The following is a 126528-nucleotide window of genomic DNA, read 5'->3' as shown; positions in this document are numbered from 1 at the left end:
TTTTGGCAGAGACAGCGGAGACCTGCGTCGGTGGCACCAACAAACAGCAGAGAGGAGAGGGAGGCGGAACGCCCTTTTTCCACCTGCAGGGACCTCCGGTGCTTCTTTGCATGCAAAGCTCCATCGTCCCAAACAGCTTGCCCCTAGATCCTGACCATCTTGGGCCCTCTGCTGATTTGGACTGAAATCTGAGCTAGGAGGAGGATGAAGAACAAAGGTGCCGCTTTCTCTTTCAGAGGCTGGGGCGGCTGCTCATGCTGCTCCCAGCCGCAACTTCACCCGAAGCGCCCAGCTGCACATCCTCTTGCCACACTTGATGTCTGGCTTGCGGGGGGGTTAGCCCTCCTTGTGGGGGCCTGGTTTGGCCAGAGGGTCACCAGATACCGTACCCCGTGTTAGGGGCTGACTACTGCCCTGCTCAAGAATCGGGCAGCTCAATTGCCCAATACTGGCCAGACTCGGGGCCTGGTTTACTTTGTTTACTTCTTGCTCCTCCGCCCCTCCCCAACACCTCTCATAGGGTTGCCAGGTCCCTCTTCACCACCGGCTGGAGATTTTTGGGGTGGAGCCTAGGAGGGCGGGGTTTGGGGAGGGGAGGGACTTCAATGCCATACCGTCCAATTGCCAAAGCTGCCATTTTCTCCAGGTGAGCTGATTTCTATCTGCTGGAGATTAGTTGCAATAGCAGGAAATCTCCAGCTAATACCTGGAGGTTTAGAAGGAATGAAGAGAAACACCAATGCTGCAAAGTGTGTGTCACAACCCAAGAAGCAGCATAAGACCCCAATATTCAAACTGCAACACAAAATGGAATACTTAAACCAATTTCAAATGTATTGTTAAATAACAATATAAGCATGAATACATACACTACAACAAATTCAATATGACAATAAATATTCCTATGTCTAATACAATGAATGTTACTATATTAAGCCACTCATTCAAACAACTTATTATGGACGAATGAGATGGTGTTATCTACAACCCACACTAACAACTAAAGTCTCTCATCCAGATATAAGGTGGCTGCCAAGAGTAATGTTGTACATGCAATGGGCAAAGCTTTATGTCCCTTAACATAAACAAGGCACAGCCTCTTCCCTAAAGCGCGTGCATATACGAACTAGTTACAAAGCAACAGACTCCTTCTCACAGTTAAGTGTGCACCGTGCGTGCCATTTCTCTTAAATAAAGGCAAAAGCCTAATGGGGCACGAGAGCTGAAAAATGAGGCACAGCCTCTTACTCAATGTGATGTGCACTTGAATCTGCTGTTGGCTCCGTGGAGTTGGGAAAATGCGCTCCGTGCCAGTCTGCTGTAAACCGATGAATGGGAAGTAAAGGATGTCAGCCCAGCGACACAGAGAACTCCCTCGGGATTGTCAACCACTGCGAAGGCAGTGCGCGGGCTGCGGGGGGAGAAGCCTCACGTGGAGGGATGAATGCAATCATAAGGGAAAGCCGAAGCTCTTCTGTGGGCAGTTTGCAGATGAATAGGATGAGAGTCCTGGTGGTGCCGGGAGCCCCAGAAGGGCTCCCGGAAAAAGCATTTCCCCGAAAAATTCTATTCTGGAAAAAGCGTTTCCTCCGCTCCCCCCACCCCCCCGGGGTTTCCAGGACCTCTTATGATATGCGCTACTGAATTCACATAGATGCATTTTTTCTAGCTGACGGTCTACGGACAAAGTGTTCATTTTCCAAACAGATAAAAAAAGTTTTACAGTTGTCTTGAACTGTGTTGGAGCTGAAGAAAGCCTTTGAAACGTGCACCAACGACTAGCCACACGTCCTCCCCTTTTTTTGCACTTTTGGACCTCATCTATAAGCGTATTACTTTGGGACTATTATAATATGCCTTTGGGGACGGGAGGATCCCGCCCCATTTAGGATATGTGTTGTTCAGTTATTTGAGGTGTTTGAAGATTACTATTGATTTATGATGTTTGGTTTTTATGTTTATGGCATAGATTAATGCCTTGATATTATTACATACTTATTTGTGATTCTCCAGTGTGGTGTTGTATTTTTGAGCCTCCGTGCCGCCACTATCTGGAGGCTGGCAACCCTATGCATGAACCACCACTCTTAACCACTGCACCACGCTGGCTCTCCCCTTTAGATTCACATCAATGGCATTGTATTAATAGCCGTAGCACTCCCTTTCACCATATGAATCTGCCTCGCTGCCCCTTGAGAGTTGCTGCACAAGACCTCTACCATGTCCTTTTTTTTTACATCTGGCAAGTGTGGAACAAAGAGTGGGCTCCTTCTGAGCTGGTGCCCTGATTGTGGAATATCCTTCCAAATATCCTTCCAAAGCCCATTTCTGAGGTCACCAACTCTATCCTTTTTTGCTTCCAAACCAAGGCTGATTACGCCGCAAAAGCTCCAATTAATCATTTCCTACATGCACTAAATTAATTCCTGCTGTCTTGTTAATCGATTAAATCTGGTTTCGGTTGACTCTCGCCCACGGGTGACGCTGCCGCCATACCCCAGGAGACTGCAAGCCCCACCAATGGCGCGCTGGGCCAGCAAGCCCCACAGCTGGGGAAAGTGCCTGTCAGGTTGCAGCAGGGCTTGGCCTTGGCGGCGTCTATTCAGGAGTTGAGGGTTGCCAGCTCCGGGTTGGGAAATACCTGGAGATTTCTGGGGCGGAGCCTGAGGAGGGGAGGGTTTGGGGAGGAGAGGGACTTCAATGCCATCGAGTCCAATGGCCAAAGCGGCCATTTCCTCCAGGTGAACGGATCTCTATCAGCTGGAGATCAGTTGTAATAGCAGGAGCTGTCCAGCTAACTACCTGGAGGTTGGCAACCCTAGTCCTTGGGCACTTGCCCAACTAAACACCACCCGGGTGAGACAGCTCTGGCCTCAGCCCCAACAGCAGCAGAACCTAACAACTCTGCTATTTCTTCTTTTTAATCTGCTGTTTCTGCTTGGATTTATTTACATGACAGTTTGGAATCCTTTAAAGCAGCCCGCAGATCACTTGAACAGGCGGTGAATCCGTGCCCAGCTGTTCCCAGGGCCGTGTCCTTCCTGACCCTCAGTCATCCTCCTTTGTACAGATTTGGTAACGCACAAGTGAGGTCTGCCGATCTCACAGATGGTCCAGCCCCCAGCCTTAGGACAGCCACCCCCCACCCCAAAAACAGCAGCAACCAAATGGAGGTGGGAAATTAGGGCTGGGCTCCAACGTCTCCAGGTTCGCTGCAGTGATTTTTGGCCCGTCAATGGACCCTCTGCCACACGCTCACTAATAGGGGCTTCAGTCCACCAGCAAGGCCCCTGTATAAGCCCTATTTGAAATGTCTGGGAGCTACGCAAGAGCACGGTGGATTGGGCCTTCCTGGATCATTGAGTCTGTCCACCTCCCCATCTTTTGGGGCTTCCAAAATCGGCCTCCTGAGATGGCCGCCACGTAGGGTTGCCAAGTAGGGTTGCCAGCCTCCAGGTGGTGGAAAAGATCCACAACAGCACTTACAACTATAATAATAAAGTAAGGATTTTTATAAAGTGCAAAAGGTGCAAGAAAGTGAATATATATACATGAATACAATAGGGTACAATAAGATACAAATTATCAAAAGAATCCAGCACAGATGGAAATTCAATTGAAGGATATAAGCATCCTGTAAGGCAGGTAAGTCAATATATATTGTCCACAATATGTTGTTATTTCTTCTCTGTATATGACAAGCTGGACGGTGCACAGCGATGGCGAAGCCACAACGAGGAAGTATCAGGACGTGTCGTCTAGATCAAAAGCACGTTTCGCACTTGGCTTCATCAGCTACATGTATCTAAGAGAATTCATAATAGTCATAATAAATAAAGTCTCAAACAGGACCAAAGTCTTCCTTGTGTAGGTCTCTCAAGGGCTAGTCCTTGAGCCCTATATATTGTGCCCTATATATTGTGGACAATATATATTGACTTACCTGCCTTACAGGATGCTTATATCCTTCAATTGAATTTCCATCTGTGCTAGATTCTTTTGATAATTTGTAGCTTATTGTACCCTATTGTATTCATGTATATATATATTCACTTTCTTGCACCTTTTCACTTTATAAAAATCCTTACTTTATTATTATAGTTGTAAGTGCTGTTGTGGATCTTTTCCATTACCATTGCAGCACTGAGCCTTGTTTGTCTCCAGCCTCCAGGTGGTGGCTGGAGATCGGCTATTACAACTGCTCTCCAGCCGATAGAGATCAGTTCACCTGGAGAAAATGGCCGCTTGGGCAATTGGACTCTATGGCATTGAAGTCCCTCCCCTTCCCAAACCCCACCCTCCTCAGGCTCCACCCCAAAAACCTCCCACCGGTGGCGAAGAGGGTCCTGGCAACCCTATTGCCAAGTCCAGCTTGGGAAATTCCTGGAGATTTGGGGGTGGAGCCTAAGCAGGGTGGGGTTTGGGGAAGGGAGGGACCTTAGCGCTCACCCTCCAAAGCAGCCAAAGAACTGATTCTTAGCATCTGGAGAGCATGTGTAATCCTGGGAGATCTCCAGGCCCCACCTGAAGATTGGCAACCCTACGTGTCTGGATAGAGTTATCCCCTCTGCATTGGAGTGGGGTTACTGTTTATACAAAGGGCATATTTTCTTCTCTATCTCACTAATGCTTTTGGCCTGCAGTACCAATCATTCCTATGCTTGGGGGCTGAATGTTTCTCCTTCGGGAGAAAGTTTTCATGCTACATGATTCCTAAATAATATTTTGTTATTGTCGTTCAAGTTGTTGGCTTGGCTTTTCTACCTTGTCTCTGTGGTCAGCAGATACAGCGCGCACAGCCTGAGAAGGGAAATGGAAAAAAAATTAAAATTATTTGTGGCTAAATCTTGTTCCTTTCAGGCAACCCAGGAAACTGGGGGCGGGGGGGCGGGTTGACTGGTTCTCTTGAGAAATCTTGCACCTGAACATGGATAAGCAGCACCCCACTGTCTGGGGCTGAGAGGGCGTGCCCCTGCATTGATGCCTTTTTCTCCCTAAGAAAAGCATTTGGGAAACAACATATTTAACAACCATGTCAAGTGTTTCCAAGGTAAGAAAGAGGAACAGGGTAGAAGAGGGAAAACGTCAGGGTTGTTAGAGTTACTTATGGCTCTAAAAAAGGGACATCACAAGTTTGTGAGGCAGAGGTGGTCCAGGAATGGATACCTGCCAGCATGGCCAAATAGAACCTCCACAGTCAGTGGAAGTATACAGTATAAGCAGTTAGTGGGAGGCAATAACAGAGGCAGGCCATCGCCTACTTGTGGCCACTTGAGGGTTTGTTTGGCCCCTGTGCCAAAGTCTTGGGCAGAGAGACGGCTTTCACAATGTCTGCTACCTGGGAGATGCCAGGGACTCAGCTTGGGTTGCAACTGAGGTTGCTCAACCACTGAGCCGCAGCCCCGACATGGGCCTTATTATGGCGTCGCCCCTCTAGCAAGGAACTTGGACTCTCACACTCCCAAAAGAAAACAGAGGGGAGGGAGAGCAGGGAAGCTATTTTGAACTGAGGGACAGGCGCAAGTTCAACCAATGTAGTTCTCTCCCACATGGAGGGGGAGCTTTGCCAGTGGTATTTCTGCCTGTCCTAAGAACACAGGAGCCCCGAAAGGGGCAGGGAGATAAATGGATGCAGCTGTTTAGGGAAATCTGGCCTGCAAAAGATTGGTTTCTTCATCACTGCCTAGGGTGTACACCTTCTTGCTAGCTGGGAAGGGGTGGAAGGGCATTTAGCCATAGGGTTGCCAACTGACCAGAAAAGGCCAGCCTAGCCTGCTCTTGTGTCTTTGGCAGCAGCTCATCTGCAGAAGCTTATCTGTGGTTTCTGCCATTATTTTTTTCTGTTCCTGGCAGCTGTTTAATGTCTTTAATGTCTGATGGTGTTGATGTTTTGTGTTCTACATTCTGTCATTTTGTTTGTTTTTCAGTTATTATCCTTCTTCTAATTAGACAAATTAGGCAAAAGTATTTGAAAGGGGCAACAGAGGAAAGTTTCCAACAATAAATAAATAAATGTTTCCCCAGTTTTTCTTTTCTTTTTCTTTTAAATGGTGGGGATTAAGTGCATTTTTCTACTACTTGTAAATTGCACGGCCAAGAATTTTGAACTGGGCTGTTGCTACAGTTTGGCCTCGGTCAACCACATGCTAATATGGTTTCCCCTTCATTCGGCCATCACAACAACCCTGGGAGATAGGCTAAACTGAGATTAACAGACCCAAGGTCACCCAGTGAACCTCCTGGCACAACGGGGATTTGAACCTGGATCTCCCAGGCCTGATTCCAACATTGTAAAGTTCCATGCTGGCTGGGGCTTTTGACCCCAAGAACAGTGGGGGGGGGGTTTTCATGGCTGTGGAGCTCACTTAAAAAAGGTAAAGGTCCCCTGTGCAAGCACCGGGTCATTCCTGACCCATGGGGTGACGTCACATCCTGACGTTTCCAAGGCAGACTTTGTTTGTGGGGAGGTTTGCCAGTGCCTTCCCCAGTCATCTTCCCTTTACCCCCAGCAAGCTGGGTCCTCATTTGACCGACCTCGGAAGGATGGAAGGCTGAGTCAACCTTGAGCCGGCTACCTGAAACCGACTTCCATCGGGATCGAACTCAGGTCGTGAGCAGAGCTTTGGACTGCAGTACTGCAGCTTAACACTCTGCACCATGGGGCTCTCACTTAGGTCTCTGTATAAAGAAACAGCTGTTTGCAGATTGGGAGAGAGAGAGAGAGCTTTGAGCTAATTGAATGGGATTTGGGAAGAAGTTTGGCAGTCCAAGGTTTCTTTCTTTCTCTGGGGCTCTCTGTGGGGAAGAATCTCTGCTTGGCATGCCGAAGGCCCCAGGCTCAGTCCTCGGCATCTCCAGTGAAAGGATCACGGAGCCCCGGGAGAGCTGCTGAGCCCCAGGAGAGCTGCTGCCAGTCTGAGTAGACAATACTGAATCTGATGGACCAGTGGTCTGATTCGGTGTGAAGCAGCTTCAAGTGTGTTCATGTTTGGGCTGCGGCTCAGTGGAAGAGCCTCGGCTTTGCATGCAGAAGGTCCCAGGTTCAATCCCCGGTGTTAAGTCCGTGTGGGGAGGACACACGAGGTCGAGACGGAGTTCCAACAACGCTTTATTGTAGTGAAGAACAGAACTGGGCATACAGTGGAAATGGCCCCGCTTATATGCTACCCTGTCCGCCCGCGGCCACTCCCCCCTGATCCGTGATGGGGGGGTAACAACCCCGGGGTGCCAATGGCGCGTGCCGGCTTAGGACCAATGGCGCTTGCCGGCAGGGGGCCAATCGCGTGTGCAGGGTTTAGGATCCTTCGTCCAAGACTCAAGCTCCTCCGTTCCCCTGCCTGTGCCAACTACGTACATACACAACACCCGCCATCGCCAGTTAAAGGGACTAGGCAAGTAGGTGATGTGAAGGACCCCTGCCTGAGGCCCTGGAGAGCTGCTGCCAGTCTGAGTAGACAGTACTGACTTTGATGGACCAAGGGTCTGATTCAGTACAAGGCAGCTTCCTGTGTGTTCACGTGTGCTGCCTCCACGTCGTACGTCTATTGGTACATTAGTAAATAAAACAAATCTTACAAAGGAAAGCACCAGAAGTCTCCAATGTGTTCTCTAGAGGGTTGCCAACTCCAGGTTGGGAAATTCCTGGAGATTTGGGGGTGGATTCTCGGAGGGTGGAGTTTGGGGATGGGTATAGGTCTACAGAGTCCACCCACCAAAGCAGCCATTTTCTCCAAGAAAACTGATCTCTGTAAGTCTAGATAACAGGTTTAATTCTGGGAGATCTCCAGGTCCCACCTGGAGGCTGGCAATTCAAATTTTCTTCTCTCTTATCCAAAGGAAAACCCTCATTGCATTATTTGGGATTTCTTGCCATGCAAGGTGGGGGGGAGGATGCAGATAACCTTTGGGGTCTATCAGCAGGGGGTAAAGGAAATATATTGTGGGGGGGAGAGATTCACACTACCGAAAGCATCCATTTCTTTGAAGCTTTGGTTTCATAACCTCAAGCCAGTGAGGGCAGTTAGACAATTTGAGATTTTGGGGAATATTAAATAGGGTTCCCAACTCTGGGTTGGAAAATTCCTGAAGACTTGGGGGGTTGGAGCTTGGGAAAGGCAGGGTTTGGGGTGGGTAGGTACCTCGCAGGGTATAATGCCATAGGATTCACCTGCCAAAGATGCCATTTTCTCCAGGGAAACTGATCTCTGCAATCTGGAGATCAGTTGTCATTTTGAAAGATCTCCAGGCCCCACCTGGATGTTAAATGATACTGTATACTTCAAATGCAAAGCACAGATAATTCAGCATTCTTGTCCTGTTCCATCCCATCCTCTGATTCAGCTCATGTTTACTCAGAAGTAAGTCCCGCTGTGCTCAGTAGGGCTTGCTAGCTACAGCCTGCAATAGGGGCCTTCTGTCTGAACCTGAGAATCGGGTCCCCAGCCCCCTCCCCCTCCCCCCCCCCCGTGTGGCCCTGCTGGCACCGCAGCCCAAAGCCAAATGGGCGTGCAAGTTCTGGGGTGCTGGCCTGAACTTTCTAGGCGATTCATTTCCTGAGATTGCAAAGGGTAAGAATGGCTTTCTCTTCAAGGGACACTTCTGCATGCAATAGCCACACCCCGGATCAGCAGGCAGCTGCAAAGCATGTTTTAACTGGGGCTGGGAGGTCTTGCCATCAACCAGACTTTGCACGTGCAAAATGTTCCAAGACTGCCTAGAGTCTTCCTAAAACTGGGGACTTCTCTTTCCCCCCCAGCAGTGAATCACTCCTCTCCGGGGCAATGGTCTCGGAGGCTCGGCTTTTCCTGCCATATTCCGTAAAAAAAAAAAAACTTTCTTCTTTAATTGTTGTTTGCCGGGAAGCGTTGGAAATGTCCTGGCAGCCAAAGTTCAGCCGAAGGGAGAGCCAGAACGCATAGCTGGGAGTCCTCCCTTTCTCCTAATGCTCCACGGCCATCTCCAGAAACAAGAGAGGTGTGGCAAGGCTAGGAGCATCCAGGGTATGTAACTTTTGCTTTTTCCCGGGCTGGCCAGAAGACTGCTGCGTAAGACTAAGACAAGCTGGAGCTGCAGAGGAGCAACTCGGGCATGGTGAGTGATGGAGATGGGGAAGACGAGCCTGTCTTTCCTTGCTGTGGAGAGCCCCAGATGTGTTCCCCTCCCCAGAGTCGGAATCTGCATATTGAAACCCACTAGGGTTCCTTCAAGCTGGGAACAGGTGCACGCAGGGGGATTTCTTCCAGAAACAAGGGGCTTTTCTTCCAAGCAGGAGGCTGCATGCGCTCTCCTCCCCTGAGCCATGACGGTCTAGTTCTCCTCTGGCTGAGAGCCCAATGGGTGACACGCATGGCCCCTTTTTAATAGACAAATCTATTGGCAGAGCTTGAGAAGGTGCAAAAAAGAGCAACCAAAATGATCAGGGGGCTAGAGCAACTGTCCTATGAGGAGCGGTTAAATCGCTTAGGGCTGTTTAGCTTGGAAAGAAGGCGGTTAAGGGGTCTATGATAGAGGTCTGTGAAATTATGCATGTTATGGAGAGAGTGGACAGAGATAAGCTTTTCTCCCTCTCTCATAATACCAGAACGTGGGGTAATCTGCTGAAGCAGGAGGGTGAAAGATTCAAAACAGATTAAAGGAAGTATTTCTTCACACAACACATAGTTAAATAGTGGAACTCCCTTCCCCAGGACATGGTGATGGCTGCCGACTTGGAAGGCTTGAAAAGGGGAGTGAACATGCTCATGGAGGAGAGTCATGGATACTAGTCGTGATGCATACCCATTCTCGCCAGGATCAGAGGAGCATGCCTATTATATTAGTTGCTGCTGAACACAGGCAGGATAAATACTGCTGCAGTCGTCTTGTTTGTGGGCTTCCTAGAGGCACCTGGTTGGCCCCTGTGTGAACAGACAGCTGGACTTGATGGGCCTTGGTCTGTTCCAGCAGGGCCTTTCTTGTGTTCTTATGGGTGAATGTGGAGAACCAGACGGTGCTCCTGGATAGTGTGAGCCACGTATGACAACCCGGCAACCTCAGTCTCTCTCTCTCTCTCTCCCACCCCCCCTCCCGAAGCCAGAAGCACCCACCAGGAGACAGGTACCCCTGGCCGCCGTCTTCAAGCCTGCTGCCAAAATCAGATCCGTTTTTTCTGTTGATGGCTACGTTGCAGATGAATTGTCAGTGCTGCCTCTGTAGCCCTGGAGCATGTTTGGAGCATGAGAGCTCATTCAGGAAGCACCTTTCAGCCATCAGAGGCTTTAGAGTGACTGAGCGTCTTCTGCTAGACCAATCTCGGTCATTATTGGCCAGCATACAGAAAAAGATAACTTTAGAGCTGTAATGGGGACTTGGCTTAGGATGAAAGGACTATATAGGTTAAGACAAGATGTGGGTATAAAAACCATTGTGTCAGGAGCAGGCCATGGGGATGGTATGCGGTAGTGCGATTGTGCTGCTTCCAGATGCTGTTGTGCTATTCTGTCCAAGGCCAATCTATGCCCCGTGTTTAGTCTTCATAGATTCCCATACTGTGGGAATCGCCAAGTACTCCTTCCTGCCTCTGGGAGGGGGTTTGCCTGGGTTACCAGTTATCTCCTTTTGCTCTTCCATATATGCTACGTACCTTGCCTTTGCCCCTTACTAGTGTCCTTTTGAATATGGCTTCTGAAACCTGTCAATTCTACCCAATAAAACTGCTTTCGTGGATTTGCCGTCTGCTGAAATCTGTTTATGGGTTTGCCGCAGGGCTAGAGATTACATTAGGACACTAGTCCTATCCTTACTTGCTGACCTTGGCTGGAGCCCTGGAGGGTTCGCCTAGACACTCGTCTCCTCTGTTTGGGGCGCAGGACGAGCTCCCCGAGGACCCCGCCTTTCTGCATGCCGTCTTGGAGGAGGCACAGCGGACTTACGCGGAGTCCACCTGGCTGGTTAGGCTGGTGATTGATCAGTGGCGTCGCCTGGCAGCGGCGACCCCCTGGAGGACTCAGGACGTTGATCTACGTGCCCACAATGACCTTTTGGGGCTAGATACTTTGCTGGAGGAGGCCCGGTTGGGGCAAAAGGACTTTGCTCTCCTAACTCGGTTGTTGGCTGAGCTTGCACTCCGCGGGATGCAACAGGAGTCGGTGGCCCCAATTCAGGGGCCCGACTTCTGTTTCCCAATGGTGGGGGCTCTGGGGGGAGATGTTCCACAAACTGTTCCAGATCCCACCCTATGCTGCCAGGAAGCAGAGAACGCTGCCGCCAGGACAGTCCTGGTCTTGTGGATTACACGCCGACCACAGCGACAGCGACCGGCGTCGAAAAGATACTAACTCCTGAATTCGGTCCTGCCTCTGCAGACCTGGCTCAACAGGTCCAACCGCTGTTGGGCCAGCACAAGGAAATCCAAATGCTCTTGGAGCAAGCGGCTGAACCAATTGTGATGGCTGCCGCTGCCGCCAAACTCGAGGCGGACCGAGCGCTCGCTGACCGGAGGCGGGCAGAGGAGCAACCGTTGGCGGATGTGGCCACCGCTCGGGCGCAGGCAACGGCAGGCACTGGAGCGCGGTCGAAAGTTAGCGGGGGACTGGACTGGTCTTTCCCCTCGTTTTCTTTGGGCTCCCCGGAACCTGGCCTGCCCCGGGAAGTGGCGCACAGGCAACGGCTCACCTTTGCTCCTGATGTACAGGAATATTCGGATGAGGAGGACTTGTACACAGAGGAGGGCGACTGGAATATGAACTACCGAGTCAGCCAAGCCCGACGGACTGGGGGGGGGGCTGAGGAGGAGATCCATGCCTTGAGGTTTCAAAACTGAGAACTGTTGGATCGTATGGCCCGTATGCAGGACCAAATGGATGTGTTGATGTGTGAGTACGGTCGCCTACAGCGAGCTCAAGTGGCGCCTGCGGACGCACTGGTCCTGGGCCAACAACCCCCTGGCCAACAGCCTCCGATGTAGCTGGCTCCAGGGCAACCTCTGGCGCAACTGCCTCCAGGGCAACCGGCCCCAGCGCAACCGCCTCCGGGGCAGCCGGCCCCGGCGCAACCACCTCCGGGGCAGCCGGCCCCGGTACAACCGGCTCCCGGGCAGCCGGCCCCTGGGCAACCACCGGCACCACCCCCTGTGGCACCAGTCGTGCAGTGGAAGCAACCCTGTTTGCGAGTGACATTTGATGGCTCCGCAGACGCGTTGTGCTGTTTTCTACACCAAGTGGACAGTTACATGAGAGAACAGGGGCATACCTTGCCCAAGGAAGACAGCCAAGTAAGGTTCGTTTCCTCACTTTTGGCTGGAAAGGCTGCAGAATGGATGATCCTCCAGTTTGATACCTGGGCCTGCTCCATACGGTCGTTTAATGAATTCATGTGGGTGTTAAGGAGACGTTTCGAGGATGCGTTTCAAGGGGAGAAGGCCAAAGCGGCCCTCCTACAACTCCGTCAAGGATCCTCCTCAGTCCAAGAGTTTGCAGATGAGTTCCAAAGACTCGCTAACAAAATAGTGGATTGGACTGAAGCTACACGGGTGCATTACTTCACAGCAGCGTTGCATCCTGAGATTCTAAACTGGGCATACATGCAGCGAGACCCAGCCACCTTGGAGGAGTGGATTTTGCTGGCGGAGGAAGTGAAAAGCCGCCACCAGTTTATTTCCCTTGCCCAACGGCAAGCCAGGGAGGGGGGAAGCCAGAAAAACCCTCCCAAACCTGCCGCTCCTCAGGCCCCACGGAGGCCGGCTCTATCTCTGCAAGACCGAGCGTTGCGGTTTCAAAGGGGAGCCTGTCTCATTTGAGGTGCCATAGGTCACTTCGCTGCCACTTGTCCGTCACGTCCGGGACTGCCGAGTCCCACTCCCCAGTCAGAGGGGACTCCTCGCGGGAGAGGACTCGCTCGGGGGAGAGGCACCACAGTCCAGCAGAGCATCGCTCCAAGACGAAAAGCGCCCCCAGCTCTGCATGCTGGAGAAGTGACAACGGACCTTTCGCCAGCGGACCCATCGGGGTCCAGGATTACAATTACTACTCCTGGGGAGGGTAGCTCCGCTTCTTCAGAGGAGGGTGACCACTGGAACTCCCCAGCCCTTAACTTGGAGTCTCCCCTCCAACAGCCAAAAAACGGACTGGGTCTGCGGTAGAAGGAGCGATACCGCAGACCTCCGCAGGTGTTCCTGCGAAACCCGAGGCTCCTTTCATGGTGAGTGAAGTAGAAGAGACTGTGTATGTAGATGTGATATTATGACATTATAGAAAAGGTCCTCAATTACAAGTTAAAGCCTTAATAGACTCCGGATGTGCCCACTCGTTAATTAACAAAACCACCTTTAGGGCGCTCCAAGTGAAGTCAGTCCCTTTGCCGGCACCTGTTCAATTTGCTCAAATGGATGGCAGTGATTTCAGGGGGGGCAGTCGACCGTCGCACTGATGGAGTGGCAATGGGGATTGGCCACCATTGGGAACAAATTAACTTTACTGTTGTGCCCAATGTTCGATATGCTGTGGTGTTAGGTGCAAATTGGCTCACAGTCCCACCATAGACTGGGAAGCTGAGACTTTAACATTCAATACCCCGCTGTGTGAGTTACACCGATATGAAGTGGCTGTTAAAACCGTAAGCAAACCAACTCCTGCTCTGGCCTCAGACACCTCCAGTCCAACCCAAGTTCCGCCCGAATATCAGGACTTTGCAGACGTATTTAATGTGCAGGAGTGTGATGTGTTACCCCCCCCCCCCACCGCCGTACTATTGAAGTGGTGGGGGATGGAAAGCTGCTTTTGTGGATTGGTCGTCTGCTGAAGTCTGCTTAATGAGACCACAGGACTAGAGCTTACATCAGGACACTAGTCCTGTGTTCCATGTCAGTCTTTTAAAACCGCATGTTCCTCCCCAAAAATGGCATCCTGAGCCACAACCCGAAGTGCCTGAAATGGTGGGGGGGGGGAGGAGCATTTTGAAGTGGCTAAAATACTGGATTTTCGCATTCGCTACGGTACCCTTGTACCTGGTCTGCTGGAAACATTTTAGTCCCACCCAGGATGAAAGGGTGCACGCCTGTGATGTCTCCGCCCCCCTGCTTGGTACAAGAATTCCATGCCGCCTACCCTCACAAACCCACGCTGGGAGGGTGAAGGGGGGTCTTTAGGGGGGCAGAATGTCAGGAGCAGGCCATGGGAATGGTATGCAGTAGTGCGATTGTGCTGCTTCCAGGTGCTGTTGTGCTATTCTGTCCAAGGCCAGTCTATGCCCCGTGTTTAGTCTTCATAGATTCCCATACTGTGGGAATCGCCAAGTACTCCTTTCTGCCTCTGGGAGGGGGGGTTGCCTGGGTTACCAATTATCTCCTTTTGCTCTTCTATATATGCTATGTACCTTGCCTTTGCCCCTTACTAGTGTCCTTTTGAATATGGCTTCTGAAACCTGTCGATTCTACCCAATAAAACTGCTTTCATGGACTTGCCGTCTGCTGAAATCTGTTTATGGGTTTGCCGCAGGGCTAGAGCTTACACATTGGTAAAAATTAACCATAAAGTCGAGTGGCTGGCTTGGGGCTTCTGCTGGTGACTAGAAGTTCCTCGGAAGCCATTTAATTTGAAACAGCTATGAGTCACTATGAATGTGCAGAACATTTGTTTTGAAAATGCAAAAAAAAAAAGATTTTTTAAAAAAACGAAGTCTTTTTACTTAGTCCTCTCCATAAGATCTTACATTATCATGAGCTATCAGATCTTAACTGTGCTCTAATCGGTGCTTTCCCCACAAATTAAAACTGCCTAGATACTAATCTGGATTGGAATCTGAGTTTTTCACTACAATAACCAAAGGGGAGATGGAAGGGGAAAATCATAGGGCATGAACAGACAAGACCAAAGATCACAGATATGGCAAATAAAAGGCAAATGACACATGTGAGCGGTCCTGAGGGGAGGGGCTGTGGCTCAGTGGTAGAGCCTCTGCTTGGCATGCAGAAGGCCCCAGCTTCAATCCCCGGCACCTCCAGTTAAAGGAACCAGGCAAGGAGGTGATGGGAATGACCTTTCTCTGCCTGAGACCCTGGAGAGCTGCTGCCGGTCTGAGTAGACAATACTGACTTTGATGGACTGAGGGTCTGGTTCAGTATAAGGCAGTTTCATGTGTTCATGTGATTCATATTGGGGGCATGGAGGAAAGGGAGAGGTGATGTATCTCTTCACCTCCTGTTCACTTTTGCTAATCAAAACAGTGCTCCTCCCCGTTGGGGTTTTAGATGCATTTTTCCTTTGAAACACAAGCACTGCATTCTTGAGTGGACAGTTTTCACAAGGGAGCCCTGTTGGTCTGCAGTAGAACAGCTAGATCTGAGTCCAGCAGCAGAGACCAACAAGATTTTCAGGGTATCTGCAGAAGGGAGTTTTGATTCTCGAAAGCTCTGACCCCGAAAATCTTGTTGGTCTCTAAGGCGCTACCGGACTCAGATCGAGGGCATTCCTAAGCAGAATTGCACCCTTGTAAATCCCCTGTAATACTAGTGAGGCAAGCTTGGTTTCAATTAGCATTACTGAGTGGGGAGGGGCTGAAGGGTTATATCCTCCTTCCCCCTCTCGGCATGGCCTTGATCCAAACTGCTCTGTACACAGAAATGGTTTGCCTTTTTACAGATCTGTGATTTTGTGTGTGTGTGTGTCACATCTGTTTTTTTGTGCTTTAACAATGTGGTTCTAAGCAGAGTTACACCCTTCTAAGCCCACTGACTTCAATGGATTTAAAAGGGTGGCACTCTACTTAGCATGGCGCTGTTGATGTGTTTCCAAGCCAGGCACTTCCATCACTGCAAGGTCTTTTCCTTTGGGTTTCCTTCAACCACAACAAAAGCCTGTGGAGGAATTCTCACAAAAGACTCTTCCCTTCAAGGAACTGAAGGGTCGCCCAACTAGCTACCCACATTAGCTACTATGAGAATATGGTGTTCTGTTCTAGTAAAGGAGCCATGTTAGTTCACAATACTAAAAATAAATTGGAATCCGGCAGCACTTTAAAGACCGACTAGTGGTTGTTGGTGTTTTTTTCTAACATAGGTTTTTGTGGTTCACAAACACTGATAGAATAAAAAGCTGGTTAGTCTTTCAAGCACCTCAGGACTCCTGTTTTACTCCAGAGGAAGACCATTGCACCGAAAATAAACAGTAGTCTTGTGGTGTTTTTATTTGAATAGAAGCTCTTATGGGTTGACTGCTATTCGATATACTGCATGGTTCATCTGAAGTTCCCCAACATGGCTTTTGACAAAGTCCCCCACCAAAGACTGCTAAGCAAACTTCATAGTCATGGGATAAGAGGACAAGTCCTCTTATGGATTGAGAGCTGGCTGAAAAATAGGAAGCAGAGAATAGGAATCAATGGTCAGTTCTTACAATGGTCAGTTCTCACAATGGAGGGATGTGAGCAGTGGGGTCCCTCAGGGATCTGTGTTGGGACCGGTGCTCTTCAACCTGTTCATCAATGACCTGGAATTGGGGTTGAACATCAAAGTAGCCAGGTTTGCAGATGACACCAAATTATTTAGGGTGGTTAAAACAAAATTGGACTGAAGAGCTCCAAAAGGATCTCTACAAACTGGAAGAATGGGCACTAAAATGGCAAATGAGATTCAATGTAAGTAAGTGTAAAGTGACGCTTATTGGGGCAAAAAATCCCAACTTCACATATACACTGATGGGATCTGTGCTGGCAGCGATAGACCAAGAAAGGGATCTTGGGGTGGTAGTGGATCACTCAATGAAGATGTCAACCCAGTATGCAGCTGCTGTGAAAAAGGCAAATTCCATGCTGGCCGTAATTAGACAAGGAATAGAGAATAAAACTGCTGCTATCATACTGCCCTTGCTGGGTGCCTGAGGCTGGGTAAAAGGAATATATATCTGTACATAAATACTGTAAATATAATTTATTGGAAGCGCTATGTAGAGGTTAAAAATATTTTAAAAACATTAAAATAGCACAATGGCATTTCCTAAGGTTGACATCTGTAACAACAACCTTAGGAAATGCCTAAGCAGGTCCAGGTGGGATCTTTGCCAAGCAAGGCTTCTAACTGGCCATTGGAGATTTGATAGGGTTTGCAAAACTGTATTTTTAAAAACTTGCTTTGGCAGTAGCTGGCACCACAGCACAAGGATCGGTGACTGAAGGGAAGCTGCAGCAGCCATTTTGTGGCTGGCTCCACCTCCTGCAGCAGCAATTTTGTGGTAGCCAATTTGTGGTTGTGCTTACCACACTGTGTCATAATTCCAAAGGTGATCACAGGTTCCAAAAGGTTGGGGACCCCCGCGTCTACTGGACATTCCGTATCTTCCTTTCTTCCAATAGAACAGACTGAATTAATACCATAATTGCCCTGCACTGTTAAAGGAAGTCTTTGGTCCATTGAAGTCAGTATTGTCTACTCAGACCAGCAGCGGCTCTCCAGGGTCTCAGGCAGGGGTCTTTCACATCACCTACTTGCCTAGTCCCTTTAACCGGATATGCCAGGGATTGAACCTGGGACCCTTCTGCATCAGCAGATGTTCTACCTTTCTTCCATGTCCATCCTAACATGTTCCTATTTAAACTTTTAGTTTCCCCATCCCCAGTCATTAATTTTGTTTTGCCATTCCCTCGCTTTATCCAATAAAAGAATGTGTACATTAAAAGAAAAATTCAACCACGGAAGATAAATTAAGGATAGATCGCAGTGCCTCATCTGTGTTTTGTTTCATAGTAAAGCATTTAAATATTATTAAACCAATCCCTATTTTTCTTTGATACACGTACGACTGGAATCTTCTCAACTAAACTGAAGCCAAAAATGACAGCCTCGTCTTAAACCAGATTGTCTTATGCAGACAGCCAAAGCACTTCTGAGACTTCCCATGGGAACTGTCCATTTTAATATCTCATCCCTTACTTGTTCTTCCTGCTTCATTTGCAGCCTTCAGGAATCAATCCTAAATTATCAGGGCAGGCATAAACGCAGTTTTGTACTTTGTAGCCAACTGTCCTGGAGCAGGCAGATAACAAGGGCCAGAGGCAAGAAGCGTGGTCAGTAGGGTAGTCCAAGGTCAAACTCAGTTCTTTCAGAGTCCAGGGCATCAAGACAAGAGAGGACAGTCCAAGCCATGAGTCAGGTCTGGTCCAAAGTAATTAACTCCAAATGCAGCACCGATACAAAGGCCGATACAAAAGTGGTGGCGGTGAGTTGCTCCCACAACAGCTGAGTTTTGCTGGTTGCTTAAAGAGACACTTATCTCGCTGGGACAGATAAGCCAGCTGTTGCTAATTAGGCTGGTTTGGCATTCCAAGCCTGGTGGAGTGCATCAGCCCTGTTCAGGCTCATCACTGCTGTCAGGGAGTGATCTATGCTGGGCTCCCAACCATGCACTCCGGTGTCTACCCTGAATTTCTTTTCGGAGCTATTTCCTTCTTTGTTCCAAAAGTTTCAGCGACCCTAAAGGTTAAGCTGACTGCTGGGTTTCAGGCATGGCTGGGGTCCCTGAGCAGGAGGGCTGTGGGCACAGTGAAACAGCATCTGCCTGTGGCTGTTCCTCTGTTCTCAGCTGTTCCTCTGTTCTGAGGCTGACTCCCTCCACCTCCTCTTCAGCTGAGGTCACAGCTGGCTGACCCATGACACTGGCCCAGGCCACTGCTCACATTAAAAACATTTGTTAGTGATTGCTGTTTCATATTTGTGCTATTAAATTCATAAGCGCATAAAAATTATAGGTGACTTTGGCAGGCAGATCGTGTTAAAAGCAGCCTGATACAAAGTGTAGGACCTTGTAAATCTCTTCTGTTAATGGTGGTTTTCCCTGATGCTTTTTCCAGCATGGGAAGCTACATATACCAGGGGAGGTGTGGCTGTTTGCAGAACAGGTCCAAGGAGGGGTCCCACCCAAAACACATCTGCTTTATACAAAGTAGCTATGGATTCCCCATGCAAGGAAGAAAGGAAGCACATTGCCAGAAGATGAATTTGTGCAAAAAATGCATTCTAATCTACTGTTGTGCAATGTTCAGCATAAACATACAATTCTGAGGACAAAGATAGTGCCCTTCCAAGAGAAAGGGCAGAAGTAACTCTTTTCAGCCCACAAAAAAGAGAAAATTAGAACCTAGTAGAAGAAGAAGAATACAGAACCTTTATTGGCATTTACAGTAACAAAACAAACAGGTAAAACAGCTAGATATGGATCTAAAAAAGGAATGAATTCACAGTTCATCAGTAAATGTTATAAAAACAATTAAGTGAGGGTTCCCCTCCTTCTTTCTCCCTCCTTTAGGACCTTGGCCAGGAACTCGGCTACTTGAGTGGTAACTTCGAAGCTCTTGTCATCCAATAAATGGCCTATGTTTCCAGAAGTCATTGTAGTAGTAAATTGAGGAAGAGAACTAATTAAGCTGCATCGAGGCTGTGTGAAAAGTGGACAGTACAAGAGAATATGTTGTATTGTGTCAGGTTCTTTGCATTGACACCTACAACATCTTGCTTCACGTGGTATTCCCTTTTATCTACCACTAACAACAGCTGAAGGAAATATATTAAATCTGGCCAACAAAAATGCTCTACGGTGAGAGGGTATAGTTAAGTTAGAAAAATACTGGGCCATAGAGTTTATTTGATAAGAAAGGCCTAAAAAACGAGGGGGGCAGATACCTTCAGCACCGGCTTTTATTATTTGGGAATCACTGTCCCATATCCTTTTTTGGATTGTCCTAAAAATATATAATTCACTGGAACTGGACAAGGAATCAAGATCAATCCCTAGTGATCTGATCCTATTTAAGATAAGCCGAGACCATCTAGAAACAGTTGAGTCAGTATGTAAAGCTGCCAATAAACTACTTGGGGGGGATCGAAAATGAGAGCGTAACCAGTATTTGATAGTAGTGATCCAAGCACCAGATTCTATCGTGTGCAGTCCCAGCTCAGCGCACAGAGAAAAATAGCAAACAGAGTTTGTGATGCCAAGGATGCGTCTCAAAAAAACCTGCCCTGAGACGCTCCACTTCTTTGTTAAAACCCTGGATCCAAACTGGGATTCCGTACAAAAGTTACGGGATCACAGTGGCTTGGAAAATCTGTAAGGCAGCCGGAACAAAAGAAAATTAGAACCTAGTAACAGTCTCGAAAAGGATCTCAAAAGAATGACGATGACTGTCCAGCACCCAGGTTCTTGGAAATGTTATTGTCTGACTTTCGTTGGAGAGAACTGGAATTGAGAGGTTACCAAAAGAATTTCCTATCAGAGGATCCCATCCTAATATAGCAGGATTTTGATTAAATCACAAATTTTTTTTCCTGATCATGCAGGTTTTCATGTACTGGTGAGCTCGTATCAGGTTCATCCGTTGGTCAAACCTGATTGCATGAGGTTTTTCTTTTATCTTTGACAGTTAATTAAAACAATCGCAGAATTTGCTTTGTAATAGAGATTAAGAGTTAGATTTGGCCTTCTAATCTTGCTTGAAAAAAATTAATGAGCACATATCAGAGGTATTTTTAGATGCTCCCATTTGATTATCTCAATAGTTAAGAAACAATCATTAATCTAAATGATGATCATATGCTTAAGTTAGCAAGATTTAGCACAAGACAAGATTGCTATTTTTCTATATAAAATAATTGATGTGATAAGCAAATCAAATTCTCTGGACGGAACTCTTAGAAGATATTAGGTGAGATTTCTATTTGTGTGTGAAAGACTTGGGTTTATAGAAAAATTCCTAAAAGCAATTTAAAATAACAACCTGAAATCTGGTTTGCTTTAAATTTTACTTATTGAAATATAGTTGAGATATACTAGGAGATTTGATCTTATTGGCATTTGTTTTTGCAGTTACTATAGGGTTAATATTCACATGCTTGTATTTTCTAACGTCTTGTCTAATAAAGAGAATTGTTTCTTCTTTCAATAAGAGATAGGAGCTCTCTGAAGGTTTGCTGCTGAGAGTTCAAAGAACAGAATTCACCATTAATTCATTTGTATTATCAAAATTAAAGCTTGCAAACAACTTTTATCTGATAGATCCCAGCAATATCTAGGGCTAAATGGTTTAAAAGATTAGTTCTTAGAGAACTTATTAGTCCAGATTCTCTGTTGGGATGTGAGAGCATATTGTCTCGTTACAGTAAGAAGAGAACAGTATTGACTGCAAATGTTGTTGACCAGAATATGTGCCATGGTTGATGTTGCCGTGTGTGTGTGTGTGTGTGTGTGTGTGTGTGTGTGTGTGTCTGTAAGGCCCAGTAAAATTGCTCCCAACTGCCCCTTTCAAAAAGCTTCCACTCCTTCTCCTGTGGGTAGAGCACAGGTTTGAAATTCTAGGGCAGGGGTCCCCAACCTATTTGAACCCGTGGGCACCATTGTAATTCTGACATGGGTTGGTGGGCACAGCCACAAAATGGCTGCCACAGCTTCCGTCACCCAGTGAAGATCCTTGTGTTGTGGTGGCAGCTGCTGCCAAAGCATCATTTTAAAAAAAATGAGCACAGCCAATCAAATTCCTAATGGTCGATTAGAAGAAGAAGAAGAGTTGGTTTTTATATGCCGACTTAAGGGAGAATTAAACCGGCTTACAATTGAGGTAAGTGAGGTAGGTGAGGCTGAGAGAGCTGTGACTAACTCAAGGTCACCCAGCTGGCTTCGTGTGTAGGAGTGGGGAAACCAACCCAGTTCACCAGATAAGCCTCCGCCACTCATGTGGAGGAGTGGGGAATCGAACCCGGTTCTCCAGATCAGGCTCCACCCCTCCAAACCACCGTTCTTAACACCACGCTGGCTCTCTGCTAGGCAAAAGTCATACCTGGCTCCGCTCACTTGCTAAAAACACTTGGAGGGCACCAGGAAAGCTGTTGGAGAGGGCCATGGTGCTTACTTCCAGGTTTGTGCCCAGGTCTATAACCTCCCAAAAAAATTAGAAAGATGGTCAAAATTAAAGTTGTCATGGCTGGGTAGAATAGCTGCTATGTAAGGTCTGAGTTCACCTGTTGAATCCCAGTCACCAAACGTCCAGACAGGGTATTCTAAGAAGCTGGTTTATTCAGGAAGAATGAGGTGAGTAGCAGAAACTTACAGGGAAAGGTACGAGGACTCGAGGGGAAACTAGCAGGTTGGAACATATACAGAAAACCAAAAGCACATTTGGATACCAGGCCAAGCCTGGTTCCCATGGTAGATTACAGTTATCACGCAAACGGAGAATAAGCAGTTATAACAAACTTCTGAGCAACACAACCTTGGAGGCCAGCTGCGCTACCAGGCCTGGAGCTCACATTCTGCCCCCTAGGGGCCCCCTCCCCTCCTCATTCGATGGGGCGGGTTTATCCGGATACGAGGCATGGAACTGACATAGTAGGCGAGGGGTGGAGATATGACGATGCTTAACCCATTCGTCATGGGCGGTGCTGAAATGCTTCCAATGGACTAGGTACTCCAGTTCCCCTATGGATACGGGAGTCAAGAATCTTGGAAACCTCGCAGTGTTCCTCCCTCCCCCCAACATTTCGGGAACCTCTGGGGGATCTTCTGGATGCCACTGATGTGCTGGCACGTACTGTTTCAGTAAACTGACATGAAACACTGGATGGATTCTCTTTAACATTTTAGGGAGTTGCAACTCCACCGTTACCTCGTTAATGATTCGAGAAACAGGGAAAGGCCCAATGTACTTCTCACTCAGTTTTCTAGAGGGTCGTAGAGACTGCAGATTTTTGGTAGGAAGATACACCAGATCACCCACCCTGAAGGTCCAACCAGGAGCCCGATGCTTGTCCGCCTGGGCTTTGTATTGTCTTTTGGCCCGCTCTAAGTTTTTAGTCAACCAAGGCCATGTAGACTGTATGGTTTGAATCCAGTCCGATATTTCAGCGCCCCCCTCCCCCCCCCGACACATCCACCTGACCGACAGGTCCAAACTCCTTGCCATGGACAATGTGAAAGGGGCTGAAACCAGTAGGGTGATGAACAGAATTATTATACGCATACTCTGCAAAAGGTAAGAGGTCAACCCAATCATCTTGGTGAGAATTCACATAACAACGGAGGTAACATTCTAGGACAGCATTAACTCTCTCGGTTTGCCCATCCATTTGGGGATGGAACGCACTTGACAGTCCTTGTTCCACTCCAACCAATTTGAGGAATGCTTTCCAAAACTTGGCTATGTACACCGATCCATGATCGGAAATTATCTTGCGCGGGAACGAATGATATTTGAAAACATGTGTCACAAACAAATGAGCCAGTCTTTGAGCAGAGGGCATGCCAGCACAAGGGATTAGATGTACCTGTTTGGAAAAAAGATCAGTAACCACCCACAACACTGTTTTTCCCAGACTCAATGGCAAATCAGTCATGAAATCCATGGCAATGACCTCCCATGGTCCCTGAGGCACCTCCAAAGGTTTTCGTAAACCGGTCGTGCCAGTAGGGCATTTCACGGTGGCGCATACTGGACAGCTGCGGATGAAGGAGTCTAAGTCTGAACTCATACCCGCCGAAACTGACAACGGAGCAAATGTAATTTGCTATGTAGCTATGTAGCAAAATTTTGGAAAGCTTTCCTTAAACTGGTGGGGGTGGAGCAGGGTCTCTCTAGTGCTTTCCATCCTCAGACAGATGGGCAGACTGAACGTGTCAATGCGGTATTGGAATGTTACCTTCATTGCTATGTAAATTACCACCAAGATAACTGGGTAGAATTGTTGCCTTTTGCTGAGTATGCCTATAACAATGCTGTCCACCAATCCACAGGTTTCAGCCCTTTTCAAGCTGTATATGGCCAAGACTTTGGTCCTATCACCCAGCTTGAGGTTTCAAGGGGGGAGGGCGATGGGAGTGTGGCAACGTGGGTGGAGGCAATTCACACCACCTGGCCCTGGCTAGTGAAAAATCTTGAACGTGCTAAACGCAAATACAAGGCTCAAGCTGACAAACACCGATCCTAGCCAGGACTTTAAAGTGGGTGATTTGGTCTACCTGTCCACCAAAAACCTTAGATCCACCCGTCCCTGTAATAAACTCAGTGCCAAATACGTGGGTCCCTATCCCATTTCTCGAATCATTAACCCGGTGGCAGTAAAACTTTCCCTTCCAAAGGCACTGCGGCGTATCCATCCAGTTTTCCATGTGAGCCTTCTGAAACCTCATACTTCCTCCCCTGAGTGGCATCCCGACCCGCTTCCTGAGCAACTGGTGATGGTGGAGGGGGAGGAGCATTTCGAGGTTGCTAAGATCCTGGACTCTCGTATTCGTCATGGATATCTCCAATATCTCATTCGTTGGAAGCACTTCCCTCCTGCCTATGATGAATGGGTACGCTCCCACGACATTGCCGCCCCTCATCTGGTGCGCGCCTTTCACTCCGCCTACCCCCACAAGCCAGCCCCCTTGCAGGGTGGGAGGGAGCCCTGAGGGGAGCAGAATGTCAGGAGCAGGACTCTTCTCTGTTCTCAACGTTTCTGGGTTGTTTTGGGTTTCTCACAGATGCTCTACTCCTCTCCGCCAAGGACTGTTTATCTAACGGACATTCTTTTCTCGTGGGAGCCCGACTGAGGGGTTACCATGCCAACCTATACTATCTGATATGACCTGGTTCACCATATATTCTACTGTGTGTTTTCTGTCCGCCATTCCTGCCTTAGTAAAGTTTGCAAGCTCTGTTTTCCTGCATGATTTCCATTAAAGTCAACTTTCCTTAGGACTACCTGCCTGGGTTGTTGCTTTTGGGGAATGCTACGGGACAAGTGCTTACACCAGACTGTTAACGCGTGTTTAACCGTCGCTGCCTCCTTTTCCCTAATAGGCCAATTGAGCTGAGATTGGGAGAATTTCTTTGAAAAATAAGCACAGGGGTGCAACCGGCAGCCCTCCCCTTCTTGCAAGAGGGCCCCTCCCATGGCAACCTCGGAAGCGTCCACTTGGACAATAAACGGGTGGTCACAATCCGGATGCTTCAGCACCGGCTCGGTTGTGAATAAACGTTTCAAAGTCTCGAAGGCTCCCTGACATTCCGGGGTCCAGTCTACTTTAGCGGAAGGTTGGGTAGCAGCAACCCCCTTCCCCTTGGTTTTCAGGAGATCTGTAATGGGAAGCATCACTTGTGCAAAATTGCTGAGGAAGCCCCGGTAAAAGTTAGCGAAACCGAGAAATCTTTGCACCTGTTTCCGAGTGGTTGGTGGTTCCCAGTTTACCACCGCCTGTATCTTGTCAGGATCCATGGTTAATCCATGGTGCTAAATCCTGTAGCCCAGAAACATTAGCTCCTTTCTATGGAACTCACACTTGGAAACCTTAGCGTAGAGGTGGTTTTCTCTGAGGTGTTGCAGAACTCACACTTGGAAACCTTAGCATAGAGGTGGTTTTCTCTGAGGTGTTGCAGAACCTCTTTGACAAAAGCAACGTGCTCATCCATTGTTTTGGAGTAGATGAGAATGTCATCTAAGTAAACCACCACTCCCTTAAACAACAGGTTATGAAGGACTTCATTAATCATCACTCCCGGAGCTCCTTTTAATCCGAAGGGAATCACAAGGTATTCAAACATTCCGAAGCAACTAGAAAAGGCTGTCAATGGCTCATCCCCCTCCCATATACGAATGCGATAATACGCTTCCACCAGATCCAGTTTGGTGAAAATGCGCCCCTCCTTCAATAAGTCCGGGATGAGGGGGATGGGGTAGGCATTGGTTTGGGTAACTGCATGGAGTTTGTGAAAGTCTATACACAGTCATAAGTCGCCTGTCTTTTTGCGCACAAAAAAAGCAGGGGTGCAATGAGGGGCAGTGGAGGGCCGGATAAAGCCCTGTGCCAGATTTTTGTCAATAAAGTCTTTGAGTACAGTCTTTTACTTGGGATTCATTGGATAAATCTTACTTTTTGTTAGTTTTCTCCCACCACCACCTCAATAGCACAGTCCATTCATGGTGGGGGGGACATCTGCAAAATCTCGGTATTCGGGAGGTAATTGCGGATCAGTAGTTTCTGCCATCAAGGCAGGACTTCGAATGGCCACTTCTCTTAGGTGCCGTTCGAATTGCGGCTGGGTGAATTCGAGCGTTTGGGCTGCCCAATCTATAGTGGACTGTGTCCCCGAAGCCAATTCACTCCCAAGACCACCTGATAGTGGATGCCAGGCACAATGGTGAAGTGAATTTGCTCCCAGTGGTCCCCCACTCCCATGGCCAACCTGCCGGTCCGCCAGTCAACCGCCCCCCCTAAAGTCACTACCATCCATCTGGGCGAATTGAATGGGTTGGGGTAGGATGACGGCTTTAACTTTCAGGGCTTTGAAGGTGTCTTCACTGATTAGGGTACGAGCACACCCAGAGTCTACTAAAGCTTTAACCGACAATTGGGGGCCCCCTTATAGTGTTGTAACACTACATCAAGAAACACAGAGTCTTCAACTGCTCTCACCATTAGTGGAGCTGTGGGCTGCGCGGGCGCCTCGGTCTGCGGTGGCACTCCGTTCACTGCAGACCTTGCCCGTTTTTTGCCTGGTCTTGGGTTGGAACGAGGTTTAGTGCTGGCGACCCCCAGGTCTCGTCCTCCTCTGAAGAAAGGGTCTCAACGTCGGGGGGATCAGAGGTATTTGTAATCCGAGACCCCGATGGGTCGTTATTTGTAATCTGAAACCCCAATGGGTCGGGAAGTGATGCCGATGGCTCCTTGCAAGCAACTTCTTCGTCCATACGAAGGATGGGAGGCGGCTTGCGCCTGCTTGGTGCCGAACTTTTGCGACGGCTATCCCCACTAGTCCGGGGATGACCTTCCGACCGTGGGTCGGGATTAGGACGTGCAAGACGCAAAGGACAAGTTGCAGCGAAGTGGCCTATCTTACCATAACCGAGACATGCTGCTTTCTGAAAATGTTTGGCTCAGTCTGAAGTGGGGACAGTGGGCCTCCGTGGTAGTGGGGCGGCTCGTTCTTGCCGTGGGACTGCTTCTTTTGCTCTGCGTCTGGAGAGGGAGAGGGATTGCCGACGGCTTTCCATTTCCTCAGCAAGCAGAACCCACTCTTTGAGGTTAGGTGGATCCCTTTGCATATAAGCCCAATACAGTACTTCGGGATGCAATCCTTCACAAAAGTATTGCACTCGGGTGGGCTCACTCCAGTCTGTAACTCTGCTGGCCAGACGCTGAAACTCGCCAGCATATTCCCGGACGGACTTGGTGCCTTGGCGCAATTGAAGGATGGCGGCTTTAGCTTTTTCACTTCAAAAGGGATCATCGAACCGCCTTCGCAGGGCCCACATAAAGTCATTTAGGGTTCGTATGGATCTGGCCCATGAATCAAACTGTTGAATCATCCAATCCGCCGCCTCTCCCTGCAGAAGGGAGGACATGTATCGTACACAGCTGTCCTCAGTGGGAAACCACTGTCTTTGCTCTCTCATGAAGCTGTCTACCTGATGCAAAAAGTAGGGCTGTGGTATATTTGCGCTTATTTGAAAAAATAAAAAAGTGAAAAAATAATTGGAATAGCAATATTAAACTATATATTCAATGGATATATGATATAGTTTATATGGAATGGTAAATACAGATTATTAGCCAATTGAAGATTGAATAGGTAGAAATTATTAATATTAGTGGTATGTGTGTGTGTAAAGTGCCGTCAAGTCGCAGTCAACTTATGGCGACCCCCTTTTGGGGGGTTTTAATGGCAAGAGACTTAACAGAGGTGGTTTGCCAGTACCTTCCTCTGCACAGCAACCCTGGTATTCCTTGGTGGTCTCCTATCCAAATACTAACCAGGGCTTACCCTGCTTAGCTTCTGAGATCTGACGAGATCAGGCTAGCCTGGGCCATCCAGGTCAGGGCATTATTGGTATAGTCTAAGATTAAGCAGTGTATCGAAAGACCGCTGAATAGGCCTTGGCTTTTCTCTTCTTCTTTTTTCTTGTAAGCTTGAACTGATAAATTTAAAACGAATCCCCTGGAAGTTGGACTATATCGTATGTATGGGAATGATTGAGTTTGTTATGTGTGTGTGTGTTTTGAAATTTCAATAAAAATTACATTAAAAAAGCTTCTACTCCTTCTCCTGTGGGTAGAGCATAGGTTTGAAATTCTAGGGCAGTGGTCCCCCAACCTTTGGGGGTCCCCAAGCCCCATTGTAATTCTGATATGGGGTGGTGGGCGAAGGCCACAAAAGGACTGCCACAGCTTACCTTCAGTCACCCAGTGAAGATCCTTGTGCTGTGTGTGGTGACAGCTGCTGCCAAAGCAACATTTTAAAAATGAGCACAGCTAATCAAATCTCCAATGGTTGATTAGAAGCTCTGCTAGGCAAAAGTCACACCTGGCTCCGCTCACTTGCTAATAACACTTGGAAGGCACCAGGAAAGCTGTTGGAGAGGGCCATGGTGCCAGGTTTTGTGCCCAGGTCTATAACCTCAAAAAAAAAAAAAAAACTAAGAAGTGTTCTTAAATTAAAGAGTGGTACAGATTTTAAATCCTTGGCGGTGATTTTATTTTTTAGTATTTGTTAGAGTGTTAATATGTTAAATACACTATGTTTATCTGTATCCGTGGTTGATGTGTACCATGATTATTTTTAATTGTTCCCAATTTTTGGACCATAATAAATACCTTTGACATTGGGCACCCCTGTTCTAAAGGGTGGACTTAGTCTGAATGTGTGTGTGTATGTACTAGCTCCTAAGGGCATGCCAACGGGCAAATCTAGACACGCTTGAAATTGGTTTGGCTGTCTCACAAGCTGCAGGGTCTCTCTTGCAGCTGGGGATTATATTTTTGCCAGGGTACTGTGGTTTCTCTGATGAAGCACCTTCACTCTGCCCCCAACACTACTGTCCCTATAAATCTTTAGCTGAGAGTATGTAATGTTAAACCGGATTAAATGCGTAGTGAAGGCACGCTCTGTCAGCATGATTGTATAATCTCTTTTTTGGAGGCATTAAACTATATTTTGGGGATGGCTTTGGGAATGGGACATTCTATTGCTGGGAAGAATTGTCTCCATGCTGGGATATTGGGGGTGTGTGAGAAGGTTATTCTGGGAATTCCTCACCAAATTTAGGATCTGTGCCTCTCCAGAAGCACCTGGATGTGAATGCGGCACTGTGCCAGGCCAAGACGATGCCCCTGATGGGAGATGCCTCACATCCGTCCGACTTGAAAAGCCTCCTTGCAGTCCTCTTGGCTATTTTGCTCATGGCCTTCTCAACCAGTGGGAACAAAGCATGTCCGGAAGAGTCCTTCAGGATCCTGAGGCACATCACCCTGCTCTTGGTGAGTGATCAGCGATGATATTTCAGAGGGTCCTTGGAAAGAGGAGGATGTGGGAATCAGTCTGGCTTGATTGTGTTTCTTTATTTACTTCATTTATACCCCACCTTTCTCTCCAGTGGGCACCCAGAGTGGCTTACATCATTCTCCTGCCCTCCATTTTATCCTCACAACATCCCTGTGAGGTAGGTTAGGCCAAGATTACCCAGCAAGCTTCCATGGAGAGTGGGGATTCGAACCTGGGTCTTCCACATCCTAGTCTGACACTCTAACCACTACACCATACTGGGTCTCGCATTGAAAATGCCAGATTTTTTCAGCCAGAGCACCTTCTGTTTCCTCTCCATAAAGGAGCAACTGCTATTGCTCCCCCAACACCCAATTTGCCAATCGAAGTCTCGTGAAACTCCCACCACGAGCCATCTTTTGTACAATATCTATGTGTGCCACTGGCTGGCCCGGACAGTAAAGGTGACCCACAGAAATCCTCTCTTTCTCTTGCTGTGCTGCTGACTTTCTAATTGCAGGGAGTTTTCCAACATAGGAATTTCCAAAACGTGGTCCTCCACGTGCAGTCTGAAGAGGACTGCTTATTTGACTGCCTCTATTCTCTGCCCTCTCGTTCCCCTGGCACCACATGTGAATCCCAGCTTCAATGCCATAGAGTCCAATGGCCAAAGTGGCCATTTTCTCCAGGTGAACTGATCTCTGTCGGCTGGAGATGAGTTGTCAAAACAGGAGATCTCCAGCTGCTACCTGGAGGTTGGCAACCCCACCACTGAAGCTTGCTGGGTAACCTTGGACCCGTCACCAACTCTTAGCCTGGCCTACCTTGCAGGGTTGTTATTGCGACAAACTGGAGGAGGGAGACACTTTGAGTCCCAAAGTGATGATAGGAACATCTTGGGGACAGTCTGGAGAACCAGCTTCACTTACTCTCTTCTGTGTTGATATTCTTTCCTTAGGGCAACTCCAGCGACGCAGAGCTGTACACTCCCGAAGAATTCACCGTGCGTATCTTCTACAGATGTTATATTATGGTGAGGAGGGAGCGCTCAGCAAAGTGTCTCCCCAGCCAAGAGCCTCTTCATTTAGGGCAGGTCTGACTCACCAGGGGATCCTGCCAAGTAACCTTCCCTTCCTTTTGAGATGATCCCTCCAGCATTGGGCAATCCGTCTCAGCGTGCCGTCTACTGATAAGGGCAGGCAAGACGCTGAAGGACAGGTTCATAAGTAAAGCAAGACTTTGGTTTTTTAAGCAATTATTTCAGAGAATTCTTTAATGCTGACATTTTGTTCCTAAAATAACACCTAGTGCAATGAGACCAAACCCGCGCGAAACAAAACAACCAAGTTTTAAAAGGGGAGGGAACCCGTACGGCCTGCAAACGCTGGCTAGCTCTTCCATAAGCTTCAACCTGTACCAACTCCATCTCAAAGAAAGCAGCATCCTGCTATGTGGCTCTGGCCTGCGGCACGTGGCTCTCCTTCTCCAGCCAGCGGATTCAGGAGCTGCCATTTAGAAAACAATTCTTCAGCTGCTTCATAAAAAGAGTGGTGGTGAAATTGGCACAGGATTTAAAAACAAACAAACATCAAAATCACAGAATCGTAGAGCTGGAAGGGACCACCAGGGTCATCTAGTCCAACCCCCCTTGCACAATGCAATGCAGGAAATTCACAACGCCCCCCCCCCTTTGTGGATAGGGTTACCAATTCCAAGAAATTCCTGGATATTTTGCAGGAGGAGCCTAGGATGGGCAGGGTTTGGAGAGGGAAGGGAAGGAACTTCAGTGGGGCATAATGCCATATATTCGACCCTCCAAAGCAGCCACTTTCTCCAGGGGAACTGATCTTGGTCGTCTGGAGATCAGTTGAAATTCTGGGAGATGCCCAGTCCTTACCTGGAGATTGGCAACCCTACTGGAACAAGAAGGCTGTACTCCAGCAGTCCCTGAACAAGGGGCCAAGGTGAATTTTCCCAGGACAGGGAGTTCTGCTGGGGTGACGGAAAGGCCCATCGTTTTTGGGGTTGTATCCTGCGGATCTGATCTGCTAGTACACAAACACAGATGCTTCTGAGACTTGTTGTCAAGTAGCCCTGCTGATCTTCTAACAGTTGAGCTAGAACAATATGAACATGCCCCTCCAAAACATTTCCTAGTATCCAATACTCAACAGGTATACTGCCTCTGAGCATGGAGGTTCCATTCAGCTACCACAGCTGCTACCTGACAATCAACAACATGACATCTAAAAGCCACCTAAGCAGAGGCTTTATTCATCCCATACTTTGTTGTTGTTTTTTGGAGGGGGGGAGTCATTTTAACATCTGGATAGCCCCCTGTCTCCAGGCCAGTATTACTGGTGCCGTCTCCTTTTCAGCTTGGTGTTCCTTTCTTTTTGCTTTCAGGAGGCTTGCTATGCCAGCAACTTGGACTGCTTCCGTGAGGAGCTGAAGGTGGTCAAGAAGGAGGAAGAGGAGGACCGGCACAAGGCATTACTCTCCAAGCTCATCAGCCAGCTGTCTAAGCTGAAGCCCCGAAAGGAGAACTGCACCGATCCAGAGGCCCAGTGCCAACCCTGCGAGTGCCACCCAGAGCGTCCCGTGCCACGTTTCCTGCATACACTTCAGCAGATGCTCCAGTGGAGTTGCAGCACGCAGACCGTGCCCTGTGTGGCGAAGCAGAGGAAAACTTGTTGGCCACCACAGTGACCCACGCAGAGCCCCGCACGGCCTTTTGTGTGGAGGAAGGCTGCTGGTTCTCGTTCAGGTGAGCGATTCCCGTAGAAGTGTGCAGGAGGATTTAGGACAGTGATGGCGAACCTTTTAGAGACGGAGTGCCCAAACTGCAACCCAAAACCCACTTATTTATTGCAAAGTGCCAACACGGCAATTTAACCTGAATGCTGAGGTTTTAGTTTAGAAAAAACAACACATACATTAACATCTTTTGCCTTAAAAGAAAAACACAATAACAGAGCTTTCAATGATACAAACAACTTTTTATTGAAAGGTAAAAGTTTGCATTTGGCATGCTTTTGAACAATTAATGTTTGTTCAAAGCCCCTAAGCTGGGCGGCGGGGAGTCCAGGGAAGGCAGACGCGAGGGCTGCTCAACTTACCCGCGCGTGCCCACAGAGAGGGCTCGGCGTGCCAAGTACGACACTCGTGCCATAGGTTCGCCAACACGGATTTAGGAGGTCTTCCTTTGCAGGATCTGGCCTGGACAATCCCAGGTGGTAGAGCTGGGGTGCCCAGCCTTTTTTTTATCCTGTGGCACTGCTGGGATTCTGACACAAGATGGTGGGCAGAACCACAAAAGGGCCCCCATAAATGATGGTGCACAAAGGAAACCCAAGAGCAGGAGACAAGAGGAGTCGTCGTTGTTTTTTTAAAATGCACAGAGAAAGAGAGGGAGAATAAAGGTAACACTACTGGGGTGGCATGTGCCTTGGCCGGGAAATAGAGTGGTTACAAGACCAATAAACAAATAAACAAACATTATTTTAATTGGCACAGCCAATCAGATCTCTCTCCATTGGCCAATCAGAAGCCCTGCTGAACAGTAGCCCCACCCGGCCACACCCACTTTCTAAAAACACTCAGGGAGCGCCAGGAACAGGGTTGCCAACCTCCAGGAGGTGCAGTTAAGGATAAATTTAAAAAAACACACACAGCAACAGTGGCCAAACAATTCACATGAACATATTATAGCATAATACCTATGGTGTGTATGAACAAAGAATGAGAACACTGCATACAATATGCTGAAACCCATATATATTTTATAGACCAAAAATGTACAAAATTCATACAACCGTGCTTACGTAGAACAACCAGAATAAAAAATAACTGTACTTGCTCACCAAAGGAAAATAGAAAAGTGTACTTTGTAACAATTCATGCAATGAAGCAAGTAAGACACATTCTTGGTTACCACAATTATGGGACCTGAGTCTAGAAATTAACAAGCTCTAGAATGAATAGAAGACAATTCCCATTGGGTCCAAGAACCTCAATATCCTTAACTAGGTTTGAGGTAGGTGCAAACAGTATCCAAGATGGAGAACGTAGCATCAACTGCCCAGCTGACTGCAGAGATGGGGCTTTCAGCATGCCAGCAGAAAGCAATGCAAAGGCATTTCAAAAGGTGACAGTATTACCAGCACAGCAGAAATGCAGAGATTTCAGCATACCAGCAGGAAGCAATATAATGGCGTTTCAAAGGGGGACAATTTTCACAGCAACGTTAAAACTGGCTTACAATCACCTTCCCTTCCCCTCCCCACAACAGACACCCTGTGAGGTAGGTGGGGCTGAGAGAGCTCTAAGAGAGCTGGGACTAGCCCAAGGTCACCCAGCTGGCTTCATGTGTAGGAGTGGGGAAACCAACCTGGTTCACCAGATTAGCGTCTGCCGCTCTTAACCACTACACCACACTGGCTCTCAACCGAGGAACCGGGCCAGAGACACAATGGCTGCCATGGCTTACCTTTAGTCACCCTGTGAAGATCCTTGCGCTATCTCCAGTGGACAATCAGAAGCCCTGCTAGGCAAAAGCCGCAACTGGCTTTCTAAAAACACTTGGAGGTGCCACGATGCCCACAGGCACTGGGTTGCGGACCCCTGCCTTAGTGATGGATTATTCATTTGCTACGTTTGAAAAAGTGCTGGAAAAACCTGGTCATAGTTGCATGGGGAAGAGCAGCACAATGAAGTCCGGGCAATGCTGGTGACCTGGCTATTATGGCGCATGGATGCCAGCCGTGCTACCGGGGGCACAACGATGGGGGCTCGCTGATGCTGAACCAGGGATGGAGGCAGGCGCTGTCAATGTGCTCATGGCTGACTTTTCTGTCTCTCTCTGACCGAGGACCCTCAGTGGAGCTGCGCCTGGAAGGAGCTGCGACCAGGAGTTCATTTACATGAAAGGCAGAAGGGGAGCAGCCATTGTTTCCTCGCTCCACCGCCAGCCCGCCTCATCCTCTGGACGGTGTTCCGGCAACAACCAGCTTGGTAGGCATCACACGCCTCACTGAGTGAGACCCGGAGAGTCTCTGTCTTGCCCATTCATCATCCTTAATTATTGATTGATTGATTTGTGGGATTTATATCCCGCCCTCGTTCCCAGCAAGTCGGCCTCAGAGCGGGTCACAACATAATTATAAAACATCATTAAACACCAATTAAAATATACATTAAAACAAACTTTAAAATTCTATACTATAACAAACAAGATGGCATATAATTCTCAGTTGCCGCCACTGGACAGACCTGGTCGGCAGTGGGCCCCAAATCACGTCGGGGGGAGGATGGGGAGGCCAGCCAAATGAAGGTAATGGAGGAAAACATTGCAGCTGCCCTCAGGTGTAGACCTGGCAGAACAGTTCTGGTAGAACAGAACTCATCGAGGACAACCACACACTCCGCGGGCCGGGAACCACCGGTAAATTGTTGTTCATTGAGCGTAAAGCTCTCTGGGGGGTGTACCAGGAGAGGCGGACCCGAAGATACGATGGTCCCGGACCGTATAAGGCTTTAAAGGTTAAAACCAGCACCTTGAACCTGATCGGAGGCTCCAGCTTTTAGGCAATTCGGTGATAAATCGCTCGAAGGAGGGTGCAAGGGAGCGCCAAGTCTTTCCCTTGGCTACTCTTCATTTATATTTACTATAAGTATCGCTAAAATGCCAAACAAAAAAGGGGGGCAAGGAGCCCTGGGTCACTAGCCCCTGCCAGCCCCACAGCTGGATTCTTATATTTGATTTGATCCTAGTGGCCATTTTACAGCCAAAGCAGAGAAGCGGGGGAGGGGGAGCTTTCAGACACCCTGTGCTTGCTTACTTTGGAGTAAACCCACAGGATTTAGTGGGACTTGGTTAAACATGCTTGGTAGTAAGTGTTCCCTCCCCCTCTCTTGGTCAATTTCACAGCAGGAGTTTTCAGACATTGGGGCCACTCAGTTCATTACAAATTAAAAATCCGGCTGTGGGGCTGGGGGCAGTGGCAGGGGCTGGTGCTGTATTTTTTTAAAAATACGCTACCACCAATTACAAAGCAGCATTTTCAGGGGGAAGGGACTTAGAAGTTCTGTATTTCGCTGTGGATGCATAATTGATCGCTAGGTACTCCCGGAATATCTTCGAGGCAAAAAGCCCCTATGCATAGAGTTTTGAGAATTTGGATCAGACAACCGTGTGCCTGCAGAGCGGCAAACACAACGCAAAATACCAAAGCATAATTGGCCTGTGATATCAATGTATAAAAGGATAGCAATTTCAAGCCAAGTGCTTTGTGTGGAAGGAACCTGCATCTCTCTTCCCCTTTCATTTTTAACAGCCTCTCATCCACCTGGTTTTTGGGTCATGTCCATTCCTTAAAAAAAAAAAAAAGATAATCACTTGCAAACCTGAACAGAATTGGCCAGTTTAAATTTCTGGTTGTTTTTAAAATCTGGTTGTCCATTTAGGACTATTGAATTCTTGACTGCCTGGGATTGGCCTCTTCAGCCACCAGAAGAGATGCAATTCAAACACGTCCGCGTCAAAGGGTCGCTGCAAATCCGCCAGCCTACAGTTGCTGGACAATTGACATATGCAGTTCAAAGTGAGTTCAAACTTCTTCTTTTTTGTGGGGAGGGGGGGGTGAATATATGGCTTTGCAGGTTTGGGGATACAAAAAGGAATTCCTTCTTCACACTATGCATAATTAACTTGCGGCACCTGGGACCACAAGATGTGGGGAAACTTAACTGGACATTTCTGTGAACACTCTTACCCATGATGCTCTGAATACCTGATTTTGGAGGCTAACGGGGACAAGCCCTCACTGCTCTGTTCTGTTTGCAAACTTCCAGAGGCATTTGGCTTGGCCTAGAGCTGTGTTGGCGAACCTATGGCACGGGTGCCACTTCCGGCACGCGTAGCCCTCTCTGCTGGCACACGTGGTTCCTCCAAGCCGCTGGCCTTTCCGGCTCTGCCCTGCCCCGGATGGGGGAGGCTGTAGCCCAGGGGTGGGGAATCTCCGACATCATTGGCGGTGGCCCCCGGACTCTCCCACAGAAGCCGCCGTCATTGCAGCCGCTGGCAGGCCGGGCTGGGTGGGGGCAGCTGTCAGCGGGGCAGGATTTTTTTTCTTTTTTCTTTTCCCCTTCTTGTCCCCCTTCCCTTCTTCCGCCTTCGCAGCTGGTGCCTGATTGGGGAAGGCTTCTGGGCCCTTGTCCATTCCCCCCTCTCCCCCCTTCTCCCCTTGCATGCCTTCCTGCGCGCCGCCCAGCTGGCTGGTGGGCCTGAGCCACACCACCGCATTGTTGGCCTTCCTTGGGCTGCTCTGCCTCTCCTGCCCCTTCACCCTTCCTCTCCCAGCTCCTTCTCCCTCACCCAGGACCTGCCCCAGCCCTCCATGGGTGTGTAGGTGCGGGGTAGGACACCGAGCCTTCGCGGGAAGGGTCTCCCGGCGCCCCGTGCGCTGCGGACTGTTCTGCGTGCACGCCCCCCACTTCTCTGCTGAGGGAGGAGGTGGGGGCCATGTGTGTGTGTGTGTGTGTGTGTGAGAGAGAGAGAGAGAGAGAGAGAGAGAGAGAGAGAGAGAGAGAGAGAGAGAGAGAGAGAGAGAGAGAGAGAGAGAGAGAGAGAGAGAAAGCAGGAAGGCTTTTCTGTCTCTGGCCACTCAAGCATGGGAGGTTTTGCCTTGGATTTGCCGCTCTGTAGATGCACATTTCCCCCATCCAAATTCTCAAAACTCATCAGTAAGTCCCCATGCAGAGTTTTGAGAATCCAGATGGGGGAAATGTGCATCTGGAGAGTGACAAATCCAAGGCAAAACCTCCCATGCATAAATAGCCTCTTTCTTTCTCTGTCTCCCTCTGTCCTTTTCTTTCCCTACTTTTCTTTCTCTCCCTCGCTCCATTTCTTTCTCCCTTTCTCTCGATTTCTCTCTTTCTTTCTCTCTTTCTTTCTTTCTCTTTCTTTCTTTCTTTCTTTCTTTCTTCCTTTCTCTCTCTCCCTCCCTCCCTCCCCTTTCCCCCTCCCTTCCCTTTCTCCCTCCCTTTCCTTCCTTCCTTCCTTCCTTCTTTCTTTCCCTCCAGCGGCTTCTTCGGCGCCCTCTGGGTCTGTGCGGGCGGAGGGGCGTGCAGTCCTATTCCACCTTTGAAGTGCCCACAAGCTATCCTCCAAACACCTTTCCATTTGTCTTGATATGTAGAGAGAAAACACTAAGGAACTAGTTTCCAATCTCCAGGTACTAGCTGGAGATCTCCTATTACAAGTGATCTCCAACCAATAGAGATCAGTTCCCCTGGAAAAAATTGCCACTTTGGCAATTGGACTCTATGGCACTGAAGTCCTTCCCCAAACCCCACCCTCCTCAGGCACCACCCCAAAAACCTCCCACTCATGGCAAAGAGGAACTTGGCAACCCTAGCCTCTCCCTCTGGGCCCCCTCTGGGGGTGGTATTCAGGTTAAATTGCCGCATTGGCACTCGGCGATAAATAAGTGGGTTTGGGGTTGCAGTTTGGGCACTCGGTCTCTAAAAGGTTCGCCATCACTGGCCTAGAGGCTTGTTATCTCGAACCAGCCAGCCCGTTTCTTACTATTCCAGTGGGGCTGATCCTCAAAGCAAGACTCTGAGCCAAATTTCTTTGTGATTCACAACGCTCTAGCATAGAGCGCAAACTAGACATTCCTTCCTTCACAGAACCCCAGATGAGCTCGGAAGATGGCAACAGGAGCCAATTTGAATGTTGTTAAAAGACCCTTGTTCACCCCTGCCCCTGCTGGATTTGAACCACATGCTGACGCTTGTCTCCTCTTCCCTTCTGTGGGGATGCTCAGCTGCTTGTTTGTAGTCTGCAGTCTCCTAGCAAATAATGACAATGTTTTATCTTGGCTCCAGGCTTCTGGTGCTCTAACGTTAGCGATTTCTTGGCTGCCTCTTCTGTTTCTCTGTCCTGCCTTCCCTCCTTTTGCATGCAGATAATGATTTCCATTTGGGAGAGGAAAAGGGGGTAGCGGAACCCCTTCGCTGTGAGGACTGCATTGTGGGACATCTCTGGCTGGGGTCATCCTCACTCTCTGTGGGTGACTTATTAATGGGAATTATCACAGCAAGTTTTTCACAAGTGGGCTTTGGCTGTGCTCAGAAGCCAGAAGGACAGACATGCAGAACGGGGATGAGCCAAGGAGTCAAAAGCCAGAGGGCTGATCCCCGCCCCCAAAAAATACTTTTGCAGAGATAAAAGGCAAAGCATCAGGGACTTCCTCTGTCCGGGGGCCCAGATGCTCTGCAGTAAAAATATTAAAAGTCTACGCTGGGAAAAGATAAGTTCTCCAACTGCACATATGGAGCTATTTTGCTTCAGTTATTATACATGTTTATTTTACTGTTTTGCAAACTTTACCTTGGTAAAAAGCCAGGGGCTATGCAAGCACAGAATTCTCCCCTCCCAATCTTAGCTGGCTCACCCCTCTGGTTTTTGCAATTTCAGATGGGATTGCAATAGGGTTGCCAACCTCCAGGTGGCACCTGGTGATTTCCTGCTATTACAGTTGATCTTCAGATGACCAAGATCAGTTCCCCTGGAGAAAATGCCTGGTTTGGAGGATAGATTCAATGGCATTATATCCTGCTGAACTCCCTCCCCATCCCCAGGCTCCATTCCCAAAATCTCCAGATATTCCCCAACCCAGAACTGCCAACTCCAGCAAACCCATTCTAAATAATACCTTTGCAACCACGAAGACTTGGTTTAGTTGTTTAAGGAGGAGAAATGAAAAGGAATCATAATTCCGTAGCCAGAATGACTTTTTTGCACTTCTTGTTACCACTAAACCGGCCTGCATCCATCCTCTCTCTCTCTCTCTCTCTCACACACACACACACACACACAAGCAAGGGCACGGCTGGAAGAATGGAGAAATTGTGCACAAGCGTGAATGGGCATATACACACATGGTTCCTGGAGCTGAAGTTTACATCCCACAGTGACTTAAGTTGCTTGTTGGAATTTCCTGTTTGATGATCTTGCCGTATTATTATCGCTTATATCTGCAGAATCCATTAAAGAGAGGCATTACGCTCCTCCCCCTTGTGGAGTAAGCAGGACTCCAGCTGTCCCTTGTCAAAAGCAATGGCATTTGGCTCTGCCGTGTCAGGATTTCTCCTCCGATTCCCCCTGGAGCTTAAGTCTCCGAAGCAGAAAAAGCCCATCTGGCAAGACCTTCCTTCAGAGAAACTATGGCCAAAACAGTGAAATCCCCATAGATTCACTTCTAAGATTGATCACACAGATGTGGCCATTTGTATGTACCCTTGCCCACACCTCTTCCTGGGTGGCGCTAGTCAAACCAGCCACAGCCTTTGCGCCATTCAGGCTTTTATTCCTTGGAGAAATCCCAGCTCCCCAGAGACTCTGTTTTTCATAACAAATAATGTCTTCTCTTGCACCTGTCTGCAGTTTCCTTTTGCTTTGTTTCACCAGGTGAAGACCCAGCAGAGTGGAAGAAAAAGGAAAATTAACATGTTAACATTGCTGACTGCTCTCTCTCTCTCTCTCTCTCTCTCCATTTCCCAGTGGCCTGGATCTGGTACCTTTCTACCATTTGCACAGCATTATTTTCTGTACCAGAGCATGCTCTCTTGGCACTGAGCACCTTCCGAATCTGCAACCGAGGAAAGTGATGCACAAATGGAAGACTGGTATAGCAGCCAAGTTAGTATCCATCCGTCAGTGGAAAATCAAATATTGCCATGTTGGTATAGCACCATCCACGTGCAGGACACTTCAGAGAGAAGCAGAATAAAAATAATGAAACAGAATATGGCCACGGTTTAAATTCTGACAGGGTAGGGAACAGAAAGGAAATTAAAACACAAAGAAATTAAAACACAAAGAGATTAAACTTTGGTTCAACTATAAGGGGATAAGCAGAAAAAGTGGATTTGGGGGGGACAGATTTAAAGAGGGGCATGATTCCAATGTTTGGCCAGTCCTTACCTTGACTTTCTTTTTCATTGGCTTGCCTGAGATAATATGTCTGCAGATTACAGGGCGCAAGTCACAAAATGGACTGCTACTCAGACTGAGGTCACCTTTTAGCTTCCCTGAAGTGAGACAATACTGCAGACTTGGGCCACGTTTATAATATCAGCTATATTTACGAACGTGCGAGTTTCACATGAATATATTGAATCAAACCGTTAGTCCATTAAGGTCAGGATTGTCTACTCAGACTGACAGCAGCTCTCCAGGGTTTCAGGCACGGGGTGTGTGTGTGCTTGTCATCACCGATAACCTGATCTTTTTAACTGGAGATGCCAGAGATTGACGTGGCGCCTTCTGCAGGCCAAGCAGAGGCTCTGCCACTGAGCCGTGGCTCCTCAAAGTGATATGATCAGCAAAAACAGCACACCTGCAAATCCTGCATTAGGGTCTCTGAAAGGGCGGCCCTTGCAACCAACTCAAAAGCTGCACCCTGGTTTCAGCTAACTCCTGCTAAATTCAAACGGGCTCCAAATGCTTCCTCTGTTCCTCCCCTCAGCTGGCGAATGTCACCATCCCAAACCCCAATGGATCCTGCATTCCAAGGCTGGGGAGAGATCCCTAGCTGTCAAAACACATGTTTTAAAATCCCTGAGACAGCTGAACTAGCAATGCCAAGAGCTGTTGTTACATCTTATGTCATTAGGACTGCTTCTCCCATCTGAACCTACCTGTCCACTCAGGTCATTCTCGGAGACCCTGCTTTGGTTGCCCCCACCACCTTGAGGCTATACAGGCAGCAAGCCAAGGGTCTTTTCCGTCATAGCACCAAAACTTTGGAACTCCCTCCCCAGGGAGATTCATCTGTCTCCCTCTATCATTGTCTTCTGCCAGCAAGTGAAGACTTCTCTGTTTTTGGCAAATCCTCAATAACTGTTATTGGCCTTCCTTCCTTCCTTATTGTATTGTTATGTGAGTTGCTCTGTTTGTTTTATTTTAAAAAATTATTTTATACATACTTTATTTATGCTATTTTAATGTTGAAATGTTTTAACGTACCCTGCCTCGGTCACCCTACTTGGGCAGAAATACGGCATAGAAATATTTTAAATAAAGAAATAATTCTACTCGAACAGATCAGAATCATATTTTCCATTTTATTTCTTTTTATATATTTGTAAATCAGCCTCTCTCCCAAACCAGTTGTGACCAAAGCTGTTTTTTTTTGGGGGGGGGGTTGGGTTCCACTATTGAATAAGCTATATCATTTTTCCTCAAGCTCCCTCAATGGCCCAATAGCAGCTCGATCCTAAATGTCTACTCATAGACATTTATGTGCTTCAGTGTAAGAACTGTAAGAATTGTACAACTGGAAAAACAAAAGATATTATGCACCATTAAAGAGAAGCCCTTCTGGTTCCACAGCTCAGACTGCTATCATAAGAACACTTCTCTTGGAGTAAGCTCCACTGAATAAAATTATATTTTCTTCTCAGTAGACTTGCCTAGGATCACTCCTGCACTTTCCTAAACTCCTTTTGACGCTCAGATTTAATACAGCTAGATTGGAGTCCCGTATCACCTTAGAGACCAAGTAGATTTTTGGGGTATGAGCTTTTGAAAGTCAAAGCTCTCTTTGTCAGATGCCTGTAAGGTGCTCCAGGACTACAATCTAGCTGTTCTACTGCAGACCAACATGATTACCCACTGAAACTATCTTCATGGAAGGTTTAATACACTTTTTAAAGAAGTCTTTATTAGATACTTTCCACCTACAGTATTTGTAATCCCAGTTTTCCTTGGAGGGACATCTTCACAAGCATACATTTCACCCTCACAACACTGTGAGGTAAGTCACCTGCAAGGTCATCCAAGATTTATGGCAGAATGGAAGCTTGGACAGGTCTCCAATCCTCACAGGACATTTTCTACACTCTCTCTCCTCTACGGTGCATCCAAATAGGCAACCCGAGGCGGAACCTTCACATCACCAAGAATCACTCCTGGTGTAATGTTCTCTCTCCCCACCCCCCGTTTAATTGCTGGGGAGTCTTCAGCACATCCCTATGCAACAGAAGCAGCCGTGCAGGTTTTGTGTGGAAGAGTGGGGAATCAAACTAGGTTCACCAGATTAGAGCCCACCACTCTTAGCCACTACACCTCCCTGGCGACCAAGGTTCAAATCCCTACTTCTACCATGAAAGCTTGCTGGGTGACCTTGGGCCTGTGAGGAACTCTCCACCTGGCCGACCTCACGGGGTTGTTGCTGTGAGAAAATGGAGGAGGAGAGAACGATGTTTGCTTCTCTACTGTGGGAAGAAAAGCGGGATATACATAAATAAATGCATCAAGATGATGTTGCGTTGTATGGCTTCCGCCCAGGCCTACATAGTAAGCCTTTCCCCTCCTATATTTTCTACTGACAACAGCCCTGCGATGCAGGCCAGGCTGAGGGAGTGAAGGAGAGAACACAGCGGCGAGATGAATTAACTGCCCCCTTCCTTCCTTCCTTCCTTCCTTCTTTCTTCCTTCCTTCCTTCCTTCCTTCCTTCCTTCCTTCCTTCCTTCCTTCCTTCCTTCCTTCTTTTCCTCCCTCCCTCCCTGGCGACCTTCTCGACGGGTCTCCTCTGAAGAAACCTCCCCTTCATCCTTCCTCTGACCTTTGACCCCCTAACGGCTCCCTTCCCCACACCAGCCACCGACCAATCCCCGGCCGTCCTTCTGCCTCACGTGGCCTCCTTCGGCTCAGGCGGCTGGGGGGGAGGAGCTCCGCAGGGCCTCCGCGCGACGCGTCAACTGCGTCACTCACTTGGTCCCGCCCTTCTCTCCCCCCTCCCCGTTCCCCAACGCTTGCTGCCCTTGGCCCCGCCCCTTCCCCCGCTGGCGTCATTTCCGCGCCCAGGTCTCGCGAGGTTTGGTGGGAATCTGTGAGGGAAAGGGGGTTTGCCTTCCTTTCGCTGTTTTGTCGCCTTTTTTCCTGCCGGGAAACGGGCCCGGCCTGCGAGCGGTGAGTGGCGACGGCGCGGGGAAGGATCGGGGGGCCATTCTGGGCTCCGTGACCCCTGTGGCCCAGTGCTCGCGCCTCGCGGGGCCTGAAAAAGGCCTCGGAGCCTTGGGAGGGCGGGAGAAGTCGTGGAGGGGGGTGGGCTGCGTCTCCGCCTCAGAAAATAACCGGTGGAAGAGCATCCGCACCCACACGTTGTCTGACTGGAATAAAACTAAACAGTGACTCCTCACAACAGCCCCGCCAGGTAGGCCGGCGCGTGTGTACAGGCCTTTCGGGGAGGGCCTGAGGCGCCGAGGAAGAGGCTGGGCTGAGGGGGCCGTAGCTCAGTGGTGGAGGCTGAGGGTTGCCAACTCCGAGTTCAGAAATTCCTGGAGGTTTGGGGTGGAGCCTGGGGAGGGCGGGTTTTGAGGGAGGGGAGGGACCTCAGGAGGGCGTAATAATGCCATAGGGTCCACCCTGCAAAACAGCCATCTCCTCCAGGGGAACTGATCTCTGTCAGCAGGAGATTTTTTGTAATTCCAGGAGATCTCCAGGCCCCACCTGGAGGTTGGCAACCTTACTTGCCATTTGCAACTGATCTCTTACCCTGGAGGAAATGGCAACTGTGGAGGGCAGGCTCTATGGCATTATATCCTGCTGAGGGCCCCCCCAGGCTCTACCCCCCAAAAAAATCTCCAAGAATTTCCCCAAGCCAGAGTTGGCAACCCTAAGCGGAGCCCCTGATTTGCCCCAGGTTCAGCCCCACCATCTCCAGTTAAGGGCTCTCAGGTGGTAGGGAAGGTCTTTTTCACCCTAGCACCCTGAAGACCTACTGCCAGTCGAGGCAGCTCCACTGAGTTAATTGTCCCAGTGATCCGACTTTGTGATGTTGTTGTTGGTGGGGTGGGGAGAGCCTTCACTTTGCATACAGAAAGCCCCAGGTTCAGTCTCTGGGAGCATCTTCAATGAAAGGGTCTTTGGGAAGGGTGATCTTGGAGAGCCGCCGCCTGTTGAAATAGCGCGGCTCTGGCAGGGGAGGCTGGGGGTGTGGATCTAAGGCAAACTGTGGGTTGCGACCCCATATGGGGCCGTGTAACTGAATGAGGGGTTCGCAATTTTATAAAGGGGTCGTGCGTGGAAAAAAGTTTAAGAAGACCCGATCTAAGCGATCTGTTGGGATTTAATTGGACACCTTTAGCCACTGCTTCCTAGCATTCGATGCACCTCGTGGCTCCTTTGCATCCCTGGGGGAGCAGGGCACGTAAAGAGAAGAAGAGGGGGATTCAGAATTCTCAAACGGTCTACCTCTGATATCAGCCACAGGCTCCAGGCAGGAGTCCCCAACATTTATGAGCTTGTGGGCACCTTTGGAATTCTGACACAGGGTGGTGATCTTCCCCAAAATAGCTCCTGACCACAAAACATCAAGGAATGAGGTTATGCGTAACTCTTAATAGTAATTCTTCAGTGTCTTCAGGCAGTAGCTCTGGTCAACAGGATGCCTTTTGAAAGGAGGTTATTTGAAAGTCTTTTCTTGCTTATGCACGGCTTACCTTCAATCACATTTTTTTAAAATGCACACAACTGATCAAATCTCCAGTGGCCAATCAGAAGCCCTACTGGGCAAAAGCCCCATCTGACCTTGGCAGGCACCCGGAAAGGTGCCGGTGGGTACACGTGGGCACAATGTTGGGAATCCCTGCTCTACAGTTACCTTACAAAATAGCTGCTTCCCTCCAGACAATCAGTTAGAATTCGTTCACTGAAGTAGTGGTGTGTGCCCCCACCAACACCTTTTAGGCTACAAATGATAAAAAGGGGTGTATTCGGGAAGGTATGCCAGGAAAAAATATGTGTGATGAGCTCTTTTTGTGGAACATTTTGCTAACCTTTCACAGTGCATTTACAAAAACCCAAGAACTCTTATGTTGGCTTTATATGGGAGTGTTCCTATTTTACCAAGTTCCTTCTTCTGCTTTTCTGTTTGCAGCCTTTTCTTTGTGAAGATATCACTTCAGCATGCACACTTTTCATATTGTTTTGGTGGTGCTGCCTTTTGGGATGGGGGTTGTTTTTATACGACATACTTGTTTGTTTTTTCCTCTTTAGGATATAGAAGAGCATTGCCAAAATGTCTGATAGCGAGGAGAGCAATTTCTCCGAAGATGAGAGTGAGCGGAGCAGTGAAGCAGAAGAGGTTGAGGAGAACGAGGTGAGGCTTACAGGAGGGAAAAAAGCACACAGGCATGCATGCCCCTGCTGCTCAGGGAAACCCCGTTTCTCTGGACACCCCAGGAAACATGAAAGAGCCTGGCCCCAACTTTGTGCTAGGCTCTGAACAGATGAGTGTTCATAACATTTAAAACATTGAACTCTTCCATAATGTAGCTATCATCATACAAATCAGAGCATGTGAACTGTGGACAAGATTAGTCACATTTGAACAGTGAATCTTTGAATATATTTGGTATATGTCTACAGTACACACAAAGATTATCATTATCGAATGCTGTAGACCAGGGGTGTCAAACATAAGGCCGGCGGGCCAGATCCAGCCCCTTGAGCTCTCATCAGCCCTGCGAGCTAACCAAAGCAGAGATAAACATCTTCTTCCCAAAAGTACTACTCAGGAATCTATGCGTTTCTTAGCCCCTTTCCCTTTCATGGGCAGCTGCCGCTGCTTTGCTCCACCTGACCACTAGATGTCACTTGCTGGGTCTCTGGGGGTGGGGGCGGCTGTTGTGCTGCCTCCTGGCCAGCTCTCAAGCGCCCATCTTGCCTTGCTGGGGCGGGTTTGATTTCGCGCCACGCTAGGCATGGAAGGCAAGAGCACCACAGCCCTGTTGCTGGGCTTCGTCTTTGGAGCCCTGGCTTTCCACCACCTCGACGCCAACTCTGACGCTGTTTGTAGGCTGCCCCCTTTGTACTGTTGGGGTGGGGCCCAGTTGCACAACGAGTGAGTTTGCTTCGCCCAGAAAGTGGAGGTTTGGACTGTGCTGTGTTTGTTTCTCTCTCTTCTACTGGAGCTTCCTTTGAGCTTAGCCCCAGGAGCTGTTTTCAGGAGCATGGCCAAGCTTGCACAGCGAGAGTGCCTCTGCGCTTGTACAGAGTGTGTCCCCTTCAAGGCTAAGAAACCTTGAGCGGTCACTCCCAGGATTTTGAGAGAAGGATTGGCTGTTTGAGCCATTTCTCAATTTGTCCAAGGTACAAAGACTAAGATTGAACCCGGGTTCCCAGTTATTAAGATAGAAACCTTTAAAATGCATAATATTCAAACAATATAAAAACATTTAGTATTCCCCTAGATATGCGGAAAGTGGAGCACTTGTACTTACTATGCTGAGTCCTTCCTGTTTTAATTTTTTGGGGGGCTCAGTTACCAAACATCAACAAATATCACACACACACCCCCAAGCAAATGCAAAACAAAAATTTTGGGAAGGAAGTCCCCACCTGCTCTACAGGCAGAGCTAAGCTAATTAGACAAGTATTTAGGCAGGGGGGGGGAGCAGAAACCCAGTTCTCTGTAGGCAAAAGAATCCAGGAGAAGGACTAATTAAGATGGGAGGAAATCTGCTCTAGCAAAAGACCTCATGCTGTAAAGGGGTCAGAACCAGTATGAGTTAGTATTAAAAGTATCTGACTAGGACAGACTACAATTTCATTCCACTATGAAACTTACTGGGTGACCTTGAGCCTGCTCAGCCTCACCATCCTCACAGGGTTGTTGTGAGGATAAAAAGGAAAAAGGGAGATTCATATAGGCCAACCTGAGCAGCCTGGAGAAAGGAAAGGAGTAAACTGTGGAAGATAGATTGACACCGTAACAGCATCTGAAATTAGGGTGGTGACGCAGAAATACATGTTTAATGCGTATTTCCCTCATTACATTGCACTGCTCAAATTATGGAGCAAGATAAGCAGCTTCCTTCTCACCAAATGTAAAACCTCAGTTGGTGGAGCAACTGCTGAGGGTCAGGACTAAGTGAGCAAGACATTGATCTCTTATCCTCAAGCCTCAGCAATCTTGCACTGCTGCTCCATAGGCAGGAAGAACTTCCCAAATGTTGGTTTTATGAATTGTGTGGAGAATTAACAAGGGAGATGTACTAAAAGGAATGACAGGATTGCCTATTGGAAACAATGGGAGAGGCTTGAAGGCCCATTGGAGATAATAGGATCCAGGAATGCCAACTGACTTGCAGGAGCTCCATTGAAATATATTATAACACAAAAAGTTGCAAAGAAAATGCGGAATGGATTTTCTGTTAAGTCTCTGGGCCCAAATAGACTACTCTGAGACTAGAATGAGAGCCTCCAGAGTGGAATGACAATCCCTAGGAATAGAAAAAATGCTCTAGGACTGGCATGAAAGCCCCCAGAGTGGAATGATGGTCTCTAGCAATAGAATCTGTGCTCTTAGGTCACAGTGTGGAGTGACAGCACCTGGGAATAGGCTCTGGGACTGGTATGGCAGTATGCAGAGTGAGATGACAGCCCCTGGGAGTAGCAGAAGTGTTTGGGAATGGAATGACAGCCCCAGAATGCTTCTGCTACTCCCAGTGTTTGTCATTCCTCTCTGCGACATGTCATTCCAGTCCCAGAGTACAAATTCTGTTCCCTGGGGAAATTTTGTTCCCAGGCAAACACCCCCCCCCCCCAGACCTGGGCTGGCAAGCCCACTGCATGCTCCCCAACCAAGGCAGCCACCCCCCTCCCCAGTCTAGATCAAATGTAATGCAAGGGACCAGAGATACAAACTATATAGAAGACACCAGCAAAGCCAAGTAATGATATTATTTTTACTTTATTTTTTACTTAAAATACAAGCATGCTTAAAACAATAACAAAAATATCATTAATGGACTTTGCCTGTGTCTTCCATGAAGTTGTATCTCTGGTACCTGGCATTATATTTTATGATATTTATTTATTTATTTACTTTGTGCACATGGCCCGGCCCAACCAAGTGACATTTATGTCATATATAGCCCTCGTAACAAATGAGTTTGACACCCCTGCTCTAGACTGTCTGAGTTAAAAATCGTCACACTATACACTTGGAGTGAGTAATGGCTTGTCTGAAAAGCAATTCACTCATTCCAAAATATTAACTATATTTCTGTGGAGCTTCTCCACAATTTCAAGTTTTTCCATTGGAAAAATGGGAAAGTTTTTTTCCTCTTGGATGTTTCCTTTTTTCCACATCTTTTGCTTTGAGAGGAGTTGCCATAGTAATCTGTTGCAGCAAAACCAACCCAGAATCTTGTGTCACCTCAAAGGCAGATATGTTATGATATAATCCTGCCCTTCTTGGTTAGTGAACAGTTGTAAAGGGGTGAGAGGCTGCTAAATTGGATTTGGAAGATTCTCAGCATGCTGTGGGAAGGATGCTGTTATCCTAACGTAGTAAGACAGGTTGCTGCTGACTGTCAGGCCTACCAAGTGCATCCTAGACCCATGCCTTCCTAGCTGGTTAAGGCCAGTCGGGAGGCAGTGTGGCCACCTCTGGGAGAGATTATTAACTTGTCCCTAAGTTCTGGGACCTTATCGGAGGCTTTGAAGGATGCCATGATACGACCGCTCTGAAAGAAGCTATCTCTAGATCCTAGTGATCTAGCCAACCACCACCTGGTCTTGAACTTTTCGTACCCAGGCAAGGTAGTTGAGAGAGCAGTCGCTGAGCAGCTGCAGAGATTCCTGGACCACTCATCGGTATTGGACCCATTCCAGTCGGGTTTCCATGAAGGTCATGGGACGGAGATGGCTCTGGTTGCCCTCACAGATGATCTCCAGCGACAGCTGGATCGAGGCAGGTCGGGGCTGCTGGTATTATTGGATTTATCAGCCGCTTTTGACATGGTCAGCCACGATCTTCTAGACCACTGCCTTCTGGCATTGGGATCCTGTGCTCCTTTCTCCAGATTTGGGGACAGAGTGGCACTAGGGGAGGAAGTTTTGCAGTGGCACCCCTTGGTGTGTGGGGTGCTGCAGGGTGAGATTCTCTCCCCTATGTTGTTCAACATCTATATGCGTCCTCTTGCCCAGCTAATCAGGAGTTTCGGGCTGGGTTGTCATCAGTACACTGATGACACCCAGCTTTACCTGTTGATGGCGGCCATCCGGACTCTGCCCCGGACACACTGGTCAGGTGCTGGATGCCGTGATTGGATGGTTGAGGAAAAGCCAGCTGAAATGGAATCCATCAAAGACAGAGGTCCTTTGGCTTGGCTGGGGCAGCTCGGGGGTGGGGTGCCAGCCCCCGGCTCTTGACGGTATTTAGTTAACACCTTTGTCCACCGTCAGGAGCCTGGGTGTGATATTGGATGCCTCCTTATTAATGGAGGCCCAGGTCACAGCCATGGTCAAGGCAGCCTTTTTCCATCTCTGCCTGGCCCAGCAGCTGGTTCCTTACCTCTCCCACCCCGATCTAGCCACGGTGTTCCATGCGACGATCACCTCTTGGCTAGACTACTGTAACTGTAGATGGTCACCTCTAGGGTAGAGTACTGTAACTATAGGATTGCCCTTGGGATTGATCAGGAGGCTCCAGCTGGTGCAGAACACTGCAGCGAGGCTCCTTATGGGGGCCTCGCTGTGAGAACATATCACACCAGTGCTGAAACATCTTCACTGGCTCCAGCTGGAGTATCAGATCAGGTTCAAGGTGCTGGTTTTGACCTTTAAAGCCTTATACATACCTGTGGGACCACCTCTCCTGGTATGCCCCCCAGAGAGCCCTTTGCTCTATGAATAATAATCTGGTGATTCCCGGCCCAAGGAGTGTGCGACTGTCCTCGACGAGGGCCAGGGCTTTTTTGGCCCTGGCCCCGACCTGGTGAAACAGTCTTCCTAGTAACATCAGGGCCCTGCGGGACTTAGAGGAGTTCCGCAGGGCCTGTAAAACGGAACTGTTCCGCCAGGCTTACAACTGAGGGCAGCTTCAAGTTTATCCCCCCTTGTCATAGTCGGCCTCCCCATCCTTCCCCCAACTGGCTCATGGGGGCTCACTGCCTGGCCAGTTTTTTCTAGTGACTGGTATTTGTTAGTATTGGATGCCATCTTGTTATTAATTATATGGAGTACAGAATTTTTATGAGGTTTTAATGTATGTTTTAATTGATGTTTTATTATGCATTGTTGTAACCCTCTCTGAGCCCAGTTTGCTGGGAATGAGGGCAGGCTATAAATATGAGGAATAAATAAATAAAATAAGACCTATTTTGACAAACCTGTTTCGGTTAGCTGTTCTGGGGACTTGGTCTGTCTTGGAGTAAGGTAGCCTCGTGTGTAATCCATGGGGGGCCAGGAAGCTGGACTCTGTTCTCATTTTGCTTGGCACCAGCTGCTCGGGACAGACACACACTCAGCAAACTGCTGTTTGGAAATCGAAGGTAAAGATTCTTTCCGGCTAACATACAGGCAGAAGAACACGTCAGTGCCGTAGGCAGCGAGAAAGAAGCGGAGGAAGAGGAGGAGGAAGAGGAAGAAGACGACTACGATGAAGAGGAGGAAGAGGATGACGATAGGCCTGCCAAGAAACCCAGACACGGTGGCTTTATTTTGGACGAAGCCGGTAAATGGCCTTCCTTCCCACCGCTTGTGACGGCTTCACTGGGCTGATCCGTTTCAGAGTTTCTTTGAAGAAAGGGCCTCCTCGGCACCAAGTTTGGGTTGGCCCTGATCTAAGTGGGCCTTTCTTTTCCCATCAGATGTGGATGATGAGTATGAAGATGAAGACCAGTGGGAGGATGGTGCGGAGGACATTCTGGAAAAAGGTAAGACCAGCCCTTCTCATGTCGTCAACCTCTGGAATAAATCTGGATGCCCAGGCAGACTTGTGCCGGTTGTCGTGTTGATCCCAAAGGATGGGCAGTACAAAGCACAGGTATGCAGGCCTGTAAGATTCGCAGCACCCTTCTGTCCATTACTCCCGAGGATGAGAGGGATAGATTCTGGCTAGCCGTGAGTTCTCAAACTCAAGCACACGTCATTTCTGACCACACCAAGCTAAAGTGGTCCAATAGTTTAACATCTTTGTATTTCCTGAACGTACTTATTCTTCTCTCAAATCAGTCAGATCCCTAAGGTTGGAAGACTTTTTAAAACAAAACGGCCATCCCTTTTTTCAGCTTCTGTGAGAGTTAGAATTTTTTTAAATATCCAAGATGGAACAAAAAGCAGTTAAATACTGCCCTGGCACCTCATCAAAGCAAAAAAAAAAATTCATAAGATTTATGGATTTATGGCAAAGTGTGCTAGCTTAATATTGATGGAAATGTGCGAGGACCCTTCCCCCCCCCCTCCTGTAGCTATTGAGAAGAAAGAGGCAAATGGCTGGGTGCTTTTTCTGCCCAGTTGCAACCTCTGGGTCATCGTCCCCCTTCCCCGGAGGCTGCCCCCGCCTCTTGCTGGTGCTCCCCAGCCTGGTGGCTTCCCTTCGGAGTGACATGCATTTCATTCGCTTCTGCTTGGTTTGTGCCACATCTTAATTTTGTTCCTTCCGCTTTTCTGTTCCCCATTCACCCCCACCCTGTGGTTGGTTTTGATGGTATTATTTGGCTCATACTGTCCGCTCTCCCACCACCGCCACCTCTTCATGAGCAGAAGAAATTGAAGGTAAGAAAGGATTTTGGTTTCCTCCTCTCATTCCAGCTCCTTTCCTCTTCACCAGCTGCTGCCTTGCTTCTCTGCTTCCTTTCAGTCTGGTGGGTTCTCTTAAATGGTGTACACTTGGAGGGATGGGGTGAGCGTGCTCAACCACTCGGCTTTATCACTGCCAGTATGTAGAATTGGGGGGGTGGATTCTGGGAGCAGGGGCAAAGGGACCTGACCCACTGTCGCCTGCAGTAGGACTTCCCTGAGCTGTCTGTTACACATAAGAAGAAACCTGCTGGATCAGACTAAAGGTCCATCAAGTCTAGCATTCTGTCCACACAGTGGCTGAGCTGCTGCCTCTAGGAAGCCCACAAGCAGGATGACCGCAGCAGCATCCCCCTCCCCCCGTGCTCCCCAGCAATTGGGTTTAAAGATGTATACTGCCTCTGCTACTGGTGGGACTAGATAGCCATCATGACTAGAAGCCACTGATAGCCCCATCCTCCATGAATTTGTCCATTCCCCTTTTAAACCCTTCCAGGTTGATGGCTATCGCCACATCCTGTGGCAGTGAGTTCCACAATTTAACTAGGATGGTGTAGGCAGCTCCGCCCAAGAGTAGCATTTGGGTTTCAGCCCACTTTTAAGGGCTCTGAGTTGGGCGTTGTTTCTTTTTTCTATGTCTACAGTGCTGACACTGGAAAACGGACGAGTTGGTGTCCAAGGTGGAGACCTAGGTGTGCCCTTCTCCGCCACTCTCTGACTCTTAATGGCAGTTTAGACATCAGAAGCCCTGGTCCGCTGGCAGCCTTGGAGGCCAGCGCTCCCAACAAACCATTAAGCAGCTTGAAGGCCAGATGGAAAGAATCTGCTGGCTGGATGGGGACTGGCAGGTCTTAAATTGTCACCCTCTGCTTTAGGGAGTGCTGTGGTCTTCTGAAAACAGAAACTTAGCCAAGAGGGCGCTGTTTGCAGCAGGTGTGAATTCCTGACAGTTGGTAACCACAGTCTCAAGGGATGCAATCCACACGGGTTCATTGTCTGCTTAAGAACTGTGCTTCGGCTGCTTCCCCCTCAAAGTAAGCCTCTTCCTAGAGTGCTGTTGTCAAGAGACCACAGAAGCATCTGAGGGGCTGAAACTCAGTGATGGGGCATCTCCTTGGCATGCAGAAGGTCCCATGTTCAGTTACCAGCATCTCCAGTTAAATTAGGACCAGGCAGTAGGTGATGTGAAAGACCTTTTTCTGCCTGAGACCCTGGAGAGCTGCTGCCAGTCTGAATGGACAATATGGAATTAGATGGACTGATGGTCTAGTTATGTATAAGGCTGTTTCATGTAATGAGGTTTGCCTTCTGGAAACAGCACGGGACAAGCAGAGGTGCTTTTAGTTTACTCATATGCAGCAGGGACAGGTCCCATACTCTCTTAGGTGCATCTTTTCTTTCTGTCTTTCTTTCTTGTCTCAATTGGCAAATGCAATGGAATTATCACAGAGTAAAATGGATTTCAGCATTGCAAATGGTTCAGACCCAAACATTGTTTGTGGCTCTGACAGTTCTCGACCCTCCAACACTGGTTTGTCCACTTCACCACCTGGCTTTAGGCCTCCCCTTTCCCTTTTGTCCTCCACATCTCAAACTTCTGTCTCTTCTCCCAGCATCCAACATTGATAATGTGGTTCTGGATGAGGATCGCTCTGGGGCACGGAGGCTGCAAAATTTATGGAGGTAAGTGGTTAAAAAGGAATAACCCGCTAGATTCAGGGGACAGGGAGTGAAATGAGAATTGTAAGCCTGCAGAAGGGGTGTAGTCTCTCTGTTTCTCTCTCCCTTTTAAAAGTTTTTTTTAGTGTCTTTTTCCTGTAGGCGTGTTTGTTCCCAAGGGCCGGGGGGGGGGGCTCATTTGCCCACCTCTTGCCTAGGGACACTCGCTCAGTGAGTTCAGTACCAAGATGAGATTTGAACCAAGGGCTTCCCAGCTCTCAGCCACCAACGGTGAGGTGGAGGAGCTTGGATTGACTGATGTGCCCCTGTCACCACACCGTTCTAATTTGTCTCCCCACCCCGTCTGGATTTCTGCAGGGACCAGCGAGAGGAGGAGCTGGGGGAGTACTACATGAAGAAATACGCCAAATCCTCTGTGGGCGAGACGTGAGTATGCATCTGTCCTAGGGGCTGCATGCATCAGTGCCTTCTCGGCAGTGGCCCCATCTCCACATCAGACACCTCAGCACTCTCCTCTTTGCCCCTCCTAGGGTGTACGGTGGCTCCGATGAGCTCTCTGATGACATCACTCAGCAGCAGTTACTTCCTGGAGTCAAGTAAGGATCTTGTGCTGTGTGTGGTTTTGTGAGCATGGGAGGAGAGCGGTCCTTGAAGATGGTGTGTCGGGTGGGGCAAGGGGCTGCAGGGAGGTCGGTGGCAAAAGAGGTGTGGTCAAGAGGCTCTCCAGTCAGTCGCAAGGAATGCTCCGTGCTGATGGGGGGGCATGGCGTACTGACCTGTGCTTCTTCTCCCACCATCCAGGGATCCCAACCTTTGGACAGTAAAATGTAAGGTAAGTTCCCACAGGCTGAGGCTGCTGCTAACTCCTCCAGGCTCTGGTTTAGCAGGGTGGCCTCAGCCTCGTGTCAGGTAAAGCCGTTTGGCTGCTGAATGTGTTTTCCAGTCTTAACACATTTCCGGCTTTTTCCCCCCTCCCCAGATCGGAGAGGAGCGGGCCACGGCCGTCGCCTTGATGAGAAAGTTCATTGCCTACCAGTTCACAGACACAGTAAGTGGGAAAGGGAGGAAGTCCCAGAATACAGAAGTCCCGGTTCTTGCTGGGCAGTGCTTGTATTTCTCACAGAGCTGGTGAGGCTGATGTCCCACTGAAGAGGGCAAGTCAGGGCTGGAATGCTTCAGTGCTCCCACCCTCAAGAGGAAGGAATCCCTGCACAGAAAGCTAGCAGGGCCGCTCCCTGACTGAATGGTCATTCCTTTGTTCGGTTTGGTGTGGAAGGGCACTCTGTCTCAGGAGACCCCACCCCCAACGGCAGTCCTGAACAGCATAGCCTAGCGACTTGACCATCTCAAGGAGAACAAGGCCCTGGAGGAGGTTATAAATAGGGCCGCATCTGCATTTGCCTTGAATGGTTAAAATCAGCACTGAGAACCAGTGAATTAAGCGAGGAAACGTTTGTGCTTTCCTTACATTGCCAGGCTAGTTCTGTGGATTAGGTCTTGCGTCTTCTAGATATGGAGAGGGGGAAGAGCCGTGCAGGTGGGCACAAAATCTTATGCAGCAGTACTCTGGAACTGCACCTGAGGTTGCTGCGCGCTTCCAAGCCAATCTTCCCAGCTGTTAGGGTTAGAAACTTGCTGTGTTCCAGCCCCCCCCCCCCCCCGCAAGGACTGAACATTGCATCATATGGTTTTTCTGCACTTATGCAAAATCACATCACACAACCCTGGAAAGAAAGTCTGGAAGAGATCTGCTGCTTGAAAAGGCACACAGTCCTCACACCCCTGCCTCAGCAGGAGGCAGCATGCGTTGGGGAACAGAAGCAGCCCTGGCCTGCTTAGCAGAGTTGAAAGTTGGGTGCGGCTCAGCAGAAGAGCCTCTGCTTGGCATGCAGAAGGTCTCAAGTTCAATTCCTGTCCTTTCCACTTAAAAGGACCAGGCAGTAGGTGAAGGGAAAGATCTCTGCCTGAGACCGTGGAGAACTGCTGATAGTCTGAGTAGGCAGTACTGACCTTGATGGGCCAGTTCTGATTCAGTATAAGGCAGCTTCATGTGTGTTGGGAAGGGGTTGTGGCTCAGTGAGAGGGCCTCTGTTTGGCATGCAGAAGGTCCCCAGTTCAATCCCTAGAGTCCCCAGTTAAAAGGACTGGGCAGTAGGTGATGGGGAAGACTTCTACTTAAGACAATAGATAGCAGGTCCCAGCCTGAGTAGGCAATACTGACTTGGATGGGCCAGGGGTCTGAATCAGTATCAGGCCAGTGTCACGTGCTTTCCTTGCAGCGCTGAAGTTCCAGGCGGGCTTTTACGTTCTTGTGTCCGTTCCTTTGTTCCAGTTGCTGGCCATTCTGAGCAAGTTCTGGAGCACACACAATTTGAATTTCTGTAAACTGGAAACATGGCCATTCTGTCCTTCCAAACTCCTGAGACCTCTGCAGTGTTGTGGCTGGAACCCAAATGGTCCCAGCCTTCCTCTGGTGTAACGTTCCCCCCACCCCTTACTCTACAGCCGCTGCAGATCAAGTCGGTCGTCGCTCCTGAGCATGTGAAAGGCTACATCTACGTGGAGGCCTACAAGCAGACCCATGTGAAGCAGGCTATCGAGGGGGTGGGCAACCTGCGCATGGGCTACTGGAACCAGCAGATGGTGCCCATCAAGGAGATGACGGATGTGCTGAAGGTGGTGAAGGAGGTGACCAACCTGAAGCCCAAGTCGTGGGTCCGGCTCAAGAGGGGCATCTACAAAGATGATATTGCTCAGGTGAGCAGCTTTCTCTTGGCTGCCTTCCCAAAGTACTGGAGGTCAAAGCAAGCAGGGTTTTTTTTAAACTCTTTCAGAAGGAAAGTGGGATGGGGGTTGAGGGGTTGATAGAGTGAGAAGAAACAGGGCTGTTCGGTTCAGTCTTTGCCCAGGATCTTAGTTGCAGCCTGTTGTGCTACTGAATAGCTTTCTAAAAAAACAAAACCCTGCTGGTGGCCATACTATTGATGGCAGGATGTTAGCAGCACAAACCAGCTCCCACTTGAAATCTGTCTTGGGAAGAGCCAGTGAGTGAGCTTTGTTCGGTGTATAACTTTTATTCAAGAGCTAAAATTTGAAATTACTTTCCCCTCTGGGTCAATTTGTCTATGTTCTGAAGATCTGTATTCCAAGAACTAGCTAAAAACACAACTGTTGTGACAGCGACCACAAATTTAACGTGGGCAGTTGTAACAGGGCAGTTAAGAACAGATTTAAAATCAAAAACAAGAACAAACCAGCGGATGATCCATTGCAGCTTCATAAAAAAAGATTTCCGCCTTTTGTTTGCTTGATCAAAGGCCTTTCTGTGTTTTTCCAAAAGATCCCCAGTCGAGTTGAGCTCCCTCAGTAGGGAGTTGGACATTGAGGGTGCCGCCACAGGCAAGGCCCCTGCCAGTCTTCCTCCCCCCACACCACGAGCAGTGACACTTGGAGCACAAGCTCTTCTGAAGATTTCAAAGTGGGAATGGAGGGGGGGGGTTGGAAGGAAGGAGAGCCTCCTTCAGGGTGGCTAATGGCCAGTTTGAAAACCTTTGTTGGGACAGTGTGAATTTCTGGATCCACAGTGAGCATTTACTCAGCATTCCAGTGGTGTTCTCACAAGCATCTCTATGACCCGTGTGTACAGGTTAATCTGTGGGAGAGTGATGGGGGACGGATCCTGCCTTTCCACTGGGAGATGTGTACTAGCCATCCCTTCCCACTGTGTGACTGGGTGATACTTTCTATAGCACGATCTGCCAGGTTGCTTTGTGCAAAACACACTCAGCATGCTGGCTTTGATCCCACTACTGGCAAATGCTGCTTTCTCTTTGCTTGTCCTCTCCCCCCTCCCCAAACGCTGTCTTTAGGTGGATTACGTGGAGCCAAGTCAGAATCAGATCTCGTTGAAAATGATCCCGCGCATTGATTTTGACCGCATCAAAGAACGCATCAGTCTGGTATGTCAGCTGAGCTCCTTGTCAGACCCCCTCTTGACCAGAGATGATGACCTCCTGTTCTAGCAGGTGTTCTCAAGCCTTCAGTCTTCTGTCTGCCTTCCAGATCAGCACGAGGCTTTTTGTTTTAATGTGTCAATGTGTTAAACCAGAGTAGCTGCTCTGTACAGACCTGTGTTTGGATGACCCCATTGTAATAAGGTTCCAATGGTATTCCATGGGGGGGGGTCTTCTCATTGACTCCTTTCTAAAACAGCTCTTCCTGAGTTTTATTGATTTTACTTATTTACTAAATGTATATCCTACATTTCTGCCTTTACATGGACCACCAAGGCAGGTTAAAGCATACATGATAAAATTGCATTTTAAAACTGTTAAAATCTGCCACCCCCCCAAACACACATCATTAAACCAGTTAAATGACCCATTTAAGTTACATACAAGGACAAAAAAACAGCAATTAAAATGTTGGTCCAAGAAGAAGGGATCACTGAAGGAATGCCAAATGAAACAAATTCTTCACCCACTGGCAGAAGGCAACAGAAGGGGACAAATGAATCTCCTTGGGGAGAGTTCTGGAGCTTTGGTGCCATGACCAAGAAGGCCCTCTCCTGGCGGCAACCAAAGCAGCGCCTCTGAAGATGACCCTGGTGGTCGGACAGGTTTGTTCCTCAGCTGTATTGGTCCCAAACCGGGCTGTGTGCTTGGAGGCTGCGGCTGAGGCTTGTGAGGGCTCCCACTTCCAGTAACCAGCCCTGCCTCTTGTCTCCCATTGCAGAAAGACTCGTTTGCAAAACGGAAGAAGTTCAAGCGCCCCCCACAGCGTCTCTTTGATGCCGAGAAGATCCGGTGAGCAGCTGGCTGGGAGGGGCAGGCGGTGACCTGGGCTTTGGCAGTTGGGGATGGTGAAGGGGGAGGAAGAGTCATGGAGGGGTGTGGGGTAGGAGTGGTGCTTGGCAAAGCAAAGACCACTGCAGGGGCCACCCTGCGAGGCATGATGTGCCGGCTCTGCTTCAGGCCACCAGAGCGTCGCTCCTGGCGCTTACTGACTTAGCCCTCTGGTCCAAACGCTGCCGGGTCTCCCAACATCCCGCAGCCCACAATAGCTGCTTGTCTGCTGTTCTGACGGGCATCCAAATGCCCCTTTTTTATTCCAGGTCTCTGGGCGGAGATGTGGCCTCGGACGGGGATTTCCTCATCTTTGAAGGGAACCGCTACAGCCGGAAAGGCTTCCTCTTCAAGAGCTTTACTATGTCCGCTGTGGTGAGGAGTGGGCCCCGGGAGAGGAGGGGCTCTTGCAGAGCTGGGGGAAAGACTCGTGGGGCTTGGACACCAGGAAGAGAGAACAGGGGCTTGGAAGGGTGACTTGGTAGGTGTGCCGAGGCAAGGTCTTCTTCTCTGAGCAATGGAAATTTCTTCCTGAGCATTTCTGAGGCCTCCCCTGCTAAAACTACGAAGGCTTAAGACTTCTGCAGTTCTGTCTTTGCCGGCCTGAGGATCACTGGTGTTGTAGTTGAGCGTAACCATCTCCAACCCCGTGTAACCACTTAAATCACTGGGTTCCCAAGCAGCTTCTTTGTGGTTTTAAAAAGCCACAGACCTTGGGGATAACCCTGATCCCTGTCCTAACCTTGTCCTGCCGGGCAGAGAGGGAGCCTGAACATGGGAAAGCTGTTGAAACCCGCCTCAGTCTCGTGTTTGTGAGCGGTGTCGTCTCTGGTTCCAAACCCTTCAATCTTCTCTGTGTCACTTGCCTCCTTCTCTCCTGCCTTCTTTCTGGGCCCCAGATCACCGAAGGGGTGAAGCCTACTCTGTCCGAGCTGGAGACGTTCGAAGACCAACCGGAAGGTATCGACTTGGAGGTGGTCACGGAAAGCACAGGTAGGCGGACACCGATGCCCTTTGGCCCATTCTGGTGCCACCCTGGAGGCCAATGGGAACTTGGTTCCAGCGTATGGTGTTCTTGGTCAAGAGAAGGTGGCATGACTGTCCAATTTTGTCAGTCCACTGGAAGCCCTGCCTTGCCTTGCCAGGAAGTGCTGTGCCAGGTGGTGGGGGTGGGGATGTTTTCCTAGTTGCACGGCTTCCCTTCTTTTTCCGCTGCTGTAGGGAAGGAGCGGGAGCACAACTTCCAGCCCGGAGACAATGTAGAGGTGTGCGAGGGGGAGCTGATCAACCTGCAGGGCAAGATCCTGAGCGTGGACGGAAACAAGATCACCATCATGCCGAAGCATGAAGACCTCAAGGTGACCAACTGGCTCCTCTCTCCCTTTTTGGCCTGTGAGCCACGGTTGAAGTTCCTCTTTGCACCTTCACCCCGTGATCCCCTGATGTGCAAGGAGGGAAAGGGCCCTTGTTAATAGCTTTTGTGGGCTGTAGAAGAAGCCCGCCTTGTGCCTCTTGATGCTAATGGCGATCTTTTCCAGCCCTTCTCATGGGAATTTTTAGGAAATAACCCCAGCTATGCAAACAAGTCCACCCAAGTTGGCTGTATGTGCCAGTGTCAGGCCACATATTGCTCAGAGGGGGAAAAAGAACCAACATTCATTTGTTTGCTTGTTTATTTAAAACATTTATTAGCCACCTTTCTTCCTTACAGAGCTCAAGGCAGCTTACAATATAAATCCCCTTGGCCAGGGATTGAGGGCGGGATAAAAATCAAAATAAATAAATAAAATAAAGTGCATAAAAATAAAAATAGCAGTTTAGGATTGCTTTAATCAAATGCAGTACTAAGTAAAACAGCTGCCTCCTAAAGATCTAAAATGAAGGGGCTGGGTCTTCCATCCTGAACAGATTGTCCCATCATTGTGGGGCTGCCACCAAAAAGGCCCTCTCTTGTGTACCCACTAAATAAGCTTCTTTGATTGATGGGAAAGTCAGGAGGGCCTCTTCCTGTGATCTTTATTCCTGGGCAGGAACACATGGGAGAAGACGGTTCTTCAGATACCCCTACAGTCAGTTCTGGCTCACCGTAGGTGACCAGGCAAGGGTATTCTTACAAGCCTGAATAGTTCAATGGTGAAGTTTGGGACATTCTACCCTTGCATGTGATTGGTTGGGTTTCCGTGCCACATGTTGAACAGCTGCTGGCTTGTGAGTTTGTTTCTTGTCCCTCCTCCCACCATCCATCCATCCTTCCTTCTCCTTTCTCTCCCTAGGACATGTTGGAGTTCCCAGCTCAGGAGCTGCGTAAATACTTCAAGATGGGAGACCACGTGAAGGTGATAGCCGGCCGCTTCGAAGGTGACACGGGGCTGATTGTGCGCGTGGAGGAGAACTTCGTCATCCTGTTCTCGGACCTCACGATGCATGAGGTGAGTGGCGGCCAGGCAGAGAAGCAGCCTGGGTGGTGGCAGGCAAGGTGGGGCTCCGTTGGGGGGGAGAGCAGGAGAAGGCCTGGTAGCCTGTGGGCATTTGAGATGGCTGCCTACTGCTTTCAGCTCCAAGAACAGCTTAGCTCTGTGACCTGTAGGAACTAGCAATTTAACACTTTCTCCAATTGGGCAAACTATTTTGCATTATTCTGGTGGTGGTGGTGTGGGTGTGGGTTGGTTATCCCAGCTGTGCTTTCTGAGATCCCAGTAGGCTTGTTGAATGAAGCGTATCTTCACAACTGCGAGGGCTAGAAACTTGCTTTTTTTTGGGTAAGCAACTAAATTCTGTACCCCATACTGTAGCGTGCTCCTGCAGAATCACAGTCCTGATTATCCAAAAGCGTAGGCCATAGGATACCTTTTATAAGACTCCAAAATAACTCATCCTGGCATGCAGGCTTTTGACTTCTCCAGAGCTCTTCCCTCAGGATGGATGTTTAAAAAACAAGAATGGTGGGAGTTTTGGGGAACTGGAGAGCTTGCACCCTGAATTGTACTGTCTTGGTTGCTTTTCAAGAAAAAGATATCATATGGCTTTTGTTTTTGGATTTTGTTGATTTACTTTATTCTTCCTTCTGTTACGGTTTAGGTGTTCTTTTTTTTTTAAATCCCGTTATTTGTTACTCTGCACCTCCAGCAGCTGTGTTGCGTGCAGCCCAGAGAGGTTTCTTTGTGCCTCCTGGTTCTCCATTCTGCCTCTGCCTTACAAGGTCACTGTGCTCTCCCGTTGTCCCAGCCCTCTCTGTGCCTGCCAGTGGCCAAGTGCTGGGCTTCTCCAGGGAAGAAAGACACATTTGCAAACAGAGAGGCTTCCCAAGCTCTCTTTCAGTTTTATTTATGTAGACTCGTTTAAACAATCGTTGCAATAAAAGTAGCGGCGGCTGATGACGCACTCTGGGGTTTCATTGTTTTCAGTTGTGGGCTTCGCACGCCTTGGCCCGGCTGCTGCCTGGGTCCCAGCAAACGCTAATGGTTCCAAGCAAAAAGGGCCTTTCCCGAAGTTATCCTCTGCCCTCTGCTCCTCCTGCAGCTCAAAGTCCTCCCCCGGGACCTGCAACTCTGTTCAGAGACGGCCTCTGGCGTGGACGTGGGCGGCCAGCATGAGTGGGGGGAGCTGGTGCAGCTGGACCCCCAGACCTTTGGAGTCATCATCCGTCTGGAGCGAGAGACATTCCAGGTGGGTGTGCGTCACAAGCAAAAGCTCTAAAGGTCACCACAGTCATGCTTTTGAGGGGCAAACTGCATAGAGAAAGCAGCTTAGGCTTGTCCTTTTAGGACACGGTCACCTGCACACCAGAAGAAAAAGTCCCCAAAGTACAGCCATTTGTTCTTGTAGGTTATCTGGTTTGTGTGACCGTGGTCTTGGTATTTTCTTTCCTGACATTTCGCCAGCAGCTGTGGCAGGCATCTTCAGAGGAGTAACACTGAAGGACAGTGTTTCTCAGTGTCAAGTGTGTAGGAAGAGTAATATATAGTCAGAAAGGGGTTGGGTTTGAGATGAATTATTGTCCTGCAAATTCAGCTCAAACCCAACCCCTTTCTGACTATATATTACTCTTCCTACACACTTGACACTGAGAAACACAGTCCTTCAGTGTTACTCCTCTGAAGATGCCTGCCACAGCTGCTGACGAAACGTCAGGAAAGAAAATACCAAGACCACGGTCACACAGCCCGGATAATGTACAAGAACCAATGAACTCTGACCGTGAAAGCCTTCGACAGTACAGCCATTTATCGCTTAGTTTTCTTTTTGTAAACAGGAAAGTCCTCGGGAAATGAGACAGCCTTCCCCAATCTACTAATTTTTGTTGTTGGAGTGTTTTGGGGCCGAGGGAGGGGGGCATCTGATATAATGCATTGAGATAAAAACTGATGCATTTTTGCAAAGGTAAGGATGCTGGGACTCTGGGTTCTAGCCAAGACTGTCTTTTAGGGGTGAAGCAGTTGGATTGGTTGGTGTTGCTGAACCCAGGCCCTCTGGTCTCCCCATCAAGAAGGGTCTCTGCCACCTGTCATTCATGCTGAGCCACAGCCATTTCCATTTATCTACCTGAGGATGATTCTGGCAGGGTGCCCCCCTGTTGAAACCAGTGTGGATAAGTTAGGAGGGGTGGATCTGCTGCGACCCTTGCTGGGGTCCTCCCAGCGTTCCCCTCCTTCCTCTCCCCCCACCCCACGGACCCTTTTCCTCAGACAGGTTCTGTGCATAGGGCACTCAGTAATGTTAGTGTTCATGGAGAGGTGGGAGGCATAGAGGCTGCCAATGATTAACTTTCTGACCCCTGAAGTAGTAGGGGATTTTGGGTGCTTTCATGGAACTCTGCAAAAGCTGCTGATTTTGCTATTGGGGTGCTTGGGGGGGCATTTGAAATAATAATATATTGAGATAAAAAAAATTTTGCAAAGGAAAACTGATTGAGGGGGAAAGTGTGTTAGTCATCTGTAGGTTGCAAGCAGTTTCCCTAGAGAATGCTGACCTCACCACAGATATGCGCTTGGGCTAGAAGAATACCTCCCCCCTCCCTAATAATCCCCAGAAAGCACTGGTAATTCATAATGATAAAATATTTGAAACAGGCTGTGTGTGTTCAGAAATACTGTAAATAGACTTCTTGGGAGACATTTTACTACCTTAAGCTACATTGGAATTTGGCTTGGGATAGTAAATATACACCCTGACCTGGATACCCCAGACTAGCCCGATCTTGTCAGATCTCAGAAGATAAGCAGGATCAGACCTGGTTAATGCTTAGATGGGAGACCACCAAGGAAGTCCAGGGTTGCCAAGCAGAGGCAGGCAATGGTAAACCACATCTGAACATCTCTTGCCTTAAAAACCCTACAGGGCTGCCATAAGTCAGCTGCTACTTGACGGCACTTTCCAGCACCACCAGTGAATATACCCAATACACAATTTTTATAAGTTTTTCCACACTTCCATCCAAGGATTTTAATGAGTCTTCTGTGTTCTGCTGCTGTGTGCAGAATTGCAAGCCAAAGGATGTAGACTCTGGGTCTGTGAACTGTTAAGGCAAACGTTATCCATGTTCTGCACTCTCTGAAGAATGGACGTGCCGTGTTGAGCCGTGCCCGCATCCACCTAGGTCGACATTCTTTGCGAGGTTCCCAGCAGGTGCAAAATGATCCCTAAGAAATTTGGCTAGTGGACCATGAGGTGCCTTCTGCCTGCCCCGAGAGCTTCCGATAATTTCAACCAAAAGCAACTCTGCCCTCTGGTGTTCAGCGATGTGTGAAGGAAGTTTGTGACCATGGCATGGGCCACCTGGGAATGGGGAGCCATTCTTTGTCCGTGGCTTACCTTTCAGTAGGTGAAAAACAAATTTCTGAGAGGGATGCTGTTTCTAAAAGCTCAAAGTGGAAATAGCTGTCTGTGCATACACTTCTAGCCGTCTCTTTTTGAAAATATGACACTGCCTTATACTGGGTCAGAACATTGGTCCCTCCGGCTTAATGTTCTCTTCTGAGGCTAGGGCATCTTGAAGCTGTGGGTGTTTACCGATGCTCTCCGGGGAGGCAGGACCAAATCTTATTGGCTGTCTCCTCTAGGCGGGAAACAGCCCTGAGCTTCCCACTTTCCGTCCTGCCTTTGAGGGGAGAGCAGTGTCTCTGCACAGTTCGTTACTGACTGTTATCTAATCTATTCTATTCTACTCTAAAATCTATTTTTTCTTACTTGCTGTAATTTCCTAGTGACCTTCTGTCCTTTGCTTCCAGCCTTTGTCTTCAACTCTCTGTCTGTTCCCGATATTCCCCCCCCCTCCTTCCTTCGGGTGTGGTGGTAAAATGGCGGACGGGAATCAGGCGAGGGAGGACGATCTCCTTTCTGTGGGAGATTGCGAGAGTGGGCTGGTCCAATCCGCCCGGGTGACCGCGGAGGTGTCCAATGGCCGTCATCACGGTCCTTCGGACAGTAAAAGCCCGCAAGACCTCTATAAGTCGGGCGAGGAGGTGGCGACGGTGCACGGCAAGGCGGCAGCAGCCGGCAAGGTAAAAAAGGCGCGAAAGTCGGCGCCGTCGCTGGGAGGCGCCAAAAAGAAAAAGTTGACCTTTAAAACGGGCAGCAGTAAATCTAGCAGCAATAAGGGGAAGGTAAAGCGCGATCATTCCGCAGCCCCCTTATTCCTCCCGCAGCCTCCTTTGCCCATAATTTCGGCCCCTTCCCTAGGACTAGACTCGGCTTCTGGACCCAGCAGTAGCGCGATAAGGGAGGAGGCGGCCATTTTGAATCCCACTCTCCCGTGCCAGTCGGGAGTTGGTAACCCTGCTACCCTGGAACAGGTTTCTGCCATGTTTAATATTGCTTTAGAAAGACAATGGCAGATGATGCAGGCTATGATACCCTCCTTCCAATACCCTAACGCAGGGCAACAGGAGAGGTCTGTGGGCAGCCATTCCTCCACTCAGGCTTCCAGGAGGATTGAAGAGAGGGAACCTGAGTCTGTTCAGAGGGGTCCCAAGCCATGGCCCACAAAAGCAGCCATGAAAGCTCAACCCACTATGGTTCAGGAACCACGGCCGGGACCCTCTTCATATCCTCTTGATTCTGACTACTCGGGATCAGAGGAGGGAGAGGTTGATTCCGAAGAAGAATTTACTGTCACTGAGGAACAACAGCCTAGACTGTTTGCCTCAGAGGATTTTCAAGAGTTGCTAGCCAGAGCCTTGGTGGCTCTTGATCTTAATGAGGAGATTGACTCTGCGGAGGAGCCTCAGCCCAAATTAAAGAGGGGAGTTAAAGAGTGCTTCCCAAGGACTCAGACTCAAAATAACCTAGTCCCTTTTCCTGAGTTTTTCCAAAAGGCTGTAAAATCTGAGTGGGAGAATTCTACATCTAATAGGCAGTTTCCAGCTAATTTGCGTAAGCTCTATAAGCTTGCTCCTCATGCCATGGAACTTTTAAAAGTTCCAGTGGTAGAAGCCCCAGTAGTAGACGTTCAGAACCCTAGTCTAGTTTCTGAGGACGGGGCTGGTTCCATCAGAGATCATCTAGACAAGAAAGCTGAGTTCCTTACCCGTAAGGCACATGAGGCTGCAGCACTCTCCATACAGGCTAGTGCCACCACCTCTATTTTTGCCAGGGCATCCACCATATGGATGAGGAAACTTGTTCAATTAATTCCTCAGGAGAACCGCAGAGTGATCATTGGGTTGGATAGAGTCTTCAAGGCAATTTCCTTTATGGCTGACGCATCTTTGGATGCAATGTCTTTTTCCGCCAGATCCATAGCCTCCATCTCCGCTGTCAGGAGAGCTTTGTGGCTTAGACCATGGCAGTCGGACTTCCGTTCTAAGGCGATTCTAATGGCCTACCCTCTTCAAGGGGGTCGGCTGTTCGGGGAAAAATTGGATAACATATTAATAGAAACCAGGGATAAGAAGAAGGCTCTTCCCAGACAAGTTAGGAAGGACAACAGAGGCCCATCTTATCCTTCCTTTCGTCCCTATAGGCCAGCCCCCAGATATCGATCCGAATACAGAAGGGGCTCATGGTCTAACAGGGGCTCCTTTCGCAGAGGGCGAAAGTTCCAAAAGCAGAGTCAGTTTAGGTCTGACAAGGGAGATAAGTTCTCCAAAACCAACCCCCAGTGACGCCATACCACTACAGGTGGGGGGGAGGCTACAGCATTTTCTACCCAGATGGTTAGCCTCAAACCCGGACAGATGGGTACTAAAGATCATTTCAACCGGGTACCTTATAGAATTCTTCAGGAACCCCTCAGATCGGTTTATCCAATCACCATTGGCTCTAAAAAGGGGAAAATATGTAAGGACCATGAGAGCCATACAACACCTCTACACCATAAAGGCCATAGAACAGGTACCACCGGAGGAGGTCGGTCGGGGAGTATATTCAATTTTTTTCACAGTCCCGAAACGCAACGGGTACTGGAGGGCTATTTTAAATCTAAAATACATCAACAGACGAGTAGCCCCAAAACATTTCCGCATGGAAACTCTCCGATCTACAGTGAAGTCCCTTACACCGGACACATACATGACCTCTCTCGACCTCACAGAGGCATATTTACATATTCCAATAGACCCAACTCACAGGAAATTTCTTCGTTTCGCACATGCAGGCCGTCACTATCAATTCAGAGCCCTCCCCTTTGGGTTGACCTCTGCTCCACGAATTTTTACCAAAGTCTTAGTCACAGTCATAGCCACGCTGAGACAAGAGGGAGTCCAGGTACACCCGTACCTGGACGACATCCTCATTTGTGCCCACTCTTACAACCAGTCTCTTCAACACACACACAGAGTCATTCAGGTTTTGGAGGAACACGGTTATTTGGTGAACAGACTCAAAAGCTCTTTGACTCCATCCAAGACGATGTTACACTTGGGGGTAATCATAAATTCGTCCACAAACACCATATCCTTGTCACAGGAAAGAAGGGAGAAAATTTCCAAGTTAGCCAGGATCACCGCACGCACCAAATCGGCCCGCCTCATGCTCCTGGCGAAGTTGATGGGGTTAATGGTATCCTGTATAGGAATAGTACCGTGGGCACGTTTCCACTCCAGACCCCTGCAGTGGCTATTACGACCATATCAAGGCGACATAACTCACAAGATAGACAGGCCGATCCTGTTATCGCAAAAGGTGAAACTCAGCTTAGCCTGGTGGCACAGCCCTGCCAACCTCGGACACTCCACTCAATATTTGCACGAGGAACCAACCCAGATTTTCACAGACGCAAGTCTGGAGGGGTGGGGTGCCACATTGGAGAACCAGACAGCTCAAGGGCGTTGGTCCTGCCAGGACAAAAGATCTCATATCAACTTACTGGAGATCAGAGCAGTCAAGCTGGCGTTGTATCACTTCCAGTCAAAACTAGTCGACCGTCATATTCTTATAAAAATGGACAATGTGGCCACGAAGGCCCATTTAAACAAACAAGGGGGATCAAAGTCTTCGACCCTCCACAAGGAAACGGAACAGATTTTCCTTTGGGCTCAGAACAACGTCAAGTCCATCAGAGCAGAACATATAAAGGGAACATTAAATGTACAAGCAGACTGGTTGAGCCGCCAGACCTTGGACGAGGGCGAATGGTCTCTCTCGCAGGAGACCTTCCAGATCATCTGCCTCAAATTCGGAACTCCAGTGTTGGACTTGTTCGCGTCAGCAACAAATGCCAAGCTCCCGAGATTCGGGTCCAGGTTCTTCCATCCAAAAGCGGAAGTGATAGACTCCCTCCTGAGCCCTTGGCCCAAGGGATTGCTGTATGCATTCCCACCGCTTCCTATTCTCCCAAAAGTTCTACGGAAGATAGTACACGAGAGGGCCAGGGTTCTTCTAGTGGCTCCCTATTGGCCTCAAAGACCGTGGTTCGTCACACTGAAACAGCTATCCATACAGGAACCGTGGAGAATTCCTCAGGAACGGGCTTCATTACAACAAGGACCTGTCTTTCACCAAGACCCCCTATGGTTTTGTTTAACCGTGTGGAACTTGAACGGGAACGCCTTTTGAAGTGCGGTTACTCATCTAGAGTTGTAGATACCATCATTGAAGCTAGAAGACCGGTGACTAGGCGCATATACAACACCTCTTGGAAGGCCTTTGTGCGGTGGTGCCAGAGAAAAAAGGTGGATCCACTCCCTCCCGAAGTTGGACAGCTCCTGGATTTTCTGCAGGATGGGGTACAGATGCGGCTCTCTGCAGCCACCCTAAGACGACAAATCGCTGCTATTTCAACCGTCATCCCAACGATTGGAGGTCTACCCACATCTAGACATCGAGACGTGGTGGCGTTTCTAAAAGGTGTTAACCAGTTGAGTCCTCCCGTCGTGCATCGTTTCCCGACATGGAACCTTAACTTAGTTCTGAAGGCACTTACAAGGGCACCATTTGAACCACTGGGGACGGTCCCGTTAAAATACCTAAGATTAAAGGTCTTGTTTTTAACGGCCATCACTTCGGCCCGTAGGGTGTCCGAGTTTAGAGCTCTTTCCATCAGAGAAGGCCTATGCATCTTTCATAAGGATAGGGTTGTTCTTCGACCGGATCCTACATTCTTACCGAAAGTGAATTCGTCTTTTCACAGAACACAAGAGATCAATTTGCCATCGTTCTGTCCTAAACCTTCACGTCAGAAAGAACATCAGTGGCATACCCTAGACTTACGCAGAGCCCTGCGGATTTTCATAAGAACCGCGGAGTTTAGGAAGTCGGACTCTATGTTTATAGCAATTTCTAATCCCAACAAGGGCCAAAAGATGTCGGCTGCTTCTATAAGTTACACCCTGAAGCTATGCATCACAGAGGCATACAAAGCACGTGGTAAGACTGTTCCAAGCGGTATCACCACTCACTCTTTGCGTAGTGCCGCCACCACGGCGGCCTTTGATAAACAAGCACCAGTAGACGAGATATGTAGGGCCGCAACGTGGTCTAACGTCTCTACATTTATAAAACACTACAGGATTAACACATGATCGTCAGCCCATGCGGCTTTCGGGTGTAGAGTGTTACAGCATGTAGTGGAATAATCAGTTTTCCTTACCCACCCGGGTCGAAGCTATTGCAAGTCCCACAGCTTCAAGATGCCCTAGCCTCAGAAGAGAACGGAGCCTTGATTCCTTACCGTGAAGGCTCCTTCTGTTCTGAGGCGACTGGCATCTTGCCCACCCGGTAAAACATGGGACATACAATTCACTACATTCATGGCCACTACATACTCGTGCACACATGGAAATTCCTTAGATAAATGTATCATTTAACTGATAGTTTAGTAGATTTACTGGGTTGACAAACATAGTTATGGGAAGTTTTTTACAGTTCTCCAGGTTCTGTCTTCCTTGTTTTAACCAATTTCTATTTATATTTGTTTAACTTGTTGGAAGTTTTTCCTCTATTCTTTTCTTGGAGTTTTTTCCTGCTTCGGGCTTGGCAAGTCTGAAAGTGGGAAGCTCAGGGCTGTTTCCCGCCTAGAGGAGACAGCCAATAAGATTTGGTCCTGCCTCCCCGGAGAGCATCGGTAAACACCCACAGCTTCAAGATGCCCGTCGCCTCAGAACAGAAGGAGCCTTCACGGTAAGGAATCAAGGCTCCGTTTTCTGTGCTGGCAGCTGGCTGTTCTGGGTCTCAGGCTGCAAATGGCCCGCTGGGCCGCAGCCCTCCCCAGTATCCGACTGCTGGTCCATCAAGCTCCATACTGCCTGTTCTAACTAGCAGCAGCTTTTCAGTGTCTGTGGCAGATAAAGGCCTTTCCCGCTGCCTGCAGTGCATCAGGTTGAGATTCCAGGAAAGCAGTCTGGGGCCTTTGCACATGCAAAGCTTTTCCTCGGCCTCTGAGATATGGTCCCTCTCCAAAGCTGTGTCCGAATACTGGTGTAGATTTTCCTGCTCTGACTGGCGGTTGCTCTCAGTCAGAGGGAGGCCTTTTCCCTGCACCTGTTGATTTCTAGTCCTTGAACTGGAGATGCCCAGGATTCCGCATACAAAGCAGGCTCTCTGCTGTTGAGTGAAACGTCATTGTGTTCACTGATGCTCTTGAATATGTTAAGCTTCTTTATGAGTTGCAGACCCTTGATCCATCTAGGGTAATGTTATTTGCTCCGACTGGCAGCAGCTCCACCAGGGTCTCAGGCTCAGCAAGGTCTTTCCCATCACTCAGTTCCTAGAGGCAGAAGAAGCACTTCAGGAGCCAGCGTGGTGTAGTGGATAAGAGTGGCGGATTCTAATCTGGTGAACCAGGCTGGTTTCCCCATTCCTACACAGGAAGCCTGCTGAGTGACCTTGGGCCAGTCACAGTTCTCTTAGAGCTCTCTCAGCCTCACCTACCTCACAACGGGTCCATTGTGGGGAAGAAAAAGAAGAGTTGATTTTTATATGCCGACTTTCTCTACCACTTAAGGAAGAATCAAACTGGCTTACAATCACCTTCTTTCCCCCTCCCCACAACAGACACCCTGTGAGGAAGGTGGGGCTGAGAGTGCTCTAAGGGAGCTGTAACTAGCCCAAGGTCACCCAGCTGGCTTCATGTGGAAGAGTGGGAAAACAAATCCAGTTCACCAGATTAGCGTCTGCTGCTCATGTGGAAGAGCAGGGAATCAAACCCGGTTCTCCAGATCAGAGTCCTCTGCTCCAAACCACTGCTCTTAACTACTACACCACGCTGGGGAGAGGAAGGGAAGGAGATTGTAAGCCAGTTTGATACTCCTTAACAGGTAGAGAAAAGTGGCATATAAAAACCAACTCCTCCTCTCCTTCTTCCTGGTACCTTCAGCATGCAAAGCAAATGCTGAGCCAGTCTTGTGTTCTACCCTCCCCCCTCCAAGCAAGAGACTGATGGGGCTAGTTCAGGCCCAGGCTGAGGTTCTGGTCTCTTTCTCTCCCTCCCCCTGCCCTCCACTCTGAGCCTCTCCTCTTCCTGCAGGTCCTCAACATGCACGGCAAAGTGGTGACAGTCAGGCACCAGGCAGTTAACCGGAAGAAGGACAACCGGTTTGCCTTCGACCTGGACTCCGAGCAGAACAACATCCACCTGAAGGACATTGTGAAAGTCATTGACGGGCCACATTCGGTAAGGATGGGCTGGGCGAGCCAGCCTCGGAGGGCTCTGAGCCTCGCTTGTTCTGTGCTGTGGAGGTAGCCTACCCTGCTGGAGTGTTGCTATAGCAGTGGGCCCACCACTTCTGGAGGCAGGCCGCTGACAGCACGGGCTGTGGCCATTGCTGTGCTTGATGCCACCCCACATCAGGGCTGTTATTTTGGCCCTGTGGAAGGCAGGACGGGAGGGAAGGCGACACAGAATCGCCCGATCTTGTCAGATCCCAGAAGCTAAGCAGGGTTGGTACTCAGATGGGGGACCACCAAGGAAGACTTGGCAGGGGAAGGCTCTGGCAAAACCACCTCTGCTTCTCACTTGCCTTGAAAAGCCCCTTGCTGAGGTCACCATACGTCGGCTGCGACTTGACAGTGCTTTACACAAGCACAAGATTCCTGCTTGTGTCTGCAGCTTAACAGGGCTGAGACACCCTCCTGCTTGTGCCGCAGCAAGGCGGAGAGATTGAATTGACCTCCTGCTCCAGCCTTGGGGTGCACCATCTCCCAAGCCTTGGGCTGCGTTCAGACCTGCTCCTTGCTGTCTGCTCTTGGGGCAAAATCCTGCCGCCATACTGTGCAGCTTATTTGAGCGGCTCTTGTGTGCAGGAGGGTTAGGCCAGTGGGCTGTGTGTTCTGTGGAGTCCCACTCGTTGGTCCTGGACCAACGAGGGCTCTTAATGACAACTACAGTAATTGATTTGGGGGATTTTTAGATTCCACCCCAAATATTTTCAAGGCTGGTTTTAATGAGAGATTCCTTCCCGCTCCTAGTAGAGGATCTGAAGTGAACAATTTTAAATCCAGGATTTATCAGTTAAAGGTGATTTACAGCCTTTAATTCTGATAATACAAAAAAAGTAAAGGTAGAATTCGATTCTCTGAACTATCAACCAGCAAACCAGACAGAACGCCTGTAGAAACTTTTATCTTTAAAGTCCCTAGCATTGCTTAATCACATTATAGCAAGTAATAATTTTAAAAGCAAATCAGGTTTCAGCTTTTGTTCTCACTGCTTTTAGAGATTATCAAAAAGCCCAAATTATCTCATCTAGTATCCTTGTGAGACTTCCATCCAGAGAAATCTGATTTGCTTGTCACCGGACTGCATATTTATAGAAAAATATCAGCTTCCTCTAAATCTGATCTATTATAACCATGTGATTATTATCTAGATAACTCATTGTCTCATAACTGACTATGAGATAATCAACGTGCAGATAAGCTAATCAGCGTGTGCATATGAGAATCTGATATAACAAGATAAGGCCTATTTCAACAGTTAACGTTTATCAAAAAGCCATTAATCTAACTTTTCTGTAACTGTTTCAATTAACTATCCAAGATGAAAATAACTGTAAGCAAACAAAGTTCATTGAAAAGTGCTTGAACTCTCGGTTAGCTTGCAGGCTCAGTAAGAAAAGAGGTGTGATACCTTTGCTTACGGTTGCATGGTAGGAAAGCCCGGAGTGTTCTGGTGACTTGGCTCCTTCTCTCCTCGCAGGGTCGTGAGGGGGAGATCCGTCACCTCTTACGGGGCTACGCTTTTCTGCATTGCAAGCAGCTGGTGGAAAACGGAGGCATGTTTGTGTGCAGGACGCGCCATTTGGTTCTGGCCGGAGGCTCAAAGGTGGGGCACTTTTTAGGGTGAGGTGAGGAGATCCGTGCGGGGAGGGGGGGCACAAGTGCTTGCTGTCGAGTTCCTGTTTGAAATAATTGCTTCCCCCCCCCCTTCTGCAGCCCCGGGACGTCACAAACTTCACCATTGGTGGGTTTGCACCCATGAGTCCTCGGATCAACAGCCCCATGCACCCCAGCGCAGGAGGTGAGTGAGGAGGTAGCTGCGCATGTTGGGGGGGCCGGGTTGCGTGTGGTCTCAGCCTCAGCTGAGAACTCCGAGTGGGGAACCTCAGGTGCGTGGCGCACAAAACTGTGCCCCTGAGCTCTGGTCCCTCGGGGAAGATTCAGCCTGATTGGTGCCTTTGAGATTAAAGGCAGCCCAATCAAATTGCACCCGATTCCCCCCACTGAAAGACTTTCCACTGCTGCTGGCCAAGCAGGAATCTTTCATGGTTTCAGATTTCCTGGGACCAGCAGGCTGCTGTTCTGTAAGGATGACGACTTGGGTCTTTAGCTTGTGCTCAGCGCTCCTTTGAGAGGCATCGGGTGGTTGGGTACAGGCTGGTTCTTATTTTCTGTACCCTCCCTCTCCCCCAGGTCCACGTGGTGGCTTTGGAGGGGGCGGGATGAGCCGGGGTCGTGGGCGCAGGGACAACGAACTCATTGGGCAGACGGTGCGGATTTCACAAGGGCCCTACAAAGGTAAGACAGCCTTCTTTTGGGGGGAGTTAGCATCAGGCAGGTGTCCTTGAAAACCAGGGCAGGACAGTGGCTAGAGGGCTGGAGCGAAGATCAGAGAGATCTGGGAACAAATTCCTACTCAGCTAAGAAGTACACTGGGTGCCCTTGGGCCAGTCCTTTTCTCTCAGACTGACCTATGTTGCAGTGGTGCTGTGCAAATAAAATGGGCTGAGGGGAGAATCCCATGCGCTGCCCTGAACTCTTTGGAGGAAAAGTGGGATTTTTTAAAAAGGGAAAGGTCCCCTGTGCAAGCACCAGGTCATTCCTGACCCACGGGGTGATGTCACATCCCGACGTTTCCAAGGCAGACTTTGTTTACGGGGTGGTTTGCCAGTGCCTTCCCCAGTCGTCTTTCCTTTACCCCCAGCAAGCTGGGTACTCATTTTACCGACCTCGGAAGGATGGAGGGCTGAGTCAACCTTGAGCCAGCTACCTGAAACAACTTTGGTTGGGATTGAACTCAGGTTGTAAGCAGAGCTTGGACTGCAATACTGCAGCTTACCACTCTGTGCCACGGGGCCCATTAAAGTGGGATTAACTGTGTATAAATTGTACCACTTATCCCTCACCCTTCTCAGAGGCTCTGGGTTTGGAGCATTGCTCTGGGTGTTAATTGCATGCTTGCATTGTGGTGCATACAAAGGGATCCCACACACCATAACTCATGAATCAACCTAATCCTGAGTCAAGCCTTTGGCCTATGACTGCTCTCTTCTGAATAGCAGTGGGTCTCCGGGGTCTCAGGTTATGGGCTTCCATACCTAATCCTTCTAGGTGGCGGGGCTGAGGATTGAAGCTGGGAGCGTCTGTAGGTGGAACAGATGCTTTATCACTGAGCCACAACCACATTCTTAGGAGTCATAAGAACATAACAAAGGTCCTGCTGGGTCAGACCAAGGTCCATTAAGTCCAGCAGTCTGTTCACACAGTGGCCAACCAGGTGCCTCTAGGAAGCCCACAAATCAAACTACTGCAGCTGCATCCTGCCTGTGTTTCACAGCACCAAATATAATAGGCATGCTCCTCATATACTGGAGAGAATAGGTATGCATCATGACTTGTATTCATTTTGACTAGTAGCCATGGATAGCCCTCGCCTCCATGAACATGTCCACTCTCATCTTAAAGCCTTCCAAGTTGGCAGCCATCACCACATCCTGGGGCAGGGAGTCCCTCCCCACATTGGCAAGAGTGGACAGAGCTGAGCGGAGTCTCCATCTAAGGGTTAAAATTCTGGTAGTGTTCAGTGATGGAAAAGTAACCTGTAAGGGCCATCTGGTGGTGGAAAGCGCCATCAAGTCGCAGCCGACTTCAGGCAACCCTAGAGAGCTTTCAGGGCAAGAGATGGACGGGTGGTTTGCCATTACCTACTTCTGCATAGTAATCCTTGATGGTCTCCCATCCAAGTACTAAACAAGGCCGACCCTGCTGAGCTTCCTAGACTTGATAGGGTCGGGCTCGCCTGGGCTTTCTGGGGCAGGCCCATCTACCTGAGTGGAACAACTATTGCGTGCAGTCAAGTCAGCTGTCATTAGCTTCCCTGAAAAGAAGCCCTGGCGACTGAGTTTCTGTGAGAGACCTAAATATTACCCCTTGGAGTTCTCTAACACCCCCCCCCCGGCAGGGAACCCTAGGGAGTAGATGCATATCAAAGTGTAACAGTTCACCTGGTTTTCATTTCTCAATAGAAGAAGTGCTCTGAGGTGTCATTCTCAGTTCTTGAGCGATTCCGTGTGGTTTAGGGATTGTGAGATTCTCCAGCTCCCCTCGGTAATCCCAAAAAGTCACACGTTCAGACTGACAGTCCAAAGCAGGTTAACATTTATTCAGGATCCGCAGGTACAGCATAAGCAATCCACAGGTTCAAAGCTGCTAATGGCAGTTCAGTCTACAGGCCTAAACTATAAGCATAAAGCAATCCCAGGTGCAGTACTAGGCAGGCCTGGGAACAGGGAGATAACATCACCAGCTAGGAGGAAGGGAGTGAGCAAGCCATAACACCGGAGTTGCTAGCATGAGAGTCAAGGACAGATCAGGGGGCCGCAGCGAGGGAAACACTTGCAGTGTGCGCAACAGGCCTGACTGATGTCAAGAGCCAGGCATAAGGACGGTTCCTGACAGGGTTTTGGTTTCCCAGCAGTCAGGTGGGAAGGCTGCTGCTGCTTCCCCTCTTCTCTGCCCCTTTGGTATCTTGCTGCTCACTGACATGCGTTCTCATCTCTTCCAGGCTACATTGGTGTGGTCAAGGATGCCACAGAGTTCACCGCCCGCGTGGAACTGCACTCCACCTGCCAGACAATCTCAGTGGACCGGCAGCGTCTCACCACAGTGTAAGGGCTGTCAGGAAGGCTCATTGCTGGGGGGGGGGGGGGGTGTTAGAGATCAACCTCGAAATCTAGAGATCTGAGGCTCTGCCTGCACATTGTTTTTATCCTCATTCCCCAAAAACCTCTGCATTGGGAGTGGACCTTTCTGCAGGGTAACGTGGAGTTCGCATGGTTTCAGGCTGGGGACATCAGCTTTAACTTCGCACTTCTTTCTTTTTGACAGGGGCTCGAGGAAGCCAGGTGGCATGACCTCGACTTACGGGCGCACCCCTATGTATGGCTCTCAGACTCCCATGTACGGCTCAGGGTCCCGCACACCAATGTATGGCTCGCAGACTCCGTTGCATGACGGTGAGTGGGGGGAGGGCCATGCTTTCCGTGAGGGGAAAGGAGACGCTTGGTCCCTCCCTGTGGGAAAGCTACTGTGGAAGGTGCCTTTCAACAAGACAGGGTGGAGGAAGAGGCAGGTACTGAGAAGATCCTTGATTATCTCCTGTACCCTGGGGCTGCTGAGAGAGCCAGGATGGTGTAGTGGTTAAGAGCGGTGGAGTCTGATCTGGAGAACCGGGTTTGATTCCCCATTCCTCCACATGAGCGGCGGAGGCTAATCTGGTGAACTGGATTTGTTTCCCCACTCCTACACATGAAGCCAGGTGGGTGACCTTGGGCTAGTCACAGTTCTCTCAGCCCCACCTACCTCACAGAGTGTTTGTTGTGGGGAGGGGAAGGGAAGGTGATTGTAAGCCGGTTTGATTCTTCCTTAAGTGGTAGAGAAAGTCGGCATATAAAAACCAACCCTTCTTCTTCGGAGACCCTGTTGAGCCCTCAGAACAAGGAGAGAAGAGTTTTCCTCCTCCAGGCAATGAGAGGCTGAACTCAGCAACTTAAACAAATTAAATCAATTAAATGTATCTGTCTGGGTTAATAACAGAAGATTTGCACAGTTCTAGGTACAGGAGGGAGGAACACGGAGGTTCCCCCACCCCAAAACCTGTTTGCTCTTTTCTAAGACCCCCTTATATGTAGCAGCTGTAAAGGCATTTCTCTATAGTGTTTTCATGTGACGTGTTACATGAAACCAGCGTGGTGTAGTGGTTAAGAATGGCGAACTCTAATCTGAAGAACCGGTTTGATTCCCAACTCCTCCACATGAGTGGCGGACTCTAATCTGGTGAACCGGGTTGGTTCGCCCACTCCTACACATGAAGCCAGCTGGGTGATATTGGGCTAATCACAGTTCTCTTAGAGCACCTGCTTCACAAGGTGTCTGCTGTGGGGAGAGGAAGGGAAGGAGATTGTAAGCCAGTTTGATTCTCCTTAAAAGGTAGAGAAAATCAGCTTATAAAAACTAACTCTTCTTCCTCTTCTTTTTCCTTGTTGCCTTCCCTTGTGTTTCCTACTTAATTTTGCTGCCACCAAAGGCTCTTGGACTAGAATTCTTAGTTGGACCCAAAGAACAGGATGGCTTAGTTATATTTGGTAGAATGACCAAATTGTCAGTGTGTGGGGCCAACTCTGATGTAAAAGGAAAAAGAAGGCTGGCTTTACTTAAACATAAATAGAGTTTATTTATAACAGTGTAATGGTTTCAGTATAGTATTTATTTTTTTTAAACCTATGGGACTGCCTCTCCTGTTACAACCCCCCCCCCGCCCCCGCGCACTCTAGGGGCCTTTTGCAGGTGCCTGGCCCCAGGATGGCTCAGTTAGCTGTCACCAGGAGAAAGGCCTTCTCAGTTGTGGCCCCTGTGGAATGCACTCTCAGATGACACCGATGCCCTGACGGACTTGTTTAGTTTCTGCAGGGCGTACAAGGCCAAGCCTTTGGAGTGTAATCCACAAGTTTGGGGTGCTTTATTAGTGGGATGTTGCAAGCTACATATTTTAATAGTTTAATATTTTAATGTTAATATTTTATATTTGTTAGCTGTTTTTGTGTTTTAACTCAGTAGTAGTTAAGGTGTTGGACTAGGATCGGGGAAACCCAGGTTCGAATCCCCACTGTGCCATGGATACTTGCTGGGTGACCTTGGGCCAGTCACACTCTCAGCTTCGACGCTGGCAAGTATTTGGATGGGGGACATCCAAGGAAGTCCAGGGGGCGTGGTGCGAAGGCAGGCAATGGCAAGCCACCTCCAGATGTCTCTTGCCTTGAAAACCCTATGGGGTCGCCATAGGTCAGCTGAGACTTGATGCGGGGGAAGTATTTTAAAGTTGTGAATCACTGCGATACCCTTTGGGCGAGCGGTGACTAAAAAAATTAATAAATTCAGTATAGTATCATAAGCGTGATGGTTTCAGATAGGCACAATTCTTCTTTGTTTAGGTCTTCTGAAATAGACCTAGCCGCAAAGGCTTATTTTCTCACTTGCCATGTAGGCTAATAACTTCCACAAGGAACACAGAATCCTCCCAGTCTCCCCGGCATCTCATTCAACTCTCTTCCCACGCACACTCTGAACTCTCTCTCTCTACAAACCAGTCTGCTCCGCCCCCGAGGGTACAGAGGTTTCTTCTGGCACCATCATTTGTAGACAAGAAGGACATGTTTTTAAGCCTCTGATCATGGGGTTCTCCGTTCAGTGGCTCAGTCCCTTTCTACCCAAAACTGTATGCCTGCTTCGGATCTGTAGGTATCTGGGATGTCTTCATTAAAAAACAAAAAACAGACTGCCTTTTTATACAACTCTTCAATAAAAGTTAGCAAAGCGTTTAAGCATCTGCTAGTGCAAGCCTGTGTGTTGAGGGTTTGCCAGGTTTTAACAGTGTGTCTGTCCTCCAGGCAACCGGACTCCTCACTACGGCTCTCAGACGCCCTTGCATGATGGCAGCCGGACTCCCGCACAGAGTGGGGCTTGGGACCCCAACAACCCCAACACCCCCTCCCGGTTGGTTGGTGCCGCTCAGTGGAGGGAGGGGTGGGCAAAGGAGCTCGAGAGCTCAGGGCCAGCAAAGTTGTTGGCGGGAGGAAGGGTCCCCGTGGATTGCCTCTCATCCCATCTCTTCCACAGAGCCGACGAAGAGTTTGACTACGGCTTTGATGATGAGCCCACCCCTTCTCCGCAAGGCTATGGGGGAACACCCAACCCACAGACTCCAGGCTATCCCGATCCATCTTCCCCGCAGGTCAATCCGCCGTACAACCCTCAGACACCTGGCACCCCAGCCATGTGAGTGTGCCGTAGTGGGAGGGGGGCATAGTTCTTGCGTTTCTTCTGGCTTTCTTGTGATTCTTCAAAAGTAACAGAGCTGGTGTGGTGTAATGGTTAAGGGTGTTGGACTACTATCTGGGAGACCCAGGTTCAAATCCCAACTTGTGCCATGAAAGCTCACTGGGTGACCTTGGAGGCCAGTCATACACTATCAGCCTAGCCTACCCCGCAGGGTTGTTGTGAGAATAAAACGGAGCAGAGGAGAATGATGTAATCCACTTTGGATCCCCATTGGGGAGAAAGGCGGGGTATAAATGAATAAAATAGAACAAATTAATAGAAAGAGCAAAACAAGAGCCCGTTAAGTTGCTGAGTTGGAGTTGAATTAGGATCCGTGTCCTGGCCAGTGTACCCTTCAGATATTCACTCAAGCCAAGAATGGCCCCTGTGTAGGTTGCAGCTTCCCATTAAAGAAAAACAACCGGTTTCTAGGAAGAGAAGGATCTAGAGCTGCTTGCCCCCACAAGACCTGGTAGGCGGAGGCTGCTTTCTGGGCTTGGCCATAGAATTTCATTCCAGTTCTTTTAGACGTTGCTGTTGCTTGGAAAATAGTTACAGGGATTTGATTTTTTGTAATTAGAAGTATGAGAGCCGTTAATGATTAAAGTACCTTAAGTACCTTTTGTTGTTGTGATAACAACATTGTTATAAAAATATTTGACTGGTGAACTGACAAATCTATCATTATTATTAGTCGTAGTAATATTGGTATTCGTATTATTGTTATTTAAATCTCCCAAGAACCCAACCTTGGGATGAAATGGGAAAGCTGTCTGAGTACAGAACCAGCTCAGTTTTAAATTGGTACTGCCATCTAGTGGGCAAAAGGCTCTGCTTTCTCAGTTAAACTGGGATTTTTTTTTTAGGGGAAACTGACTTTTCCATTTGTACTCCAAAATCAGTGCTGCCCCACTGTTGTCTGTCTGCTTTGCTGAAGGGCCCTGGTTCTCTCTCTTCCCCACTTCAGGTACAACACAGACCAGTTTTCTCCATATGCAGTTCCGTCCCCTCAAGGCTCCTACCAGCCGAGTCCCAGCCCTCAGAGTTTCCATCAAGTGGCACCCAGTCCTGTAGGCTACCAGAACACCCACTCGCCGGCCAGTTACCATCCAACGCCATCGCCTATGGCCTACCAGGTACCGCTGAAAACCTGTAAGGCAGGGGTCATGTTGCAACCTGCAAGCAACAAACCTTGCATTAACCTGCTAAAGAATCCCAGGTCCACTCCCCTCTTAAAGCCTTCCAAATTGGCAGCCCTCACCACATCCTGGGGCAGGGAGTTCCACAATTTAATTATGCGTTGGGTTAATCGGATATCAGCCATTTTGCCCTTTTCCCCTCCAGGCAGCAAAATGTCCTGAGCCAGCCCTGCTTGCCTGCTGCTGCCTCTTCCACCCTCTCATTCTCTCAACCTTTGTTCCCTTCCTCCAGGCTAGTCCCAGCCCTAGCCCAGTGGGCTACAGCCCCATGACCCCTGGGGCTCCTTCTCCAGGCGGCTACAATCCTCACACCCCCGGTTCTGGAATTGAGCAGAGCTCCAGCGACTGGGTCACCACGGACATCCAGGTCATCATCCGCGACACTTATTTGGACAGTCAGGTCGTGGGGCAGACAGGAGTCATCCGCAGCGTAACTGTGAGTAGGCACAGGGATATGCCCGTCAAAGCAGGGTGGCTGGAAAGTAGAGGCAGCTGTGCAGTTTGAGGTATGGGCTGGAAAAGAGGCGGGGGAAGATGGATTGGCAGTAGTGAGAGCCTGTCAGAGTGAGGCCTGCCTGTCCTGGAGGAGATCCCACCCAGAGTAGTGGCATCAGTTGGGCATCCTTGATCAAATCTGGGTGTTTTTCCCCTGAGTGACTTGGGCATCTAACCAAGCATCCAGATCCGGTTTGTGGTGTGGTTGCGATGGATCAAAAGGCCTTCTTCCCTGGATTACTTTCCTTAAAAGGCCAGCATGGTGTAGTGGTTAAGAGTGGTGGTTTGGAGCGGTGGAGTCTGATCTGGAAAACTGGGTTTGATTCCCCACTCCTCCACATGAGCGGCGGAGGACTGGGTTGGTTTCCCCACTCCTCCACATGAAGCCAGCTGGGTGACCTTGAGCGAGTCACACTCTCCCAGCCCTCCTATCTCACATGGTGTCTATTGTGGGGAGGGGAAGGGAAGATGATTGTAAGATGGTTTGATTCTGCCTTAAGTGGTAGAAAAATTCGGCATATAAAAACCAACTCTTCTTCTTCAAAAGAAAGAGCTCACCCGCTATTCTCCCCTTCTTCCTCCCCCCCCTCAAAAAAGCAGATATATCAGTTGAGGCCACTAGTGCTGCTTGTCTCAGTAAACTGGGAAGTCAGGTTTTCTCTGGAACCCAACCCACTTAACTTTGACTTTCTTCATGTATCCAAAGCTCAATGCAGAGGCTTCAGCAATTTTTTTTTCGGGGGGGGGAGAGAGAGAGTCAATCTGGAAAGCTCCAGTGCCAGCCAATCTTTTTACAACATGCCGCATTGGAGTTTTCCAGCCTTCAGGTTGGATCCCACAGGGCCGTTCCACAAACAGCAGCACTCTTTTCCCCGATGCAAGAAGCTTTCCCCTGATGTGTACTGGGAATCCAGCCCAATCTGTTTGTACTGCCTTCGTAGCCTTTTCAGCATCTTGAGTCTCCTGTGCCCTCATGGCTGTAGTATTTGTGCGGATGAACAAAGGGCAATGACTCTGGCCCAGGATCTCCCAGGGAGGAGTTCTTCAGAACCAGCCTTGTGGGCTGGAGCTCTGGCATCTGCAGCTGACTGATTCCTCTTCTCCTCTCCACTCCCCAGGGTGGGATGTGCTCTGTCTACCTGAAGGACAGTGAAAAGGTGGTCAGCATCTCGAGTGAGCACCTGGAGCCCGTCACACCCACCAAGAACGATAAGGTACCTGAAGGGAACCATCAAGAGGCGTTTTCTGTCTTGGCCAAGCTCAGCTGAAGTGCAGGGGGAAACAGAGCAGCAGCACTGCTGTTGTATCCTGGTGACAAATTGTCTAATTGCACCCAATTTAAGAATCTCTAGTGATCAGCCCTATGAGTTTTCTTCATTAGCGTCCCCACTGGATCTGTCCAAGACCATCATCTCTTATAGCGCAATGAAAACATTAGGGGGCTTGAAGGCACCTGATATTTTGCCAGAAGAACAGAGAACTTGTTTAACAACCTTACTGGCAACAAAGCATGACTCTTTATTAGGTAGGAAGTTGATAAGGAGATATAGGTGCTAGTTAATCCTATGATTTTTGTGGGGAGGGGAAGCACCTGCAACAAAAATCGTGTCCAACATTTCTTAAACCGAGATAAATACATAAATTTAAGGCAAAGCAGGTTTTAGCTGGCTGGCAGAATACTATGTAAAGTTTTGAAGCCCCGCGCACACAGAGAGATATCTCACCTAATATTCTCTCTGACTGGAAGCCGCCAGCAGAAAGCCAGATAAGACCCTTACGTGACAGTTTTTACAGAGAAAGTGATTGTCCTCCCCCCTCCACTTGTTCGGTCCCAACCTTTATTCTAGGACGGGTGGGGAACCTCCGGCCCGCGAGATCATTTTACCCGGCCCGTGGCCCACCTGCTGAGGCCCGGAGCTCCAGGGAGATAGCTGTTGTTAGCCAGGCCCTCCTCTGGGCACTTCGGTTTTGCTGGCAGGTGGGAGCGCAGGCGCACAAAACTCAAGACAGGGGCATTTCTCTCAAGTCTCCCCGCTTCCTGTTCCGAGAGAGAGAGAGAGAAAACATGTGCCTGGCCAGGCTGGCTCTCGGCAGCCCAACTGCCTGAAGGTGCTGGGGTGCCCGAACCTCGTGCTGCCATCTCCCCCCTTGCCGGCCTGCCACTGGCTGCACTGCGCCCCTCCGCTGGCTCGGTGGGCTCCTATGCGGCTCTCCCCTCACTCTCCCCCGAGGCCAACAGGTAAAGTGGACTCTCTGGCCATGCCATCCCCGATCCTTCCTCCCCCTCCAAGCTCGCCTGTGACCGTGAGGCGGGGCGATCCCCCGGCCACAACCCCACGCTGCGGCCTGAATTTGCTGGGGCGCCCGAAGCATATGCCACTGTCTCCCCCCTCACAGAGTCTCTGTTGTGGTGAGGGGAAGGAGATTGTAAGCCGGGTTGATTCCCCCTTAAGTGGTAGAGAAAGTCGGCATATAAAAATTCTTTTTCTTCTTCTGATTTGAGCATTTAAATCAGGGGTGGGGATCCTCCGGCATGTGCCGCCGTCTCCCTCCTCGCCGGCTTGCGCGCTGGGCGCACCGCTGGGCACACCGTGGCCTGAATTTGCTGGGGTGCCTGAAGCGTGTGCTGCCGCCTCCCCCCTCTCCGGCTTGTGCGCTGGCTGCGCCCAGCCTGAATTTGCTGGGGTGCTTGAAGAGTGTGCTGCCGCCTCCCCCCTTGCTGGCTTGTGCGCTGGCTGCGCCACGGCCTGAATTTGCTGGGGTGCCCGAAGCGTGTGCCGCCGCCTCCCCCCTCTCCGGCTTGCGCGCTGGCTGCGCCACTGTCTGATTTTGCTGGGGCGCCCGAAGTGTGTTCTGCCACCTCCCCCCTCTCCGGCTTGCGCGCTGGCTGCACCACGGTCTGATTTTGCTGGGGCGCCCGAAGTGTGTGCCGCCGCCTCCCTCCTCTCTGGCTTGTGTGCTGGCCGCGCCCCGGCCTGAATTTGCTGGGGGCTTGAAGAGTGTGCCACCGCCTCTCCTGCTTGTGCGCTGGCTGTGCCACAGTTTGAATTTGCTGGGGCACCCGAAGCGTGTGCCGCCGCCTCCCCCCTCTCCAGCTTGTGCGCTGACTGCGCTACGGCCTGAATTTGCTGGGGCGCCCGAAGCACCTGCCGCCGTCTCCCCCATTGCTGGCCTGCACGCTGGCCGCACCGCGGCTTGAACCCCTCGCTCTCCCCAGAGGCCAACAGGTAAAGCGGGCTCTCCGGCCATGCCATCCCCGAACCTTCCTTCCCCTCCCAGCTTTCCTGTGACCCGTGTGGCGGGGCGATCCCCTGGACGCAACCCTTCTGGGGCACCCGAAACTCATGCTGCCATCTCTCCCCCCCCCTGCTTTACCCGATGGAAAAACCTTTGGACTGGACACTGTGTGCATATTGAAATGGTCTCAATCTTAGGCTGCAGCCACATTGGGACTTCATATGGATTGTTTCATTGCAGTACAAACCTTGTATAGGACATTTAGATTTGCACATATAGGATGTTAGTGTATGGTTATTGGATTTGTATGCATGTATATCTTTTGATATGAGGTTTGCATTGTGGCCATTCTATGTTTAATTAAATTCATGTTTAATTAATTAAATATAGCGCACTAATTTTTAAGTTGATAATTTTGTGCGGCCCCCGAATGATGGTATAAATATTGAAATGGCCCTTGGCAGAAAAAAGGTTCCCCACCCCTGTTCTAGGAGGTGGCGGTCATGTGACGCAGCTGTGGCAGAGAGGCCTGACTCACATGCTAATCTGGCGAGGCAAAGAGCTTCCCCGAGGGAGATTTAGCATGGACTCCATGCCTCATTTAAACCGTGCTACAACCCACGCAGAGCAGTGGTTCACGCTTTGCTTGTTTGCCAGAGGGTCCCCTTCCTTTTTGGCTGTTGTGACGGGGGGTGCTGACCAGAAGCCCTCAGCGGCTCTGCTTCGATTGCAGCACAGTGTAAGCAGGTCCCTGAGCCGAGGCGACTGTGCTGGAGGGAAGCCCTTTGCTTTACCAGCATCACACTTAACTCAAGCGCATGCGTGTGTTTGGCCATTTGTTTCATGGCTGCTGGAGGGCCATTGGATGGTCGTGAGTTTGGTGGCCTTCACTTCTTTCACTGTTCAGTTCTGTTTTTAAGACCTGAGAAGCGAGGACTTGACATTCCAGACTTCCCTTGCTGCCTCAGTGGTCTTGGTGAGCCATTAGCTGGTGCCTCCTTTTAGAACTCTTCCGTACATCTAGTCCTGTGACCCTGGGGCTGTGTCTCATTCTCCAGGGCTGTCTATCTGATAGTGATTGCTCTCAGGTGCCTTTCGTCCCAATTCTGTCTCCAGCATCACTGTGGGGGGGCTGTGGCTCAGCTGTCCCTGATTTGGACTGTGCCTGCTCCTCATTGTCCACCTTTGTGATTTGATTGCCCCTCCTTTTTGGATCTGCAACTCAGTTCTTCCCCTCTTCCTGCAGGTCAAAGTCATCCTGGGAGAGGACAGAGAGGCCATGGGCGTCCTGCTGAGCATCGATGGAGAGGACGGCATTGTCCGCATGGACCTAGAAGAACAGCTTAAGATCCTCAACCTCCGTTTCCTTGGCAAGCTGCTGGAGGCATAGAGGGGACAGAGAATAACTTAATATGTATGCGTGTTGCGGGTTTTATTTTGTTTAGTACATTGCCTCTAGACTGGTGCGACGTGTCCTTGTACAGATGGGCTCCTGTCAACATGTCCCCTCCGATCCCCCTTTATTTTTCCTCTAGCACAGCAAATTTGTGGGTTTCAGGAAGTGGGGGAAGCCTTTTCTCTCTTGCCTTGCGAGTAAAGAGGAATCAGCAGGAGAGGCAAAGTGGGTAGAGGGTTTGGAGGGCTTTGCTTCTTTCTTCCAGCGCTTTATCTCCACCCGTGAGACAGAACCAACCAGTGCGAAGCTTGCTGCAATAAAATCTTTCCATGCACTCACTGTCTTTGCCTTGGTAAAGAAACTCCCCACCACTGGGTCTTCCGCCTTTGGACAAAAACTCCAGTTAAGTGTTTCACGCTGCACAGAATGAGATGAAATAACTGGCTCAATTCAAAGGATATTTATTTTATTTACTTTTGCTTTATTTCTACCCTGCCTCCCTCCTCCCAAAGTAGCTTAATCGCTGTCATCTCAATTTTATCCTCAAAACAACCCAGTGAGGTAAGTTAGACCAAGTGTGTGTGTGAGACTGACCCAAGGTCACCCAGCAAGCTTCCACGGCAGAGTGGGGATTCGAACCTGGGTCTTCCAGATCTTAGATCATCACCCTAACCACTACACACCATGTGACGGTTTCATGCCTGCAGTTGATCCACAAGGGCTATTTTCCCTCTGGATTCCTTGAGTGTAAATAACTGCTGGTTTTTGAGTTCAGTTCTGTTTAAAACAATATCCTTAAGCTTCACATCAGTCTCACTGTCCATATATCACACCACTGTATTGTCTGAGCTGGATTTGGGATGCACAGCAACTTTTGTATCTGGACTGATGGAAGGCCTTTAAAGCCTGTCTAGTGCTGTAACTGAAGTAGAGAGAGGGTGGCCAGTGTATTTGCTCTTTGAAAACGGCCTCCGCATACACTGGTTTGTTGGAGGGGAATGAAGTGGGGGTAGTTGTGTTAGTAAAGACACTCACACTGCAACCTGAAGCAACTACTTGCAAGTAATGCTGACCCAGCAGTGACTGTTTACATTGGATAGACTACATGAGACAGAAAACAAACAGCCATTAAAGAGTCACTGAGAAGGCGAAAATTGGAAAATTTTCAAAGTAAGACATGATCACAATGGGACGGGGTGGTCATTTAACTACTGAAAGTTTCAGGTGTGTTGCCTTGTTGACCACTAGAACAGCCAGGCCCAAATCCAGTGGCACCTTAAAGACTGACTGGATTTCCAGGATAATAATAAGCCTTTGAGAGTCAAAGCTCTTGGATGCTCTCTGATGAAAGGGGGAGCTTTGACTCTCGAAGGGTTACAGCTTGGAAATCCAGTTGGTCTTTAATAAGGTGCTACTGGACTCTGGTGTTGCTCTTCACTACCCAAAGCATTAGTATGTATGTTAAGTGCTGTCAAGTAGCTACTGACTCATGGCGGCCCTATGAATCAATGTCCTCCAAAACGTTCTATCATTAACAGCTTTAGATCTTGCAAACTGAGGGCTGTGGCTTCCTTTATAGCAGTGGTTCCCAACCTTTTTTTGACCAGGGACCACTAGGACTTTTTTGTTCGGTGCAGGGACCCCAAGGTTCAAAATAAAAATTCTGAGAATTTGAAAATAAACTTTAATCATAACTGTTAGTTAAACATTAAACTTAGAATAATATTTGAATATATATTTTTATAATAGAGAACTTTTAATTGAAAATATTAATTTATTATGGGTTTATAACTTTGTTTTGCGGACCTTAATTTAGTTCTCGCGGACCCCTGGGGGTCCACGGACCCCTGGTTGGGAACCAGTGCTTTATAGAGTCAATCCATCTCATATGGGGTCTTCCTCTTTTCCTGTTGCCTTCAACTTTTCCTAGCAATATTGTCTTTTCCAGTGACTCTTGTCTTTTAAAGTGACCTCCGTTTATTTACCTTTTTGTAGTCCACCTTTCTCACAGGAATTCATGGTGGATTGTGCATAGTGAGTACAAGCAACAAAATGGAATATTCAATAAACAGTGCATTAGGAACCAACCAGAAGGAACTGAAGCATAGCATAAGCATTACTACAACACATTAAGTTGTGAAATATAATAGCATCCTTACAGTAGGCAGTGTGAGAGAGGTACTGTCAAGTTGTTTCTGACTTACGGTGACCCTATTAATGGGGAGGGAAGGCAGCATGGTACAGTCAGATCTCGGAAGCTAAGCAGGGTCAGCCCTGGTTGGTATTTGGATGGGAGACCACCAAGGAATACCAGGGTTGCTGTGCAGAAGAAGGCACTGGCAAACCTCCTCTGTTAGTCTTGCCATGAAAACCTCATAAGGGGTCGCCATAAGTCGGCTGCGACTTGAGGGCACTTTACACACATTAATTAATGACCTCCCAAATGCCCCATTTTTAACAGCCTTGCTCAGATCTTGCAAACTGAGGGCCATGGCTTCCTTTATTGAAGGGGCCACAGAGCCTGTGGGCACCTTTGGAACTCTGACACAGCGTGGTGGGCACTGCCACAAAATGGCTACTGCAGCTTACCGTCAGTCAGTGAAGGTCCTTGTGCTATGGTGGCAGCTGCTGCCAAAACAATGTTTAAAAACCCATCCAAGCCCCACATGACCACGCCCACTTTCTAAAAATATTTCATGGGCACCAGGAAAGATGCCAGTGAGTGCCATGGTGCCCATAGGCACCATGTTGGGGACCCTTTATTAAGTCAATCCATCTTGTCACGGGTCTTCCTCTTTTTCTCCTGCCTTCAACTTTTCCTAGCGTTTGTAAACCATTTTGTACTGTGCAGAAGGCCCTCTTGAATACTTCGTGGAAAGCCAGGAGAGTGGGAGCCTTCCTGACCACCTCGAGCAGGCCTTTCCACAAAGCAGGAGCCACAATGGAGAAAGCATGTGTATGGGCAGTTATTCATTTTAACCATTTGCGGGTTGGCACCCACTTGCTGCCATGAGCGAAGCTGTCGTGTGTGTGTTAAGTGCCGTCAAGTCGCTTCCGACTCATGGCGACCCTATGAATGAAAGTGTCCTATCCAAAATGTCCTATCTTTGACAACCTTGCTCAGATCTTGCAAATTGAGGGCTGTGGCTTCCTTTATTGAGTCAATCCATCTCTTGTTGGGTCTTCCTCTTTTCCTGCTGCCCTCAACTTTTCCTATCATGAAGGTCTTTTCCAGTGACTCTTGTCGTCTCATGAGAAGCTGTCATGGAGGAGCACAATTGTCCCGGAGATAACGACAGTGGTGCATATGTATGGCTGCCAACCTCCAGGTGAGGCCTGGAGATTTCACGGAATTACAACTGGCCTCCAGGCAACAGAAATCAGTTCCCCTGGAGAAAATGACTGCTTTGGGAAGCGGACTCCAAGGCGTTGTACCCCACTGGGGTCCCTTCCCAAACCTCGCCCTCTCTAGGATCCACCCCCAAATACTCCAGGAATTTCCCAACCCTGAGTTGGTAACTCGGCTCCGAATTGGCATTGGGCCGTTTACTTTGCTGGATAGCTCGCGTTTTCCTCCGTGCATGGCCGTGCAAAGTTCCCACGGCCTCTCTCGGATTGCAGGGGTCTCCGGCCTTCCTACCCTCCTGCAGTTCGCGCGTATGGAGGCGGCAATAAAATACACCACGTGGGCAGCGATAGAAGGCGAAACAGAACGTTTCGATGAGCGCCAATCGGGGTTCTAGCGTCGGCCACGCTTGCCTGGTCTTCGCCTCCAAGCACTCCTTCCCCGCCATTGGACAGTGCAACCACGTGCGTCAGTGCAGCCGCCTCTTGCCGTGAATGGGCAACCAATCAACTATCACCTTTCCTCCTCCCCCAGCCTCGTGCGGCTGATGGGTCGGGGATACCTTCGAGGCTCGAATGGCAGCCCTGGGGAGGCTTGTCATTGGACACGGCCCGAGAGTAGGCGTGGCCACGTATGGAAAATCGCCCGGGGCGTGGTCCTTCTGTTCTCGCGTTCTTCTGCCGCCTCCTAATTGGCTAGGCCGCTCGTCCTCGTTCTCTGGCGCATGCGCCTTAGCTAGTCTCGCGAGCAAAGATGGCGGCGGTGGCTGTGGCGGGCGTTCGCGCCTTGTCCCTGGCGGCGCTGAGGGGAGGCGGCGCCGTCGCTAATTGCTGCTGCCGGCGGTGGCGACGGCGGGGTGCCTGGCCGGCAACGGGGCGGGCCCTGAGCTCGGGCGTTCCCCCTCAGGTGGTGGGGGCAGGGCTGACGGAGTCCGTCCTGAGGGACGCCGTCAAGCAGACGCAGGTGAGGGGGGGGGAGGGGCAAGGGCCACGCCCCCAAACAGAAGGGAAGGTCTCTCCTTATTGGGGCAGGGGGGCTGTCAGTCACACTCTGATCCTGCCTTTCCTTTAAGGCCCTGAAGCGTTGGTGAAATCCTTTTTCCCTTACAACAGCCCTGCGAGGCCAGGCTGACAGTGACTGGTCCAATGTGAGGGTTGGAACGCAGCTCTATTAGGAAGAATGTGGCCTCCCCCCCCCCCACATTGTGATGTTTTGTTTATGTGTTTATGTGTTTGTGTTACTTATACACCAGCTTTCTCACTGAAACTCGAGGTGGACTGTGTGCGTGTTAAGTGCCATCGAGTCGCTGCCAACTCATGGCGACCCTATGAATCAATGTCCTCCAAAATGTCCTATCTTTAACCGCCTTGCTCCGGTCTTGCAAACTGAGGGCTGTGGCTTCCTTTATTGAGTCAGTCCATCTCTCATTGGGTTTTCCTGCTGCCTTCAACTTCTCCTAGCATTATTGTCTTTTCCAGTGACTCTTCTCATCATGTGACCAAAGTACGATAGCCTCATTGGTTCTTGTAGGTTATCCGGGCTGTGCAACCGTGGTCTTGGAATTTTCTTTCCTGACGTTTCGCCAGCAACTGTGGCAGGCATCTTCAGAGTAGTAACAAGTGTTACTACTCTGAAGATGCCTGCCACAGTTGCTGGCGAAACGTCAGGAAAGAAAATTCCAAGACCACGGTTGCACAGCCCGGATAACCTACAAGAACCAATGAACTCTGACCGTGAAAGCCTTCGACAATATTACGATAGCTTCAGTTTAGTCATTTTAGCTTCTAAGGACAGTTCAGGGTTGATTTGATCTAGAACCCACTGATTTGTCTTTTTGGCAGTCCACGGTATCCGTAACACTCTCCTCCAACGCTACTTTTCAAAGCAATCTGCTTCCTGTCAGCTTTCTTCATTGTCCAACTTTCACACCCATACATAGTAATAGGGAATACTATGGCATGAATTAACTTGATCTTGGTTGCCAGTGATGCATCCTTATACTTAGGAATCTTTTCTAGCTCTTTCATAGCTGCCCTTCCCAGTCTCAATCTCCTTTTCATTTCTTGGTTGTAGTCTCCATTGTGGTTGATGATAGAGCCAAGGAATAGGAAATCTTGAACAATTTCAATTTCCTCATTGTCTACCTTAAAGTTGAGTAATTCCCCAATAGTCATTACTTTTGTCTTCTTGATGTTCCTCTGTAGCCATGCTTTGGTACTTTCTGCTTTAACTTTCATCAGTAATCATTTCAGATCTTCACTATTTTCTGCCAATAATGTGGTATAATCGGCATATCTCAAATTGTTAATATTCCTCCCCCCAATTTTTACTCCACTTTCATCTAATCCAGCTTTCCTTATGATCTTAATATAGATTGAAGAGATAGGGAGATAAAATACATCCTTGTCTGACACCTTTGCCAATTGAAAACCATTCTTTTTCCATATTCTGTCCTAACAGAAGCCTCTTGTCCAGAGTACAGGTTGCACATCAAGTTGAACAGCTTTGAACTTTCCATTCACATCAACAACTGAACATCCTTTCAGATTTAGTCCACTTGCATACTTGTCCTCCACTCTTCCCCGGTAGCTGATTGAATAGCCTAGTTTTACTAAAGAATCTTTGCATTAAGGTTCAAATATTATCAATCAAATGTTACCATGTTTTGTGGCAAGCTTACTGGTCGACTGAATAGTTTTGTCATGGTTGTAGTCCACTTTGAGAAAGGTGGTCTATAAATGAAATTAAAATAAATAAAAGAAACATAGTCCACCACTCTAATTGCTAAACCATGTTGGCTCCTGTTTCATCCCTTTATGCCTGTTGATATGGAGAGTTCAGATGAAATGGCATTTTTTATTCTAAGGAGCTCAGGGTGGCATTTGTTGTTCTCAGCAGCCCTGTGGGGCAGGTTAGGCCAAGAGAGAACAACTGGCCAACAGTCACCCTTTGTTACTAAGAGGTAGTATAGTGGTCAGTGTGTCAGACTAGGCTCTGGAGACTTGCTTTGAATCCCCACTCTGCCACAGAAGCTTGCTGAGTGACCTTGGGCCAGTCATACACACACTCAGCCTCACAGAGTTATTGTGAGGATAAAATGGAGAAGAGGAGAATGATGTAAGTTGTGTTTGGTCCCCATTGGGGAGAAAGGCAGGATATACATGTAACGAAATAAACAAATTTGAACATGGGTCTCCCTACACAAAGGCCTTTTCTGCATGCTGCCCTCATCCCTGATTTTGTGCAGGATCAAGCCACAATCCACCCGCGCCCCTCAGTTTCCCCTGGCTCAGTTCAGATGTCACGTGAAACCGTAGCTGGCTTACAGTCACTGTGGTTATTGTGATTGTCTGAATGTGGTCCACTCCGCTAACTGTGGTTAGAATCTGTCAAACCAGGATCTGAAATGATGGTTTGAAATTGCTTTGTTAACCATGGTTGGTCTTAAGTATGGTTTTGGTAATATAGACATCCTGGTTCCCCCACCAATAAAACAGTAAGCATAAGTCCACTAAAAAACAAGCCAGGCGAGAAATACCTGGGGAGGTTTTAATTATTACCATGAGCCATCTTGATTGAAGAGGAAGGGCGAGATATCAATGTTTTAATAAATAACATAAATTCTACTTAGGCAGAAACCAGCCTGTTGAAGCAAACCAGGGTTTGAGTGATCATCCATGATTGCCCCTGTTGGTTTCACAAACTAGCTTTCATTTAAATGATCCCTGTTTTGTGTTATGTTTGAACCAAGCCCTTCTGTCTCCTTTGCCTTGCAGGCAGCAGAAGGTGGAGATGGGAAAAGCTCCGGCTCTGATGAGCAGCAAGAGAAGAAGCAGAAGGAAAATACTGCCTATGCAAAGAAGGTGGTGCTCAGGATAGCAGGGCTGATGGGTGCTGGCAGCGGAGTGGCCATTATCTATATCTTTGGTAAGTTTGCTGCTGTCCACATTACACCTGGCAAGCGTAATTGTGGTGTACACGCTCTGCTGTGTTCCTTACTGAAAATGCATGCAGTGTGACCCCACCCATGTACATGATCAGGCCAAGGTTCCGTAAACCTTGTTTTCAGGCATGTGAACGTTGTCATTTCATTATGAACCTATGAAGCTGCCCATCTAACTCAGCGTTGTCTTCTCTTAACTGGCAGCAGCTCTCCAGGGCCCTCAGTCAGGGAAGGGTCTTTCCCAACGTCTGCTGCCTGACTCCTTTAACCTGAGATGCCAGGTGCTGAACATGGGACCTTCTGTGTGCAAACCATGTTCTCCACCCTTGAGTCAAGGCCCTTCCCTTTGACTGGGTGCACTACATCTGTACATAGAATTTGTCTTGTTTTTCCTGAAGTTTAATCCACATTTGGAAACAGTATCTCTCCCCTAGATGGAAAGTGGAGGGTCATATTACTTTTTCCTCTCCCTGCCAATTTACAGTATGAAAAAAAGCAGAATTGTAGCATCTGAGGATGTAACTGCTCTTCTGAAACTAAACCTGTCTCCGTGTACTCTTAATCTGAGTGGAATTTTCTGTTCCTCTGCATAAATAGGTTCTCCCCATGGTATCCGTTATTCAAATCAAATAAGTTCTTATCAAATTATTTAACGGAACTTTTGGACCCAGGGTTAAGGAGAGCATTTACTGCGGCACGATTTCAAATGATTCCTTCAGCATTCACCCATGGTAGATATAAAAAAATTCCTCATAACCTAAGGCTATGTCCCTGCTCCTCAGGTTCAGTAGAGGATCTCCCACATATTTTGTTTAGTTGCCCATTTTACAGCTCCATTCGTTTTAAATTAACCCAGCATATCCCAGATGTATTAGACACAGTTGAGGGCCGAGTTAGATTTTGAATGGCAGACGTTAATTCAAAGATCACGCTTAGTGTGGCCTTTTATATCGTTAGCTTCTAAGCTAAGGAAGAAATTTGTTGAAAATTAGACCCCGAAGCTGACACAGAAAGAATAATTTAGGAGAACTATAACATTCAATTCAGTAACCAATATGTATATATGTGGCTGTCTGTAACATTTTAAAAAAATTATTCATGTAACTCTGGGTGTTGTGAGTTATACATTTTGTATGGTTTTAATCTGAACATTGTTAAGGTCTGTGACTAAAACATTAATTGAACACATAAATAGGTGAGACTTATAAACAAGCCTTTGTACTTGCTGCTGTGAAACTTGTTATTTGTTTGTTTGTTTATTTATTTATTTGCAACATTTATATCCTGCCTTTCTGCCCTTACAAGGGCCCCCAAGGTGGCTAACAATTTAAAACATACATGATCAAATTATATAGTTTTATATACGTGTGTGTGTGGTGGAAAGTGCCGTCAAGTCACAGGTGACGTGTGGCGACCCCATAGGGTTTCTGAGGCAAGAGACATTTGGAGGTAGTTTGCCATTGCCTGCCTCCGCATGGGCTGAGAGAGTTCTGAGAGAACTATGCCTGACCCATGGTCACCCAGAAGGCTTCATGAGGAGGAGTGGGGAATCAATCCCGGTTCTCCAGATTATATAAAAATTATATTTTAGGGTCTTCTTTATTTGTGCGATGCTACAAAGTTATCTCTTTCTCTTTTGTGGCAGGTAGTAATTCAGTGGATGAACATGGTGTTAAGGTAAGCTTTTTTTTTTTCAGTGTTGACATTTTTAATTGGATGCTTGCTATAGGGAGGTCCCACCAGGGGTCACTGTCTGCTTGGATTTGCCCTGCCCCTGAGGGCTGGAGGCTGTGTTCTGTTTTCCCAGTTTCTTTTGGGGTCAGGCAAAGGTTGAATCTGTCAGGCAGTTACATTCATTAGTTGATAAAGACCTGAGTAAAAAAGCTAAGAGAAACAATGCTGAATATTTTTTGGATTGTGCTGCTTGGCCGTGTTCCCTTTCTGTAGGAAAAGAGAAGTTTGTATGCATTTTCTGTGAATGATCCTAGCGGTTCTGTTGCATTTATCATCTTACAGAGAACTTCATAGTTCCCATGTCCTTTTGTCCTGTCAGCAGTGCTGTGAGGTCAGTTAAGCTAAGAGTGGCTTTTGCAAGATCCACCCAATAAGCTTTGAGTCTTAATGGAGATTTGAACTTGGGTTTCTGTGTCTGCACCCAGCATTCTCTCCACTGTGGTATACTGCAAAGTGGTAGAGACTCTCTAGTTTGAAAATCAGTAATTGGAGGCCCCCCTCACCTTGATAGAACCAGCTGACCTAGGCACTTGTCAACCCTGAAGTATAAAAGAAGCAGTGATTGTGTGGCAATACTTTTGGGGAGGCATGGAACAGGGACTGAGCATCACCTTCCCTTCTCTCCTCATGACAGTTCCCCTTTCAAACGGGTTACTAACCAATAGGGCTCCTAATTGAATGCATATTTTTATGACTGTGGCAGTGCATCGGAAGGAATGGAGGCTACTGCTAATGCTACAGTGTTCACAGGAGATTTTGTAGCTTGGCCAGTTTATCTTTTTATCTTTCCTTTTTGCCTCCCTGTCACCTGTGAATTACTTTTTATGTCTCCCTTACCCAAAACAGTTCAGCCTCTAAATTTCCCTCCCCCCCACACCCCCGCGACTTCTGGTTCTGAATAAAGCATGCAAGTAAAACAGGATTACAAATAACATTAAAATCAGTCTAACGTCAATTTATGCCACCTTCTGCCCAGGTAAAACCAGCCTGGACAAAATTCAAGGTTTTCCAAATCTCTGTTCTGCCATTTAAAAAAAAACAAAAAATGTTGATGGCCAATTCCTGTGACTGAGAGAGGAACAAGGAGCCATGGGAAAGGTTTGGAGCAAAGTTCCCATAAGCATCTCATGGTCTTATTACAGCAGGCACATGTTGTCATGGAGGTGTGAATGGGCCTTGCTGATGGCAGCCTGACTTACCTGTTGCCATCAGCTCCTCCTTGTCCTTTGTGGGGCTGGGAAATAGCCCTGAATTTCCATGCCCCCTCCCCTCGGCTTTGTAAGATGCTTCCCTTGGAGAGCTGCATTAACAGGGTTTTTCTTCTCCTTTAAGTTGATGGTAACGGCCTTCACAGAGCAGTTTATTTAAGGATTGCTTTTGGGAGTCTAATGAAAGCAAGCCAGCACAGAGTCATAGGAATCTCGTGCATCACTGGCTGCTGTCGTCCGTCTGCTGTGGCAATTTTGATGGGGAAATCTCAATTTGTTTTAATGTGGTTTTCATTGCGACCCACAGTCTCCTATAATGTTGAACTACGTTTTGCCACAATAATGCAGCATTGTGGGTAGATCCTGGGACAATGCTCCAGAGTTTTATTCTGCAGCAATCAAAATCCATTCAGAAAAGGTTACTAGTGCTAATAAGGTTCATTTTAATTGATAAATTTTTATCTGTATTTTTTACAAAGAGATTATTTTATCATGTAATGGGTTTTATTGATAAGGTTTGTGTCTTTCCTGGCTAATGCCGTAATAATAAAATTTATTTTAACGCTCCAGAGTTTTTGGTGGTGGCCAGTATTTATTTAACATTTTATTTATGAAAACTTGTATACCCCATCTTTCCTTGTGGTTCCAGCCTTGTCTCCTTGGACTCAAGGTAGCTAACAGAACAACCCCAAGTTTCCAATGTGTACAAACGATATAACTGTAAATAAACTCACAAGGTTTGCTCTCACTTCCTTCCGCCTTTCCTGCTGCAGTGGATGGGTGAAGGCCAATCATACAGGATCCAGGATCCATCACCACCCTTTTATTGTTCTCTCCACTGTGGCTAGTAACTTGGTAGGTCAGAATATGTGTGTTTAAATATAGCCATGGAGTTTGCACCATTTCAGTAATTTGGCATATCGCCCCATTATTTATGTATTTAAACACTTTATACCCCGCCTTTCCTCATGGTTCAGGGTGGCTCATGGATAGAGCAGCCCAGTCTTTTGCTCTGTATTCAGAAGGAAGACCTGATGAGTAACCATGTCTCGGATTGCAGCCTAAATCTACCTTGCCTAAATCTTTTAATGCTGCCTTGTGGAGATCTGAAACTAGGTTGGTGTCTCCCATTTTTCAGTTGCTGGGAATTGAATGCTTTTGAAAGTGCTCCAGCATCTATAGACTTCTTCTTTGGTTCTTGGTTCCTGGAGAGGTGCTTTCTGTGTTACCCGTGTGAAAAATCTCTCTCCTTTTCTTCTTTTTTTTTTTTTACACCTGTGCGCTGTGCCCATTACAGGAAGGCTGCTTCAGGCTGCCTGTTTTGCCTTCTTTTTTGATATGCGGCACAAGCCTTGAAAGCTGTTGAGGAAACGAGGTGTGAATTGCTGCAGTGGCCTTCAAGGTGTTTGAAACAGGGATAAGACCCCCCTCTCCCCCCTTTTTTGTTTTGAAGTATCTCTGACTTCCTGACTACCCTTTCTATTATTGGGCAGCTTTTGATGTAGGCAAAGCTGCCATTCCTCACTGTCCTGCAAACAGCACTTAAATTGTCTTGGGGGGTGAGGAAGTTGTCTTGCCATGTTCCTTGGAGTGAGCCTCCAGTTGCCCCAGGTGAATTGTCTTCCTTTCTCCCCCCCCCCCCCACCCCTAGTTATTGCTCACATGCTCTTTTCACACTTCTGTGAATTGCTTCTCACCTTTATGGGAAGCAGGTCGGCTTATTGGTGGCACATGCCAATCTACTTCTGATCCATTTGTGCTAACAAGGCTCTTCCAACACAATTGGCTTTTTCGTGGACGTGTGTATCGTGAGAAAGCAAGTCTCAGAATACAGGCCTTTGGTTTGAGCGTTTCGTCTGTTTTCTTTACAGAGAAATGAACTGCTGTGTTTGCCCAAAGCATCCTAAGAATGCTCAGTAAACCCTACTTTGAAGATCGTTTCAGAGGATAGCCATATTGGTCGGCAGTGGAAGAGCTAGATTGGAGTCCAGTAGCACCTTAGAGAACAAGTTTTTTGGGATATAAGCTTTCCAGTATTAAAGCATATCTGATGAACGGAGCTTTAACTCTTGAAAGCGTATACCCAGGAAATATTGTCGGTCGCTAAGGTGCTGCTGTACTCAAATCTAGTTCTTCTACTTTGAAGGTTAACTTTTAATCTTCAAAATGTAACTTTTAAAAGGAGAGACAAATTTTGTAGAGGATATACATGTAATAAAGAGGGAGACTACAACCAAGAAATCAGAAGGGATTGAGACTGGGAAGGGCATGAAGGAGCTAGAAAAGATCCTTGTGTAACGTATGGATGTATAAGTTGGACAACGGAGAAAGCTGACAGGAAGAAAGGTTGTACATTTGAAATGTGGTGTTGGAGGATAGTTTTATAGATACCATGGACCGCCAAAAAGACAAAGAAGTGGGTTCTAGATCAAATCAATCCTGATCCTTCCCTAGAAGCTAAAATGACTAAACTGAGGCTATCATACTTTGGGCACATTATGAGAAGACAAAACTCACTGGAAAAGACAATAATGCTAGGAAAAGTTGACAAAAGCAGGAAAAAAGGAAGACCCAACATGTGATGGATTGACTCAGTCAAAGAAGTTTTATTGCAAGACCTGAGCAAGGCTGTTAAGATAGGAGGGTTTGAAGGTCATTAATTCATAGGGTTGCCATAAGGCAAAACCAGCTTAACGTCACGTGACACACACACAGATGTGGATGGGGCTTCTTAGAAGATCCTTGTCCAGAGATAGTATACCTTTGAGTGACCAGATGCGCAGGTGTGACTTGATTCTCTCAAAACCACCTCTGTACAGGGAGGTTTCCTGCAAACAGACTACCATTACTGGGCTAGAAGAAGCTGGATGTGTGTGTAGTTTACATCCAAAAAAAATCCCTTTTGGGTGCTTGGAGGAAGAGTGGTAACACTACCTCTGTCAGCCTATGTGGGGAAAGGGGGGAATTGAGGATTTTCACATTGGGAGTTGCCATAGAGAAGGTGGAGAATCTCCCTGCTTTGAAGTAGCTGCCTTCCCCTCTACCTCAAAGGTATTCCTTGTCTTTCCTGGGCCACAATAAAGCCCCTTTGGTTTTGTTAATGACCCTCTTCAGGCTGCCTGTCGTATTCATGTGAACGGCTGCAGAGGCGTGAGGCCGACGACTGGAACGGAGCAGATGCGCCCCGGCAGAAAGGCCTTGGCACACTTCGCAGCTTCCTGTGAGCCTCCTGGCATCACCCCGTTCAAGAGGGTCTTGGAGGGTGCCTGACTTGTCTGGACTTCTCTCGGCCTAAGTGGCTGTAAAGTGGCCTTTGATCTGCCCCCCCTTCCCACAGTACTCTTGCTGTTCCCTTCTTTTGGGGAAGTGGGGATGGCACAGAAGGATTTCTTGATCTTTTTATTACAGATTTCCTTTCCTTTGCTGTTCTTGAGCTGTCGTAGGTGCACTGATCCTCCAGCTTCTGTCTTAAAAACGAAAACTGAGTTATCTTTGTCAGATCATAAGAGAGAGAATGTCAAGGGGTGTTGGGGTGTGTGTGTATGTATGTATTTTAAAAAGCTTGGCACAAGCTGTGATTTGGTTGAGGAGTAGTCTTGTTTGTGTGTGTGTGTAGAGCAATTTATATTTATTATTTTAGAGAAGTTATATGTTCCCTCCTCAAAGACCTGATGGGGCAGCTTGTGGCAGTAGGGAGAACGTGCCTGGCCTGTGAGATTAAGATGCCACAGAGAAGCTTATTGAGGGTCTTTGATCTCACCACTGAGGTGCACCTTTGAAAAAACTTTGCAAGCTTGTCCACCCAGGGGTGTGTGAGAGAGAGAAAAAGAGCATGCAATGGAATCAATACACACACACACACACCCTAAACTTAAGTTCATTTCCTCACTTCTTGACATGGAACTGGAATTACCTCCTCTTTCTTAGTGCGTGAAAGTTCACTGTGTTCCTAGGAGCTTGGAACAGCTAGCTTCAAGTCCAGTAGCATCTTAGAGTCCAACGAGATTTTGGGGGTGTAAGCTTTTGAGAATCAATGCTGCCTTTGTCAGATACAAGCTGGTTACAATGTGCACTGTACCTCTGCATCCTGGGTTCTTTCTTTGCAATACCCCTTCCACCTTCTGACTGGGATATAAGGACTCAGAGATTGCCATTCTGACTTGTATTTGGCAAAGGGAGCTTTGAATCCCGAAAGCTGATATCCTGAAAATCTTGTTTGTCTCTAAGGTGCTACTGGACTCTAGCTGTTCTGCAAATGAACATGGCTACCCTCTGAAGCTGAAAATATATTCAAGGGAGCTTGGAGTAGTTCTTTCAGTTTGTTGTGGGCCTTAGTGTTTTAGTCCTGGTTCTTTAGCATTCGGTACTTAATTTTTTCAACCCTGTCTAAGGGATTGAAGTATGTAAGATGGTTGTTCTGTTAACAAGTAGTAATGGAATGTATTTGACCATAGTTTTTAAGCTGCATGCTTTTCCAGGTCTGTTCCTCAGGGTGGCACTATTGAGATTCAGAACTGAACTAGGGTTTTTTGTTGGGGTTTTTTGAGATGTGCCACTGGTTGAGACCTGTGGTCAGACCTCTTGAAATATTTTAATTATTTTTTTAAACAAAGTGTTGCAGTTTGGCATGTGGCCAGGCACTTGGACAAGTGGGTTCACCCTTTATCTCTGACATACTGTGCCTAGAGCAGTGATCAGCCTGGAAAAAGCAGCACACGCGCAATAGGTGTAGGTGATCTTGGAGGTTACAGAAGAATGGAGGATGGCACCAAGAGCTCATAAGCAGGACACGAAGGAGTGCCGTTGTCCTGTGAGGCACTTCTGGCCAGGAGCAGAGCTGAATCTAGAAGCATCTATGTTCTACAATGTCTAAGGAGGACATTTCCATAATGAAATGCAGGGCTCCATATCAAGAGGACGCAAGACTGTGCATCTGGACTGTAAAGGTCACCTCATGATCACTGACACCATGTTACTGTAAGTCAGTTTTTTGCTTGATACATACTCCACAGTGTGATCATCTAACAAACAAATCTTTTAACAAAGCAAGTTGAGGTAGCTTAGAAGAATTTTTCCCTTTATTTATTTGTTTGTTTATCTGTTTATAATAAAATGAGAGGATGGTCTTTGTTCAATACAGTAAGCATTCCAGTGACTTTCCATTTGTGTTCTGGGGAACCCCACGAGTCTTCTGGAGATTTTAAGGATTACTGAGTGAGAAGATGAGATTTGGCAGATGGGCTTCACCAAAATGTTTCTCACCTACTGCTGGTTCTCCTGTGGAATGTGCAGATCAGGGGGGTATTCTTGGTGCATTGTATTGTGTGGTGTACTTGGTGAAGCCCAAAAGACTAGTTCACTGCTTTGTATGAGCTGACTTTGTACCCTGAAATATATCCCAGACCTTTTTGCAATGCAGAGACATATCAGTATGGAAAATGTTCCCTGAAGTTACGAAGCTTTGGGAACCCACTGACTTAATCAGTGCTCCAAGATCACTGAATGACCTCTGCCTTCATTTCCTTTTGTGCATACCTCTGGTTGTAAACTGATAGAGAAATACATAATCTTTAAAAAATGCAGGCAAGCAGCAGGACAGAAGTTACCCTTGGCGATGAGACCAGAATCAATGAGCTTTTTAATTCGGTTTACAAGTGCCAGGATGTACGTAATTGTTTACATGCTTAATTGGGTAACTCCGTAGCAATGATTGTGTTTGGTTAAGTTAAAAAGGCTGTGTTTGAGTACAAGAGGAAAACGGGGGGAGGGCATTTGTGAAAGGAACAGACATCTGACAGCTGCCAGTGTGTCGCAATGCCTTTTCTGTCCACACTGGCTTCCTACCCTGCCAAGCCAATGTTTCGCTGTCCTGAACAAAGGAGAGTGAAGGATTAGACATTGGATTAAAACTTGGTGTCTTAAAGCCTTAGGCCTGCCTCATTCTACTTATTTTGCATAATCCCAAACTCCAGAGGAAGAAGGGAGAGAAAAACAAAGCTGCAATTCATAAACTTTTTTGCATGCATGTGCAGAAAGATCGATTGGATTAGTTTCTGCGAGTAGCAACTAAAAAATAAACAGTGTCAAGTTAGAGGTTGCCTCCACTGTCTGTCCAGGGTTGTCCCCAACAGGTCCACACTAGAGATTTTGTGGCGCTGTGTTACATTTGTGCAGCATGTTTGACCAGAGGATCTGGGAGTATATCAGGATCTGCACCAAAAGGCTTGTCCGGTTTGGGCAAACAGCCGCTCTGCTCTTGCACCTGTGTCTGCGAACAATAGATACTCGCTTGTGGCTCTGTGTGTGTGTGTACACGCTTGGACTCGGGGGGGGGGGTGCCTATTCTTAAAACGTATTAAGATCTTTTGTTGCTTTGCATGGAGAATTCTTTGGTGCTAAAACAGCTGGTCCATTATTATGGATTCTTTCAAAACGAGCAGTTTGTCCTGTGTCTGAACAAAAGTAGCCCTCGCTCGTGCATCTGAGTTTCAGGATCAGTAGTGTCAGATTCTAATTTCTACCAGATCACATTTTTGCAACCTGTAAAGCTCATTTCTGCCACCCAGCCTGCCCTCTATGCCGAAGTCTACTTATCTAAGGAGTCTTTCAAATGTGTTTGTTCTTTCTTTAGCTGCATCTTATTTTGAAATGATGTCAGATCTCTGTCCTAATTGTAGGGTAGGGGAATAGCAGAATAAATCAGTTGTGGGTGGGTTGTGCAAAGATGGAAAAATACATTTAAAGTCTTAGAATCCAGTAGGAAAATCCTCAGAACTAAAGATACCCAGACCAGGAATCAGAGAGCTGCTTCAGGTGCCCCACATGTGTCTGTGTGTTAAGTGCCGTTAAGTCGCTTCCTGTTTTCAAGGCGACCCTATGAATGAAAGTCCTCCAAAATGTCCTATCTTTGACAGCCCTGCTTCAGGTGCCCCACATAGCCAAATCTATAATCTGCTTCTAAAAGTCCCTTCCATTCCAGAACTATTTCCCATGTGATTGCAGGGGTGTTCTGCAGGTGCTCTTGGGTACAAGGAACTAGGATGTTTCTTTAGACCAGCACCTTGAGCACCACCCTGAATTTTTAGACATCCAGGTGGCCTTTTACAAAGTGTAGAGAGGTAATCTGGGGAAAGAGAGGCACTCATATTCTGACACACTGTGGCGTAGCAATTAAGAGTGTCAAACTAGTATCTGGAAGACCCCAGTTTGAATCCCCACTCATGCTATGGAAGCTCCCTGGGTGACCGTGGGCCAGCCACACACTCTCAGCGTGACCTCCCTCACAGGGCTGTTGTGAGGATAAAGTGGAGGACAAGAGAATGATGTAAACTGCTTTGGGTCCCCATTGGGGAGAAAGGCAGGGTATAAATAAAGTAATTAGGTGAATAATAAAATAAATTCTAGAGTTCCTCACTTAACAGATGGCAGCAGTAAAAGTATGCATTCTTCAGTGCGTGTCCCCTGCTGTGTTATCAAATTGTTGCTGTTGCAAAGAGAACAGATCCACACGATTGGCACTGAGGGCAGAATTTTCTTCCTTGGTTCCCTCTTTGTCTCCCTCCTCATTCATCATGAGACCCCAGTGGATCCCAAAACCTGTTTTCAAGGCTGCTGTTGGGGGGGGGGGTTGAAACAGCTCCCTGCTGCCAGTTGTCCCCTTTGAAAATTGCTTTGGTGCTGCAGACTTGAGGCCTGTGATTGAAAGAGGGGTTGAAACACTACAGTATCCAAACACGAGGCACCCGAGGGTCAAGACGATTAAGCCAGTGTTGATATAAGCGTGCTGAAGCCCCTCTCTGGGTTGCTGCCGTTCTGTTTGCTGATGCAGCCCCCACCGTTTCAAGGTGTCAGGCCCTTTTATCTCCAGTTTTTTTTTTCTGCAAGCATTTGAAGGAATAATCCCAGGAGTCAGACTTGTAAGCATTCAACCTGCCTGTAAGCTGCCTGCTCGGTCTTGAAACGTTCCCTCCACCCATCCTGTACCTAATCACAGGCTGGCTGTAGCTACTCAATAAGAGAAGCACTCTGGGCATGCTCCAGTGCACTCATTTTTATACATTTAGGTCTCCTGGTAGGTGAGCTCCTAGCTGGGATCTAGGTTGTCTTAGTCCCATCCCACTCGGGCATCAGTCACTGGTGGGGGTCTGTCAGGGGTCTGAGCTTAGACAGGGGCAAGAATTTATTTCCTCCTGGTAATTTGGTAAAGGAAAACGGGTCAGAACAAATTCCTTACTCCAGAGTGCCTGGTCCTAGCGCTCAGCCTTACCCAAGGGGTAGAGTTGCGGAAGGGAAACTGTCTTTTCTATCTGACGAAGGGAGCTTTGACTCTTGAAAGCTCATACCCCAAAAAACCTTGTTGGTCCCTAAGGCGCTGTTGGTCCTGACCTGGATAGCCCAGGCAAGCCCGAACTTGGAAGCTAAGCAGGGTCGGTCCTGGTCAGTATTTGGAAGGGTTGCGCCTGTTTTGCATTGTGTTCATTAATCTGTTTCGCCATCATCCTCTCAACGAATCTGTACTAGGTGGGGGCACAGAAGTCAAGAGCAACTTGGCAAAAGTCAAAAGAATAACCTGATTTCTTTCTCTTCTCTGCAGATTCCTGACGAATTTGACAATGGTAAGTAGGCAATTAAGCCACTTGTTTTTAAAAAAATGTGGCCTTGATGCGTTGGACTGAGAAGACTTAGTGGGTAGAAGGGGGAGGAGGAAATCCAAGACTGGCTAAACAGAAAAGCACTGGGAAGTCGTTGGGAAGAATGTGTAGGAGCCAGCGTGGTGTAGTGGTTAAGAGCAGTGGTTTGGAGCGGTGGACTCTGATCTGGTGAACCGGATTTGATTTCCCACTCCTCCACATTAGCAGTGGACGCTAATCTGGTGAACTGGATTTGTTTCCCACGCCGCCACATGAAGCCAGCTGGGTGACCTTGGGCTAGTCACAGCTCTCTTAGAGCTCTTTCAGCCCCACCTACCTTGTAGGGAGTCTGTTGTGGGTAGGGGAAGAGAAGGTGATTGTAAGCCAGTTTGATTCTTCCTTAAGTGGAGAAAGTTGGCATATAAAAACCAACAGTTCTTCTTCCTGCATCCCGGAAAGATCATAAAACTCAAAATGCTAAGGCACAAAGTTTGCCCCTTAGGGCATTTGTAACCCCACATTTTAACACCTGGCCCTGGACACATCTTTCAAAAGGAAGATGTAGATGTAGTGTACCTTGATTTCAGTAAAGCCTTTGATAAAGTCTCCCATGATCTTCTTGAAACAAAGCTAGTAAAATGTGGGCTGGACACTGCTACTGTTAGGTGGATTGGTAATTGGTTGACCAACCGAACCCAAAGGGTGCTCATTAATGGCACAACTTCATCCTGGAGAGGAGTGACCAGTGGGGTGCCACAGGGGTCTGTCCTGGGACCGGTACTATTTAATATTTTTATAAATGACTTGGATGATAGAATAGAGAGCATGCTAATCAAATTTGCAGATGACACCAAGTAGGAGGGGTCGTTAATACCCCGGAGGGTAGGGTCACAGTTCTGAATGACCTCGATAGACAAGAGCTGGGCCATAAGCAATAAAATGGATTTCAATAGGGAGAAGTGTAAAGTACTTCACCTAGGCAGAAACAACATAAGGCACAGGTACAGGATGGGAGATAGTTGGCTTGACAACAGTATATGTGAAAGAGATCTAGGAGTCTTAGTGGACCACAAACTGAACATGAGTCAACAGTGTGATATGGTGGCTAAGAAGGCCAATGCAATTCTGGGCTGCATCAATAGGAGTATTGTGTCTAGATCAAGGGAAGTAATACTACCACTGTATTCTGCATTGGTCAGACCTCACTTGGAATACTGTGTCCAGTTTTGGGCTCCACAATTTAAGAAGGATGTTGACAAGTTGGAGTGTGTCCAGAGAAGGGTGACCAGAATGGTCAAAGGACTGGAATCCATGCCCTATGTGGAGAGACTTAGGGAGTTGGGTTTGTTTAGTTTGGAGAAGAGAAGATTGAAGGGAGACATGATAGCCATGTTTAAATATTTGAAGGGATGTCCTGTTGATGAGGGAACTAGCTTGTTCTCTGTTCCTCCAGAGACTAGGACACGGAGTAATGGATTTAAACTAATAGAAAAGCAATTCCACCTAAACATTAGGAAGAACTTCCTGACGGTGAGGGCTGTTCAATGGTGGAATTTGCTGCCTCGGAGGGTGGTGGAGTCCCTGTCTTTGGAGGTCTTTAAGCAGAGGCTAGATGGCCATCTGTTGGGAGTGCTTTGATTGTGGGATCCTGCATGGCGGGGGGGAGGGTTGGGGTCACTGGGGATGTGGGGGGAGGTAGTTGTTAATTTCCTGCATTGTGCAGGGGGTTGGACTAGATTACCCTTGTGATCCCTTCCAATTCTATGATTCTAGGTCTAAAACTAGGGGAAAGGAGCTTAAATACCTTGAAAAGGGAGAAAGAATTGACTTTTCCTCATGCCTAGATGCTAACAGATATGGTACCTGGTGGGCCTGCCTAGGGGAAGAGCTCCAAAATGTGGACATCACCACAAGGCAAGAGCCCCTATCTGGGACCACACACCTCCCCTCCAAACACTACTTCAAAGTAACTTTGCAGTAAGATACAGGTGATGGACCACAGCTGAAGAGTACTGAGTTTGTGCTTTCCGTAGGGGAACTGATGGCTAGCCGCTGCACAGCTTTCCCAGTGTGGTGGTGTTTGTGTCCGAAATGTGTAAGGATAGACTGTATTGTGTAACTAGAGCAGGGTGGGCGCTCAGGTGGCTTTAAGATTAGCTGGCTACTGATAGAAGAGAATCCCGTGCATGAACTGAGTGGAAAATGGAGGCAGCTGCTTCAAATGCCCTCTGATGTTGTTGTTGTTAAAAACAACGCTCGGAGCCAGCGTGGTGTAGTGGTTAAGAGCGGTGGTTTGGAGCAGTGGAGTCTGATCTGGAGACTGGGTTCGATTCCCCACTCCTCCACATGAAGCCAGCTGGGTGACCTTGGGCTAGTCACAGCTCTCTTAGAGCTCTCTCAGCCCCATCTACCTCACAGGGTGTCTGTTGTGGGGAGGGGAAGGTGACTATAAGCCAGTTTGAGTCTCCCTTAACTGGTAGAGGAAGTCGGCATATAAAAACCAACTCTTCTTCTTTTATGCTGCCTTTCTACCTGATCAGGATCCACAAGGGAGGAAACATTAAAACATTTGAGGAATTAAAAATACACTTTAAAATTATAAAATAATTCAGTTAAAAACACATAACACCAAAAGGAGGGCCAGTAATCGTTATTGGGGGTGTGCCAGACAAAACAAAAAAAGTATTCCCCTGCTGGCAAAAGGCACTGATAGTGACGAATCTCCCTGGGGAGGGAGTTCCAAAGTTTTGGTGCCACAACCAAGAAGGCCCTTTCTCGGGTGGCCATCCAAATTGGGTCTTTCTGCCAATTTTGGATTCCTCCGGGATTACTTCTACTTTCTAAGTGATCCTTCCCTCCGCAGGGCCTTTATGCTAGCTATACTAAATGCCTTTCCATCGGCGGTTTTATTCGGGAGATTTAATGGTACCCCTTTGGAAAAGAGAATTGGTGGCTGTGGCTTGAATCAGATAGACTCCATTTATCATATTTTATTGGAATGTGAAATGCTAGTGGACCTACGTACTAAATTTTTAATGCCATCAATTTTGGATAGGAACTCTTCCCCCACTCTTTGTTTAGACTTTTACTGAACGGGTATGATCCAGAAACTATAGAGATAGTAGCCATGTTTTTGAAGCAAGCTCTAACGATAAAAATCAAACCAAAAATATAATAGCTGCTATTCCGGTTACTTGTAGACACTCGTTTTCTATATATACCTTATATTCACTGTACTCCGGCATACCTCATTTTATTCATATCTATTGTTACAGATTTTGATATTGATGTTTTTATCATTTGCCAAATTCTGGAATACCTTGTACGATTTGTTACGCCAATAAAGGTTTTTGAATTTGAATTTGGGTGGCCACCCATCTAGCTTCAGATTGGGGGGGGGCACCGAAGCAGTGGCCTCCGAAGATGACCGGCGTGTATGTGTAGTAGGTAGGGCTCTAGTATGTGACTCCATGGAGTCTACACACCACTGCTCTCCGTAGACCTTCCACCTTTGAACAGGGGAAGGGGGTTCTTAAGGAAATTAGTTCATAGGCTTATTGGGCACAGTAACTATGTGAGAGCTCCTACCTGATCCATGAAACTGGTGGGAAACGGTGACACACACACCCCATGCCCAACCACGCTGGTTTTCCCTGCACAGACCTTAAGGCCCATCTGGCGAAATCACAAGCTGCTTAATTTGTTCCACCGGGCAGCTCAGTGGCTCCAGCACCTAAAAGCAGGGGAGAAGACTTGTGTCTGGCAGGCAGGGAGAGTGGAAAGGCATCAGAAGCCTTGCAGTGAATGTTAATTCCTTGACTTGTTAAATTGGATAGTGAGGGAATGGCCGGACGCGGGGGGGGGGGGGGGCTGCTCTTGCATCTTTGCAAAAAACCAAGTGAGAGAGAAATTCTGGGGTAACCCCAGTAGGGATGAGTGGAAGGGGGCTGTCTGTCTTCAGCGGCTGCCTCAAGAGCAGATGTCCCGGTGCATAGACAGTGTGCATGTGCCCCTTGTTAAGAGCAGAAGGTCAGGCGGAACTTGTGTCAGGATGGAAAGCGAACAATGCCTCTCGGTTCCACAGACGTGCGTCCCTGGTTGTAGCTGGAGGCGAAAAGCAGTGGCCAGCAGTATAGTGGTAATGAATGGAAAGCCCAGGGGGCCTGTGGTGGGGCGGGGGGGGGGGGAGAGGCTTCTGGGGAAAGCGAGCCATAGGCATTCCAGATGTCCTCCTTAGCTATTCCACTTTTAAAGAGGGAGGCAGGTGGAGTAGCAGATTTTGGGTTGAGGAGGGCAGAGTCTGGCTCTAAAGGCATCACGTTTTCAGCATTTCCTCCTCCTGTCCTGTTCTGTAGCTGGAGCATCGGCCAGAACAGCGTATGTCTCAAACCCAGGCCCAGAGTGTTACTTAGAGTGTTTGTTTTTGGCAACTTCAGAGGGCTCAAGTGATCCAGTGGATTATTAATCTGTGGGTCTGTGGCACAGTACTCACCAGGTGCTTTTATACTTCTTTTTTGCAAGGCCCTAAGTTTGCCACCAAGTAGAAAGGGTGTGAGTTTTTTAAGCATGTCTTTTGAAGTTCAGGGCCAAGTTAGGGGTGTCTTGTAAAGCAGATTGTCCAGTTAGTAAAAATTTTCAGGGGGAATAAAATGTAGGAAACCGGTGGGGAGGGAGAACAGCTTTGGACAGAGGCTTTAGGAGGGTTTTTGCCTGGGATAGGAAGCGCCTTTCACCAGCTCTTTTCAGCCGGCATGGCATATGCTCTCGACAGATTAAAAGGCATTCTCCAGTCACGGCCTCATTGTTAGCCACAATAGATTTATTCTTCCTCCCCCAGAGCCCCTCGCATGCTCCCTCCTCCTTTCCTTCCAGATTTTCAGCTAACTCTTCAAGCGCATCGCTCTTTGATGCAAAGTTGTACAGCTTGCTGTTAACACGTTTTGTTTAACTGCTAGACACCAGTCCTAGTGCCCTGTGTGCTGAAACAGTTCTTTGCGGTCTTTTCTTCCGTGGTCTTTTTTCCCTATGCTTGCTTGTTTAACTGGGCCTACTTGCATCAAAGCTGAGGAATGTCTTACCAAGCTCACTTTGGCCAGGGCAGACCCTGTGGGGCTTTTAAAAATACATACAAAGCTGCCTTATATTGAATCAGACCCTCGGTCCATCAAGGTCCATACTGTCTATTCAGACTGGCAGACGCTCTCCAGGGTCTCAGGGTGAGGCCTTTCATGTCACCTACAACCTGATCCTTATTGGAGATGCTGGGGATTGAACCTGGGACCTCCTGCATGCCAAGCAGATGCTCTTCCACCGAGCCACAGCCCCTCCCCAAATAGCTTTGATATTGGGGTGGGTGAGAATTGGCATTCCTTCCTCAAACTTATCACTGAACAGTGACTCTGCTTGAAGATCAGTGGAGTGACCTGTCCTAGCTGCATCAAAGAAAACCCTGTTACCTGCTTACCGTCATTGAAGGTGGCAGATCTACTTCTTTTCTTGGTTGTAGCCCACCGAATCCCTTGGGCCGAGGGTGGGTAACTGCTAGTGTAACAGCAGTGATTACACTCCTTCCTGCTCTCTACCAATGCTTGGGCGTGGCATGCCAGCCAAGTTTTTCAAGCTGAGAGAAAAATCCAAGCGGTCTTCTGTTGTGTATTACTTGGCTTGAAACTCACTGGAGGCAAAATGCGAGTGTACACTTCTGGAGCAAAGCGTCTTCCCCAGCACTCCCAAAATCTGAAATCAAATTTCACATGTTGTTCTCTGAACTGCGGACAAATACCGACTTTTGTAGAGATTGGTTTTTAAAAGCAAAGTCCATGTCCCGTGCATAAAGTTTGGAAGTACACTTATATAAATCTTTATTCCTATTGCAGTCAACTTGCAAAGAAAAAAAAGGACTTCTAGAGGAGGGTCTGCTCAGCCAAATTCCACCAAATAAGCCTCCAGTTGACACCTGAATCCCCTTTGGTGCGTGGGGAGGCCGCCAGTCCTCCATCCCAGCTGCTCTGCTTGGATTATCATAACAATCGCCCCCAAATTACGCCCTATTCAATGCGCCTGCCTTTGATTGATTAACTTACAGTTTCTGTTTGAATAACCCTGGCCGCTAAGATGCTAAAGCTGTAATCTCAGAGGGATACTTAACAGGACTGGCGTGGGGACTGTGGTCTCGCTCACACGCTCTTTCTTCTTTCAGTCTGACCCCTGCTTAAGCAAGCTGGTAATTGAAGAATCCATTAGTATTCTTTTGGAAGGGCCTTCGAGGGCTCTACATATGTTCAGGCTGCATCAGATGGCTGGGGTGGGGAGTAGCTGTGCTGGAACTGCCAACCCCCCCCCCCTCAGCTCACTTAATACCTGTTTGCATGTTCGCTTTTGATCTTTCATCACACTTCTGCTTTCTTGTCTGCTGTAGTATTAAAACAAATGTTACCACTGTTGTTTCTGACTTTGGAGGGAAAAAAATTCCTTCCTGATTTTAAGGCACAAGGATGTGTAAGAATACAAACTGGTTTGAAGCAAGTTTAACTGGAACAATCCCTCTCCCCCTCCCCAACACTGGAGAGGATCAGTGTTGGTTTGCAGGGGAAGGTGAAACTCCTTGGTTAGGACCTTCACAGAGTTACAGTTCCCAAGCACCAGAGGGTATAAGCCCTGTTGGTCTGCAGTAGGACAGCTAGATTTGAGTCCAGCAGCACTTTAGAGACCAACAAGATTGGGGGGGGAATAGCTTTCCAGAGTCAAAGCTGGTGAAGGGAGCTTTGACTATCAAAAGCTTATGCACCCCCCAAAAAAAATCTTTCTAAGGCGCTACTGGACTAAAATCTAGCAGTTCTCAAGCTGTTTCTGACCATTGAAAAGGATGACAGTTAAAATGGCTTAAATGTGTTGTGCCTTTTAGGAGTGAAACCTGCAGGCACAAAGGTGTGTTGTCATCTCCTTTTTTGGCAAATAATAATAATAATAATAATCCTTCAGACTTCAGCATCTGAAATGGCCCCCAAGCCTATCTGCATTCTTATTCCCACTAGTGTTTGCTAGCCCAGGTGATCTGTTCTCTTCATTGGCTTTCAGACCCAGTGGTGATACAACAGCTCCGAAGGGCGTACAAATACTTCAAAGATTACAGGCAGGTGAGTGGCTTTTCCCACTGTTCTTGGTGTTAAAGGGCTTTCTCCAAATTTCTTCCTGATTTTCCTGTAAGGAAAAACTTGTGTGCCAGTGTAAGACACGCTCTAATCGGGTATTAAAATGTGTGTATTGGAATCAGCAGGTTGTGTTTCCACAAGGTGGATTCTCTTAAGCAGCTGTTATACACACATGAAGTTACCTTCTATTGAATCAGACCCTTTGTCCATTAAGTTCAGTCTTGTCTACTCAGAGTGGCAGGGGCTCTCCAGGGTTTCAGGTTGAAGTTTTTCACATCACCTACCGCCTGGTCCTTTTAACTGGAGATGCCAGGGATTGAACCGGGGACCTTCTGCGTACAAAGCAGATGCTCTACTACTGAGCCACAGCCCCTCCTACAATCTACTGTCAAAAGCAAGCTTTGGGCTGTGGGAAAGGAAATCCCATCCCCCAAGTAAAAGTTACTGCTCTGTTGTCAATGCAAAAGCTACAGCTAGATGAAAAATCAGTTTTGCTTTGGCTTGTTGAAAAGACCTATGCCATGTTTTTAGGCTATGTGCGGCTGCTTATTAAGGATTTCGGGAACCACTTAGAATTTTTCTCTCTTTTTTTAAAGTAATGATTTATAAAATAGCTTCTGAAGATTAGACTCTGGTCTTCTTAAAGAGCAGTTCTTTAAGAATTGGATCTGCTTTGGGGGAGAACAAAAATCAGTTTTGCAAATTACCTGGTTGCCCCCAAATGGACTTGGGGACAAGCAATGCATACTAGGTAGTTGATTTTCTGGCCAGCGAGAGGTGCCAGGGCTAACCTGCTGGGCTGACATGGGCTTCCTTGTCTCCTTTGGACAACAACTTGTTGTTGTTGTTGTTGCTGCTGCTCCCAACTGATGCTTGTGTGGTGTTGTGCTGTGTGGGCAGGAGCTCGCACTTCGCCATACGGCAGCCTTGTGCTGTTTACCGCTGTGCACTACGAATCCCCTCAGCTGTCAGGGTGATAAACTCACAAGCCTGACCTCTGCCCTTGGCAGCGGCAAGCTGTTTTCGGAGCTGGCATTCCTGTTAATGCAAGCACTGTGGTGGCTGTTGCAGGAGCGTTCCCCCCCTCCCCCAGTGAGGCACAGATTGCGGAGGGAGAGACGTCCACTCTAAAAAGACCCTGTCCCTCCGGCAGCTGCAAGATGGACAGCACCTTCGGTTTTGTTTCTGTCTGGCGACTGCACGGGCTGGCTGAAAGCGAACTTTGTAAAATTTTGGGGGTCTTTGGCAAAAAGATTCTGTACCGCTTTACTATTTCGCAGCTTCTTCTTTTTAAGCCAACTTGGTAATAAAGTACATCTCCACTTCACTCCAGACAAGCAAACTCCTGTTGAGCCCCAATTAAAGTAGCTTTGTTTCTTCTCTTCTTCCCTCCCCCACTCCAGCTCCAAAGCAACTGTGTTGAAAGCTGAGAGAGATAAAGGACTTGGGGGGGGGGGGATATACCCCGCACAGGAGACATGTAGAGTTTCAGTTGATAAGAGAAAACACCAGAAAGTTGGGCTTGTGTGAGGTTTCCCCTTTTTTGCCAGCACAGCTCTCTTCTCCAGTGACAACCAGTGTGACTCTAGTCTGACTCTGCTCTTAAGAGAAGTGGTCTTAGAGAGGACTGTGGATAGGTTGGGGGGGGGGTTGAATCTTTTTTTAATTTATTTACAAATTTAATTAGCCTCCTTTCAACCTTATAGGAACTCAAGGTGGCTTACAATGTAAATAACAAAATACAATAAAATGCATAAAAACCACTGGTTAAAATCAATAATTTAAAGCTGGTTATGCCTGAGCTCAGCTATTGTTACTGACGCTAACAAAGTTGCAGTTTTATGTTTGGGAAAGGTAAAAGCGCGAAGCCAGGTTATGACAGGTTGCGAATTAAATATTGGTCAGTGGTCACACTAGAATCTAGGCCTAGATAAGAAGAAGAATCCAGATCAATTTAAATAAAGACTTGCTTTGCCATTTGTTATGCCCTCACATGTGCTGAAAATGACATGAACAAAAACAAATGATATCCCGGAAATATTGTCCTACTACGGTGCAGGCCATTATGAGGACTGTGTGTCCTCCTTCAGTTTGTACTGCGAGCCACAACAATAACTAGGGTTGTTCCTGTTGTTGGGGAGGAGCCGTGGCTCAGTGGTAGAGCATCGGCTTGATCTTCAACAAATAGGTGTTTTTGCTCTGAGGTTGTTGTTTTTTTTGTTTTTTTTTTTTTAGTATTTAGTACTCTGAGGTATTAGAAGAGGAAGGGGCAAGGGAGGGTTAATGATAGAGCACATCCTTTGCAGGGGAAAGGTCCTGGGTTCTGTCCCTGGCATCTCCAGCTATAAACACCTGTGCTGGGAAAGAGCCCTCTCCATCTGAGAGAGTGGGGACCTACAACCCATCGAAACAGATTGATGGCTGAGTGTTCTGACTCACCTTAAGAGCAGCGTCACAGGTATACTCTCACTCCAGTAAGTCATGTGCCATTGCCATGCATGCTGGCCATTGAATTGCTCTAAGCCCCCAGTGGCTTAAGTATGTAGGCAATTTGCTCCCTGGTTTCTAAGCATCTTAAAGCGCACACCTTAGTCACGCTTTGGCATTTCTCAGTTAACATGATAGCCAGTAGCTTAATATTTTAACGGGGCTGGAGCGTTCTACTGCATCAGAAGAACATCAGAAGAGCCAGACCGGTGAGGGTCCACCTAGTCCAGCATCCTGTCTCGCACGGGGGCCAACCAGTTCCTCTGGAGGGCCAACCACAAGGTATAGAGGCCAAGGACTTCCCCTGATGCTACCCCCTGGCACTGGGATTCAGAGATTGACTGCCTCTGAACATGGAGGTTTCCTTTAGTCCCCATGGTTAGTAGCCACTGATAGACTTGTCCTCCGCTTCTCGCCTCCGGACCTCACAAAGCTGCCTCCTTGAGCGTTGTGCCCCGTGCTCCTGCCTTCGGTGGTTGCAGTGCAGCTGTCTTTATTTTGCAGATGATCATAGAGCCCACCAGTCCAAAGCTGCTCCCGGACCCCCTGAAAGAGCCCTACTATCAGCCCCCTTACACCCTGGTGATTGAACTCACCGACGTTCTCCTTCACCCTGAATGGTCGGTATGTGTCTGTGGGGCCAAGAGAATAATCTCTGGTCCTTTCGGTTCTTTTTTGTGATGCTTGTGTGACATTAACAGAGGTCCTTGGAGGTCCTGGGCTGGATTGGGTTTGGCGTGTGGTCGGGGGAGCTGAAGGCTAGATATGGGCAGTGTGGCAGAGGCATCTGCAGAGATGGCGAAGGGCAGAGCAACGGTTTAAACTGAGATGCCTCCCAGTCCCAGGAATGGCTAACTGGTTATTTGGTGCTCAGTAAGAGAGAGACAGCCGTGATCTGGACGGCCCAGACTAGCCTAATCTCAGAAGCTAAGCAGGGTTGGCTCTGGTCAGTATCTGGATGGAAGGCCACCAAGGAAGTCCAGGGTTGCTACGCAGAGGCAGGCAGTGGCAACCCACCTCTGAATGATCTCTTGCCTTGAACTCCGTACAGAGTCACCATAAGTCGGCTAGAACTTGATGGTACTTTCCACCACCAAGAGAGAGGCAAACTGGTTCACGTGTTGTGATGCTGACAGGGGCAAGAAGCCACTGGGGCCCAATCCTGAACATACTCTGTGTTTTGGTGTCTTCTGCAGGGTGGGAGGATTGATGGCTCCAAGTACAAATGGGGGTGGTAGTGAGGAGTCACTGGGATTTGGCTTGGCAGGGTGGTTCTGGATGTCAGCCCTTGACAGCCTTTGCCTTTTCTCCGCCCCTCCCCCCCAGTGGAGCAAAAGCTTTCCTGCTCCCTGGCCCTCAAGCCAGTCAGCTGTGGGAGGGAATAACTCTTCTTTCTGCATTGTTGTTTGTGTCTCCTCTCCTCTCCCACCCACCTGGCTCCCTTTTTTGATCCTCAGCTAGTGACCGGCTGGCGCTTCAAGAAGAGGCCGGGCATCGACAACCTGTTCCAGCAGTTGGCACCGCTCTATGAAATCGTCATCTTTACATCCGAGACGGGCATGGTGCGTGCAGTGTGTCTGTGCCCTTGCCAGTTGTGATCCTGCTGTTTCTGCTGGGTGTATTTGGTCTCACGGGGGGTGGGTGGGGGGGATGAAGCTTGAATGGAATAAGGCAGAGTTCCCAATGGCAAACGGGGGGGGGGGGGAATGCCGATGCCAATTATTCCAGCAATTGTTGCCTCTTGCCCAAAGACATGAAAGGGAGAGAAGAGATCAAGAGAGGAAAACGCTGGTGGATGCACCTTGAACAGGATCCCGGGTCCTGAATACACCAGCATGGTGTAGTGGTTAAAGTGTCGGACTAGGATCTGGAAAACCCAGGTTCGAATCCCCACTCTGCCCAGGAAGCTTGCTGGGTGATCTTGGGCCAGTCACATGCTCTCAGCAGAACTCACCTCACATGGTCATTGTAAGGATACAGTGGAGGAGAGGAGAACAATGTAAGCTGCCTCAGGTCCCCATTGGGGAGAAAGGTGGGGTATAAATAATGTGAATAAATCAATAAAACTGACACTTGATCATATTTGCATATGTGCTAGGAATTCTCTATAGCTGAGATTTCCACTTCCCGGACGTGTCCAAGTGCAACTTCAGAACCGTGAAGGCTAGAGTCTTTGTTTGTTTGTTTTTTAAAGCAAAAAGAATTTTTTGAAAGCATCCTGAATTTTGGGCCAAATGCTAAATTCCGGGCCCCGCACAGTCCGAGGAGAACGGATGGAATGCCAACGCTGTGATCAGCGCCTCACAGGCCGAGGCATTTGCATCCAGTGCCGGAGGAGAATGGGAGTGAAGCCCTGCCCGCCTGCTTTGTACCTGCTGGGTCAGCCCTCCCCTCTGCCCCTCTTCCTTTCTCACGCTTGAGTGGGGGGGGGGAGTCCCCAAGGGGAGCGTGCCGTGGCTTATTTGCATCTGTATGGGTCAGGCAGCTCTCCTTTCAGCCTTTTGAATCAGGGCTATTACTGTGCTAATTGAGTGGGTCTGTCCATGGGGGAGGAAACAGCAGCGCGGGCTGGAAACAAGAAGCCTCCTCTCTGGGAGCTGCAGGCCCGCCTGACTGGCCGGCTGGCTTGTTTGTTCTTCTCTAGCGGTTTGGTAGCTGTGCTAAACACCGAACACAGGGCAGTGTCCCCAGCCTTACGGAGCAGCAGGGGACCCTGGGCCGGCCCTGGCAGTTCCATTCCACGCATGGCAATAGTTCCCCCTGATGCCAAGAGGCCCATGGAGCTCATCAGGGGAAGGCTGTATGGTGAATAACAACACAAGAAGCAGTTTTTATTATTTGTGTGCCATCTTGGTCAGTTAGGTTTGAAGAAGAAGAAAAGTTGGTTTTTATATGCCGGTTTTCTCTACCACTTAAGGAAGAATCAAACTGGCTTACAATCACCCTCCCCTCCCCACAACTGACACCCTGTGAGGTAGGTGGGGCTGAGAGAGCTGTGACTAGCCCAAGGTCACCCAGCTGGCTTCATGTGGAGGAATGGGGAAACCAACCCGGTTCACCAGATCAGCGTCCACTGCTAATGTGGAGTGGGGAATCAAGCCTGGTTCACCAGATTAGAGTCCACCACTCCAAACCACCGCTCTTAAGTGGATTGGAAGGATCCAGCCCAGTGTGGGTTAATTTGTGACCTTTCACCTCACCACTTTTTGGCCTCCTCCTTGCCTTGGAGTGGCCAAGAGCCCCTTCTTAGCAGCGCATCACACTAGAGGGGCCCTTGGCAGCCAATGCTTCGTTTATTTGTGTGTCTACATAATTCTTAGTCTGCCTTTCTCACTGGGACTGAAGGCGGATTACACAGTGTGTCAATACTGTCAACAGGATGGGGTATTCCATAAACAGTGCAACAGGTAGGGTTGCAGAACCAACCAGAAATCTAAAAACAGAAGTGAACAAAGCATAAGTATTAACATTACACATTAAACTGTGCAAAAATTACATAGTAGGATCCTAGTTTCAGCAAGCCATATTCACAGTAGTATAGACCACATTCCCTAATAATTTATCCAAGTCATGTTGTGAATTGTTTTGTACCATGCAGCCCTATTGACTGCCTAGAAAAGCTCTACTGAATTATTCAGTTAGTGGAACTCCTCCCATTGGCGGTATAGCCAAAAGCATAGCCTGAGCTCATTTTGGAAGTAATATGAGCGTTCACCTCGAGGCTGCATTTGTTTATTTATTTGGTTATTCATAGTCTGCCTTTCATAGTTGCTGATACTGGATTACAAGGTTCAAATGCAATACAATTAGTGGAATGAGACATCCAGTGAACAGTACGGTAGGGTTGAACACATGAAGCTGCCTTCTACTGAATCAGACCCTTGGTCCATCAAAGTCAGTGTTGTCTACTCAGACTGGCAGCGGCTCTCCAGGGTCTCAGGCAGAGGTCTTTCACATCTGCTACTTGCCTAGTCCCTTTAACCATTAGGTGGGGGCCACAGCAGAGAATGCATGAGGATGGGCGGTTATCGATTTTACCATTTGCAGGATTTGGCCTCTTTCTGTCTGTCTTGTTATTCCTGCATCTCTATCTAATGACAGTGTTTGTCTGGCCCCTCCTTCAAAAAGCATAGTGAATGTGGTTCCCCATCTTTCCCCACCCCAGTTTTATCAACACAACAGCCCTGTGAGGTGGGTTAGGCTGGGAATGACTGGCCCAAGGTGACCCAGCAAATTTCATGGCTGAGGAGGGATTTGGGCCTGGGCCTTTCCAGCCCTGGTCAGACACTCTGACCTCAACACCCCCCAAGGGCTGTGAGTGGTAGCAAAATGTGTGGCCAGCCTGGTGGGCAGAGGGGTACCATGGTCTTCAGAGAGGAAGGAGACTATTGCTTTTATCTGTTCTCCCACCCAAATGGGACTCTAGACGATGAGCCCTGATGCAGAAAAGCCAGCAGCTGAGCGTAGCTGCACATTTTAAGGAGAACAAAATTCAAGTCCAGTAGCAGCATAAAGACCGGCAAAGCTTTTCCAGGGTTTAAACTTTAGTCAAGCATCTGACAAAGTGAGCTTATACCATGGAAAATTTTTTGTTGGTGTTTGCAGTGCTATTGCTACTACAGACTAACCCAGCTACCCATTTGGAGGAAGCTCCTTCACTTCTGCTCACGTTGTAACCTCCCTATTGGTGTCTGAAAAAGCATTAGAAACATTTCTTTGTTAGACACATTTGTAAGTGCCAAGGGTAACTCCATTCCTCCTCTTCTGTTCCAGACTGCTTTTCCCCTCATTGACAGCGTAGACCCTCACGGATTCATCTCCTACCGGCTTTTCCGCGATGCCACCCGTTACATGGACGGGCACCATGTTAAGGTATTTATCATGGGGCTCTGGACTGACTGGTAACCAGAGTTGTAGCCTGTAGGGGTGTGAGTGTCATCCAGTGCCTTTGAACTGTGCATAAAATCAAATCAGCTACACCGGTCACATTTGAATATCTCTCTGGGTGGCTGTGTTGGTTCTGGTCCCTGTTGTGGATCGGGATAAGTAAGATGGGGGCAGGAGGTACATTAGTTTCAGCCTTTCTATACTAATAAAAAGTATCAGTGGCTAAGTGGCAGCTTCTGATTTTCCTTCTCTGGTCCAGTGCGGTTACTGATTCCTCTTGAGTAGCCAGCTTGGTAGGCATCCCTCTAGGAAGATATGGCTTTAGAAGGATGACCTCCGCCCCCCGAAGACTGGCATGGCCCAAACTGTCTTTGGCCTGCCTTTTTACTGGTTTGACTGACTGTATTAATAAATTTGACAAATTTGAGCCGTTCAGCTCCATCCCTTTTCTCGCTTCTGCTGTGGGCACCATCTTTCCCCACAGACAACACCGTGGAGCCTGATGTGTCTTTGGTCTGGTTCTGTGCTTGCCAAGGGGTAGCCGTGTTAGTCTGTGACAGCAAAACCCTCGGAAGGGAGGCGTGTCTCATGAAAGCTCAAGTTAGAATCATAGAATCACAGAGTTGGAAGGGACGACCAGGACCATCACGTCCAACCCCCTGCACAATGCAGGAAATTCACAACTACCTCCCCCATCCACACCCCTAGTGACCAGAAGATGCCCAAGATGCCCTCCCTCTCATCATCTGCCTAAGGTCACAGAATCAGCATTGCTGACAGATGGCCATCTAACCTCTTCTTAAAAACCTCCAGGGAAGGAGAGCTTACCACCTCCCGAGGAAGCCTGTTCCACTGAGGAACTGCTCTAACTGTTAGAAAATTCTTCCTAATGCCTAGACGGAAACTCTTTTGATTTAATTTCAACCCGTTGGTTCTGGTCCGACCTTCTTGAGCAACAGAAAACAACTCGGCACCCTCCTCTATATGACAGCCCTTCAAGTACTTGAACATGGTTATCATATCCCCTCTCAGTCTTCTCCTCTTCAGGCTAAACATACCCAGCTCCTTCAACCTTTCCTCATAGGACTTGGTCTCCAGACCCCTCACCATCTTTGTTGCCCTTCTCTGGACACGTTCCAGCTTGTCTACATCTTTCTTAAATTGTGGTGCCCAGAACTGAACACAGTACTCTAGTTGAGGTCTAACCAGAGCAGAGTAAAGCGATACCATCACTTCGTGTGATCTGGACACCGTACTTCTGTTGATGCAGCCCAAAAATCAAAATAGACGCTGTTAGTCTTTAAGGTGCCACACTTGAGATTTGTTTGATTCTGCGAGGCAGTTTCCTTTATCCACAAGCATCGCAAAGGACAACTCCTGAATGTCCTTGTTCTTTTTTTTAACCTTCAGTGCAACTCGGATGCTTTACTGGGTGTTCTCCTCCAGCTCATGTTAATGTTCAGAGAGTCCTGGCTAAAGGAAAGCAGGTGTAGGTCTGGTCAGTGCCTCAGTGGGAAATGGCTTACTGTGAGCTCCAGGCCTGGGAGCGCAGCTGGCCTTCAAGATTCTGTTTCTCAGAAGTTTGTTATGACGGCTTACTCTCCGTTTGCGTGATAACTGTTACCAGGCTCGGCCTGGTAACTAACTGTGCCTTTGGTTTTCTGTATATGTTCCAACCTGCTTGTATTCCCCCCAGTAGAGTCCTCGTACCTTCCCCTGTAAGTTCCTGCTACTCATGCTTTCCAAATAAACCATCTTCTTAGAATACCCTGTCTGGACGTTTGGTGATTGGGATTCAACAGGTGAACTTACACTTACCCCACCCCAGTTGTATGTAAGGACATCAGAGGAGCCCTGCCTGCTGGGTCAGACCGGTGTTTCCATCTAACGCAGCATCCTGGTTAACACAGCAGCCATCCACTTGCCCTTGAGGTCCAACAAACGGCATAGAGGCCTGATGTAGCCTCTGGGCACCGGGACTTAGAGGTTGCCTCGAATTCTGGGAAGGAAGGCAGGATTGAAATGTGTGTGTGTGGGGGGGGAATTTCCCAAGATCACAGTTCACATCATTCAGATCTGGAATTCTGGGAAACACGGCTGCCTTCGATCTCCTGTGCACTTCCTTAGGAGTCAGTCCTGTTCCATTCAGGGGGACATGCTTCCAAGTCAGCATTCAGAGGAAGGGGCTAGTTTGGGGAGGGGGGGTTTCACAGGTCAGCATATCTATCCCTGCACAACCAGTGGGCCTCACAATGGGAGTGTTGCTTTCTCCTCCTCCCGGGTGCTGCCTTGCTCATGGGTATCAGAACTATGTTGCCACCCCGCCCGTGCATCTCCGCAGCTGCACCGAACACGTGGCCTGCTTCGGAGCGCGAGGAGGCTGGAACGCCAGATGCGCGCCTCCTCCTGTTCCGCAATCCGAGTTCCCTGCGTCTGCCCACCACAATAGGGGCTGGATGTCTTTGCTGTGAGCCTTCTGTTTGTCTTCCCTCCCTTCCCTGTCTCCACCTCCCATCTGCTGCCCTGAGGCCAGTAGGGTGTCCTTTTCTCTCAGTGGCCTGGGCTCTGTGTCCTGATTGATGGCGGGTCTTTGTGTGTGTGTGTTAAGGAAAAGGTGAGTGGGGGAACAGGGACAAGGAGTTCTCCCCTCCTGTGGGGAACGTTCTGCTGCTCCTCTGCGATGGTAGGGCTGTAATTGACCAGTTAAGGGGTGTGTGCTTGCATGTGAATTTTTCCACTTCTCGTTTCCCTAACTTGCCGGTCTTCTAATATAGAAAGGCTGCTTGCGAGACAAAGCTTTCAGTGGATTTGGCACTTGTGGATCTACACCGAGCAGTTAGGGGAAGGCAAAAGCAGGACTACAGCTGAACATCAAGAAAACAAAAGTAATGACTACAGGAGAATTACACAACTTTAAGGTTGACAGTGAGGAAATTGAAATTGTTCAAGACTTTCTATTCCTTGGCTCCACCATCAACCAAAAGGGAGACTGCAGCCAAGAAATCAGAAGGAGATTGAGACTGGGAAGGGCAGCCATGAAGGAGCTAGAAAAGATTTTGAAGTGTAAGGATGTGTCACTGGCCACCAAGACTAGATTAATTCATGCCATCGTATTCCCTATTACTATGTATGGGTGTGAAAGCTGGACAGTGAAGAAAGCTGATAGGAAGAAAATAGATTCCTTTGAAGTGTGGTGTTGGAGGAGAGTGCTACAGATTCCGTGGACTGCCAAAAAAACAAATCAGTGGGTTATAGATCAAATCAAGCCTGAACTGACCCTTGAAGCTAAAATGACTAAACTGAGGCTATCGTATTTTGTCATGAGACGACAAGAGTCACTGGAAAAGACCGTCATGCTAGGAAAAGTTGAGGGCAGCAGGAAAAGAGGAAGACCCAACAAGAGATGGATTGACTTAATAAAGGAAACCACAGCCTTCAATTTGCAAGATCTGAGCAAGGCTGTCAAAGATAGGACATTTTGGATAGGACACTTTCATTCATAGGGTCGCCATGAGTCGGAAGCGACTTGACGGCACTTAACACACACACACACACATTTCCAAAAGCAAACAGACCTGTGAGATGAGCATGGATACGCTGAGATAAATTCTTAAATGCTTGAAGTGTGGGAGGTTAGATTTCTGTTATTTCTTCAGCCAAATTTGTTTTGTACTGCAGCGGGCACGGAACAGAGCTTGCCCCCTCTGCTGATGGATTCTAGAAGTGAAGTTTCTCTCCATTGCTGCAGAGGAAGAAACCAGCTTAATGCCACGACGGTGTCGTGGTTCTGTAATTGTGAGGCTGCCGCCGAAAAGGCCCTCTGTCGTCTGGAGGGGCACATGAGAGAGGGCCTTTTTTGGTGGCAGCCCCACAATTATGGAACAACCTCCCCAGGGAAGTGTGCCTGGCCCCCTCACTTTTAATCTTCAGGAGGCAGATGAAGACAGTTTTATTTAGGACTGCATTGGACTGATTTAGTTTTTATTTATTGGCAGTCCTAATGAGTTTTTTTTTTTTATTTGTGATTTTTAATGCATTTTTAATATTGTTTTATGTTTTTATTGTGATATTTATTGGTAACCGTTGTTATCTTGGTTGTGAGCTGCCTTGAGTTCCACAAGGGAGAAAGCAGCTAATAAACATTTTAAATAAAACAAATGACCAGGACTTTGCCGGTCCTGCAGTGTTGGCTATTACAATCCCCTTTGTATTTTGAAAACTGTTTTAAAGAATAAAGAACGTTCATGGGTTGAATTCAGATTACTCTACTTGGGGGCAGCTTTGGCCATAGCAAAACCCCACTGCCATAGGCAGGGAACCTTCAACGGTTGGATTGCATGGCTGTTTTGTTATTGAGAATCCTCAACCCAGCAAGCAGGATAAAAATGGCGTGGTAAAGGGATCCGCTTCAGCTGCAGTGCGTGGATCTCTCCCCTGCAGCTCTTAATTGGCCAGAGAAAGAAGCAGATTTGCCCTGATCTGGCTCGTGCTCTCTGTCACCTGCCTCTGAGCATCCTCCTCCTCTCTTCAGGACATCTCCTGCTTGAACAGAGACCCTGCCAAGGTGGTGGTGGTGGACTGTAAGAAGGAGGCTTTCCACCTGCAGCCCTTCAACGGCATGGCGCTGAAGAAGTGGGACGGGAACTCCGATGACCGGACGCTCTTTGACCTCGCTGCCTTTCTAAAGAGTAAGGAGAGAGGGCCGGGTTGGGGGGGTGGTTGGGCAGCCCCCCAAGGCCTTGTAGAATCTGCATCCTGGCCGCTCTCTGTGGAAGGCTCTGCGCGGCCTATCAAGGCCTCTCCCCACCCACATTGCACAGGCTCAGCTTCAGAATCCTGGGATGCTTCCTCTGTCGCCATTTGTAAATGCAGCAAGTAACTAGGCCTTATTTTTTTAAGCTTGAGCAGGTGTAGATGGGTGAAATCTCAGAGGCCAACCAAAGGGGAATTGAGAGAAGACTTCCTAAGCAGGGGCAGGGCTAGGGAGATTGAAAGCCAGCGTTCCCCATCAGTCCTCATTCCTCCCCATGGCCGACACAGTAAACACAGCCAACCCACCCAGTATTGTATGCGTAACTCAAGTTTGCAGCAACAGTTTTGGTGCCCTCAGTCCCGCCTCTGGGCCATCCTTTCTTGCCCCAACGGCAGCCTGAAATCCAGAGCATCCTTAGGGTTGCCAGCCTCCAGGTGGTGGCTGGAGATTTCCTGGGGTTACAACTGATCTCCAAAGAGGTCTGTGCCATTTACCAGCCCAGCAGTCCTGAGTGCTTCCCTCCTCTTTAACCAACAGCCATTGCCTTGAGTGGGGTAGACGATGTCCGGTCGGTGCTGGAGAATTACTCTATGGAAGAGGACCCGCTGGAGGCGTTTAAGCGCAGGCAATCCCAGCTGGAGCAGGTGAGCACGCACTGCTGGTCCCTCCTAATGGGGGACCCCCTTCCTGCCGGAACTCTGGGGGGAGCATTGGGGAGGGGCAGGTTGGAGCAAATGCCCAGGCACTGCCACCAAAGGACTCCCATAACTTTGCTCTGAAAATCCACCCCTGAATAGGGTCAGAGCGCTGGGGCAGGATCGTCTTTCCTGGTCTGCGCAAGGAGCATCACTTGGCACAGTGGAGTCTCGCAGAGGTTGAGTTTTGGGCTGCACAGAGGGGGAAGCGGAGAGGCAGGTGGCGGACCAGGAATGGGTGGAAGAGGCAAGCTTTGAGTCTGTGGTGTTCTTTAATGCTGCTTGATGTTCTCCGGTGCTCTTAAAGTGTTTCCTGTGTGTTATTGCAGCGAGGTTTGCAACAGCCCCGCTAAGTAGGCCCGTGCTGACTCAGTTGTTGGCTCGCCTGAAATCGTCTAGCCAGTTGGTGGTGTGGGGCAAGAGTCAAAACAGGCTGGCTGGACCCGTAGCTCACGCTGCTCCCTTGGCCGGTTCTCCCAGTTCTTAGTATTGCCCAGTCCACCCCAGCTCAAGGTGGGCAACGATCATTACAAAAATAAAATGGCTTCGTGACTCTTGAGCCAAGCTCCAGAGTTGCCAGCCTGGCAGCAGGGGGGGGGGACAGGTTCTGCTTCCGAAGCCCCAGTAGAGACTTGGGGTCCGGCTCTCCTGCTCGGCTGCTTTTCTTGGCACGGAGGAGGCTCTCTGAGCATGTGGAGAGAGGTGGCTGGATCGGGGGGGGAGCAAATGCTGAGTGAGCCCGTGGTGACACCAGGTTCTCCATGTGCCTCTTTCTCAGGAGGAGCAACAGCGTCTCTCGGACCTCTCACAGCACAAGAAGCAGCAGCTTTTCCTGGGCTCGCTGGCCAGCCGGCTGTGGCCCCGCTCCAAGCAGCAGTGATGTGGACGGCCTCCAGTCCAGCCTCGCCCTCCACAATGGACTTCTGGGCTGCTCCTGTCCCTTGCCTGGTGGGGGCCCTGTCCTCTGCAGAAGACGGTTACGCAGGGAGGGCACGGACTCCGGTCAAAGACAGCCCAAGCCGGGGCCATCAGAGCTGGTCCTGCAGCCACGCCTGCCCTATCGGAGCCTAGAGAACTGCATCCAGACCCCAGCCCTTTCCCAAGCCCTTTGGAGGGAGAGCCCTGCTAGAACAGGACCAAGGACAGCCTGTCAGACCCCTTCCCTTGGGAGCCAGGCCAAGGAAAGAGGGGAGGCGAGGGGGGCTGCTCCTAGATCTGTCTTTCCCACACCTGCATCATGTTCCCTTCAGACTCTGGGCCACACTGCTCTTCTGTTGGTACAAACGAAAATGAATGTTGGACGTATTCTGAAATAAAGGATCCTCTTTCTAGTGATGGCGTCTGTAGAGTCGACCCCTGTTTTCGTGCAAGTGGCAGAGGGGTGGGGAAGAGGGGCTTCTTCTGCAGAGCGAGAGGCAGTAGAACTGGGGCAGGGGGTTGAACCTTTGTTGTGTCCTAGGTGAAAAGCTGTGTTGGCAAAGACTGGCGTTTCCAGTGCATCTGTGAGTAAAATGGAGCTCCCCCCTTCATCTCCTCCCCCCGCCTCCGCCAGCGTCTTGGTGCAGGGAGAGCCCCGCTGGCCTTCATCCTGTGTCCAGAGTCGGATGTCAACAGGAAAGTCAGCCAGCTGGAAGATTGGGGGGGGGGGAGGAACCTTTGTAGAGAGGAGCAGTACACAGTGTAGAGAGGGTTGACAAAGGGAACTTTTCTAGTGTTTGGGGGGAGAGAGTAAATCGAGGGCATCCAATCAAGCTGATGGGCAGTAGATTCAGGATGGACAAAAGGAAATATTTCTTTACACAGCGAATCAAAACGTGGAATTCACTGCCAGAGGATGGGGTGAAGGCCACAGGCATAGATGGCTTTAAAAGGGGATTAGACTGATTCGTGGAGAAGAGGTCCATCAGTACCAGGAGGCAACATTAGCAGAAGCCTCGGCCTCTGTGCCCTGTTGTTGGCCCTCCAGAGGTACTGGCTGGCCGCCGTGTGAGACAGGATGCTGGACTGGATGGACCCTCA

The 126528-nt window shown here is 48.5% G+C and overlaps 2 protein-coding genes and 1 non-coding gene across 3 annotated transcripts; 2 read left to right on the top strand and 1 right to left on the bottom strand.

Annotated features, from left to right (window-relative positions):
• The first annotated feature begins 43197 nt into the window (after window positions 1-43197).
• On the top strand, window positions 43198-85669 carry SUPT5H (SPT5 homolog, DSIF elongation factor subunit). Its single transcript, XM_056846830.1, has 29 exons — window positions 43198-43235; window positions 45331-45426; window positions 50637-50790; window positions 50927-50992; window positions 53471-53540; window positions 53895-53963; window positions 54068-54133; window positions 54339-54369; window positions 54517-54585; window positions 56043-56294; window positions 57407-57496; window positions 58272-58342; window positions 58651-58756; window positions 59281-59374; window positions 59603-59739; window positions 60655-60810; window positions 61901-62047; window positions 71283-71429; window positions 72954-73079; window positions 73190-73274; window positions 73667-73771; window positions 76038-76140; window positions 76361-76488; window positions 78919-79024; window positions 79148-79306; window positions 80316-80484; window positions 80780-80983; window positions 82161-82256; window positions 85526-85669. The coding sequence occupies exons 2-29, from the start codon at window positions 45346-45348 to the stop codon at window positions 85667-85669; spliced, it is 3231 nt and encodes a 1076-aa protein (XP_056702808.1). The 5' UTR covers window positions 43198-43235; window positions 45331-45345.
• Window positions 85670-89774: 4105 nt separating this feature from the next.
• TIMM50 (translocase of inner mitochondrial membrane 50) lies at window positions 89775-125396 on the top strand. Its single transcript, XM_056845868.1, has 11 exons — window positions 89775-89984; window positions 92798-92948; window positions 94610-94641; window positions 104500-104521; window positions 111614-111672; window positions 114679-114798; window positions 115632-115736; window positions 118948-119046; window positions 123593-123749; window positions 124352-124458; window positions 125288-125396. The coding sequence occupies exons 1-11, from the start codon at window positions 89775-89777 to the stop codon at window positions 125387-125389; spliced, it is 1164 nt and encodes a 387-aa protein (XP_056701846.1). The 3' UTR covers window positions 125390-125396.
• Window positions 111989-112060, bottom strand: TRNAT-UGU (transfer RNA threonine (anticodon UGU)). The gene has a single exon. It is a non-coding gene; the product is annotated as a tRNA-Thr (tRNA).
• Window positions 125397-126528: the final 1132 nt, after the last annotated feature.

This window comes from Euleptes europaea, chromosome 3, assembly GCF_029931775.1.
Source record: "Euleptes europaea isolate rEulEur1 chromosome 3, rEulEur1.hap1, whole genome shotgun sequence".
NCBI lineage: Eukaryota > Metazoa > Chordata > Lepidosauria > Squamata > Sphaerodactylidae > Euleptes > Euleptes europaea.
Note: the sequence above shows the minus strand (reverse complement) of the source record. Positions and strands in the feature narration are given on the sequence as shown.

What these genes read in the sequence shown, in the direction of transcription:
- TIMM50 (XM_056845868.1), top strand. Translation starts at nt 89,775, where the DNA reads ATGGCGGCGGTGGCTGTGGCGGGCGTTCGCGCCTTGTCCCTGGCGGCG. An exon ending in ACGCCGTCAAGCAGACGCAG is followed by an intron (nt 89,985 to 92,797) that starts GTGAGGGGGGGG and finishes TTTGCCTTGCAG; the next exon opens with GCAGCAGAAGGTGGAGATGG. An exon ending in TCCTGACGAATTTGACAATG is followed by an intron (nt 104,522 to 111,613) that starts GTAAGTAGGCAA and finishes ATTGGCTTTCAG; the next exon opens with ACCCAGTGGTGATACAACAG.
- SUPT5H (XM_056846830.1), top strand. Translation starts at nt 45,346, where the DNA reads ATGTCTGATAGCGAGGAGAGCAATTTCTCCGAAGATGAGAGTGAGCGG. An exon ending in AAATCCTCTGTGGGCGAGAC is followed by an intron (nt 53,964 to 54,067) that starts GTGAGTATGCAT and finishes TGCCCCTCCTAG; the next exon opens with GGTGTACGGTGGCTCCGATG. An exon ending in AACCCCAACACCCCCTCCCG is followed by an intron (nt 79,025 to 79,147) that starts GTTGGTTGGTGC and finishes TCTCTTCCACAG; the next exon opens with AGCCGACGAAGAGTTTGACT.